This window comes from Gorilla gorilla, chromosome 23 (genome assembly GCF_029281585.2).
Source record: "Gorilla gorilla gorilla isolate KB3781 chromosome 23, NHGRI_mGorGor1-v2.1_pri, whole genome shotgun sequence".
Lineage (NCBI taxonomy): Eukaryota > Metazoa > Chordata > Mammalia > Primates > Hominidae > Gorilla > Gorilla gorilla.
In genome coordinates, this window is record NC_086018.1 from 36,467,797 (window position 1) to 36,587,796 (window position 120,000).

The 120,000-nt window shown below is 44.9% G+C and overlaps 3 protein-coding genes across 23 annotated transcripts; 1 reads left to right on the forward strand and 2 right to left on the reverse strand.

Annotated features, from left to right (window-relative positions):
* Positions 1–9,535: 9,535 nt before the first annotated feature.
* Positions 9,536–24,984, forward strand: KDELR3 (KDEL endoplasmic reticulum protein retention receptor 3). 3 transcript variants are annotated; one of them, XM_004063471.5, is made up of 5 exons: positions 9,536–9,868; positions 16,049–16,149; positions 21,101–21,259; positions 22,739–22,991; positions 24,028–24,984. In XM_004063471.5, the coding sequence occupies exons 1-5, from the start codon at positions 9,778–9,780 to the stop codon at positions 24,066–24,068; spliced, it is 645 nt and encodes a 214-aa protein (XP_004063519.1). In that variant the 5' UTR covers positions 9,536–9,777; the 3' UTR covers positions 24,069–24,984. The 3 variants fall into 3 exon arrangements, with proteins under 3 accessions (XP_004063519.1, XP_018873942.1, XP_063561053.1); XM_063704983.1 differs by lacking the exon at positions 9,536–9,868 and adding an exon at positions 10,203–10,376; XM_019018397.3 differs by lacking the exon at positions 24,028–24,984 and having other exon boundaries at positions 9,570–9,868; positions 22,739–23,065.
* DDX17 (DEAD-box helicase 17) lies at positions 24,975–48,252 on the reverse strand. 2 transcript variants are annotated; one of them, XM_019018396.4, is made up of 13 exons: positions 47,378–48,252; positions 42,562–42,712; positions 40,823–40,922; positions 39,836–39,969; positions 39,481–39,546; positions 37,218–37,359; positions 36,306–36,466; positions 36,050–36,222; positions 35,440–35,550; positions 35,129–35,190; positions 33,471–33,530; positions 29,306–29,542; positions 24,975–27,985 (listed from the first exon to the last, which is right to left on the reverse strand). In XM_019018396.4, exons 1-13 carry the CDS (start codon positions 47,425–47,427, stop codon positions 27,480–27,482), a joined length of 1,953 nt encoding a protein of 650 aa, XP_018873941.1. In that variant the 5' UTR covers positions 47,428–48,252; the 3' UTR covers positions 24,975–27,479. The 2 variants fall into 2 exon arrangements, with proteins under 2 accessions (XP_018873941.1, XP_004063520.1); XM_004063472.5 differs by having other exon boundaries at positions 29,300–29,542; positions 47,378–47,957.
* Positions 48,253–50,585: 2,333 nt separating this feature from the next.
* Positions 50,586–117,918, reverse strand: DMC1 (DNA meiotic recombinase 1). 18 transcript variants are annotated; one of them, XM_055374640.2, is made up of 14 exons: positions 117,754–117,849; positions 115,866–115,949; positions 115,239–115,283; positions 114,248–114,394; positions 109,476–109,558; positions 102,544–102,596; positions 99,872–99,913; positions 97,144–97,216; positions 86,545–86,636; positions 85,761–85,834; positions 85,517–85,631; positions 84,810–84,870; positions 68,753–68,869; positions 50,587–50,857 (listed from the first exon to the last, which is right to left on the reverse strand). In XM_055374640.2, the coding sequence occupies exons 2-14, from the start codon at positions 115,914–115,916 to the stop codon at positions 50,722–50,724; spliced, it is 1,089 nt and encodes a 362-aa protein (XP_055230615.1). In that variant the 5' UTR covers positions 115,917–115,949; positions 117,754–117,849; the 3' UTR covers positions 50,587–50,721. The 18 variants fall into 18 exon arrangements, with proteins under 18 accessions (XP_063561058.1, XP_055230622.1, XP_055230615.1 ...); XM_063704984.1 differs by lacking the exon at positions 97,144–97,216 and adding an exon at positions 89,586–89,637 and having other exon boundaries at positions 117,754–117,844; XM_055374641.2 differs by having other exon boundaries at positions 50,588–50,857; positions 117,693–117,856.
* Between the last annotated feature and the right edge of the window lie 2,082 nt (positions 117,919–120,000).

The window sequence follows — 120,000 nt, forward strand, 5'->3', positions numbered from 1 at the left end:
TCTTGGCCTCCCAAAGTGCTAGGATTACAGGTGTGAACCACCGCACGTGGTCGAGCAGCTGTTTTGAGGATAATCAAAGACTAAAGGAAGACTTCACATTGTTCACCTTCTGTGTGAGTAGCTTCTAGCCCTGTGTGAGGTTGGGAGCAGAGATGGAAATGGGCATGCAGAGGCCTGGGGGCAGTGTGAGGGAGTTGAGAAAAGGCTTGGGTGTCAGAACCTGTGTGACTCTGGGAAAGATGCGTGTCCTCTCTGGACCTCAGAGGCCTTGTCTGTAGTGGGACAGTGTGGACTAGGTCTCCCAAGGGTAAGTGGGCTTTGTCATGATCCACCACAGATGCGCCCCTCCCCAGACGGAATGAGGACAACCCGCTTCCCCTGCGCTCGTACCCCTAGCTCAGCACTATCCAGACCTTCGCAGGGATTGTCTCCTTTGATTCTTGCAAGAATTCTCCAGGCACCTGTTACCAATGGGGAAACTGAGGCACGGGCAGTAATGCCATGAGTGGCAGGGCCGGTGTGGCCAGGAACAATGGTCTAGAGGAAGGAGGTTCGCTCTGAAGTTTGGAGGAGAATGCTCGTAAAACCTCTGTCCACCATACACTTTGGTAAAACGTCCTGGCCATCTCCATTCTCCATTCGCTCCTTTGATCCTCACAAGATCTCCGTGGGGTACGGGCTATGCCTGTCTTTACCTCACAGGTGAGGACTCTGAACTGACACACACAGAGGGGAAGTGGCTTGTCTGGGGTCAGGCAGTAAGCAACTGTCTGGGCCAGGATTTGAACCAGGCTCAACTTCCACTTTCTGGGGAAAGGTCATTCCAGGCTAGCAGAGCACTCACTAACCGATTTACTCTGGGGTCCTGCTCACACCTCCTGGGTCCTACAGGGGCCCTGAGAGCCTGTGTAGAGGGCTGAGAGGAGTGGAAGGGAGGGTAACTTGGGCCAGGCAGGTGGACAGCTGGGGAGGAGAGGGAAAAGGCCACTTCAAAATGCTAGAGTCACAGAGGCCAGAGGTTTTTGTCCTAGAGAGTGTCTTGAAGTTCAGCCAGGGCCGGGCGCGGTGGCTCACGCCTGTAATCCCAGCACTTTAGGAGGTCGAGGCGGGCAGATCACTTGAGGTCAGATGTTCGAGGCCAGCCTGGCTAACATGGTGAAACCCCGACTCTACTAAAAATACAAAAATTAGCCAGGCATTGTGGTGCACACCTGTAATCCAAGCTACTCGGGAGGCTGAGGCAGGATAATCAGTTGAACCCGGGAGGCAGAGATTGCAGATCGCGCCACTGCACTCCAGCCTGGGCTACAGAGCAAGACTCCATCTCAAAAAAAAAAAAAAAAAAAAAAAAAAAAAAAGGTCCAGCCAGCCCATTCTGCAGATGAGGCAAACTGAGGTAGCCCAGATACTTAGATTAGAAATCAGATCAGGACACAGCTGGCCTGCCTCAGAGCTCTAAAGTCCCAGGAGCTCCCAGGGGGTGAGGTCCAGAGGTGATTAAAGGGACACTGGGGGGCCAGAGGCCCAGAACCCATCCCAGCAGGCTGTGCCCTGGGGACAGAGGACTGTAGGGGTCTCTCCTGCCCTCCACCTCCACCCTCGCCCACCCCCCGGCACTCAGTAGTCACCAGGGTGGAATATTTTAGCACCTATAGAAAAACCGCCACAGACGGCCGTGGCAGCTGTTGCTAAGGAGACGCTCCCAAAATAGCCCCCCTCCGCCAACCTTTCCCGCTGCTGCTCCTGCTGTGGGGAGGGGAGGAGACCAGGCAGGGAGGGGGTGGCACATGAGTGTTCGCCCTAGGCTCACCCACCCACCCTAGCCCCTGGTGCCCACCCTGGCCCAAGACCTGGGCAGCCACAGGTCTGTGGAAGGGCAGGAGCTGTCCCATGCATGCCTGTGATCTCAGTCACAGTCCTCCGCTAGGGAAGAAGGTCACTCAGGTGATAGGAGAGGGGGGAGCAGAACCCCCGCACCCAAGACCCCCCAGCACACTCCCACACATACACAATTACAGGTTATCACAGTTCTCCACATCCACTGTACACACCACAAATACAGTCCCACGCATGCCCACCAAGGGGTACACACACATCAGCAAAGCTGCATCAGATGCACGGGTAAATGTATGCCACAACTACACAACATCCACCTGCACACACACACCATGGAGCCACAGAGACATGCTTTTATATCCACATATTCACACACCCATCCCAAATACACACGTACACCAATATATGCATGCCAGGCACACAGACACACACACACCCCAATGTACATATACCCTCACAGCACATGGACACACATATTCACAGATACACACAACTGTCCAAACACATGCCCAGCCTGTGGCATCTAAAGGGCAATCAGTTGTGTTACCCAGTAGGCTCTGTCTGGGGTGCTGTGTCTTAGGGTTTCCAGAAATCCTCACTTAGTGGGGAACTTCTACAACCACAGGGCAGAGGGTAAGGAGGAGGTGGCAGGCAGATGGATGAAGGGTTGTGTCTCTCTGAACCCCTTTAAGTCTGGGGACCAGATGATGACTGGTGCTCAGGAGAGCTGCCCTGGACCCACTTCTCGAAGGGGAAAGTGGAGTAGACTCTCACCCGCAGACTTGAAACTTCTGGGCACAGAGATTTCTGAGCCCCAGGGGCTGGGGCGATAAAGAGGACAAGATGGCAATTGGGTGGCAACTGTGATGGTCTGTGGCATGCGCAAGGCACTTTCCAGCTGGTGAGCCGCTTTCACACTCCATTATTTCACACGCTTGGTAACAGCTACTCTGAGATACTGGTGGAGGTGTCCCCATGTCTGAGTCTCAGAGAGGAGAGAGAACTCCACGACCACACAGTAAGTTACCAGCAGAGCTGGACCCAGAACCCAAGGGGGTGCCAGCCCCAGTGCCTGGCACTTGGCTGCACTGCACGAACTTGGAAGGAGGCCACCGGGTGCAGGGCCTAGCTCTGCCCCTGATGAGCCCCGAGTTACTGGGGGGCAGCCAGGCCCTCCATCTTCCCACCTGGAAAGCTGAGAATGAATCCCCAGGGGTGTTTTCAAGCAGCGGCTTGTGGCCACCGTCAGGGCTGGGGAGTGTTGTTTGCCGGAAGTCCTCGGAATGCCAGCGCAAGGACGAAGAGTGGCTGGCCTCTCCCCTCCTCGTTTGGCCAGCCGCGGTCTCTCTCCAGCCTCGCTCTGTGACTGCTGAATCCGGGCTCCGGGTCTTCGTTCGCGCCTCGACACTCTGGAGACGCCGCGAGCGGCTTGCGGTTGCCGTAGGAACCTCGCCAGGGCCTCCGCGAGGCGCACGACTCCGCGCGCTGAGAGCCGCGTTTTGGTCACCGAGAGACACCTGTCGCCAGCGGCGAGGGGTGGGGGCGTCGCGGCCCGGGTTATTATGCTTTTCTTTTTAATTGAGGTGTAACTTACAAATAGTACAGCGAACATCTTAAAAGTACAGCTCTGCGGGGCGCGGTGGCGCACGCCTGTAATCCAGCACTTTGGGAGGCCGAGGTGGGAGGCTCACTTGAGCCCAGGAGTTCGAGACCAGCCTGGGCAACATAGCGAGACCCTGTCTTTTAGAAAAAAAAAAAAAAAACAGTGTAATGGCATGCACCTGTAGTCCCAGCTACTCGGGAGGCCGAGCCGGGAGAATGGCTTGAGCCCAGGAGTTCGAGGCTGCAGTGAGCTATCATTCCGGTCACTGCACTCCTCCTCCAGCCTGAGCAACAAGGCGAGACCCTGTCTCTTAAAAAGAAAAAAAAAAGGTACAGCTCGATTAATTTTTCAGACATACTCATAAAACTCGTGTTACCACCACCGTGATCAAGACACAGAAGACTTCCAGGCCCTAAAAGTCTCACCTCTTCAGGAATAAACCAGTGAGGGAGAGGTCACCATCTGAAACCCTGGAGTTGTCTGTTTTTGCCCCTCTCTGCTCTGGCAGACCCTCTTTGGGCCTCAGTTGCCTGTGAAGGGAAGCAAGGAGCTGAGGTGACGTGCATTACGTGGTTTATATCTTGCAAATTGCTTTAGATATTTAGCTAACTTTAACCCGGATAACTATTGTATGAGGTCGGTACTTGGTTTATACCCAGGTTAACGATGTGAACACTATAACTTGGAGAGATTAGCTAGTCTAAATTCAGATAGCTCTTAGGCGGTGGAGTTTGAGGGCCTAACTCATCTGTCTAACCTTGATGCTCATCTTTTCCTTCTTCCCTTCCTTGGCCTCTACAGGCCGGGCGCGGTGGCTCACGCCTGTAATCCCAGCACTTTGGGAGGCCGAGGCAGGTTGATCACCTGATGTAAGGAGTTAAGAGACCCGCCTGACCAACATGGTGAAACCCTGTCTCTACTAAAAATCCAAAAATTAGCCGGGCGTGGTGGCAGGCGCCTGTAATCCCAGCTACTCCGGAGGCTGAGGCAGGAGAATCGCTTGAACCCGGGAGGTGGAGGTTGCAGTAAACTGAGATCGCACCACTGCACTCCAGCCTGGGTGACAGAGTGAGACTCCGTCTGAAAATAATAATAATAATAATAATAATAATAAATAATAAAGAATGGTACAAGTAAAAGGCACTGAGGGGCGGGGGGCAGGCCACGTCTTATCTCCTCGCCTTTGTGCAATTAGTACCTTCTACTGGGGACTCTCTTCTCTTCCCCAAGGTTTTGTCTCCGAGGCAAGCTCCTACTCACCCTCCAAAGCCCACTAGAGCATCATTTGCCCTAAAGCCTCCCTTAAGAGCAATCCTCCCAGGGACTCCCTCCAACGGACAGTGATTGCCATTTTTCCTCTGTGCGGTCCAGTCCGTGCACAGGCACCCACCTCCCACAGCACCAGAAAGGCCCCTGGAGGCTGCACCTAAGTTCAACCCTCAAGGCGCCTGATGCCCAGCTGGTCTTCAGTAAATGTGTTTGTAACTAAAACGGGAAGAGAGATTTTGAACCTTGTTGTTTATAACCTTGGTGTGTCAGTAAAATGCGGCCCGCTGCCCCTGCCTCCTGTCACTCAAAAGATACTGAGCTGGGGAAAGAGCTTCCGGAACACCTGGGGTGGAACCGCAGGGAGAGGAAGGCTGGGCCCACCCCGCGCTCGGTTAGGAAATGGACTCGTCCGCGCCTCCGGGCGGGCGGGACCTCAGGGGCTCCCTGGGAAGAGGTCATTACTTCCACGGGGGAGCGTCCACTCGCCTAGGCCAGAGGAAGACTTGGCGGCCTAGAGGAAGCTCTAGGGAGCCCCGGAAGCCCGGGACATAGCTTTCCTTCCAGGCCCCTGCCCGGTGAGAGACAGCCAATTAAGTGGAGTGATTTTCACTTTACACCCCTATTTCCTTCCACACAGAATTGGAGGCAGTTTGCACGATATTCCAAACAGTGGTGAAATATAAGAAAGGGCTAGGACCAGAAAAAGAGAGCGAGCGAGAGAGGTTATATATACCTATTTTTAAAAAATAATTGAGCAAGTCCCCCATTCTCTCTTCCATAAATCTGACTTTGAACGTAGAATTTGCTTTGTTAGTGAGAAGAAAACAGTCCTTGCCCTTTGAGCTAAAGGAAATTTCCCTCTTTGCTTTCCCCTGCAGCAGGCACATTTTTGAGTGTTGGGAAATTGAGGCTCAGAGACGTGAGGGACTTGCTGGGATCCACCCAGCAGCAGGGACAGATCGTGAATGACGTGCAGGTGGCCAGAGTGCTGGCAGGGGCTGGAGTCAAATGTTTTCCATGAGTAAAGGGTTTCCCCTTTTCTCCATGGGGAGCTTTGAAAGTCTCCACCTGGGAGCCTAGTGGGCACAAAAGAGGTGGGGCTAATTACTGAGGACAGAGCCTTAGGACTTTGGGGAGAGGAGAGCCGTGTGACCTTGGGGAGCAAGAGACAAATTTGAGCCCCGATTTCCTCATCTGTAAAATAAGGACATAGTATCCATTTCACAGGGACATCAGGAAAACTGGATGCAAAGAGCAATGGCTAAGCACCTGCAGTACTTCATTTCTTTTTGAGACAGGGTCTCACTGTCACCCACGCCCAGGTTTGAGTAGAGTAGCGCAATCTCAGTTCACTGCAACCTTGACCTCCCAGGCTCAGGTGATCCTCCCAACTCAGCCTCTCAAGAAGCTGTAACTATAGGCACGTGCTACCACGCCTGGCTAATTTGTGTGTGTGGTTTTTTTTTTTTTTTTTTTTGAGACAGAGTCTCACTCTGTCACCCAGGCTGGAGTGCAGTGGCCTGGTGTTGGCTCACTGCAACCTCTGCCTCCTGGGTTCAAGCGATTCTCCTGCCTCAGCCTCCCAAGTAGCTTGGATTACAGGCGCACGCCACTAAATCCGGCTAATCTTTGTATTTTTAGTAGAGACGGGGTTTCACCATGTTGGTCAGGCTGGTCTCGAACTCCTGACCTCAGGTGATCCGCCCACCTCAGCCTCCCAAAGTGCTGAGATTACAGGCGTGAGCCACTGTGCCTGGCCATAATTTTTGTCTTTTTTTTTTTTTTTTTTGTAGCAATAGAGTTTCACCAGGTCGCCCAAGTTTGTCTCAAACTCCTGGGCTCAAGAGATTTGCCCACCTGGCCTCCCAAAGTGCTGAGGTTACAGGCATGAGCCACTGCGCCTGGCCTCTTTTTATTTTTTTCTTTTTGAGACAAGGTCTCACTCTGTCACTTAGTTTGGAATACAGTGATGTAATCATAGCTCAGTGCCGCGTTCAACTCCTGGGCTCAAGCGATCCTCCTGCTTCAGCGTCTCAAGTAGCTGGAGCCACAGGTTTGTCACCATGCCTGGCTAATCTTTTTTTTAATTTCTGTTTTCTTAATTTTTTGTAGAGACAAGTCTTGCTGTGTTGCCTTGACTGGTCTTGTACTCCTGGCCTCAAGTGATCCCCCTGCCTCTGCCTCCCAAAGTGCTGGGATTACAGGTGTGAACCACCGTGACTGGCCTACATCTGTCTTTATTTTTCCCATTTAGCAGATGAGAAAGCTGAGGCCCAGAGAGGGGACGTGGCAGGCTCAAGGCCACAGTGGCAGGCCTGGGACAAGGTCTAGCCCCTGGAGCCATTCAGCTTGGGTTCCTTCCCCTCCAGCACCACGGTCCCTCCTCAGACTGTCCCTGGCCTTGGCCAGTTTCCCTGTGGTCTTGAGGAAATAAAGGGAAGGGGAGGATCCAGCCTCATTCCAGCCCCACGTCCCCCCCAACACACACAGTGGGGGCTGCTTCCCAAGAGGACAGATGTTTTCACCAAATGGCACTTGCACGTTCTTTTCTCTGGCTTGGGGAGGAGGTGGGCGCTGAGAAGGAAATGCCAGCTGGTTGGGCAGAGACAACCGCAGCTACACCTGAGGGATTTAAATAGCCTCCGCCTTCTCTGGGCACCGGCTGAGGAGGAGGCATCTGGGCAGGGTTGGAGGGGAGCGGGGAACAGAAGGGCCATTCGGAACCTGCCGCAGCTCAGGGATGAGCGCCTGGCTCTTCCTCCCAGAGGGACCTGGTCTAGGCACCTCACCTCCCTGGACCTCGAGGTTCATCCCCTGCAAAGCGAGGCTCTGAAGGCCGCTGAACCGCGTGCCTGTTGATGGAAAGAACCTGAGTAACAGGCCTGACCCATGCCTGGCACCCAGATGCTCAGTACTTGACGGCTATTGGGATCACCACCTCCCTGCCAGGGCAGGAGGGCCTGCTGCTGAGTCTCTGACAAATGAGCGTCCACCAGCTGCTCACCCACCTCTCGCGACAGGGTGCTCATCACCTGCCATGGCAACCCACAGTGTAAGGGAATGATTTCATGGCAGACCGTGTGTTGGAATCTGGGCTACAGGACTGCTTGGTGTCTGTGTGACCTCAAGCAAGTTATTTAGCCTCCCTGCCTCGCTTTCCCCGTGTGTGAAATGAGAATGAGGCCCGTGCTTCCTCACAGTGTTGTTTAGATGAGTGCCTTTGGAACTTTACAGTTAAACACGATCCCCAGGGGATTCGTGTGCACATCAGAGTCTGATTCACCCGGGAATGCCTGGGGAGGGGCTGAGATTCTGCATTCCCAACAAGCGGTAGCAATGCTGCTGGTCTTTGGACTGCGTTTGGGGTCTCAAAGGACTGCCTTGGCTGGGCGCGGTGGTTCACGCCTGTAATCCCCGCACTTTGGGAGGCTGAGGCAGGCGAATCATCTGAGGTCAGGAGTTCGAGACCAGCCTGGCCAACATGGTGAAACCCCATCTCTACTAAGAATACAAAAATTAGCCTGGCGTGGTGGCGGGCGCCTGTAATCCCAGCTACTTGGGAGGCTGAGGCATGAGAATCGCCTGAATCAGGGAGGCAGAGATTGCAGTGAGCAGAGATTGTGCCACTGCACCCCAGCCTGGGCCACAGAGCGAGACTCTGTCTCAAAAAAAAAGGACTGCCTTTCCCTGGGAGGAAAAGTAGGGAAAGTAGGGGGCATAGGGAGCCATAGAAGGGTCTTGACCACTGAAGTGACAGATTTTTATCACAGAAAAGACGCTGGCCATAGTGGCTTATGCCTGTAATCCCAGCATTTGGAAGGCTGAGGCAGGCAGATGGCTTGAGCACAAGAGTTCGAGACTAGCCTGGGCAACATAGTGAGACCCCATCTCTGTTTAAATACATTTGTCATGGAAAAGCCTCTCTGGTTATCTGTGGCAGGAGGTGGGAGTGGGAGAAGGTCGGTTATTTAGAGAGAGATGAGGGCGCTGAGTGGGAGGAGGGCTTATTCAGGTCAAGGAGGGGAGGCTAAGGGCCCTCAGCTCACCTGGTCCACTCTTTCAGACGCAGAGACTTATATCCAGAGGGGGTGGTGGACCTGCTCAGACCACACAGCCTGGGGAGGACTCCCTCCTACCAGGGACCCTTCACTCCCCACCCTTCCTGGTGCTCAGCCCTCCTGGGTCTCTCCTGTCCTGTGTGTCCCTGTTTAACATCCTAGTAACACCAAGAAGAGGGAGGCACGAACGAGGGCCCTGGATCTCCCTGACCAGCTTGACCTCCTGCCTACTCACAACAACCCGATTTTACAGGTGAGAAAATTGAGACCAAGAGAGAGGAAGGCCCACCGACCCAGGCTGCAGCTGAGGTCAGTCTGATTCTGCTGCTGAGTGGTGTGCCATTAGCATTGTCCACCTGCAGCAAGATCGGTCCCGACCGTGTGGACAACCAAATTAACAGACGGAGGTGGGGACTCCGCTTCCGGCTCGCCCCGCCCCACCCCACTCTCCCGGGGAGGGAGCTCCAGCTCCGGGAAGATGAGGACAATAGCAGGAATCGCCCCACAGGGTACTTCCACGTGCTGGCTCCTGCCAAGCGCTGGCACCAGTGTTATGGGGCCTGTGTACAGATGAGGAAACTGAGGCAGAGAATGGGGCTTGGTGGCAGGCCTCCAGTTTCTGCGGAGGGAAGGCAGAGGGCACTTGGGGCATGGGCGACATGGGTCGTGGCGGGCACCCGGCGCACACGGCAGCCGGGCGCAGGCCAGAAGCCCCCCGCGTCGCCGGGCCGCCCAGTCCCGGAGCCGGGCGCTGGGATGGGCGGGAGGCGGGATCTCCGGGCCGCGCCGCTTCCTGGCTCCCCACCCTGCGCCGGCGGCCGCCCTGGCCACGTCACCGCCCGGCCAAGAGTGCGTGGGCGGCGGCGCGCGGGTGCGATCGCGGAGCTGTGAGGCGCAGGCAGGGCTCTGGGGCACCTAGAGACCGGGGCCGGAGACGTGGCAGCCGCCCTGCCCGCCAGAAAGTTTCCTAGAAGTTTGCTGGGCGCGGGCGCACGACTGACTGGCTGGACCATGAACGTGTTCCGAATCCTCGGCGACCTGAGCCACCTCCTGGCCATGATCTTGCTGCTGGGGAAGATCTGGAGGTCCAAGTGCTGCACGGGTGAGGGGCGCCGGGCAGGGAGGTGCGGGACCCCCTCTCTGGCCAACCTCATGCCCCTGCGTGCAGGGCAGGGCGCTCCAGGTGTCTGCTCAGGGTGGGGACTCCGGCGTGGGGGTCCTTGAAACTTTGCAGAGCTCCACTTCCAAAAACAATGTAAAGTTGTATAAAAGCAGAGGAGGAGGACCCCTCGAGATGATGGGAGGAGGGTGGGTTTGTTCCTGCACAGACTCCCCCTCAGGTTGGCAGTGTCACTGCTGGTTGGAAGAGGGGGTTATAAGGGAGGTGACAACCCCTCCCTCCCACCAGTTACACCCATTGTTCCTTCCACCATCGACTGGGGGGAGAAGCAGATATGCACTCAGGAACGGCCCACGATTCTCAAGGTCTTCTCTTCCCTGCCCCTTCCCAGACCCCACCCCACCCCCCAAAGTGAGCCCTTGTCCCTCCCTTGCCTGCATGTGTGACACCAGTGGCTGTGATGTGGCAGGAGGGCACCAGCCGGGCTCAGGTGGGTATGGAGCTGCCTCTAAACGGAAGCTGGGGAAGGCTGGAGGGGTCCCCTGTTTGCATTCTGGCTGCCCTGCTGGGGGTTTGGAGAAGCTTTGAGGCTGGACTCGCGGTCGCCAAACAGATCCAGAGCCACGAAAGGCTGCCAGAGCCTCCTCCAGCCATCTTGGTCCACCGGCATCCTCGTGGTGCCCTCCCTGTGCCTGGCACTGGGTGTGCAGAGGCAGGAGTGAGCTCAGGCTCCTCGTGGGGCTGAGGAGGCTGAGAGTGGGCCCCGAAGGCCCTGTGGAAGGAGCAGCTCCGTGCTGGTCCCGGAGGACGAGCAGGTGTCAATCCAGGAAGTGTGTGCTGTGGAGGGCTCCGGGGATGAAGAGGCATGGAGGTCACCAAGCACCGGGCATCCCCCGGGAAGGGTGGGCAGCCAGATTTGGGGTGGTCTGGAGGGAGATGAGTCCAGGAGGGAGGCTGGTGCAGAGGTGAAAGGGCCTTTTCTGTCAGGCCAGGGAGTTGGGTCTGGGGAGCCCTTCATGGTTTGGGAGCCGGGAAGGGGCCTGGAAGGGGGCCTGAACAGGTTGCTTTGCAAGCTTTGAGAGAGAAGGCACAGAGAGTGGGGGGAGGCCTGGCAGGGTGGGGGTTGGTGCAGACATGAGCAACAGTACGGTGTGGAGGGAGTGGTTCTAGGCCTGGAGGCCATTTGGGTTTGGGGTCTCTGGAGAGACAGGTACAGAGACAGTTCAGGTTCTTCCTCAGGGGAGGTGGCCAGGAATGCTGAGTGCGGGACCTGGAGTGGCAGGCCCTGGTGAGGGGAGAATCAGCTCCGACCTCTCCCTGCACTTTTCCAGAAGGCCCTGCACGGAGTGAGCAACCATGACCAAGAGGGGACACTGGTACCTGGCCGCTGTCTGCCGGATACTGCTGGGCACCTAGAATACAGCCCGGACAGCAGAGGCCCAGCCCTGGTGGAGCTGACTTTTATTTATTTTTTATTTTTATTTTTTAACAGAGTTTCGCTTTGTCCCTGAAGCTGAAGTACTGTGACATGATCTCGGCTCACTGCAACCTCCACCTCCCAGGTTCAAGCGATTCTCCTGCCTCAGCCTCCTGAGTAGCTGGGATTACAGGCATGCACCACCACGCCCGGCTAATTTTTGTATTTTTAGTAGAGACGGGGTTTCGCCATGTTGGCCAGGCTGGTCTTGAACTCCTGACCTCAGGTGATTCACCCACCTCGGCCTCCGAAAGTGCTGGGATTGTAGGCGTGGGCCACTGTGCCCACCTTTTTTTTTTTTTGAGACAGAATTTTGTTCTATTCCCTAGGCTGGAGTGCAGTGGCGCAATCTCGGCTCACTGCAACCTCTGCCTCCCAGGTTCAAGCTATTCTCCTGCTTCAGCCTCCCGAGTAGCTGGGATTACAGACGCCCGCCATCACACTCAGCTCATTTTTGTATTTTTAGTAGAGACGGGGTTTCGCCATATTGGCCAAGCTGGTCTCGAACTCCTGGGCTCGAGTTACAGGTGTGAGCCACCATGCGTGGCCAAGTGGTGGACCTGACTTTCTAGTGGTTGGAAGCCATCAATAAACAATAGTCCTAGGAAACTGAGCAAATGACACGGTTTGTTAGAGGCCATAGTGAGTACTATGGGAACAGAAAAAGGGCAGCTGGGTGGCAGGGATGGGCCTGTGTGTGCACAGAGAGAAGTCAGAGGTGATGGAGGCAGGGCCTGGTATGACCTCAACAGACCCAGCCCCAAAGGCCAGAGACTTGGGCTTCACTCTCACTCCTCCCCTTGACTCGCTGTGTGACCCTGGGCCTTCGTTTTCCCATTTGTCACATGGGAGTGAGGGCTGCCCCTGGCAGTGGGGTCCACCTATGCTTAGTGGACCCCGGAGGGACTCTGGCCAGTCCAGGCTCACATTGTCCTCTGTGTCCCAGGTCTCCATGTGCAGCTTCCTGGTGGAAATGATTGTTTTCAAAAGTGTGAAAACTATTGTGCTCAAGATCACCGGGGGGCTGGGCACGGTGGCTCACACCTGTAATCCCAGCACTTTGGGATGCCAAGGCGGGTAGATCACATGAGGTCAGGAGTTCAAGACCAGCCTGGCACGTGGTGAAACCCCGTCTCCACTAAAAATACAAAAAATTATCTGAGTATGGTGGCAGGTGCCTGTAATCCCAGCTACTCGTGAGGCTGAGGCAGGAGAATCGCTTGAACCTGGGAGGCGGAGGTTGCAGTGAGCTGAGATTGCACCATTGCACTCCAGCCTGGGCAACAAGAGCAGAACTCTGTCTCAAACAAACAAACAAGCAAAACAAAACTGAAGATCACCAGGGTTCCCAAAGCGCTAAGGAAAATGTGAGTAAAACCCAGGGGACTGGCAGGCTGAGGATGAAGAGAAAAGAGGGGTAGGGGAAGGCCCAAGCGGGTGACCAAGCGTCCCCCACCAGGGCTGCCTCCCAGGCAGTCCTACGTGGGGCTGAGGGCTTCTCTGTCAAAGTCTGTGTGAGGGCTCGGTGAGATGAACATCAGGCCCTCCCAGAGCTGGCCTCAGGTCAGTATGGCCTCCCCCAGTGGGGTTCATTACCCACTGCCAGCCCCACTGTTGCCCTCACCCCGGCTAGTGCACGTGCGCGCGTGCTAGACCCCCCCAGAGGGACTCAGGTTCTCACTGAGCACTGTGTATTCCTCAGCTCAGTCCTCCCACTCTGCATGAGGGGCCGTTTGGCAGGTGAGGAATGTGAGACCGAGGCTCGCCCTAAAGCCAGCACATTCAGAATGTTAGGGACTTCAGGGGTGTTCCTTCTTGCCCATTAAAAATGTTCCCCCAGGCTGGGTGCAGTGGCTTACCCATGTAATCCCAGCACTTTGGGAAGCTGAGGCAGGAGGATCACCTGAGCCCAGGAATTTGAGACCAGCTTGGGCAACATGGCAAAATCTTGTCTCTAGAAAAAATATAAAAATTAGCTGGGCATGGTAGCATGTGCCTGTAGTCCCAGCTACTCAGGAGGCTAAGGTAGGAGGGTCATCCGAGCCTGGGGAGGTTGAGGCTGCAGTGATCTGTGATTGTGTCACTGCACTCCAGCCTGGGTGACAGAGTGAGACCCTGCCTCACAAAAAAAGAAAAAAAAATGTTCTCCCACCCCAAATGTCTGGAACCAGAGGAATGGTTAGAGAAGGCACAGTTCAGGGGTACAGGGGAACCAGACCCTGAATCAGACAGCACAGTAGTTCCCCCTTATCCATGGAGGATATGTTCCAAGACTGCCAGTGGATGCCTGAAACCACGGGTTAAACCAAACCCTATATGTATACTGTTTCTTCCATCTGATAACCAAGACTGCTGGCCGGGCACAGTGGCTCACACCTGTAATCCCAGCACTTTGGGAGGCCGAAGTGGGCAGATCACTTGAGGTCAGGAGTTCGAGACCAGCCTGGCCAAGACGGTGAAAACCCATCTCTACTAAAAACACAAAAATTAGCCTGGCATGGTGGTGGGCGCCTGTAATCCCAGCTACCCGGGAGGCTGAGGCAGGAGAATGACTTGAACCCGGGAGGCAGACGTTGCAGTGAGTCGAGATTGCACCACTGCACTCCAGCCTGGGTGACAGAGTGAGACTCTGTCTCAAAAAATAAATAAATAAATAAAAAGTGGCCAAAGGACGCTAAGGAGCGTGACAACAAAATGCAGCATGGATTCTGGGATGGAATCCAGGAATGGAAAAAGGGCAGCAGTGGGAAAACTGGTGAAATCAGAATAAAGCCTGGAGTTCAGTCAACAGTGCTCTACTGATGTTGATTTCTTTGTTTTGATTAAGTACTGTCACTAAATACGATTTTTTTTTTTTTTTTTTTTTTAGACAGAGTTTTGCTCTTGTTGCCCAGGCTGGAGTGCAATGGCGCGATCTTGGTTCACTGCAACCTCCACCTCCTGGGTTCAAGCGATTCTCCTGCCTCAGCCTCCCAAGTAGCTGGGGTTACAGGCATGAGCCACCACACCTGGCTAATTTTGTATTTTTTAGTGGAGATGGGGTTTCTCCAAGTTGGTCAGGCTTGGTCTCAAACTCCCAACCTCAGGTGATCTGCCCGCCTCGGCCTCCCAAAGTGTTGGATTACAGGCATGAGCCACCGCCCCCAGCCCAAATACGATGTTAACACTAGATGTAGCTGGATATGTGGGATTCTCTGTACTGTCTTTACAACTCTGTTGTAAATCTAACATTCTTTCAAAATAAAAAGTTAAAAAAAGAAAGAGACCAAAGTGGGTCAAGAAACAGCATTTAGACTGGGCGCGGTGGCTCACGCCTATAATCCCAACACTGAGAGAATGAGGTAGGAGGATCACTTGGGCCCAGGAGTTTGAGACCAGGCTGGGCGACATAGTGAAACTCTGTCTCTACAATAATAATAATAATAATAATAATAATAATAATAATAATAATAAAAAAAAAATTAGCCAGTCTGATGGTTTGTGTCTGTAGTTACCAGCTACTCGGGAGGCTGAGATAGGAGAATTGTTTGAGTCCAGGAGATCGAGGCTGCAGTGAGCTATGATTGCACCACTGCACCCCAGCCTGGGAGACAGAGTAAGACCCTTTCTCTAAAAAGAAAAAAATAAAAAAGAAAGAAACAGCATGGAGAGTATGAACCCTTTTTTGTCAACTCAGTGCATCCATGTGCATCATATGTGTACACATAGGTGTCATGTGTGTACATGTTCACAAAGATCTGGAAGGATGAATACTAGGGGTTTGGAATATTTTTATCTTTGCATCTTTGTATATTGTTTGATTTTTGTTTTGCAAAGAGTAAATATAGGCATAACTTTTGTAACTAGAAAAAAGGCTTTTTGGCTGGGCGTGGTGGGTCATGCCTGTAATCCCAGCACTTTGGGAGGCCAAGGCGGGCAGATCACTTGAAGTCAGAAGTTTGAGACCAGCCATGACCAACCTGGCGAAACTCCATCTCTACTAAAAATTCAAAAATTAGCCAGGCGTGGTGGCAGGCACCTGTAATCCCAGCTACTTGGGAGGCTGAGGCAGGAGAATCACTTGAACCCGGGAGGCAGAGGTTGTGGTGAGCCGAGATCACGCCACTGCACTCCAGCCTGGGCGACAGAGTGAGACTCCATCTCCAAAAAAGAAAAAAGAAAAAAGGCTTTTTAAATCTTACAGTTTGAAAAATAAAATAGAATGCTCCCCTGGCCCTGAACCTTCCTCTGCCTGCTCTGGTCTCCCTGGTGAATCAACACCTTGTAAAGTCAGTGAGTTGTTCCTCCTAAGACTGAGCTTTGGGGACTGTCAGTGGAACTCTGGGGGTGGAGTGAAGAGAAGCCTCAACAACCCCCACCAAGCCCGACTCACACCACCCCCGACATCCTCCCCAGAGCAAGAGCCCAGGCAGACACACGCAGGGGGACTGGGAACTCGGTGTTCGTGTCTTTATTTGGAGGCTGGGAGACAGATTACAGTTTAATGAGAGGAACAACGACTCAAGTGATCCGATGGGAAGGGTGAGTTTCCTGGCCCTTAGGGAGTGACAGTGCCCTGGACAGGAGGTCTTTGAGTGGGAGTGGACACTCTAGAGGCCTCCCCAGCTCCAGGCTGTGCACCTCTTGAGGGTGGGCAGGCTTGGGAGTCTGTGTCCTCATTGTCTCCTGTCTACCCTTGGCCACAGGCATCTCTGGGAAGAGCCAGATCCTGTTTGCTCTCGTCTTCACCACCAGGTACCTGGACCTGTTCACCAACTTCATCTCCATCTACAACACAGTAATGAAGGTGAGGGGCTGGGTGATGATGGTTGGGGGAAGCCACCAAGCCCCCACAAACTGTGAGGTAGCCTGCTTGGAAACTCATTCTGTGGAGCCAGGCCGACCTGGGTTTGAATCCTGACTTTGCTGCTTAGTGGCTGCATGACCTCATCTTGGGCCTCTTTGTATGTCAGTGTCCTCGTGCAAAAATGAGGACAGGGCTGGGCACCGTGGCTCATGCCTGTAATCCCAGCAATTTGGGAGGCCGAGTCGGGCGGATGGAGACCATCCTGGCTAACAAGGTGAAACCCTGTCTCTACTAAAAATACAAAAAATTAGCCGGGCGTGGTGGCTCATGCCTGCAGTCCCAGCTACTCAGGAGGCTGAGGCAGGAGAGTTGCTTGAACTTGGGAGGCGGAGGTTGCAGTGAGCTGAGATCGCGCCACTGCACTCCACCCTGGGTGACAGAGTGAGACTCTGTCTCAAAAAAAAAAAAAAAAAAAAAAAGACAATACCATTACTTAGCTCAGAGGGTTTGGTTGGGAACATTAAACGAGATAATAAATGTAAATGTAAAAAACCCTGCCATATATTAAACATTCAATAAAGGGTCACACCTGTAATCCCAGCACTTTGGGAGGCCGAGGCGAGAGGACCGCTTGAGCTCAGGAGTCTGAGACCAGCCTGGGCAATGCAGTGAGACTCCGCCTCTACATAAAATTTAAGAAATTTAGCTGGGCGTAGTGGTGCTCATCTGTGGTCCCAGCTACTCAGGAGGCTGAGGTGGGACAATCACCTGATCTTGGTAGATCAAGGCTGCAGTGAGCCACGATCATGCCACTGTACTCCAGTCTGGGCAACAGAGTGAGATCCTGTCTCAAGAAAAAAAAAAATTATTTAGGTGATAGAGAAGGATTAGAGAGCTACTTCAGGGAGTGTGGTCAGGGCATCTTCAAAGAGATGACATGTAAGCTGACAGCTTAGTGACAACAAGGAACCAGCCATGTAAAGATCAAAGGACACATCTTTTTTCTGTTTTTTTAAGACGGAGTCTCACTGTTTTCTGTTGCCCAGGCTGGAGTGCAGCGGCGCAATCTCAGCTCACTGCAGCCTCCACCTCCTGGTTTCAAGCCGGGAGCTTGCCTTGTGCCTCAGCCTCCCAAGTAGCTGGGACTACAGGCATGTGCCACCACGTCCAGCTAATTTTTGTATTTTTAGGAGAGACAGGGTTTCTCCATGTTGGCCAGGCTGGTCTCACGCTCCTGACCTCAAGTGGTCTACCCACCTCGACCTCCCAAAGTGCTGGGATTACGGGTGTGAGCCACCATGCCCAGCCAAGATGTAGATTTTAGTTGGACACATTATCTAATAGGAATCTTATTTCTTGTGCAGTGGTGCGATCATGGCTCACTGCCTCAACTTCCCGGGCTGAAGGGGTCCTCCCACCTCAGACTCCTGAGTAGCTGGGACTACAGGCACGCACCACGCCTGGCTAATTTTTTTGTATTTTTAATAGAGACAAGATTTCACCATGTTGCCCAGGCTGGTCTCAAACCCCTGGGCTCCAAGTGATCTGCCTGTGTCAGTCTCCCAAAGTTCTGGAATTACCATCATCAGCTAGGAGTCTTTTTTTTTTTTTGAGACGGAGTCTCGCTCTGTCGCCCAGGCTGGAGTGCAGTGGCGCAATCTCGGCTCACTGCAAGCTCCGCCTCCCGGGTTCACGCCATTCTCCTGCCTCAGCCTCCCGAGTAGCTGGGACTACAGGCGCCTGCCGCTGCGCCCAGCTAAGTTTTGTATTTTTAGTAGAGACAGGGTTTCCCCTTATTAGCCAGGATGGTCTCGATCTCCTGACCTTGTTATCTGCCTGCCTCGGCCTCCCGAAGTGCTGGGATTACAGGCGTGAGCCATTGCGCCCGGCCAGGAGTCTTCTTTTTTGTTGTTGTTGAAATGGAGTCTTGCACTGTGGCTCAGGCTGGGGTGCAGTGGTGCAATCTCGGCTCACTGCAGCCTCTGCCTCCTGGATTCAAGCAATTCTCCTACCTCAGCCTCCAGAGTAGCTGGGATTACAGGCGCCCACCACCACGCCCGGCTACTTTTTGTATTTTTTGATAGAGACGGGGTTTCACTATGTTGGCCAGGCTGGTCTCAAACTCCTGACCTCGTGATCTGCCCACCTTGGCCTCCCAAAGTGTTGGAATTACAGGCGTTAGCCACCGCACCTGGCTCCCCCCTTTTTTTTTTTTTGAGACAGAGTGGAGTGCAGTGGCACGATCTTGGCTCACGGCAGCCTCTGCCTCCCGGGTTCAAGTTATTTATTTATTTATTGTTTAGACAGAATCTAGCTCTGTCGCCCAGGCTGGAGTGCAGTGGCGCGATCTTGGCTCATTGCAACCTCCACCTCCCAAGTTTAAGCGATTCTCCTGCCTCAGCCTCCCGAGTAGCTGGGATTACAGATGTGTGCCACCATGCCTGGCTTTTTTTTTTTTGTATTTTTAATAAAGACGGGGTTTCACCATGTTAGCCAGGATGGTCTCCTGACCTCGTGATCTGCCCACCTTGGCCTCCCAAAGTGTTGGGATTACAGGCATTAGCCACCATGCCCAGTCTTTTTTATTTTGAGACAGTCTCCCTCTGTTGCCCAGGCTGGAGTGCAGTGGCATGATCTCGGCTCATTGCAACCTCCGCCTCCCAGGTTCAAGCGATTCTCCTGCCTCAGCCTCCTGAGTAGCTGGGATTACAGGTGCGCACCACCATGCCTGGCTAATTTTTGTATTTTTAGTAGAGATGGGGTTTCACTATGTTGGCCAGGCTGGTCTCAAACTCCTGACCTCGTGATCCACCCTCCTCGGCCTCCCAAAGTGCTGGGATTACAGGCGAGAGCCACCGTGCCTGGCCTAGGAATCTTATTTCTAAGGAAGAAGGGTTCCATGGGGGAATTCTATCTTGCAGGGCTATTGAGAAGATCACATGAGATAACATACAGCACCTAGAAAATATTTAACTAAAGTGAGTTGTCCTTTTCTTCCATATCAGAGACATCCCTTTGGGATTTCAGGCATGTTGTTACTAGTTGGTAGAGTGGAGGTTGCTGTTACTTGTGAGGTGTTGAACTCATTCAGATTTAGTGAATGTGAATCTGAGGACTGGAAATCACCGTCTACTTAAGTTCACACATGTATCAAACATCACCTGCCAGTTCACTTCTCAGTTCAAGTCAGCCTTGGGCATTCCTGGCAGAGACAGCAGACTCAGCCCTTGGCATAGCTGAATGAGGTCTAGGAAGCTCAAAGAGGCTAGTTTCTACATTCATGAAATGAAAAAGTGACCACCTCATTCACTCATTCCAGCATTTGTTTTGTGCCAGGGACTGAGTTAGGAGCTGGGGATTAGGAGGTGGACCTTGCCATGGAGTCCTCTGAGGGGAGATGGACTTGTACCCAGACATTTACAGAGCATGTGATCACGGGCTAAAATGAATATGTTCACATGGAGCTATGGTGACAGAATGTGTGCCTCATTGTAGTGAAAAAAAGACTGCTTCGAGGAAATAACTCCAAATAGGAGTACACATAGCAGTGCTCTAGGCCAGTGTGGTCCTGCTCCAGCAGTATCAGCGTCACTTGGGAAACTTGTTAGAAATACAAACTTTAAGGCCGGGCGCGGTGGCTCATGCCTATAATCCCAGCACTTTGGGAGGCCGAGGTGGGCGGATCACCTGAGGTGAGGAGTTCGAGACAAGCCTGACCAACATGGTGAAACTAAAAATACAAAAATTAGCCGGGCATGGTGGTGCACGCCTGTAATCCCAGCTACTCAGGAGGCTGAGGCAGGAGAATCACTTGAATCCAGGAGGCGGAGGTTGCAGTGACCCAAGATTGCACCACTGCACTCCAGCCTGGGCGACAGAGCGAGACTCCATCTCAAAAAAAAAAAAAAAAAAAAAAAAAAGAAGAAGAACAAACTCTCAGGCCCATCCAGACCTATGAAATCAAAAGCTCTTGGGGCAAGGGAAGAGACAGCATCTGTGATTTTTTTTTTTTTTTTGAGACAAAGTCTCACTCTTATCCCCCAGGCTGGAGTACAATGGCGTGATCTCGGCTCACTGCAACCTCTGCCTCCCGGGTTCAAGCGATTCTCCTGCCTCAGCCTCCCAGGTAGCTGGGATTACAGGTGCCCGCCATCATGCCTGGCTAGTTTTTTTATTTTTAGTAGAAACGGGGTTTCACCATGTTGGCCAGGCTGGTCTCAAACTCTTGACCTCAGGTGATCTGCCCACCTTGGCCTCCCAAGGTGCTGGGATTACAGGCGTGAGCCTCCACGCCCAGGCAGCATCTGTGTTTTGATGCACACTCATTTGAGAAGTGCTGGCCTGGAAGGTTGGAGGCCATATCAAAATGAAATTATATGCCAGAGGACAGCTACTGTGATTAGGAGAGCTTTTCTGAAGGAGCAATGGTCAGTTAGTTCAAGGGATGTTAGCAAGCCATAAGTAGTCCCAGCTTCTAGGGAGGCTGAAGCAGGAGGATCACTCGACCCCAGGGTTTGAGGCCAGACTGGGCAACATTTAAAAAAAAAAAAGGCTAGTCCTTGTGGAAGAATGCTCAGAAGTCACTGATGCATATCCAGGAAATTGTTTTAAAATTGTTTCAAGAGCCCTGGAATGCCTCTGGTAAATCCCCTGAAATAGACCAATCCTGTTTCACCTAATGCTCCACAAGTGAAGGGGACGACAAGGGCACCTTTGACTGTTCATAGCAGCACTGTCAGTCCCAGTATAGAAGCATGGAGTTATTTAATGAAAGGGTCATTGATTTCAAATTCTAGGCAACTGGACCTAAGATAAATTGCAAACACATTTAACCTCTTCATGTTACATTATGGCAGAACACTGACCCTTAGGTTTGGTAGGCTAGGAGCGTAGTAAATAGGCTGGGAAATGACTTCATAGATTCGATTCCCATGTCTCTCTCCCTTTTTAGGTGGTTTTTCTCCTCTGTGCCTATGTTACAGTGTACATGATATATGGGAAATTCCGTAAAACTTTTGACAGTGAGAATGACACATTCCGCCTGGAGTTTCTTCTGGTCCCAGTCATTGGCCTTTCCTTCCTTGAAAACTACAGTTTCACTCTGCTGGAGGTAAGGGAATGGACTGAGTACCAGTTCTCAAAGGGAAATATGCTCCCCGCATCCTTCCCTCCAGACCCTGGGCTTGCCTTCTGCTTACAACTGTGACCATTACTCATGTATCTTTCAGTTATAAGTTGAGAAGAAATTGACAAGCTATTTACAATGCGTTAGTTGGAAATGAGCACATCTCAATAGTCATGATGCCCATAAACCAAGCAGGCATCACAGCCCTACTTCTGGCTGTTGAGACCTTCTGTTCAACAGATGATTAGCAGATCCCTGTATCCCTGTAGCACAGTCCAGGCCCAGAAATTTCAACTGAGTAAGTTTGGACTGTGGCCCATGAATCTGCAGGCAACAAGCATCATGGGAGATTCTGACGCTGGTGTTTATGAACATGACTAATTTTTTTATTATTTTTTATTTTTTTTGAGACGGAGTCTCTCTCACTCTCTTGCCCAGGCTGGAGTGCAGTGGCAGGATCTCAGCTCACTGCAACCTCTGCCTCCTGGGTTCAGGTGATTCTCCTGTCTCAGCTTCCCAAGTAACTGGGATTATAGGCACGAGCCACCACACTCAACTAATTTTTGTATTTTTAGTTGAGACGGGGTTTCACAGTGTTGGCCAGGCTGGTCTCCAACTCCTGACCTCAAGTGATCCACCCACCTCGGCCTCCCAAAGTTCTCGGATTATAGGTGTGAGCCTGGCAACATGACTAGATTTTAAGAAACTGTGGCTTCAATTATGATTTTATACTATGAAACTATCATTTATTTTTGGCCGGGCATGGTGGCTCACGAGGTCAGGAGATCGAGACCATCCTGGCTAACACAGTGAAACCCTGTCGCTACTGAAAAATAGAAAAAAAAAAAAATTAGCCGAGCATGGTGGCAGGCGCCTGTAGTCTCAGCTACTCGGGAGGCTGAGACAGGAGAATGGAGTGAACCCAGGAGGTGGAGCTTGCAGTGAGCTGAGATCGCACCACTGCACTCCAGCCTGGGAGACAGAGCGAGACTCCATCTCAAAAAAATAATAAAAAAAAAGTTATTTTTGGCTGGGTGTAGTGGCACATGCCTGTATGTAGTCCCAGCTACTAAGGAAGGTGAGATGGAAACATCACTTGAGCCCAGGAGTTTGAGGCTGCAGCAAGCTATGATCATGCCACTGCACTCCAGCCTGGGTGACAACAGCAAGACCCTATCTATCTTAAAAAAAAAAAATTAAAAGTAGTTTTCTATATAAATGCTCATGCTACACTGTGAAAAAAGCAGTGTACTGTATAATCTTCCAAAAATTAGGAAAAAAACCCCTTATATTTACCTAGAGATGGTAGGTTAAACTGATTAAAATATTATAATTTTTGTTGAGAACTTTTTTTCCTCCTTACTGTACCTTCTCCAGCAAGCTATTGTTTTAGTAATTATGTTCTTTTAAGATGGGCCTCTTCTTGGTCTTGCTCAGTCTCTGGTTGCTTTCTCTTTGGCTCAGATCCTCTGGACTTTCTCTATCTACCTGGAATCAGTGGCTATTCTGCCCCAGCTCTTCATGATCAGCAAGACTGGAGAGGCTGAGACCATAACTACTCACTACCTGTTCTTTCTGGGTCTGTACCGGGCACTCTACCTGGCTAACTGGATCAGGCGGTACCAGACTGAGAATTTCTATGACCAAATTGCAGTGGTGTCTGGAGTAGTACAAACCATCTTCTACTGTGACTTCTTCTACTTGTATGTGACCAAAGGTAGGTCCTGGGATGACAGCAATGCTGACACTGGCCTAAGGAGTTACTCATCCATTTAATAAGTATTCCAGCAGATACAGATGTGAACAGTCAAGTCTCTGCCATCCACAGTGCTTGTGTTCTAATGCAAGAAGACAAATATTTTCAATAACGAAACAAATGCCATAAAAACATGCAGGCCAATAGGTTATGTGTACTATGCAAGACAGCTGTGAGATGACATTTGACAGAATACTTGGTTAGTAGTGAAAAACATTCCAGAACTTATTACAAGCCCCAAGGCAACAACCAGCTCGGTGTGATGGACAAAAAGCCTAGTTGGGTCAAAATCTATAAACCTGGAGATAACAGTCAACCAAGACCAGTTCACATAGGGCAGGGGTGTCCAACCTTTTGGCTGCCCTGGCCCACACTGGAAGAATTGTCGTGGGCCACACATAAAATACACTGATAGCTTATGAGCAAAAACAAACAAAAAGACACTTCATATGTTTTAAGAAAGTTTACAAATTCGTGTTGGGCCACAAAGCCATCCTGAGCCGCGGGTTGGACAAGCTTGACCTAGCACCTCGTAGGCCAGGGTAAGGGGCTTGCACTACATTCTGATTGCCAAGGGCAGGTATTGGGTCATTAAAAAACCCAATCCACTAGCTGCTATGTAGGGTAGAAAGTAGTCCAAGTACAGTGACTAGCTATGGGGCAGTTGCAGTTGATCAGGAAAAAGGCTCTAGGTAGAAAGAGATGTGGACACAAGTTCTAGGACTTGAGAAGGGCTGCTGATTTGATTGTATGAGATGTACAATAGACAATTTGAGGCCAATCGCTAAGTTTACAGCTGGGGGGAAGGGTGCCAGTAACCAAGTCGGGGATCAGTAGGTCCATAGTCAACCGGAGATAAAGACTCCCCCTTTGCTTTAACAATCGAACATATACTGTGAGCCGGCCATTAAGAGATGATACCAAGATTATGCACCAAGTTATAAAGCAGTCCTTTTATCAGATGGTAAATTCTTATTTCATCTCCATTTTCTTCCAGTCCTTAAGGGAAAGAAGTTAAGTCTTCCAATGCCAATCTGAGGACCTTCAGAGACAGTCTACGCCTTAACAAGCACATGAAGGAAACTATTTTGAATGTTCTCTTTGGCAACTTATCCATAATTTGGGATCAAATGTTAAAACCAGAAAAGTGCTTAGTGTGGATTTCAGCAAAACCTGATCATCCCACCCAGAAGACCTTCTCATCAATAGATTGCCCTTAAAGACCCATTGTAAGGTCATAAAAAACCTCGGCCAACTGCACAAAGATGGTGCCTCACTGCAACAAGAAACCTTAAGGTGCCTTTCCGACAGAATAAAAAAAATAAATGATTGTTCTCTAAGGCCCGAGGGCAAGACTCATGATGAGCAAGTCAACCCCAATCTGGAACAATGTCCCTCCTCTTAAGAATGTCCCAACTAAAGACCAGTTAAAATATTAGGGTACGTTCTTGTGAATTTCCACTTTCCAGGTAGATGACCAAATTTAGGTGGTCAAGATATAAAGGTGACTGACAGCTAGTTTTAAGTGTGAAACTTATTTCACTTTCACACTGCCTTCAGGCCAGAAGCAAACCAAATTTACCAGGTTTGGCTGGAGGAGTTTTGTGACTCATCTTTTACTGGTTTGAATTTTTTCAAACCAGTGGCTGATACCTGCCTTGTACTTAGTACCTTAATACCAATAACCTAATGGTACTTAGGCGAGTACCATTTGCACAATCACTGTTTTACTTATGAGCAGATACAGATATATCCAAACCCTTACCTACTAGGTATCCTGCTAGGGTTTTCAATTCCAATTCTTGTATTAAGTTTTTTCCTTTCAGTTTTAGGTGTGAAAGTAATCAGTCAATCCAATATCCCCCATCTTTGTCTTGAAACAAAAACTGTTTTAAGACGTCTACGTTGAATTATTCAGAGAATTAAGCAATAAAAGCTCACACCTTATTGTCAACAGTGTTTTTATTTATACCTACAAAAAGAAAACAAGATGGTATCAAAAGGACAATTTACAAACTAAGAATAGTAACATAGCTTTCAGCATCCTGTGCCTGAACATCACACATCTACAAGTCTTTCAAGTCTTAATGCAACAGGAATGTGTCTGGAGACCAGCAAGAACATGAACAGAGAGCACTGATCCCAAGCAAAAGCCACTAACCTTTTAGATGAGAAGTCCACACAACGAATTGTTAGGGAGGATTGGGGAGAAGCAGCCCATTGCTTAATACATTGAAACCCTTTCCCTAAGTTGAGTTTCAACCATGAATGCAATAACTAGCATAAAATGATTCTTCTGCTCATGTTCTGAAGCCAACAGCAGAACCTGAATTATAAGTGACAGACATGGAGGCAGAAGAGTTAAACTCTGCTAGATTTCAGCTGTGCTCAGGCCATAATAGTTTTTGAGGTTTGGAATTTACTGTTATTTTATGATTACAATGTCCCAGGTGGAAAAAGGGAAGCAAGCAATCCAAATAACCACTTGCTTGCCCAGAGACCTTTCCCTCAAACAGATGCTTTCAAGAGCTGCAAGAGAGTAGGGCATCCCTTGTGGTGGAACCTCTATGTTTAAAGAAAGAAGAAAAAAACCCAGAATTTGGTTGTAGTAAACAATGCCCACAACAGACTGGCCAGTGCTTAGACAAATTTGGGGTTGGGGGGAACACTTTGGTTTGAAAGCACAGAGCAGTTTGCCATGTTTCTTCTGTGCCTACCATCCTCCCTTGGACTCAACTTCTGTAAGATGGGGGGGACAAAAAGAGAAGTAAAGTTAAGAAGAAAGTGGAAAATTAAAAAAAAAAGATGTCAAAGTTTTTACATGCATATATTTCAGCTTATGCTGAAGACCTACCTGTATGTTGCACATTGAATCATACTTTCAGAACCCCTCAGAAACCATCCCTCTCTCCCTAAAGAATTTTAAAAGGAAAACAAAACCTCGAGTATAGATCTTACAGATCAGCAAGCATTCAGGCCTTAGCCAAAGAATGCAGTGGAGCCTTCCCCCTTCAACTGCATTGTGAATGAATACCAATTAACAGCATAAAAATTAATATAGTCCCATATCAGATCTGGAAGGGGTTTCTGGGGCTGTCTGATGTCCCTATCCTGTTGTAGTGAACACAATAGCAGAAAATTCTTTCTGGGTCCATCTGCTATAAAGTCTTGGTAAAACAGCATTACTATGAAGAGGATGAACTCACCTACCTTCAGATGGAGGAAAAGTGAAAAGGACTTAGGCTTTAGTCCTCCATGACTTTTCTTAAGCACTACCTACCTGTAATAAGCTGAGTGCAAAAGGATGCCGAAGAAAATCTGCACCCAGAAGCTGTTAGAAAGCACTGCAGAGAACAGGGTATGAAGAAAATAAAGAGTTCTTAATAAACCCTTAAGATTCTTTGTTCAAGGTAACTTTGCCAAAAGGGCAGAGTAGGTGGCAAAGAGTTGCTTTTATTCTAGCTCTACACTGCATTTGAAAAGAAAATTTGCCCATTTTGAATATATTGTTTATAATTAAATGTGCTTTTTACACTGCAGGTCAATATAAAAACTGGTTAGTAAATTTCCAGTGAGCATTTATGTTCATTTGCTCACAGCAGCTGTCTGGATGGAAAATTAATTTCACAGATGGTCCCCAGTTAAACTGGGAAGAAATATAGGCAGCTTCCACCCAGATGCTGAGATGCTACAGTTTAACCACTACAATAAACACTTGTGGTTTTTAATTTAAAGGATACACATAACTCAGCAATTCAATTTCTAGCCTGACACTAAAATGGTTATTTTTCAGTAATGGGGGGAGAAGTGGGGAGGCAGAGTGTAAAGGGAAATAAAACCAATTAGTAATTTTTAACTGTCAAATGCACTCCAGCAATCAGTCAAAACAGGCCCGAGGAAACCTGTTCCAACTTAAGAAACATTTAAAAGCACACAAGAAAATGTGCAGGGCAATCCCTTTGTTTTCTAACCCAGTAATGAGAAATTTAAAGCACAGATGCCATCTTCCTCTGCAAAACAATTCAGCCCTCCCCCTCCCTCCCTCCCCACCAACTCAGAAAAACAAAAGATGGGGCTCCCACAAAAAGGCCTAATACCTTACTCTTTTAGATGAAAAATAGCTCAAATATCTTCAACATGCAAGAAGTTGGGGGAAGAAATTAATCTCTTCCAGTCGGCTATATATATATATATATATATATTTTTTTTTTTTTACAAAATGTTATTACAGACTGGATCATTTTGGTGGGCAGAAGAAACCTGGCAGTGAATTCTAACTAATCTGCATGAAAAGACAAATCACAATGGTTGGGGGGAAAAATTAAAAAAAAAAAAAAAAAAAGAAAAAAGGAAAAAAAAAGAAAAGGGGAAGAGGAAAAAAAAAAAACGAAAGACAGTGTTCCTTAAAATGTAATTAAGTATGCTGGAGTCACTACCACTTGAGTGGTTTCATTTACGTGAAGGAGGAGGAGGGGGAGGAGGAGGAGGGTATTGGTAGGCAGTCTGCCCCATGTAACCTATCATATTGGTAGCTCCTGGAGGCTGTGCAAACTGTTGTGACATCAGTGGCTGTGGCTGCTGCCCAGACCGGCCTATCCCACTAAACTGCTGGCTAGAGCTCTGTGAACTTCTCCCAGTTGAGGTGGTGCTACTAGCTCCGTAAGTGCCAGCACCATATTCTTGAGCTGTATAGCTACTGGTGCCATAAGCAGCTGCCCCATAGGTGCCTTGACCATAGGTGTATTGGCCTGCTTGTGCTCCAAAGGCAGAATTTGGACTTCCATAGCCACTGCCATTAGCATAACCAGCTCTATCGGTTTCACTACGATCCCGATAGCTTGCAGAGTCTCTCCGGCCACCATCCTTGACTCCTCGAAGCCTTCGGTCACACTCATCCTGATACATCAGATTGGGATTGTTGGCTGAAGAAGTGGTCCGGTAACGAGAACGACCACCTAATGGGAAGATACAAGAAGATTTTTAATGGCAGATATATGACCTAAACATAACAATGTAAAAATTCTACTGGGTACAAAAGTATTAAACATGTCTCCTTGATATTTAGTTATGCTGGCCAGCCTCCCAATTAGTACTGTAAAAATATACTCATAATTTGATTCTTTAATGGGGCACATTCAAAAGCACAGTAAACATTAAAGGACACTAGACCTTTTCACCCTTTTAGGCCCCTTACTTGAGGATGATCAAGAAACACGGTATTACAATATGAAACCTTGAGTCAGGAAGCCCAGATCCTAGGATATTCTGCAACTGTAGATGCAACTGCTATGTCTCAGTTTCTACCCACCACTAAACAGTGTAAAATGACTGACCTCTCCGTATGGAAAACTGGAAACCTAATATACTACTAAGCATTTTTGAAAGTATTAAAAAAGCAACCATGACCGGGGGCACACTGGCTCACTCTCGTAATCCCAGCACTTTGGGAGATCAAGGCAGGAGGGTCACTTGAGGTCAGCAGTTCAAGACCAGCCAACATGGTGAAACCCTGTCTCTACAAAAAATACAAAAATGAGCTGGACATGGTGGCACATACCTGTAGTACCAGCTACGTGGGAGGCTGAAGCAGGAGAATCACTTGAACCCAGGAGGCAGAGGTTGAAGTGAGCCGAGATCGTGCCACTGCACTCCAGTCTGGGCAACAGAGTGAGACTCTGTCTCTGCCCCCGCCCCACCAAAGCAACCACATTAAAACTCAGACCAGCCTCAGCTAGGTTTGGTGGCTCACTCCTGTAATCTCAGCACTTTGGGAGGCCAAGACAGGTGGATCACCAGAGGTCAGGATTCGAGACCAGCCAGGCCAACATGGTGAAACTCCACCTCTACTAAAAATACAAAAATTAGCAGGGTGTGCTGGCGGGTGCCTGTAATCCCAGCTACTTGGGAGGCTGAGGCAGGAGAATCACTTGAACCTGGGAGGCAGAGGTTGCAATGAGCTGAGATCGCGCCATTGCACTTCAGCCTGGGCAACAGAGTGAGACTCCATCTCAAAACAAACAAACAAACAAAACCAAACCTCAGACCAGTCTCTAAGAAAAAAAATTCACAATTTAGCTTAACTAATAGGACTATCACAACAAACTTCACGTTTTCTTAGTTGAAAAAGGTTATAAAAAGCATTAGGCAGTGTCCTTCGCTATTAAGCAACATACTTACAGCCTTCACATGGTTAAAAACAGCAACTAAAAGCAAGTCACAGAAGGCGTAAAGAGATACCTTGGCAGTACCTGGAAAACTCCAGGACTTACCCTTACCCCCGCCTCCGCCGCCTCCTCTGTGGTCCACAAGCTGCATCAGTTTTGGATTGATAGCCTGATTGGCCTCTTCCAGCACTTTGATAAGCTCTCTGGCCTGTTTTAGGTTCCCTGGGGTGAAGAAGGTATAGGCGGTACCCTTGTTGGTGCTACGGGCTGTTCGGCCAATACGGTGCACATAATCCTCTGAGCTGTTTGGATAGTCATAGTTGATCACAAACTTGACATCTTCCACATCTTCCACGTCAATGATGAGTCAGTGTGTAGGTTGATGTGGCAGGGAAAGAGAAGGTAAAGGACATGCCAACAACAGGTGGGAAGCACGAATGCAGATGACAGCAAGAGGAAAGAAGGTGAAGTTAGTAACCACTCTGAACAGAAACAAAAAAAGACTCATCCCAACAGAGTAAAAGAGGATTACTGATTCCTGGGACATGCATAGGAAGTAGGATCTTTATTGGCTGTAGAATCCTAAGGGAATCCCATCCAAACATCCAAACTCCTGCCTCTGCTACATTTTACCAATATACTGACAGGAGTTACACCAATATTGGTCTTCAGACGCAAATTCCAGTACTATCCTTTACAAAACCGGAACATAGAACAAAGTGGTAAACCACTGTGAAGTTATGAGGCCAAATCACTTCTACTCTGTTGGGAGAAGCCTGGCAAAATCTACCAACAACATAACAAACTTACCTTTAAACCAGTCACAGAGCAAAGTAAAAAAAGGAGCTTCATATATTTTATTACTACAATTTAAAGGAAACTTAATCAAAACATTTAATTTTTGCTCTTATCAAGAAACTGAGTAGAGCCAAAGCTGTTAAGTACACACCTATTTTCCTTTGCAGAAACATCCAGATTATCTATCCCCTTTCAATTACAAGAGCACATTACACTAAAATTTTACTGTACTACCAAGCCCAGCTTCTGCCAAAATGAGGATATTTTTGCTCAACTCAAGGTTATTTCAACTCAGGACTTGTTTCAATTATCAATGATTGTCTACGTGACCTGGGAAATTAAATTAATAGCCAAAGAACGTGGGAAAACCATGAAACCTTGAGACACAAGTTTAGTATTCTCTCTACTGCTGGGAATTGGGCTGAATAACCTCCTAAGGCTTAAAATGTAAATGTTAGTGTAATGCTTTCAGCTGAATGTATATTTTTACCTACTTAAACAAACAATTTTAAGAATATAACAAAGAATCCTACTGTTTTGTGGAAAAAAATCTGCATTTTACAAAGAATATTCAGAAAATATCCTAGATAAAACACAGATTTTTGTGATATAAATAATTAAAAAACATTCTCTGTTTGTTACCAGACCGATGCACACTCCCTCCTCCTTTGGGAAACCGCTGCAGCCGATCCCGTCTCTTTGCCTTTTATTTTTGGCGGCCTCCTTTCGAAAACTCCGCCTTCTGACACGGGACCACTGGAGCGCGGGGAGCATGCATCAAGGGTCCGTGGCAGTGAGAAGTCCCCACACACGCTCGCTCTGTGAACTGGCTTAGATGCTTCTCTGTAGCCCCATTTGGTTGCCAAGCGCCGGAGAACCTGGGTTTGGGTAAAAATTTCAGGTCCTCCAACGCCTCCCCCAAGGATAATTGGGGTGATTGTAGAAAAAAATAATTAATAAAAAAAAATGTAAGTTACATCCAAAGGGTCAGACTGCATCTATTGCCCAGACTGGATTAATTTCAAGGGAGAAAGGGGAGATTAAAAAAAAAAAATTAGCTGTTGTTACAGGGCTTGTGAAGAAGGGGCATTATGTCTGTTTCTTATTACAATAAAGGCTCCTCGGTCTTTACTGACCCCTAAAGTCCTGAATCACACCAGAAAGACGAGAAGGCACTTATCACAGGGGGCAGCTTGAGTCTCCGGCTAGGGTCGTTGACGCAACAAAGGAAAAAAGAATTTACAGGGCCAGGGTGGATGTAAGACAGGGGGTGGGGAATTCTACTCCATGGTATCTTCAGAGCTAGGATAATGCTCCTTATGCAATCCCACTGCATATGACCATGGCAGTAGAACAAGTTCAATTACTACACTGGATGCGTAAGTGTGCTTTCCTAGCAGAAAGCACCAGGGTGGAGTCAACAGTTCACATGCTAATACTTGGAAGTATTTCTAGAAGGGGGTGTTCAATAGAGGGCAGACATGATGCAAGTTCTTCATACTAGAAAGGTGTCCTGTGTGTGCACGCACAGCTGGATGGGAGCACACAGGAGCAAGCGCAGAATTTGGTTTTCTCCAGTCAAGTCTACCCTGATGTTATCTGTGCACTGCCACAATATTATCTTGCTGCCTTTCTAGAAGATGCTGTAGCAGGATAAGAAATTGAAAGTTAATGTTTTGGCCAGCTGACTGGGATAAGAACCTTTTGTCTGAAAGGCCCTATGACATGGCCTGAATCGCCAATCACTAATTAGGAGGGACTAAGTCTAGCCAAGAGGCTCATCTAGAGCTGCTTCCGGCCAATGTAGATTTGTCTCGGCCATGTATTGAGTGATCTGCAGCTGATATCAAAGCTTCTGTTAAAAAACAAAACAAAATAAATTCAATACTTTTAGTTTAACAGTGTGTAGTTTAAACAAAAAAAAGGAAAAATAAAAAATATCCCAGTGGAAAGGGAAGTGGTAGCCTAAGGATGACTATTATAAAATTATGGGAATCAAAGAACTTACCTGAAGGGAACATTTAAGAGACCATCGCTTGACAGGAAGTGAAAAAAGGCCCTGGTGACTCAGCTGAAAATTGCACCCCTGTCTATGAGGTAGAAGCCTTCACTTTCCAGGATCTTGTAGGACATTGGTCAGAATTCTGCCATTTTGGTGGGTTTTCTCCCTCTTTTTTTACAAGGCAGCAAACAAAGGGGCCCAAAACAAGCACTGATGTTGAGTAACAAGAAACAGACTCGGGTACCTTCCCTCTCCCCTCACTTGGATGAGTGGGGGTGGGATGAAGAGTCTAAGTTATTCTAATGGTAGCCAATTAATTTGGTTTAGAAATGCAAGGGGACATGGAGCAAATATTTTTAATTGTCTAGGCAAGATGCACAAAGAAGCTACCAGCACATAGCAAGCCTGTTTAAAAACCAACCATTACTGAAAGCTTTATGTAAACTGCTTTCAGGCCTCCGCCTCCTCTCCTAGCAGGCCCAAGTTCTAATGGCACAGATCCAGACATGACCTCAGAGGGCAGAGGGGCAGAGAGAACTTTCCATCATGGCTGCAGGTCACCACCTCTGAAGGAGGGAATGATGAGTGCAATGCATAAAAAGGCTTCATTACTTTTGTATTCCAGTTTGAATACCTGTTCTCTTTATATTATATAGTATAAGGGAATAATATGGTACTTCTCACCTTACTGGGCAAATTAAATAACCTGTCAATAATTTAAGGATTTCCTTGTAATACAAATAATCTTTTTTTTTTAAAATATAGAAGTTCTGAGTTAGACCTGTTTAGCTCAGAATAGTGGGCTAAACTACCATAAAATTCTCTGTATATCTTAAATGGTAATGGGTCAAAAACTCCAGAAAATCATCAGTTGATAACACACCTACAGGTAAGTGCATGGGTAGGAGGAGGGGATAGCCAAGTGCCCATGATAATTTGACCTCAGTAAATTAAACTGGGCAATACACGTATTTGCTATTCTGATACTGCATTAGACTTATAAAATTCCATCTAATAAGCATTCATAAAACTGGACCTCTCTGTATATATCTAGCTTAGACAGGGATAGGGAAAAGAATAACTGAAGAAACTAGCTTACAATAGCTAGGTTTCCTCAGGCTTATTCTGTCCAGCCAGAAACCACCACCAGAGAGAAGCTGAGCCATTCAACTGTCTGTCTCCTCTCCCTCTGTTTGAATAGTCATGCCTAGGCCTTGCTGCAGACCAAAGCCTGTTTGTTAGGAGCAGGAAGAGACTTTGAAAATAAAAGGGGGGTGGGGGAAACCAAAGTTAAAAAAAAATTGTGGGGGGGGGGGCAGGGAACGGGGAGAATCACGCTTTGTATTTTTTTCTTTCAAATATTTATCTAACCACATGTATATACAACTTTCTAAACTTGAAGTTTGAATTTGAAATGACGAATCTTTAAACCAAAAGATACATATACCATTGACAGAGACACCTATCTATACAAACCTAGCCCACGGGAGGCTACATCTGTAGCAATAAGGATGGGTGCCTTTCCAGAACGGAACTCTGTAAAAACAAACAATAATCATCATCAAATAAGCATTCCTCGCTATCTGATCTGTTTACATAACCATGTTAAAATTTCAAATAATGGTGTCAGAAAATCCCAAGCTCTTGTAATGACTGACAGTGATTCTTTTGAAAATCTTTATTACACTCATATTCAGCAGCAGAATAAAGAGTTACCTCTACTAATAATGAAATACCGTTAAGATAGTGTGGCAATTTGTTACATAATTAATATGAGCTAGAATTTTTTCCCCTTAAAGTTATTTCCCAAATGAGACACAACCAAAAGTTGGGGGTCGGTAGGAAACAAGTTCAAAAGATGTGGAATGAAAAGAACTGAATTTCCCCCCAAAAGGTATGCATATTATTTATTTTTCTTTCTTTTTTGAGATGGAGTTTCGCTCTTATTGCCGAGGCTGGAGTGCAATGGCGCAATCTCAGCTCACCACAACCTCCACCTCCTGGGTTCAAGCAATTCTCCTGCCTCAGTCTCCCAAATAGCTGGGATTACAGGCATATGCCACCATGCCCGGCTAATTTTGTATTTTTAGTAGAGACGGGGTTTCTCCATGTTGGTCACGCCGGACTCGAACTCCCAACCTCAGGTGATCCGCCCACCTCAGCCTCCCAAAGTGCTGGGATTACAGGCGTGAGCCACTGTGCCCGGCCACATTTTATTTCTTAAACAAAATATGGCCTCTTCCATTTCTCAATGGCTTCCCTTAAAAGTAGTCCTGAAAAAAAGGACTGAAAGGAAATATGCTAAAATATGACTCATTAAGAAACATTTTTCTTTAAATATTTCAGTAACAGTTTAATTCTCCCTAAACGGTAGTTATATTTTTATAATCAGAAGGAAAAAATTGAAGACTTTATTAATAAAGGGAGGGTGGTGAAAGTTGTGAAAAAGTTTAAAGAGCCAGCATCGTGGCCCTTAAAGAACCATGAGCGCACGCTAAAAGTACCCTCAGTAATTCAATCAACTATACAACAGGGGTAAGACAAACTGGCCTTTGGGCCAAATCTGGCACAACGCCTATTTTTGCAAATAAATATTGTCTGAACATAGCCACGTTTATCTCTTTGAGACAGGGTCCCACCCTGTCACCCAGGCTGGAGTGGCATGATCTTGGCTCACTCCAACCTCTGTCTCCTAGACTCAAGCAATCCTCCCACCTCAATCTCCGGAGTCGCTGGGGTTACAGGCGTGCACCACCAAGCTTGGCTAAGTTTTGTTTTGTTTTGTTTTTCTTTTAGAGACAGGATTTCACTATGTTGCCCAGACTGGTCTTTAACTCCTGGGCTCAGGTGATCCACGCGCCTCAGCCTCCCAAAGTGTTAGGATTATAGGCATGAGCCACCAACGGTGCCCAGTCCAGGCCACTTCTTTACATATTATCTGTAGCCTACAGCTTTTGTCCTAAAACAGCAGTGCTGAGTGGCTATAACAGAGACCACCATTTGGTTTACAAAGCCAAGCATACTTACTATGTGGCCCTTTACAGAAAGTTTGCCTATCCCTGAAATAGAGCATGAACATTCACTTATGGGCAGGGGGTGGGGAATCAACAGAAAATGCTTAGTTTTAAACTTACCATTAAGTACCCAATCTCTTTCTGGTTGACTCTTGTCTCCATGGATACACATAGCTGGCCAACTATCAGAAGAAAAGTGACCAATATTTTAAAAATCTTTTAAAGTGGAGAAAATCAAACTTTAAAGCCAAATGCTATCATGGAATTTTTGTAAGGTTTGTCAGGCTTCATGAATAGATGACTGTGCTCATTAAAAGAGCAAACTGCATGGACAGGCATTATTGAAATATTACACAACATTTGGAATACCAATTTAGAAATTTCCAGTTAACTATAAAACCAGAGATTAATTGCCTTGGTGCTATACTCACCCATCTCTGCGCATCCTTCGAGTCAGATCATCACAGCGTCTCTTTGTCTCCACAAATATTATTGTTTTGTTTTCCTTTTCAGCCATTATTTCTTCCATTAGTTGGATCAACCTGAAAACAAGACCAACAATGCAGTCATCACACAGAAAGTTATTATGTGGACGATTATGTCTGCAATATCAACTCCCAAGGCTACAGTACTTTCTTTGCACATTATGCTTTTAAAATTTTTAATAAACTATCAGAGTACTGAGTCAGGTTCTGCTATGTGCTCAAGAAATACTAACTCATACCATCCTCACAGCAAGTCTCATGTAAGTGGTATTACTCCCATTTCACAGATGAAGAAACTGCAGCACCAAGACACAAAATTGTGCAAAATTATACAGCTGGTAATCAGCAGAGCTGAGTTTCAAACTCAAGAATTCAGAATCCTTGCATTTAACCATAATGCTCTGACAAATGATATGATGATGGATTATCAGAAACCTAGCAATGCTTTTAATGTTCTCAGGCCTCAAAATATACTGGTTTCTGCAGTACTAATTTTGGAGGGTTATTAGAAAAGGTTTATCAGCATTATCAAATCAGAGTAAAATATCTTTCATACTTGTGGTCTTTTTCACTTTCCATGCAGACATCCACTATCTGGAGGATGTTGTGGTTGGCACTCAACTCCAGATTGCCTACGTTGATCTGGGTGTAATCACGAAGGAAATCCTCTGCAAGCTGTCTTACTTCTTTTGGCCAGGTTGCACTCCACATCAGTGTCTGCCTATCAGGCTATCAAAAAAGGAAAGGCTTTCTTTCAGGCTAAGGAACTTGGACAAATGGCGTAAAGACTGCTTATTATTAGCTTTACACACCCTGATTTGATCAACAATTTTACGGATCTGGGGCTCAAACCCCATATCAAGCATTCTGTCAGCTTCGTCCAATACAAGGTAAGTACATCGGCGAAGATTTGTCTTTCCTGACTCCAGGAAATCTATCAGACGTCCAGGAGTGGCTATGCAGATCTCAACACCTGTAAAACAAAACCAATGATCGAGCCAATCGACTAGGTGTAGCGGCTCACAGCTGTGTTCTAGCACTTTGGGAAGAGGAGACGGGAAGATCGCTTGAGGCCAGGAGTTCACAACCAGCCTGGTCAACATAGCAAGACCCCGACTCTACAAAAATGCAGCAGCAGCAGCCCTGGTGGCTGTACTCAATGCTGCAGAGAAGCTATTTTTTTTTTTTTTTCTGAGACGGAGTCTTGCTCTGTCACCCAGACTGGAATGCAGTGGCACGATCTCGGCTCACTGCAAGCTCCGACTCCCGGGTTCACGCCATTCTCCTGCCTCAGCCTCCCCAGTAGCTGGGACTGCAGGCACCCGCCACCACGCCTGGCTAATTTTTCGTATTTTTAGTAGAGACGGGGTTTCACCATGTTAGCCAGGATGGTCCCAATCTCTGGACCTTGTGATCCGCCCACCTCGGCCTCCCAAAGTGCTGGGATTACAGGCGTGAGCCACCACACTGGCCCAGAGAAGCTAAATTTTAACAAAGTAACCGCAAAACCATGTCAGGACTTATGTACAATCACCAAATCCTCACAAAGTTTCCAGCCATGCTGAACTTTCTCTCTCAAAATAGCTGTTTTAGTCACATCTGAGAATTTCTAAGCTGCTGAAATTCTGAGTTTTTCACAAGACCCACTTTTTTTCTCCAATTTCCTCCACAGGAATTGGTAAAGTAAGATAAACTAACAATTCTTTTACACTATATATTATTACCTCTTTCCAAGTCTCGAATCTGGGGACCTTTAGGAGCACCTCCATAAATACAAGTACTCTTCAATCTAGAACATTTGCCATAGTCATCGGCCACCTGCTGTACTTGCTGGGCAAGCTCTCTGGTAGGAGCCAGAACTAGACACTGAAACCAACAAAAAGACACTTGAGACCTCATCCAAGGTTTAAAAAAAAAAAAGAAGAAACAAAATACAAAAAGCTAATCTAATTCCTTATTGTCTAATCTAGCACATTAGAAGTGATGGGGTGAAGATCAGAAGGGGGGACTATTAGCACAATGGAATGTAGAAAAAAATTATTAGAACTTCATGTTTAGCATTTGGAATGATACTGGTATCCTCGTCACTTTTACTATGACACATTATCAATCATTATAGTTTATATATACTGTTTAAGTGGAGATATAGATTGTATTACCTGGTTTTAAGTATACAACTCTCATTTACAGGTTGAGCATCCTAAACCCCCAAAACCAAAATGCTCCAGCAAGCATTTACTTTGAGGATCATATTGGTCCTCAAAATTTGGATTTGTTTTGTTTTCTGAGACAAAGTCTCACTCTATCGCCCAGGCTGGAGTGCAGTGGTGCAATGAAGGCTCACTGTAACCTCTGCTTCCTGGGTTCAAATGATTCTCCTGCGCCTCAGCCTCCTGAGTAGCTGGGACTAGAGGCAGGCACCACCATGCCCAGCTAATTATTGTATTTTTGTAGAGATGGGGGTTTCCCCATGTTGGCCAGGCTAGTCTCGAACTCCTGACTTCATGTGATCTGCCCACTTTGGCCTCCCAAAGTGCTGGGATTACAGGTGTGAGCCACCGTGCCTGGCCTAAAATTTGGAATTTTGGATGGTCAACCTGACTTAAACTGGCAGAATGACACATTCCTGACCTCTAATTTAAGCACTTCACCAGGTAGATAAGGCAAAAACAATGAAAATTTACATGTAATCTGACAAGACTGTGTACAATCTGGCCACATAATACAAAAATCAAGGTATCATATACCATTCAAATTAAATTATGAAACTTGCTTTATATACTGATCCATTAGATATCAACTAATAATAATGCTGTCAGACATATACTATGTATTATAAGTACTGCATTATTTCTTTTTGTGAATATCTTGAGACTTATTGTACATGTTCATAAATATATAGGACAAATGCAAGCTTATTTCTTAAAAAAGTTAAGTACGCCGGGCGTGATGGCTCACACCTGTAATCCCATTATTTTGGGAGGCCGAGGCAGATCACCTGAGGTCAGGAGTTCGAGACCAGTCTGGCCAACATGGTGAAACCCTGTCTCTGCTAAAAATACAAAAATTAGCTGGGTGTGGCAGCACATGCCTGTAATCCAGCTACTTGGGAAGCTGAGACAGGAGAATCGCTTGAAGCCAGGAGGCGGAGGTTGCAATGAGCCGAGATTGTGCCAATGTACTCCAGCGTGGGCAACCAAGAGCGAAACTCCATCTCAAAAAAAAAAAAAAAAGTGCGCATTCAGTGCCAGGCGTGGTGGCTCACACCTGTAATCCCAGCACCTTGGGGAGGCCGAGGCAGGCAGATCACCTGAGGTCAGGAGTTCCAGACCAGCCTGGCCAACATGGTGCAAACCTGTCTCTACTAAAAATACAAACATTAGCCGGGAGTGGTGGTGCACGCCTTTAATCCCAGCTACTCGGGAGGCTGAGGCAGGAGAATGGCTTGAACCTGGCAGGCGGAGGTTGCAGTGAGCTGAGATCTCACTACTGCACTCCAGCCTGGGCAACAAGAGTGAGAATATATCTCCAAAAAAAAAAGAAAGAAGGCTGGACGCAGTAGCTCATGCCTGTAATCCCAGCAATTTGGGAGGGCAAGGTGGGCTGATCACCTCAGGTCAGGAGTTTGAGACCAGCCTGACCAACACGGAGCGAACCTCCATCTCAAAAAAACACAAAAAATCAAAACAAAAAAACAAAAAAACCCACACCAAAACCAGAAAACACTTGATTTACTGTACAGTAAATGCCCATACAGCATGCATGGTTTCTTTAAGAGTAAGACTTTGGTTCAAATGTAAGCTCAGCTATTCAATTGCTGAGTGATCTTGGGTAAGTCATTTAATTCCAAGTAAGATGAGAATGAAACCATTTCCACCTATGGAGGGTGTGGTTAAGAGTACAAATGGATAATGTAAAGCACCAAGCCTAAATAGTCGCTAAATTGTAGTTTTTCTTAGAATTACAAAGAAACTGAAACACACTTACGATTGGGCCATCTCCCCTTTCCAAGTATGGCTGGTGGTTAATATGAACAATTGCAGGCAGGAGATACTGTGGAGGGGGGAAAGAATGACAACCTTACGCTTAGAAGTACAATCTTACTTAGATACTTAGTAATTACTGAATTAATGCATAAATAGGAAAGTGAAAAACAGAACTTACCACTGCTATATACAGGAAGCAATACAAATTTGAACATAAAATGCTTCCATATATTTAATACCTAAAATAGTATCTAACTATCTGAATGGCACTTCTACGAAGAACTGAGAACGTACGACAATTAGAATAGCAAAATAAGTTACCACAATATCAAGGATCTTCTCTTGCTCATACATACCGCCAACGTCTTCCCAGAGCCAGTCTGAGCAATGCCCACCATATCCCGGCCACTAAGAGCCAACGGAAATCCCTGGCACTGAATTGGAGTTGGTTCTGTAAAGTGCTGATCCATCAACACATCCATTACATATTCTGTAAGAGAATTTTATTTTGCATATTTTATTGTGTTTAAAGACACAAACCAAGAGTTTTTAAAAAAAACTTTTAAGCTCACTGAAGATAAGATTTACCCAGCTTCATCTCTCCAAAGTGCTTTTTCTTTATCTACTAGATCTCCGACCAGCTCACTTTTAGCTTCTAAGGGCCAGGCTAGGTGGCTCACGCCTGTAATCCCATCACTTTGGGAGGCTGAGGCCAGTGGAGGCCAGGAGTTCCAGACCAGCCTGGTCAACATGGTGAACCCTGTCTCTACTAAAAATACAAAAATTAGCCAGAGTGGTGGCGGGCCCTTGTAATTCCAGCTACTCGGGAGGGTGAAGCAGAATCGCATGAACCCAGGAGGCGGAGGAGGTAGTGAGCTGAGATCGCGCCACTGCACTTCAGCCTGGGTGACAACGTTGAGACTCCGTTTCCAAAAACAAACAAACAAAAGCTGCTACAATAGTCTACCTCTCCCAGAAATTTGAAAAACCATTACCCTAAAGCATCTAACAGGACATGGGAACATGGCAGTCATTTATTGTTTAGCAAATTCACATTATATCCAGCTAGAAAGCAATTTCATTCTGCTGTTTTCTAAAAGGCAGAGGGCAAAACCCTAGAAAAAGACAAAAACCTCCAAAAAACAAAACAAAAACAAAAACAAAACAAAAACAAAAACAAAACCTCAGTCTGAATACTAGAACAGAAGAACTGATGACCATAAAAACAATCTCTTGTCCTTTCAACAAAACCCCAAGCCTGGCTCAAAGAGTTTAACCTACTACCCTTGTCTCCCATTCAACCCAATTTAACAAATTAAGGTTCTAGATTGAAGAACACTTACGTGGGAAGTTAGCATGATGGAAGGCAAACACGGGTTTAGGACAAACATCTCCCCCCCTCACTGTAATCTCCTTCTTTCGGCGTAGCTCATCAACCTCATACTATGGAAAAAAATGAAATAAGTTAGTAAACTAGTTATTCTAAACATTCAGAATTTATGTTCCAAGCCAGCTGAGCAATTATCCAGTCCACAGCTACGATGGCAAATATTTAATAGTTTACATGGCACTTTCATGTGTATCACTTTAACTCTGCAAGGCTCCTACTTACTTTGTAAGTTAATTGATGATGTAGGTGATTAAGAGTTCCATTTTCTATAGGAGAAAAAAGATAAGTAACTTGCCCAAGGTCAGAATGAGAAGGAGAAAAAAGTGGAACTTGGACCCAAGTACTCTTTCCATTACACTTTCTTCTGAAAGAGTAACCATTTCATGTGTAGAGTCCAAAAAACAATGGTAATGAGGTACAAGAATAGACAATGTTGGCTGGGCACGGTGGCTCCCACCTGTAATCCCAGCACTTTGGGAGGCTGAGGTGGGTGGATCACTTGAGGTCAGGAGTTTGAGACCAGCCTGGCCAACATGGTGAAACTCCGTCTCTACTGAAAAAAATAATAATAATAATAATAATAAATTAACCAGGCCTGGTGGCACATGTCTGTAATCCCAGCTACTCGGGAGGCTGAGGTGGGAGAATTGCTTGAACCTGGGAGGCAGAGGTTGCAGTGAGCCAAGATCATGTCACAGCACTCTAGCCTAGGGGACAGAGTGAGACTTCACTTCAAAAAAAAAAAAAAAAAAAAAAGAGCCAATCTATCTTTTTCACTAACAGATGAAAAAACATGACCTAATATACAATAGTTTCAATCATGTATAATAAACAGATTAGTAAGCATTATCAACAAGAGAACAAATTAAATGCATATTTAAACTGGTCCCCTTTTATGAGTATTAGGGGTCTTAGATAAGAATGTAAGAAAGGCTGGGCATGGTGGCTCACACCCATAATCCCAGCACTTTGGGAGGCTGAGGCAGGCAGATCACAAGGTCAGGAGATGGAGACCAGTCTGATCAACATGGTGAAACCCTGCCTCTTACACTCCAACCTGGGTGACAGAGCAAGATTCCATCTCAAAAAAAAAAAAAAGAGGCTGGGCGTGGTGGCTCACGCCTGTAATCCCAGCACTTTGAGAGGCTGAGGCAGGTCGATCACCTGAGGTCTGAGGTCCGGAGTTCGAGACCAGCCTGCCCAACATAGTGAAACTCCATCTCTGCTAAAAATACAAAAAATTAGCCAGGCATGGTGGCGGGTGCCTGTGATCCCAGCTACTTGGGAGGCTGAGGCAGTAGAATCGCTTGAACCCAGGAGGCGGAGGTTGCAGTGAGCCAAGATCACACCATTGCACTCTAGCCTGGGCAACAAGAGCAAAACTCCGTCTCAAAAAAAAAAAAAAAAAATCAGCTGGGTGCAGTGGCTCACGCCTGTAATCCTAGCACTTTGAAAAGCTGAGGCAGGTAGTTTGCTTGAGCTAGGGAGTTCAAGACCAGCCTGGGGAACATGGCAAAACCCAGTCTCTACAAAAAGGAAAAAAAAAAAAAAATTAACCAAAAAATTTTTTAAGAAAAATATCACCACACTAGAATAAAATGTAAAACGGCAACAGTAGCGTATGAATAAACTCTAACCAATATATCTACTTGGTTCAATAATCTGTACATTAAAACACACATGTAAACTTACTGGTGTCAGCCTTGCTACTTCCGGATGTTCCACATAAAAATTTTTCTCAAACTTGGGGAGCTCACTCAAATCCCACTTTTTTTTACGTAAACGCTCCCCAGGATTACCAAATTTCTTCGGGGGAAGGCCACCACCACCTCTTGCTCCAAATCTAGGAACAGAATTTTTAGTTAGTTCATCAGTATTTTTAAAGCAACGTATCGTACATCCCATAAGAATATTCAAAAAGGATGGAGTTCTAGGGATACTACCAGCCTACCTCCAAAAAGACCATTTTATTTACTCTGATTTAAAGGTATGGAGAAATGTGTAAAACCTCCCTTACTACCCAACAATAAATACTGTTTATGAATATAGCTACAATAGGCGAAAAATTAAAAATCCCTTTATTGAGAGAAATACATCCTAGGGATTACAATCACAGATTCTGGATCCAGACATGGTTTGAGTTTTGATTCTGCCACTTACTGTATAATTTGAAGAGAATTATTTAACTTCCACACACCTTAGTTTCCTATGCAAAGTAGAAATAATACCACTTATTTCAGAGGCTGCTGAGAAAATGACCTAATAATGTGTAATGTACTATAAAAGTATCTGGCATAGCCAGCACTCAGTACAAGTTAGCATCATTTCATTCAACAAATAGTTATTAGGTACCAAGTTACTAGGTACCAAGTATGTATCGGCTACTGTTTGAAGTGGTGCTGTGCTGGAGTTACTAAATAAAACAGACACAAGTCTCTACTTTTGTGTAACAGACATGCAGGCAAAGGATGACATTAATTTAAGTTTCAACTAAAGGCAAGATTGTGGACAAGAAGGAAGATACACTCCAAGCAAGTCCCTCAAATCTTAGAATAGCTTCTTGGGCCTGCTCCCCCATTAAACTGTGATAAGCACTCCACCTGTCTGCTTATCTGCAAAGCAAAACTGGGTCTTGGAAAGGACTGGTAGACTGGTCTTCATTTTTAGCTTACGCTAATAAAAGAGCTGAGCCTGCCGGGGGCAGTGGCTCAGGCCTGTAATCCCAGCACTTTGGGAGGCGGAGGCCAGTGGATCACTTGAGGTCAGGAGTTTGAGACCAGCCTGGCCAATATGGTGAAACCCCGTCTCTTACTAAAAACACAAAAGAGTAGCCAGGCGTGGTGGTGCACGCCTGTAATCCCTAGCTACTTGGGAGGCTGAGGCGGGAGAACCGCTGGAACTTGGAAGGCGGAGGTTGCAGTGAGCTGAGATGGCACCATAGCACTCCAGCCTGGTAGACAGAGGGAGGGTCCGTCAAAAAAAAAAAAAGCTGAACATAGATTTATGACCTTTCCTTCTTTGATCTCTACTTTTACCTTCTATCTCCTTCTTGTTCCCAAATGGTATTATTAATTTACAGAGAAAAAAACACTAACAAGACTTAAGGCTTTAACACTCAACTAATTACTTAAGATCAACTTCTTGCTTTTTATATACCTTTCACAACAGACAAGCTCAAGAGGAATACAAATATGACCACTAGCCAAAGCTAATATTTAAGAAATCAGAAGCTACTTTTCCTAGAAGAATCTCAACACTAAGATGGCCTTAATTTTCCCTATTTCGATCTTGTGAAGTACAGGTCTTTGTTTGGCATACAAACTGTATAGCATTTTCTCACTCAGTTTCTTTACTCCTTGTAAAATATTGTACTGAATTTAGTTCCCTTTTCCCACTCTAACCCACTTGTAACTTCATCTTATATAAAGTTCCACTTTATCACTGATAGGCAAGTAGGTGTATTATTCTACAGGGCCTCAATTTCCTGCAATTCAAAGCCATTAGAACTGTGGCTTAACCAGCTAGACATTCCTCTAAATACATACGTAACAAAAATTGATGGCAGGAGATTTTATTGGGATCACTGGATACCTACACTCAACAGGCAGAACTTGGCTAATTCCATTTATACCACTACTGAGACAGTGAAGACAAATTAAGAATCAGAACAGGAAGAGCACATAGCATAGGTATACCCGTGTCAGCGACATCTTTAATATGCCCCTCAGCTTAAGACTCAATACTGAACAGACCAAAACGCCACCTCAATTGCCGCTCCCGCCACACTTGCAAATGAAGCAGCTAAATAAGGTACTTTTCAAGAGGTAGAAAGTCTTTGGATTATCACTCTTGCAAATTATAAAAGACTTCACTGTTATTGCTACATTGCAATGCTACCCAAACCTTAGTGACTCAGGAAAAAATAAAACTTGAAAGTAAGATTCCTGTTAAGGCTTTAAACTGATGATTATCATTTATGTATTTTTTTTTCCTCTCTCCTTACTTCCCTGGCTATTTATTCAAGACATACTATTCTACACTAAACATTTAATTTGAAACATGGGGTTCTTGGAAAATATGCCGTCTTCCATGTTTATAATTAATGCTGACATAATTAATGACCTCAAAATTCAAGAAAGCCTTTTACTTTTGAGCATATCCATGCCATCTTTAAATACGCACACTGTACTCTCTGGTATACTATGCTGCTCAAATGTTTTTATCCGGTCAGTAATTAGTTTAATTTGGCTTTGCAAAAAAATTCACCTTTGAAGAGTCATATATTAACATTAAAAACCATACTACTTCAAATGTACAATGCATATCATTTCTGCATCACACATGTGAAATACATGAACTGACCTCACCTATTCCTTTTTCAAAATAACCACCACTTCAACTGTGTAACACTCAGTTAAAACAACAGCAGTTCAAATAATCAAGAACATTTCTTGGGAAAGGGAGAGTTGGGGCACAGATCTTATGAAATAAGGCCAGTTCGTTTGAAATTTTTAAAAAATGTCATCTGATACTCAAAGTATGGATCAGTAATTCACTTTTTTCCTTTCAAATAACTTATTAAAGCATATATATGGGGAAAGGAAATATTAAACCAAACACCAATGGTAAAGAAATAGAACACTATTAGTACCTTGTAGCCCCTCTACGTGCCTATTTCAAGTTTACAACTTTCACCCTAATAACCACTACCTTGAATTTTGTTAACCATTCCCTTTCCTATCATATTTGCACATATCCTTAATTAAATGTGTCACCCTACCACAACGTGCTTTTTAACTCAACACGTCTGTGACTTATCCACATTAATCCAAGTTCTTTTCTCTTTTTCACGGCTGATTCAATTGTACGAATACCCACAATTTATGGAGACATTTGCGTTGTTTCCAATATCCTGTTAGCACGAATGCTGGTATATAAACTTTTCTGTACAAGGATCCTGGGGTACCTGTGCAAGGATTTCTCTAGGCATTACAGTCTAGGGTATAAAGCTTAGGGAGGAATTGCTGGGTCGTTTTCAACTTTCCTAGATAATCTCAAGTTATTTTTCTAAGTCAATGAACTGAAATTCACTTCTAAACTTAGCAATACTGCCAAACGCGAAGCAAACATTCCACCTCTCGTCCTCTAAACAATGAGATAAAATATTTTCCTTCCTAATAAGGTATAAATCAAAATAATTTTGTAAAAAGTGGCAACCGAAGTGCCTGAGACTAGTAAATCCAGCAGTTGCGGATCTGAACCACAAAAGACAAAAACGTTTGGAGAAAATATCGTTAACAGAGCGCCTACTACAGTGAGACTATTACATCCATTATCTCTTAATTCCTGACAACACAGCAAAGTAAAGGCAATTATCACGTTCCTCAGAGGAAACAGGGTCACAAAAGTTAGGATCTTGACCAAGGTCACACACACACATATAAAGTGGCGTCACGTAACTCTTTGGGGAAGCGTGGGGGTGGGGGGGGACGGAGTTTCGCTCTTGCCCGGGCTGGAGTGCAATGGCGCGATCTCGGCTCACTGCAACCTCCTCCCCCCGGGTTCAAGCGATTCTCCTGCCTCGGCCTCCCGAGTAGCTGGGATTACAGGCATGCGCCACCAAGCCAGGCTAATTTTGTTATTTTTAGTAGAGACGGGGTTTCTCCATGTTGGTCAGGCTGGTCTCGAACTCCTGACATCCGGTGATCCGCCCGCCTCGGCCTCCCAAATTGCTGGAATTACAGGCCTGAGGCACCACGCCCGGCCCACAATACCAAGAACTTTCTAGCGAGGCAGAATAGTTGACGCTGCAGTCCAATTAGAGAAAAAAGGCTGAAATATTAAGATTTAAACTAAAGTAACGACCCAAAAAACCATCCTTCCCCCAAACACGGTCATTTAGATGGCAAGCAACTCCACTGCTTTACATCCCAATGCATTTCCTCCGACTTAAAATATAACTGAAGAGGATTAAAATCTATTTCTAAAAATGAGAAGTTGGTCTTTTCGTCTCCAGTGCCTTAAACAGTGAACTCTGGGGAGAGAACGTCAAGGGTGCCATTTCGTGTAAGGCTTTCCTGGGCTGAAGTCTTCTCTCAGGAAGATCCGCGTTTTCCAGATGAACCCCGAGGCCTGGAGACATCGAACAGCCCGCCCGAAGCGGCCGGGCTCGAGAGCCGGGAAGCCAGGCGAGGCGCCAAAGCCCGGGCCTGGGCTGATGCGGCCAGGCCGCCCCTCCCGATCCCCCGCGGGGCTGGGATGAGGCCGGGCCGCGCCACGACGGCCGTCCGCACGGAGAGTCCCAGCGTCGCCAAGCGGCCGCCCTCCTCCGGTCCCGAGTGACCCCGGGGCCGAGGTCCGCGCACGAAACCGCTGTCTCGCCTCGAGTCGCCTCCCCTCGCCTCCCGGGACGAGAGCAAGGCTCCCAGGCTCGCAGTCCGCCGGGCCTCCCCAAGAAGCAACTCCCCCACCCCCACGCCAGGCCTCTCCTCTCCTCCCCCACCCTTACCCTCCACGGTCACGATCCCGGTCCCGGTCCCCAAAGCCTCCTCCGCGCATGGTCCCAAAAGGATAGAGATCTGGGAGCGGGGCACGGATGACCGGGCTCGGGAGGGCCTGCGGCTCCGGTCTGGTGACGACCGATGGCGGCGGCGCCTCCGCTGTTGGGGCGGCGGCAGGCGCAGCGCTCTCTCGCTCCGACGCGCTGTCTCCCGTCGCAGACGCCACCGTCGCCGCCTCTCTCGTCGGAGACGGGAGCAAAACACAGAGAATCGGGGCTACAAAGCCGGTGGGCAGGTTTGGCTACGCTCAAACCGGGCAGTGCCGCGGTTTAGGCGTCTCCTTCCTTCCCAGCGACCGCACAAAATGGCGGCCGCCGCTGAGTCGGCTCCAACTTAACGCTGCGTACGGCGGAGACGATACGTAAACAGCGTCTCGGAATAGCCCGAGGGCTCCGCGGGGAACTACGGGTATTCTTGGAAGCACTTTACGTCAGTTGCAACGATGGGCGTATTTTGCGGTCTGTACAAGAAAAACAAAGTACGGAGCGAGCGTAGAGTTCTCGCGCCACCCGAACTAGAACGTGGGATGAGGTGGGAGGAAGCGCCTCTGGTGCGACGTAACATTCTTTGCGTCGTTAGCCGGCCTGCTGTGGCTAAGATGCGCAGTATGCGTAACGCATTCTGTTTAGAGAATAGAGGATTTTGCCTGATTGCGATCTCGGAACAGACCCCGCGGCCGGCTTGAAGAAGTTGCTTTGCAGAGACAATAACCGTCCTCCATATTATTATCAAGTTTCAGAGTCCTCTGGCGCCAGAGGCCGGGAGGGTCTTAAATTCCCTGGCTGGCCTTCCTATATGGCGCCGCCAGCCCTCTCGCCCCGCCGCCCTGGGCCCGCTGAGAATGGCGGCAGGCCCCGGCGCCATTTCCTTTCCGTTGCCTTTCGCTGCTCTGTCTCCGGCAGCCATGATGGATGAGCCGTGTCCCTTTCTTTCGGGAGTTTGTGAGGTGGCGATGTCCCCTCTAGGTTAAAGTGCCCTCAGCTACATTTGGTTCACACTGAGGTGCATTTTCTGAACCGTATATTTTCACCGTCCCTGGCCGAGCACAGCTGTTGCTAATACAGAAACAAAATGTGCTTGGAGGCCAGGCACGGTGGCTCACGCTTGTAATAGTAACACTTTGGGAGGCCGAGGCGGGAGGATCACCTGAGTTCCGGAGTTCGAGACCAGCCTGGCCAAAGTGGCAAAACCCCGTCTCTACGAAAAATACAAAAATTAGCAGGGCATGGTGGCAGGTGCCTGTAGTCCCAGCTACTTGGGAGGCTGAGGCAGGAGAATCGCTTGAACCCGGGAGTCGGAGGTCGCAGTGAGCCGAGATCGTGCCACTGCACTCCATCCTGGACGACGGGGCAAGAATCCGTCTCAAAAAAAAAAAAAAATTGCTTGGAGCCCCAGTGGACTCCGTGGGCCCTTTGCTGCCGTTGAACTGCGCTCCTCAGAAGGCCCGAAGAAGACCCCAGCACTCTCGAGAGAACAAGGTTTCAGAGCGATGGTCTTTAAACACAGAAAGGGCGAAGGCTAAGGACAAGTGTTTAACCAGGCTAGCCCACGTTCTCCGCTCAATTCCTTCCAGACTGGCTTCCCTCTCCTTACCTGCTTCCTGTCGTCTCAAACTGCATTTTGAAGCCCCGCAAGCTTGGCCAAATGGCGTCACACAACTGTTGAGCTGTTAGGGCCCTCGAGACGGGCCCATCTAACGTCTCAATTCAACAGATGGGTAGAAGCGGGGAGATTTGGCCCCTCAGTGTGGGTACTGAGTGTTTGTTTCCCAAATTTTTGGGAACATAGCATAAGAAAAGGAGCTTCAAAAAGAAAAAAAACATGAACCACTGATTTTTCTGTGGTTATGTGTTCTTTTTCCCCAAGTACGTTCTTAACATTGGCAAATGAACCTCTTAAAGTGATTGAGACTCGCCTGGGTCATATTCTTTTTTTTTGGCTGGAGTGCAGTGGCACAATCTCGGCTCACTGCAACCTCTGCCGCCCGGGTTCAGGCAATTCTCCTGCCTCAGCCTCCCGTGTAGCTGGGATCACAGGTGCTTGCCCTTGCACTTGGCTAATATTTGTAGTTTAGCTGGGGTTTCACCATCTTGGCCAGGCTGGTCTTGAACTCCTGACCTCGTGATCCACCCGCGTCGACCTGCCAAAGTGCTGGGATTACAGGCGTGAGCCACCGCACCGGCCTGGGTCATGTTCTTTTATTTACACTGTTAACCTGCCCCAATCCTCATCATCTCTTGCCTGGATGACTGCGCTCGCCTCTTTTTAATCTGCCTGCTCCTGTCCTTGCTCACTCTGAATTTATTTTTCACACTGCAGTCATAGGGGTCCTTTTATTATGTCACTTTACTTAAAATTTTCCAGAGGTTTCCACTTGAAAGAAAAAGACAAAGGCCTTACAGTGGCCTACAAGCCCTTGAGGATGCAGCCCTCTTCTGTCTTTCCTCCTTGTTCTACTCTAGCCACACTCGGCCTCAGGGCCTTTGCACTTGCTCTTTACTCTATGTCAGCAAGGCTAGATACCTCAGTTTAGGTCTGTGCTCACATGTCACTCAATCAGGGAGGCCTCCCCAGAACCCAATGCAACACTGCATAACCTGCATACTCTCCTCCTTCACAAGTACACATGCATTCTCTCTTTTCCATTTTTCTTTGCTTTCATTTGAATTAGTAACTGCTTGACATAAACACTTTTTGTCTCCCTCCTAGAGTGCAAAATCTGCGAGTGCAGGAACTTATTTGTTCACCACCGTGACCCAGTGCCTACCTGGCACAGTGCCTGACCTTTTAGCCATTCGACCACGCCATACCCTTGTCCAGTGAGTCTGTGACTGTCCCTTTGTGTTTCCGGGCCAACTGACATCTCAACGGCTTTTGTTTTTTGAGACAGAGTCTCGCTCTGTCGCCCAGACTGGAGTGCAGTTGGCTCACTGCAACCTCCGCCTCCTGGTTTCAAGCGATTCTCCTGCCTCAGCTTCCTGAGTAGTTGGGATTACAGGCATACGCCACCACGCCTGGCTAATTTTTGCATTTTTAGTAGAGACAGGGTTTCACCATGTTGGCCAGGCTGGTCTGGAACTCCTGACTTCAGGTGATCTGCCTGCTTCGGCCTCCCAAAGTGCTGGGATTACAGGCGTGACCCACCTTGCCTGGCCTTTGTCATCAACTTTTATTTTAAGTTCTGGGGTACATGTTCAGGATATACAAGTTTGTTACACAAGAAAACGTGTGTCATGGTGGTTTGTTGCACAGATCAACCCCTTGCCTAGGTATTAGGCCCAGCATCCATTAGCTATTCTTCCCGATGCTCTCCCTCCGCTGACCCCCAACAGGCCCCAGTATGTGTTGTTCCCCTGCTCCATGTGTCCGTGTCCTCTTCTGGGTCTTTGATAGTCTTCACTGATGCTTTCTGCTCACGCTCAGTTAATCTGCATTTTCACATAAGATAAAATAATCATAGAGCAGAGGCAGCAGTCAGCTATGTGTTTGTTTCAGGCGAGCAGAGAGATGACTTTTTAGTTTTGTCCTTTGTCCTGTGCTTGTGATGGTAAACCATCAATGTACATTGTCAGGGTGAAATTCAACAGAACTGTTTTAGTGTAAAGATCTTGGAGGCCCACAAGGAATTTCTTTGTGGGCAAATTGTGAGAGGCCTATGTAGCTTTTTTTTTTGTTTTTTTTAGAGACAGAGTCTCACTCTGTCGCCCAGGCTGGAGTGCAATGGCGCCATCTCGGTTCACTGCAACTTCTGCCTCCTGGGTTCAAGCAATTCTCCTGCCTCAGCCTTCTGAGCGGCTGGGCTTACACGCATGCGACATGACGCTAATTTTTATATTTTTTAGTAGAGACTGGCTTTTGCCATTATTGGCCAGGCTGGTTTCGAACTCCTGACCTCAAGTGATCCACCCACCTTGGCCTCCCAAAGTGCTAGGATTACATGGCCACCGCATCTGGCCTTCATTGTATATTACGGTGTAATAATAATATACATAGGCCGGGCCTAATAGAAATAGTCTGGCTAACATGATGAAACCCCGTCTCTACTAAAAATACAAGAAAAGTAGCCAGGCATGGTGACATGTGCCTGTAATCCCAGCTACTCAGGAGGCTGAGGTAGGAGAGTCGCTTGAACCCAGGAGACGGAGGTTGCAGTGAGCTGAGACCGCACCATTGCACTCCAGCGTGGGCGACAAGAGCGAAACTCCATCTCAAAAATAAATAAATAAATAAAATAGAATGACTCACAGATCTAGAGATTAAGTGTTAACGCATTTATTTGTTTGTTTATTTATTTATTTAAGATGGAGTCTAACTCTGTCACCCAGGTTGGAGTGCAGCGGTGTGATCTTGGTTCACTGCAACCTCCACTTCCCGGGTTCTAGCCATTCTTCTGCCTCAGCCTCCCAAGTAGCTGGGACTACAGGCACGCACCACTGCACACAGCTAATTTTTATATTTTTTTTAGAGACAGGGTTTCACCATGTTGGCCAGGCTGGTCTCAAACTCCTGACCTTGTGATCCACCTGTCTCTGCCCCGCAAAGTGCTGGGATTACAGGCGTGAGCCACCGCACCTGGCCCCTTGTTAATGCATCTTAAAGATCTAAATCAGAAGGGGGGCTTATAATTGACAATATGTGACAAATACTACACCCCACACACAAATGCTTCACATTTATCTTTTGGAATGCACAGGATGATACATCCACCCTGCCCTTTGCTTCAGCAAATGGACCTTTCTAATTAGAAAAAGAATTTTTTTTTTTTTGAGATGGAGTCTGGCTCTGTCACCCAGGCTAAAGTGCAGTGGCATGATCTCAGTTCACTGCATCCTCTGCCTCCCGGGTTCAAGCAGTTCTCTGCCTCTGCTTCCCGAGTAGCTGGGATTACAGGCGCCTGCCACCACGCCCGGCTAATTTTTTTGTATTTTTAGTAGAGACGGGGTTTCACCATCTTGGCCAGGCTGGTCTTGAACTCCTGACCTTGTGATCCACCCTCCTCGGCCTCCCAAAGTGCTGGGATGACAGGCATGAGCCATCGTGCCTGGCTGAAGAAAACCTTTTTTTAGTAACAGAAAAAATTGTTATGTACTCTAGCAGCCTTCTAACTCATGGGGATCCTAGTAGGTGAAGGTTCTTTGGCCTGTTAGATATAAATGAATTTAAAGACTGTATCACAGGCTTGGACTCACCGAAGACTAATGGACCAAGGCCACTTCAGTGGCAGCTTTTCAGTTCTGGAGAAGCCGTAAAACTGACCCAAAAGAACTACTGGGTCACTTTGGCCAGAGACCATCCGCTCTGTCACCTGCATGGCCCCGTCTCAGCATTGACTCATTCTTGTTGGGGCTCAAGCGTTAAAGATCAGACCTGACAGGACCGTGTGGCTATGCCTGCTGGTGCTTGGGAGGCCCTGACTGTCTCCTGAATTGCTGCAGGCCCTTGTCTTTGACGTGGACACAAACAGTTCTTTCATCTTTCCAGAAGAACAGATAATTGGGATTCTTGTTTGGCTTTTGACAAACACAAATAGGAAATTCAGCCCTCTTAGGCTGGAGGGGAGGGAATAGGTATATGTCAAACTGCAGACCAAATTTCATAGTAGCTGAACAGGAGTTTTATTTTTATTTTTAGAGACAAAGTCTCACTCTGTCACCCAGGCTGGGTGCAGTGACGCAATCTCGGAGGTTGCGCTACAACCTCCACCTCCCCAATTCAAGCGATTCTCCTGCCTCAGCCTCCTGAGTAGCTACAGGCATGCGCCATCACGCCCAGCTAATTTTTTTGTATTTTTAGAAGAGACGGGGTTTCACTATCTTGGCCAGGCCGGTCTTGAACTCCTGACCTCAGGTGATCCGCCTGCCTCGGCCTCCGAAATTGCTGGGATTACAGGCATAAGCCACCTGGGCCAGCCAAAAAAAATTTTTTTTTGAGCCGGAGTCTCACTCTGTTGCCCAGGCTGGAGTGCAGTGGCATGATCTCAGCTCACTGCAACCTCCCCCTCCCAGGTTCAAGCGATTCTCCTGCCTCAGCCTCCTGAGTAGCTGGGACTACAGGCACACACTGCTATGCCCGGCTAATTTTTTTGTAGTTGTAGTAGAGATCAGGTTTCACCGTGTTGCCCAGTCTGGTGTTGAACGCCTGAGCTCAGGTGATGCCCCTGTCTCAGCCTCCTAAAGTGCTGGGATTACAGGCATGAGCCACCGTGCCCGGCCCACTTTTTTTTTTTTCTTTTTTTAGAGATAGGGTCTCTTTATGTTGGCCAGATTGGCCTTGAACTTTTAGTCTCAAGCAAGCCTCCTGTCTCAGCCTCCCGAAGTGCAAAGATTACAGCCATGAGCTACTGTGCCTGGCCTCTGAACAGGAGTTAAGAGTAGTTTCATCTTTTTAAAAATAGATTCCTTTGTGTTCCCCAGATAGATACAGGGTTGTTGATCAGACGTGGAGCTGAGAGAGAGTCAAAGAGGAAATCTGGCAGCATCCTGCTGAGAAATAAAATAGTAAGGTGAACTGACCACAACGTATGTAATTATGTTACAGTCTATTGTACTTTAGAAGTACATAGACTTGCCGGGCGTGGTGGCTCAGGCCTCTAATCCCAGCACTTTGGGAGGCCAAGGTGCGCAGATCACGAGGTCAAGAGATAGAGACCATCCTGGCCAACATGGTGAAACACTATCTCTACTAAAAATACAAAAATTAGCTGGGTGTGGTGGCGTGCGGCCTGTAGTCCCAGCTACTTGGGAGGCTGAGGCAGGAGAATTGCTTGAATCCAGGCGGCAGAGGTTGCAGTGAGCCAAGATCGTGCCACTGCACTCCAGTCTGGCGACAGAGCAAGACTCCATCTCAAAAATAAATAAATAAATAAGTACATAGACTCATAGACTTAATAATGTGAAGAAAAACAGGCTGGCATCAAAAATCAGAAATAAGGACAAAGTGAAAACAGCAATAGGTCAGTTAAACACCAACTGGTGTCTCTAAGATACAATGAAAAATGTGCAGGTATTTACATAGTTTTGATAATAGAGGCAAAATATAGTGTGCACATATTTGGAGGAAAAGTAACTAGCATTAGAGTCATCTCCAGGAAGGACTGTGCCAAATAAATACACCACCAAGCCTACACACGCACGCACGCACGCACACGCGCACACACCCACACACACACACACACACACCCTACCTGATCTGAGGGTGGTTCAGATTGGTACTGGGTGGAGTCAAAAGGAAGGACTTTTGCTTTTGTATAAATATGTAATTACAAGCATGTATGTTTGAGAAGTTATGGGGGTTCTGCAGGCTGTTGCCCCCTCCCCAACTGGCTACTGCTCAGAGTAAATAAGTCAGTGTGAGCAGATCCATGTGGTTTTGCCTTTGCTTTCTTTACCTGTTGGAATCACTGCAAAGACCATTTCTAAGATTGGAAAATGAGGAAGTTGACTCCCTTGGCAGTACTTGTGAATTGAGTTGGGATGGTAGTGTTCAGGACAGGCTTTTTGCTCTCTGCCAAAGAGGGGTGAAATCCCTTGGAGGAAGGGAATTGTTGAAGTACGGTGGAGGGGAGGTTGGCAGTGCAACCATCCGAGATACCCAGGGTAGAGGGTGCCTTGTCAAGACAATGTGAATGTCCCTGGTGCCTGGCAGGCCTTTGTACCATCCCTAAACCTGGGTCAGGCTAACCCCCAGACTAGGCAGCTCTCTCAGCCGGGGATCTCAGAACTGCCAATGCTTTTGCTTTGTAGACTTAACCCAATTGTAATTGGTTATTCAGGTGATTATTCCTGCAACTCCATGTCCCAGGGACTGTCTTTTTTTTGTTTTTTCGAGACGGAGTCTCACTCTGTCATCCAGGCTGGAGTGCAGTGGCGCGATCTCGGCTCATTGCAACCTCTGCCTTCCGGGTTCATGCCATTCTCCTGCCTCAGCCTCCCAAGTAGCTGGGATTACAGGCACCCACCACCGCACCCGGCTAATTTTTTTTTGTATTTTTAGTAGAGACGGGGTTTCACCGTGTTAGCCAGGATGGCCTCCATCTCCTGACCTCGTGATCCGCCCGCCTCGGACTCAAGTGTCTCAAGTGGCAGCGAGACAGGATGGTGGATCCCACTCGATGACTACTCCAGACCCAGGGCTTACATATCACCGGGAAAAGGTATACATGATTCAGAAGGGATGTGAAGGACAACTAAAGTACAGTTGTATGGCTAATTTTTAAATTTTTGTAGAGACAAGATTTCACTGTGTTGCCTAGGCTGGTCTTGAACTCCAGGCCTCAAGTGATCTTCCTGCCACGGTTTCCCGAAGTGTTGGTATTATAGGCATGAGCTGTGGTCCCTTCTTTTTAAAAATACCTTTTTATCTTAAATTATTCATAATACATTTAAAATATACATAGGAATGAGTGAATGATAGTTAATGTAGCGGGTCATCAGAGCCTCTTAGTAATTCAAGGTTTATAGCCAAGCAGCCTTATTCTTTTCTTTTCTTTTTCTTTTTTTTTTTTTTTTTTTTTTGAGACAGGGTCTTGCTCTCTTGCCCAGGCTGGAGTGCAGTGGCACAATCACCGCTCACTGCAGCCTGGAACTCCTGGGCTCAATTGATCTTCCCACTTCAGCCTCCTAAGTAGCAGGGACTACAGGTGCAAGCCACTATACTTTTTTTATTTTTGTAGATTTGGGGACTCACTATGTTGCCCAGGCTGGTATCTACCTCCTGGGCTCAAGTGATCCTCCTGCCTCAGCCTCCCAAAGTGCTGGGATTACAGGCATGAGCCACTGTGCTCAGCCCAAGCAGCCTTATTATGATTCCACGTTCATTAAGGAACTTTCTTCACAAGCAACTTTATCCTCAAATGAACTGCTCCTTGAGGCAATAGGTTGTTCATTGTGGAGGCTAAAGAAACTCCATCTTGGATGCTAATCAGCCATGTTGACTGCTGATTAACTTCTGTTCTGGGACGGCCTCTAAGATTTCCAGTTTATCTATTGTTCTTTGTATGAGAGCAGGTACTTACCATAAATCTGGTTCAAAACAATTTCGATGTTACTGTACTTTAGTTGTCCTTCACATCCCTTCTGAATCATGTATACCTTTTCTCTTTGATATGTAAGCCCTGGGTCTGGGATAGTCATTGAGTGGGATCCACCATCCTGTCTCGCCGCCACTTGAGACACAGACATGGCTTCTGTTTGTAAGTCCCTGTTAAATGTTTCTTTCTGAGAAACTGGATTTGTCAGTCTCTTCAGCCTCTCGGCTTCCTTGGACTTTTTCATAGACGTGCCCACTGCAGAACATCATTCAAGTCCATTTTCACATCTGGTCTGCATGATATTACATTCTATTCTTCATCGTCACTCACCTTCTGGTATATTTTCCTTGGCAGCTTGTTCGAGCTTAGTCAGACTGAGGCATCTCTCTAGAAATTAATCAATACTGAGGCACTAAACATATTGAAGACTCAGGCAAGAAGGCATGATCCTGAGGCATGCAACATTCACCACCATATGAGGCCTCTTGGGAAAAACCCAACTAGCCTGCCCAGGTTGCTACCCCTCTCCCTCTGCTTGCCTTCAGACTGACATAGTCTTTTTTTTTTCTTTTGAGACAGAGTCTTGCTCTGTCACCCAGGCTGGAGTGCAATGGCGCGATCTTGGCTCACTACAACCTCTGCCTCTGGGTTCAAGCACTTCTCCTGCCTCAGCCTCCCAAGTAGCTGGGGTTACAGGCACGTGCCACAATGCCCGGCTAATTTTTATTTTTTTTAGTAGAGACGGGGTTTCGCCATGTTGGCCAGACTGGTCTCGAACTCCTGACCTCAGGCGATCCACCCGCCCTCGGCCTCCCAAAGTGCTGGGATTACAGGCGTGATCCACAGCACCCAGCCTACATAGTCTTAAAAATGGTATTTACAGGCTGGGCACAGTGGCTGATGCCTGTAATCTCAGCACTTTGCGGGCTGAGGTGGGCAGATCACTTGAGGTCAGGAACTCGAGATCAGCCTGGCCAACATGGTGAAACCCCGTCTCTACTAAAAATACAAAAAATTAGCCAGGTGTGATGGTGGGTGCCTGTAATCACAGCTACTCGAGAGGCTGAGGCAGGAGAATGGCTTGAACCCAGGAGGCGGAGGTTGCAGTGACCCAAGATGGCACCATTGCACTCCAACCTGAGCGACAGAGCAAGACTCTGTGTCTAAAAAGACAGAAAAAAGAGAAGTTTCCTCTAGAGCGCTGAATGACAAGAGACAATGTGGAGAGAGAAGTCTCATACTTACAACCATCCCTGCCAAGACCCCAGATATACAAGTGAGGCCATCCCAGACCCTTCAGCCAGCCTACTAGCTGAATGTAGCTGCGTGAGTGAGCTATTTCCTTCCTCCCCGCAAAATCCCTTATCTTTTTCTTCATGTTTTCATCTTAGGATATGAAAATGAAACTGCTGTAGTTGTTTTTTAACCATGAAGGGAACTTTTGGAGAACAGAACCAGCACACCGAAGGTGGGGAAAGTGGAGAGAAGGAAAGAACCTGGGCCCTTGATGACATTATAGAGTCACTGTATTAGCCAACTGTGGAGCTGGTTGACTTCTGGACTTCTTATTTGAAATGACATGCTTCCTCATTGTTTAATCTACTTTTTTGAGCTTTGTGTTACTTGTAGCTGAAAGCATTCTAACTGATACACTCCTCAACCAGCTCTTCTAATACAAGTACAAAATCTGAAACAAGTCAGGCATGGTGGCATGTGCCTATAGTCCCAGCTACTTGGGAGGCTGAGGCGAGAGGGTCGCTTGAGCCCAGGCATTTGAGGTTGCATTGAGCTATGATTGTGCCACTGCACTCCAGCCTGGGTGACAGACTGAGACCCCATCTGTAAAACAAACAAACAGAAAATCTGAAACACCTTGCATAGTATACAATAGGCATTCAATAAGTTTATCATTAATGAGGAAGTAAAAGATTTTGTTGTAAAGAATGCTAATTGCTTATCCAACAACCATTCTCCCTTTCTCCCTTTTCAATTAAGAGTCAGGAGGCTGGCGCTGTGGCTCACACCTGTAATCCCAGCACTTTGGGAGGCCGAGGTGGGAGGATCCCTTGAGCCCAGGAGTTCAAGATCAGCCTAGGTAACATAGTGAAATCTCAGCTCTACAAATAATAAAAAAATTAGCTGGGTGTGGTGGTGTGTGTATGTGGTTCCAGATACTTTCCATATACGTGGAAGGCTGAGGTGGGAGCGTCACTTGAGCCCAGGTGGTTGAGGCTGCAGTGAGCTATGCTTGCCCCACTGCACTCCAGCCTGGGTGACAGAGAGAGACCCTGTAACCTCTGGAAAAAAAAATTGAGCGAGAGAGAGAAGACAGGGTCTTGTTCTGTCACCTAGGCTGGAGTGCAGTGACACGATCACAGCTCACTGCCATCTTGAACTCCTGGGCTCAAGCGATCCTCCCGCCTCAGCTGCTGAGTACCTAGGTCTACAGGTGCTCATCACCATGCCTGGCTCCTTTTCCTCCTTAATAACAGAACTCCAAATTTTAGCTGGGCATATCGATGTCTGGAACAAAAGTCTGTATTTTCCTACCTCTTTTGTGCATGGGTATGGCCAATGAGATATAAGCACAAGTGTTGTATGGTAGGGCTGCTTTACAGGAGCTGACTCAGCTAGACAGAGCTTTTCCTTCTTTTTTTTTCTTTTTGCCCTTCTGCCTTTTATCTTTCTTTCTTTCTTTGAGACAGGGTCTAACTCTGTCACCCAGGCTGGAGTGCAGTGGCACAATCTTGGCTCACTGCAACCTCTGCCTCCCGGGTTCAAGCGATTCACCCGCCTCAACCTCCTGAGTAACTGGGAGTACAGGCGCACGCCACCACACCCGGATAATTTTTGTATTTTTAGTAGAGATGAGATTTCACCAGGTTGGCCAGGCTGGTCTCGAACTCCTGTCCTAAAGTGATCCACCTGCCTCAGCCTCCCTAAGTGCTGGGATTACAGGTGTGAGCCACTGCACCCAGACTGCCTTTTATCTTTCTTCTCTCAACTTGGTTTCTCTGACTAGAGCTCCAGCTGCCAACTTAGGCAATGAGTTGATCTTGAAGACGGAAGTCAAAAATTAAGATGGTCAAGCAGAAAGGTAGAGGCCTGCGGGCCTGATGACAAAGTAGACCCACCGTAGTAGCATCTCTGGACTGCCTAGCTTTAGATTTCTTTTCTATGAGAGAAAAATAAACCTGTATTTTGTTTGGGACACTTATTTTGGGGGTTTTCCCTTATATTCAGTCAAGTAAAATCTAAGTTATCCCTTTAACAACTTCCCTCTCAAAATATTGAAGCCTGGCGTAGGAAAGCACGTGAAGAGCATGAATAATGAGAGCTGTCCCACCCCAGTGTTAAGCAAGCCCCTCCTGGCTTCCCTTTCTCCAGTCCCTGAAGGCGGCACTTGAGAGGCACTCTGTTGTTATCTTGGTTGGAGTTCTAGATGGCAAGTGATAGAATCTAACTGGCTAAGGCAAAGGGAAACTTATTAGAAGGACATTAGGGGCTGAGCGTGGTGACTCATGCCTGTAATCCCAGTGCTTTGGGAGGCCAAGGCGGGTGGATCACCTGAGGTCAGGAGTTCAAGACCAGCCTAGCCAACATGGCAAAACCCCATCTCTATTAAAAATACAAAAATTAGCTGGGTGGGGTTGTGCACACCTGTAATCCCAGCTACTCGGGAGGCTGAGACAGGAGAATCACTTGAACCCAGGAGGTGGAGGTTGCAGTGAGCCAAGATCACACCACTGCACTCCAGGCTGGGTGACAGAGCTAGAGTCTGTCTCAAAAAAAAAAAAAAAAAAAAAAAAAAAAGAGGACATTAGGGTTCATTGAATTAGCAGAAGACTGCAGAAACAGCCTGGGCATGGATGGGAGTCTAAGCCACTCAGCAGTCTAGGAGCCGGAAACCCCAGTCTAGCAGCAGGAACAGCCTGGTCAGGCCCCTGCCACTGCTGCTAGGCCCTGCTGCCCCTGCTCCCCCTGCTGTCACTGCAGGTGTGAGCAGCCTCTAACCCCTGCTGTCATCCTTGTGACTGTCACTTCATATTCAATGTCTCAGGATGCACTACCTGAATTGGGGAGAGGTGACTCTTTGAAAGAAAACAAGTGTTATTATGATGGAGAAATGCAAACTGTGCAACCAAAAAATGTGAAACATTTGCCCTAACAAGCCAGGGTCAGTTGAAGGAGTCCTGACTGGCCACAGCTTGGTGTCTAAGGCCCAATCCTTCTCCTCACCATGATGAAAGATATCCCTTGTATCTAATCTCTTTCTCTTTCTCTCTCTCTTTCTTTTTTCTTTTCTTTTTTCTGAGATGGAGTTTCACTCTTGTTGCCCAGGCTGGAGTGCAGTGGCACCATCTCGGCTCACTGCAACCTCCGACCATCCGGTTCAAGCGATTTTCTTGCCTCAGCCTCCTGAGTAGCTGGGATTACAGGTGCGCACCACCAAACCCGACTAATTTTTTTGTTGGGGTTTCGCCATGTTGGCCAGGCTGGCCTTGAACTCCTGACCTCAGGTGATCCACCCTCCTCGGCCTCTCAAAGTGCTGGGATTATAGGCGCGGGCCACTGCGCCTGGCCCAGAATGAATAATCTATGAGGAAAAAGGCATGTTCCTAGTGAGTTTTCTAACTTGATGCATCCCACCAAAGTTAGAAGCAGTAACTTGGCTACTGTGTGGGGAAGGCCTGTTTGAAAACAATAGCAGCACAGAAATCAGCACAGCAGGAGATGGAGGCAGCAAGATCGAGTCCTGAGGCTGCTGTTCGACACCTTGACTTCACCTGTGGCTGAAGTCAGCTCTTCCTCTGGATTTTTCAGTTTCGTGAGCCACTGAATTCCTTGTCTTGCATTTGCTAGCATTGTTAGAGGTGTTCAAACCAGAGGGATTCCATCTTGAATAGTGGCTGGGTAAAATAAGGCTGAGACCTACTGGCCTGCATTCCCAGGAGGTTAGGTATTCTTTTTTTTTTTTTTTTTGTGAGATGGAGTTGCAGGCTGGAGTGCAGTGGCGTGATCTCTGCTCACTGCAACCTCCGCCTCCCGGGTTCAAGCGATTCTTCTGCCTCAGCCTCTGGAGTAGCTGGGACTACAGGCATGCAACATGACGCCCAGCTAATTTTTGTATTTTTAGTAGAGACGGGTTTCACCATGTTGGCCAGGATCATCTAGATCTCCTGACCTCGTGATCTGCCCACCTCAGCCTCCCAAAATGCTGGGATTACAGGTGTGAGCCACCAGGCATTCTTAATCACAGGATGAGACAGGAGGTCACAAAGATACAGGTCACAAAGACCTTGCTGATAAAACAGGATAGGTAAATAAGCTGCCCTAAACCCACCAAAACCAAGGTGGCAATGAAAGTGACCTCTGGTTGTCCTCATTGCTCATTATACACTAATTATAGTGCATTAGCATGCTAGACACTCCCACCAGCGCCATGACAGTTTACAAATGCCATGACGTCAGGAAGTTATCCTGTATGGTCTAAAAGGAGAGGAACCATCAGTTCCGGGAATTGCCCACTCCTTTCCTGGAAAATTCACGAATAATCTGCCCCTTGTTTAGCACATACTCAAGAAGTAACCGTAAGTATACTCAGTCAAGCAGCCCATGCTGCTGCTCTGCCTATGGAATAGCCATTTTTTATTCTTTTTTTTTTTGAGACAGATTCTGTTGCCTCAGCCTCCCGAGTAGCTGGGACTACAGGTGCCAGCCACCATGCCCGGCTAATTATTGTATTTTTAGTAGAGATGGGGTTTCACCTTGTTGGTCAGGCTGGTCTCGAACTCCTGACCTCGTGATCTGCCCACCTCAGCCTCCCAAAGTGTTGGGATTACAGGCGTGAGCCACTGTGCCTAGCCTGAAGGCAAGTTTATTAAGAAAGTAGCCGGGGCCAGGTGCAGTGGCTCATGCCTGTAATCGCAGCACTTTGGGAGGCCGAGGCAGGTGGATCACCTGAGGTCAGGAGTTCAAGACCAGCCTGACCAACATGGTGAAACCTCCATCTCTACTAAAAATACAAAAAATTAGCCGGGCGAGGTTAGGCATGCCTGTAACCCCAGCTACTTGGGAGGCTGAAGCAGAATTACTTGAACTCAGGAGGCGGAGGTTGCAATGAGCAGAGATTGCACCATTGCACTCCAGCCTGGGCAACAAGAATGAAATCCCTCTCAAAAAAAAAAAAAAAAAAACAGAAAAAAGGGAAAAAGAAAGTAGCAGGGCACGGTGGCTCATGCCTGTAATCCCAGCACTTTGGGAGGCTGAGGTGGGTGGATCACCTGAGGTTAGGATTTCGAGACCATCCTGGCCAATATGGTGAAACCTCGTCTCTACTAAAAATACAAAAATTAGCCGGGTGTAGTGGCGGGTGCCTGTAATCTCAGCTACTTGGGAGGCTGAGGTAGGAGAATCGTTTGAACCTGGGAGTGGAGGTTGCAGTGAGCCAAGATTGCGCCACTGCACCCCAGCCTGGGTAGCAGAGGAAGACTCCATCTCAAAAATAAATCAATAAATAAACAAACAAACTTGTTTTTGCTTTACTCTATGGACTCGCCCCAAATTCTTTCTTGGGTGAGGTCCAAGAACTCTCTCGGGTCTGGATTAGGACCCTTTTCTGGTAACAGTATGTTTCTGTGGCTTGCAACCAAAAGAGTCCTAACCAATAAACCCTCTTTTTTGAGTGCTCCTCTCCCCTATATAAGCCAGAAATAGACCAGACCTATGTCTACACTCAAATGGAGAGTGGAGGACTGGAAAGCCATGGTCCTTTGCTCACAGGAAACAAATTGAACCCCGGCCTAGAAAAGCTCAGTGGGCACTGGTGATTTTCCTGCTGGCCCAGATACCTGCATAATCTGCAGTTCTGTCCCAAAGTTGGGCCCCAAGTTACAGCTTTTTAGTTCACATTCTAACACTCAGCCACTGTTCTCCAAAGCAGGACATGTAAGAGTGGCTGGACCCAGAGAGATTTCCAGCCTTAGCCAGATGCCATATCGAAACCAGCTTCTCCACTGAACTCTAGGCCTTTGTTTTGGGCCCTGTTTTCCAACCCAAATGCCCACTTCTTGGTAAATTGTCCTTTGTCAAGGGTACTCTGCTTAACCCAGAAAAATTCTCTGAATTTCAAGTCTTGAGAGTTTTATTTCTGTCCCTACTAAAAGACTCTGGGCTGCTATGCAAATTGGTCCACCCCCTCTCCAGGGCTCCTCATACCAGGGAATCTCTAGGAGATGCTCAGTTTTTATCAAGGATGTTGTCAAAGCTATTTAAATTGTACATTTATAGGATAGTCAGATGTGGCCACAGGAGGAAAGATAGGAGAGGCTTGTAGAAGAAAGTTTATTATACTCAGGTCCTAAAGAGGGGGTCACCACATGCCATGCAGAGATCACTGGGGAATGTGGGGGTAGTCAGGAGGCAGAACACTGGGATGGGGGAGAGCTTGGGCCATGGCCTTTATTGACGTTTCTGAGGCAGGGCAGGTTAAACAGTTGAGGAGTGGCCAGTTGAATAATCTTTTTCTTTTTCTTTATTTTTCTTTTTTGAGACAGGGTCTCACTGTCACCCAGGCTGGAGTACAGTGGTGCCATCACGGCTCATTGCAGCCTCAACTTCCTGGGCTTAAGTGATTCTCCCATCTCAGCCTCTGAGTAGCTGGGACTACAGACATGCCACCACACCTGGCTAACTTTTGTTTGTTTTTTGAGACCAGGTTTCACCATGTTGCCCAGGCTGAAATTTCAATAGGCTCTAAATTAGATGGGTGGCCCCTAGTTGCCTGGTAGCAGGGCCTGGGATGATTAAGGGAAAGGAATAGTCTCTTCTGGAGTGTAAGGGCCAGATAGAGCTAGGATGGCTGTAGATTAGTTAGTTTGCCCATCAAAGGCTTGCTCTTCACTAGTGCCTTTGCTATCTCTAAGAATTGGCTATCCCTGATAGGGGCAGTCTCTCCCCAGCTAGAATGATTTTTCAAGATGTTAAAACAGGCCAGGCGTGGTGGTTCACGCTTGTAATCCTAGCATTTTGGGAGGCTGAGGCAGGTGGATCACCTGAGGTCAGGAGTTCGAGACCAGCCTGGCTAACATGGTGAAACCCCATCTCTACTGAAAATACAAAAAATTAGCGAGCATTGTGGTGGGCGCCTGTAATTCTAGCTACTCGGGAGGCTGAGGCAGGAGAATAGCTTGAACCCAGGAGGAGGAGGTTTCAGTGAGCTGAGATTGCGCCATTGCACTCCAGCCTGGGCAACAAGAGTGAAACTCTGTCTCAAAACAAAAAACAAAACAAAACAAAACAAAAAAGTTAAAACAGCATAATACACAGAAAATTTAAAATATACACAATGAATCAAGTAACAAAGCCTTCCTTTCCCTAGGACAAAAGGGTGCCTTTATATTTGCATACGAAAATAAGCCATTTAAGTGATTTTGCAGAATGCAGAAAATCTGCTCCTAGATGACTTTATTTCTGCTTATTCAGGGAAGCAGCTTCTGTGGTTTTCAAAAGGTAAAAGGAAGAAAAAAGCTCCTATTTCCCAGTATCCTGCATTGTGAACAATTTCTACTTGCCGAGTTAGTCTCTGTTTTCTTTCCATATCCCAGCTCCTATACCTTTGCAGTCTCTCAGCTTAACCTTTCCCCTCCCATTTTCGGAATTTTACTTGTTTTTGAGACGGAGTCTCGCTCTGTCGCCCAGGCTGGAGTGCAGTGGCATGATCTCAGCTCACCGCAACCTCCGCCTCCTGGGTTCATGAGATTTTCCTGCCTCAGCCTCCTGAGTAGCTGGGATTACAGATGTGCGTCATCGCGCCCAGCTAATTTCATATTTTTAGTAGAGATGGGGTTTCACTGTGTTGGCCAGGCTGGTCTCGAATTCCTGACCTCAAGTGATCCACCCACCTTGGCCTCTCAAAGTGCTGGGATTACTGGTGTGAGCTACCGCACCCAGCAGAATTTTACTTTTTCTTTAAGGGTCAATCCAAGATTACACTGCTTATGAATTAATTATATAATCATTTGCTGTCTTGTTTTCCTAAATATTAGTCTTTTCTCTTAACTAGTGTACACATGCTTTATGTGTAGGAACCACATTTTCCTTGTTTATTCTTTAGCGCTTAGCATTAATAATAATTAGTGAGTGAATAATTTCATGAATAATCAAATACCTTTTGTAACAAATGGTACTTCGAATACTTGAATTTTCTTCTCTTTCCTTCTTTTTTTTTTTTTTTTTTTTGAGACAGGGTCTCACTCTGTGACCCAGGCTGGAGTGCAGTAGCTCTATCTTGGCTCAATGCAACCTCCACCTCCTGGGCTCCAGCAATCCTCCCACTTCAGCTTCCTGAGTAGCTGGGACCTCAGGCACACACCAGCACGCCTGGCTAATTTTTTTGTATTTTTGTAGAGATGGGGTTTTGCCATATTGCCCAGGCTGGTCTTCAAACTCCTGGGCTCAAGCAATTCACTCGCCTTGGCCTCCCAAAGAGCTGGGATTATAGGTGTGAGCCACCACGCCCAGCCCTGGAATTTTCATGTAAGTTGATGTAACATTAAAGTCTATAAAGATTGAAGTCTATAAAGCTCTTCATTGTATTTTGTCATTAGTATATTAATTTTTACATATTTTCACCATACGTGCATTTTGAAAACAGGATTTTATTTGTTTAACAATCAAAATAATATCTTTTACACATTTCTAAGATTAGTATTCAGAAATTTTACATTTAAATTAATTTTAACATTTTAAAAAAGTTTTTTTTTTTTTTTTGAGACGGAGTCTCACTCTGTCACCTAGGCTGGAGTGCAGTGGTGCCATCTTGGCTCACCGCAATCTCTGCCTCCTGGGTTCAAGCAATTCTCCTGCCTCAGCCTCCAGAGTAGCTGGGATTACAGGCACATGCCACTGCGCTTGGCTAATGTTTGTATTTTTAGTAGAGATGGGGTTTCTCCATGTTGGCCAGGCTAGTCTTGAACTCCTGACCTCAAGTGATCCACCTGCCTCGGCCTCCCAAAGTGCTGGGATTACAGGTGTGAGCTACCACGCCCAGCCATAAATACATTTTTTAAAAGTAATTTCTGCTTGTCAAAGTCAAATGATTTAAAATTTGGCTTAATTTAATGTCTGTTTTCTGTTGCTATAAAGGTGAATATGCAGTTTGATATTATAAATAGAAAGAGTTTTGTGTGTGTGTCCTATAAACATTCCTCCCTTAAATCCTCTTGTGGAAAAACATCTAGCTCTGTAAGTCAGTGGCACTGTACCCTAGAAAAATGGTGAAGGGAAAGTCCTTAGGAGAATGGGACATTTCTGAACTCTTAGACTTTCTGTTTAGTGGCACACTTTGAAAAGTGAAAGGGAGGGAATCACATACTCCTTTCCCAACAACTAGTTTTCCATAGGTATATATACATACACAGAGTGAGAGAATTTCAAGGTATATATGTCTACTATGTATGTCAGGTATACACACACACACACACACACACACACACACAAACATACATATACATATCCCTGAATTTACATACAATGTATAGTTATCGTGAATCAGGGACTTTTAAGATAAATATAAGATTTAAATCTCTTTTGCTGACTTTTCTTTAGTAACATGTGGGAAAAAACCTCTATTTCAAGATGTGAAATTGGAGACTGCTTTTTCATTTCTTCAGCTCCTAATAAGCACTAAGAAGCAATTTGCATCAATTCACCACCTACTCCTTGGCATCCCCAATTCCTCCAGCAGTTATTGCGAAGGTGGCTTCATTTTCAGGCATCTCAGGACTAACAGAATACAAGGGAACAGAAGTTTATAAAAAGCTCTATTTCTATAAATACTATATTCATGTCACAGGCATTATGTGCCCATCAGTCTGAATCTCCAGAGACATCTCAGAGTTGGTACAACCAAATGTGGCCTACAGAACTTACCCACAAGTATTATTAACCCTCACAAACATTTATTGAGCAACTTCTATATATAAAGTTCTGAATGTCAAGAAAAATTACTCCAAACTTGGAAACAGGTGAAAGGATAACTGGATGTTCTTTCATTTATTTATTTTAATTTTTTTTTTTTGGCGAAGTCTCGCTCTTGTCCCCCAGGCAATGGTGAGATCTCGTCTCACTGCAACCTCTGCCTCCTGGGTTCAAGCCATTCTCCTGCCTCAGCCTCCTGAGTAGCTGGGATTACAGGTGCCTGCCACCACGCCCGGCTAATTTTTGTATTTTTAGTAGAGACGGGGTTTCACCATGTTGGCCAGGCTGGTCTTGAACTCCTGACCTCAGGTGATCCGCCTGCCTCGGCCTCCCAAAGTGCTGGGATTACAGGCGTGAGCCACTGCGCCTGGCCAACTGGATGTTCTTTTAGTATAGTGTCAGGCATTGTATAGCAGCCCCTTAGAGGTTTATCTGATTCTATAGGGGTATGCACCTTTCTCATGACTAGACTAATGTAGAAGCAAACTGTAAAATACTTTGAAATAAATTAAAAGATTACTGAGTACGTTCCATGGAAACATAGGTTGTCTAGCACATCCTCCCAGGTTATCCAATTCTTTTTTGTTTTTTGTTTTTGTTTTTTTTTTTTTGAGACGGAGTCTCGCTCTGTCGCCCGGGCTGGAGTGCAGTGGCGCGATCTCGGCTAGTCTCAAACTCCTGGCCTCAGGTGATCCGCCCACCTCGGCCTCCCAAAAGTGCTAGGATTACAGGTGTGAGCCACTGTGCCCGGCCAAAATCTGTAATTCTTAATTAAACATGTAAAGTGCTGAGAAAGAATATAGGGTATAATATACTGAGTAGCCTAGACTGTAAGGGTTAGGGAAAGGTTCCCTGAGAAAGTGATGTTTAAACTGAAACCTGAAAAACAAATAGAGTTAACCTGGCAAAAAGAAAGGAGGATATGTTCCCATACTTGATACTTACCTTGTATTTAACACAATTTAATTGGAATTGATGATTTCATTATCTAGGTGTATGTTTTGAAAGGTCAGGGACCAAGTCTATGTGTCAATAGAATCCCTCAATCCCTAGTACCTAGTAACAGTAGGGACTTCCCAATAAATTGAATAATTTTTTAGAAAGAAATTCAAACACACAGCATCTGGCAGTAATAATTACAGCCTTGTGGTGGCTCACACCTATAGTCCCAGCACTTTGGGAGCCCAAGGTGGGAGGATCGCTTGAGCCTAGGAGTTTGAGACCAGCTCGGGCAACATGGCAAAACCCCGTCTCTACACACACACACACACACACACACACACACACACACACACACACAATAAAAAAAATTTACCTGTCATAAATCTTGGCAATTCTGAGCTCTCCTCTTCCCTTTCGCAAGCTTATTCTTGTTGTTGAAGCATGAGCCAGAATGTGTCCCCCAATGGGTTTTTTGGGATCTGCCTGAAAGCTGAATTAATAAAATACTCTTTCAGGTTTCATCATATGGACTATATATGACAATATCTGCAATTACAAGGCAATCTTTCTGTGGTGGATGTCAGGAGTTGGAATAAGTGTATATTCTAAACAAGCAGAGGCTTGTTCATAAACTAAGGAGTGGGGTGAGTTTTGGAGCTGCTATATACCCCATCTAGTCTAGGCTTTTGAGATTCCTATGATAAATAGTTTATATTTTGTTTGACTTTTTTTTTTTTGAGATGGAGTCTAGCTGCGTCGCCCAGGCTGGAGTGCAGTGGTGTGATCTCACTCACTGCAACCTCTGCCTCCTGGGTTCAAGCGATTCTCCTGTCTCAGCCTCCCAGGTAGCTGTGACTACAGGTGCCCACCACCACGCCCAGCTAATTTTTTGTATTTTTAGTAGAGATGAGGTTTCACTGTGTTGGCCAGGCTGGTCTCGAACTCCTGACCTCATGATCTGCCCGCCTCGGCCTCCCAAAGTGCTGGGGTTACAAGCACGAGCCACCGCGCCCAGCCTGACTTTAAAAAATGAGATTACTGGCTGGGCTCGGTGGCTCGTGCCTGTAATTCCAGCACTTTGGGAGGTCGAGGTGGGTGGATCACTGAGGTCAGAAGTTCGAGACTAGCCTGGCCAACATGGCAAAAACCCATCTCTACTAAAAATACAAAAATTAGCCAGGTGTGGTGGCGTGCGCCTGATGCTTGTAATCCCAGCTACTCTGGAGGCTGAGGCAGGAGAATTGTTTGAACCCAAGAGGTGGAGGCTGCAGTTAGCTGAGATCAGCCACTGCATTCCAGCCTGGGCAACAGAATAAGACTCCTTCTCAAAAAACAAACAAAAACAGAAAGAAAAAAAGAAAATGTGGGCTTAGAAATCATCAATAAGGGAACAGCACAAACTAAAGGTTATACTTGATCAAAATAAACTATGATATAGCATAATAGCTTCAGTTCTGAAAGAATATAGTTACAAGTCAATTCAAGTTGTGCTTGCTCCATTAAAGTGTTCATGATTCTGGTTTTACTCTAAGCTTCAGGCTTGGTATAGCAAGGATGTAGCTGATTGGCATGAGGTTAAATATTTAGACTGTAGGTTGGTTGGGATAAGAAGCTCTTTGGTAAAGGAGTTTGCTGAGATAAACTGCTACTTGATTAAATGGCTCAGAGGTTAGGACCAGAAGACCCCTGATTGGTGCTGAATAGGATTAAGATTCAGTAGAAACTGGACACTATGGCACATATCTGTAGTCCCAGCTACTTGAGAGGCTGAAGCAGGAGGACCACTTGAGCCCAGGAATTCAGAGGCTAGCCTGGGCACCATAGTGAGGCCCTCTTAAAAACATTTAAAAAAAATGTTTTAAATGCAAATGCAGCAGGTCCAACATAGGAACAAGGACAAAGAGTTAGTTCTGGAGTGAACCACTATCAAGAAAGTAGTAGCCAGACAGTTGAGACTAACGGCAGTTAAGAAGTCAGAAAGCTGGGTTGCTTTGCCAGGCACCTGACATGGTAGTAAAGCAATAAAGCCTTCTCAGTTGGATAAAATAGCTAGATAAGTGAGTTGTCTCTATAATGCTTACAGATCGATGCCACTTAACTTTTCAGGTCACCCTACCTTACAGGTGGTTCTTCATGGTTTTAAAATAATCTTATGTTCTATATAGATGGGCTGCTTGAGACCCTGAGGATATTCTCAACTGAGCTATGAACTCCGAGCCTGCAAACACTGTATTTATGCTTCTGTAATGTACTTTTCATGTTCTGCCTTTAGTACTATTATTTATTTACTCATTGTATTCCTTCTCAATTCCTCTCTTATTCTCTATCACTAAGCTCCTTAAGGGCAGACTATATTGTGTTTAGTTCTGCACAACCAGGCACACAGTGGGTGTTCAAAATTGTTTTTTCAGCTACGTGGGAGGCTGAGGCAGGAGAATTGCTTGAACTCGGAAGGCAGAGGCTGCAGTGAGCTGAGATTGCGCCACTGTACTCTAGCCTGGGTGACAGAGTGAGACTCTGTCTCAGAAAAAAAAAATAGTTTTTTCAGCTTAAGATATTTATGCTACAACAATTCCAAGGGGAATATTGGACTGCAAAAAGATTGGTGTTTTCACAGAAGTTAAGAAAAAATAAAATTGAGACCAGTTGGAAATTTCTATCAAAAGGAGCTAAGAATGGATAGTCAAGGTTAGCTAAATGGGCAGAGAGAAGTCTGAACACACTGCTACTGCTTCTCCCAGCTAGTCTCTCAATGCTGCTCATTCTCCTGTGTGAGCATGGTTGGCTTTACTGCCTCACCTTCAGTAGTCTCCTTAAGCCCCCTTTTCCATTCTTATCCCCTCACCTTGGACGACATTGCCTGCTACTTTATAAAGAAAATAAGGGCTTGGCCGGGCACAGTGGCTCATGCCTGTAATCCCAGCACTTTGGGAGGCTGAGGCAGGCAGATCGCAAGGTCAGGAGTTTGAGACCAGCCTGGCCAATATGGTGAAACCTTGTCTCTACTAAAAATACAAAATTTAGCTGGGTGTGGTGGCGTGCACCTGCAGTCCCAGCTACTCAGGAAGCTGAGGCAGAAGAATCACTTGAACCCAGGAGGCAGAAGTTGCAGTGAGCCGACTGCGCCACCGGTGGCCCTCCAGCCCAGGCGACAGAGCGAGATTCTGTCTCAAAAAAATAAAATAAAACAAAATAAAATAAAACTAATAAATAAAAAAGAAAATAAGGGCTCTCAGGAGGACACTTCCTCAACTTCTTCTTTCTGTCCACCACCTATATACTTAACTACAGTTGTACTCATGTTTTCTCCTTCCCTCTAAAACTTCCTTTTTTCTGATTTCAGAAAGTCTTCTTATCCTTGATGACTTTGCACACATTACTCCCTCTGAAATGAAAGCTCCTTTCCCCACCGTGTCTGCTCATTCAGCTCCTACACAGCCTTCAAGTGTCCTCCCTTCTAGGAACCCTTGCCTGGTTCCCTGAAACAGCAGAAACTGGCCCCCTCTGTGCTTTCCAACAGTCTGTATTCTTTTATTAAAGCACACTACAGGTGGGCGCAGTAGCACTTTGGGAGGCCGAGGCGGGCGGATCACCTGAGGTCAGGAGTTCAAGATCAGCCTGACCAACATGGAGAAACCCCGTCTCTACTAAAAATACAAAATTAGCCGGGTGTGGTGGCACATGCCCGTAATCCCAGCTACTCAGGAGGTGGAGGCAGGAGAATCACTTGAACCTGGGAGGCGGAGGTTGTGGTGAGCTGAGATCACACCATTGCACTCCAGCCTGGGCAACAAGAGCCAGACTACGTCTCTAAATAAATAAATAAATAAATAAATAAATAAATAAATAAATTAAGCACACTACATGGTAATTTTAAATGTATGGGTCTTATTCCCCAACTATACTCTAAATATCTGTTCATCTTTGAAACTCCAGCACCTGGAAAAGTGCCTGTAATATACAGGGTACTTCATAAATATTGCAGAATGAATACAGAGATGACAATTTGGGACTCCCTGGTCTAGGTCCTTCTTGGACACAGATTTGTGTCATATCTTCAAAACTGTAATTCAGGGAACTTTTGAAGAGTGTTCTGACAGAGGCAAATATAAAAGAAGATAGATTCCCCCAGTTGAAGCACCATGCCTCCCATGCCATTATAGATAACCTAAACAAGACTGGGAAGCTAGAGCTTCTAGATGTATAGCCATGATTTTTTTTTCTTAGCAAACTATTGTTTGCTGTTACTAGTGTGGTACCCAATGTGCAAAAAAGAATAGAGACAATTGCTTGTCATTACTGTAGGTGAAGAGCCTGAATGTTAAGAACATTATTTCCAAAAGGAGATGATTTTGAATCACCCAAATGGGGAAATAAATTATAGCATTTGCAAAAGGGCAAAGAAAACATATAGGAATGAGGCTGGGCACAGTGGCTCACACCTGTAATCCCAGCCCTTTGGGAGGCTGCAGCAGGTAGATCCCTTGAGCCCAGGAGTTCAAGACCAGTCTGGACAACATGGTAAAACCCCATCTCTACAAAAATACAACAATTATCTGGGCATGGTGGTGCATGCCTGGAGTCCTGGCTACTCAGGAGGCTGACGCAGGAAGATCTCTCAAGTCCAGGAAGTTAAGGCTGCGGTGAGTGGTCATTGTGCCACTACACTCCAGTCACTCCAGCCTGGGTGACAGAGCAAGACCTTGTCTCAAAAATAAAATAAAATACATAAAATAAAAGAAAAAAAAGAAAAAGATATTATGGGGATAAAAAAGTCTAACAAATGATTAATAAACTAAGAAGTTATATCAAAATAGGCTGTGACATAGCAGTCTTAGCTCCAGGAGACTATCAAGCCAATTCAAATTTTGTTTGTTTGATATAATCCATAGGTTTAAAAGAAAGGAAAACAAACAAATTTTGTTTGTTCCACTAAGGTGTTCAGGATTTTGTGTCAAATTTATGGATTTTTTTTTTTTGAGACGGAGTCTTGCTCTGTTGCCCAGGCTGGACTGCAATGCCGTGATCGCGGCTCACTGCAATCTCCACCTCCCGGGTTCAAGCGATTCTCCTAGCTTAGCTTCCTGAGTAGCTAGTAGTAGATTACAGGTACATGCCACCACGCCCGGCTAATTTTTGTATTTTTAGTAGAGACGGGGTTTCACCATGTTAATCAGGCTGGTCTCGAACTCCTGACCTCATGATTTGCCCATCTCAGCCTCCCAAAGTGCTGGGATTACAGGCGTGAGCCACCACGCCTGGCCAAATTTATGGCTCTTAACCTTTCTTGTAGGTCACTAACACTTTGATAATTTAAGAAAAACATCCCCCCCCACCAAAAAAAGGGCACATATACACACATACAAAAATTTTTGTGTAAGTCTGGGAAATTCATAACCCCTTCTCTGGTGTACATGGGTATTAATAATAATAATAATAACTAAGATTTACTGAGTCCTTGCTATGTGGAAGACATTCTTCTAAGTCATCAAATTTTTTCCCTTTGCTTGGATTCCATATCTAGTAAATAATTTCAGATTAAAATTTGGATTCCTATTGAGGTCTACTTACAGGGAGAGAATGTGCTGGTCACATGAATCTCAAATGTAGCTACATTTTCGTTATCAATAAACTGGCCGTCTGGTTCTTCATTCAGTCTCATGAGCTTGATTAATGTGTGTCTGCCCCCAAGAAACAGATTGGTTCTTAGTAAGCTGACCAAATCAAATCTCTGCCTGCAAGGCTGAGGGCTCTGGACTATGGTCAATTCACTGGAGAAATGGATACATCCCTGTAAAACCTCTCAGGTGACAGCATACCAGCCATTCCCCAGGCAGAAGCAGTCCTGATATACTGTGTGTTGTATGAGCTATGGAGTTAGACCTGAGTTCAAATTCTGTCTGGCTTTTTAGCCATATGACTTGAAGAAAATTGTTTAACCATTCTAAATCTCTCCTTCTTCTTTTATTATTTTTTTTAGACGGCATCTTTCTCTGCCACCCAGGCTAGAGTTCAGTGCCAGGATCTCAGTTCACTGCAGCCTCCGCCTCCCCAGTTCAAGCGATTCTCCTGCCTCAGCCTCTGGAGTAGCTGGGACTACAGGCGCCCGCCACCAAGCCCGGCTAATTTTTATATTTTCAGTAGAGACAGAGATTCACCATGTTGGCCAGGCTGGTCTTGAACTCCTGACCTCAAGTGATCCGCCCACCTCAGCCTCCCAAAGTGTTGGGATTACAGGTGTGAGCCACTGCACTGGACCTCCTTTTTCTCCTTTTTTTTTTTTTTTTTTGAGACGGAGTCTTGCTCTGTCACCCAGGATGGAGTGCAATGGCACAATCTTGGCTCACTACAACCTCTGCTTCCCGGGTTCAAGCAATTCTCCCTGCCTCAGCCTCCCAAGTAGCTTGGATTATAGGCACCCATCACCATACCGGATAATTTTTGTATATTTAGTAGAGACGGGGTTTTGCCATGTTAGTCAGGCTGGTCTCGAACTCCTGACCTCAGATGATCCACCTGCCTCAGCCTCCCAAAGTGCTGGGATTACAGGTGTGAGCCACCATGCCCGGCCTTACTTCTTCATTTTTAATGGGGGATAATAACTGTACTTAATAGTTGTAAAATAAAATGCAATAATTCAGGTAAGGCATAACTCCAGTGACTGCAATTATTTACCTGCTTTCCTAATCCTGACTTAAACATTTATTACCTATATTACCTTGGGGTACCTTTATGAACCTCAGTTTCTTTCACTATAAAATGGGAATAAAAAGACTACCTCTTAGGGCATTGTGAGGATTCAAGATATATTGATTTTTTTTTTTTTTTTTGAGACAGAATCTCACTGTCACCCAGGCTAGAGTGCGGTGGCATGATCTCGGCTCATTGCAACCTCCACCACCCAGGCTCAAGCAATTCTCCTGCCTCAGCCTCCCAAGTAGCTGGGATTACAGTTGTGCGCCATCACACTCAGCTAATTTTTTTGTACTTTTAGGAGATACAGAGTTTCATCATGTTAGCCAGGATGGTCTCAAACTCCTGACCTTAAATAATCTGCCCGCCTTGGTCTCCCAAAGTGTTGGGATTACAGGTGTGAGCCACTGAGCCTGACCTGAATCTTGAATATTATACATACAAGGCTCCTATGTGCCAGGAACTGTACCTGTTCACTTACATACATTTATTCTATCCTTACGGCAATCTTGGCACATAAGAGATCCTCGATAAAGGATAATTATTGGCTGGGCACAGTGGCTCACGCTTGTAATCCCAGCACATTGGGAGGCCAAGGTGGGCAGATTGCTTGTTTGATCCCTTGGAGGCCCACAAGTTTGAGACTAGGCTGGCAACAGGGTGAAACCCTATCTGTACAAAAAATGCAAAAAATTAACCCGGTGTGGTGGCATGTGCCTGGTTCTGTGCTGCCCTGGAGGCTGAGGTGGGAGGATCACTTGAGCCTGGGAGGCCAAGGCTGCAGTGAGCTAAGATCATGCCACTGCACTCCAGCCTGGGCAACAGAGACCCTGTCTCAAAAACTAAACTAAACTAAAGTAATACATAGGATAACTATTATTTAACTAAACAATTCAGCTAAAACAGTCACTCTGTCAGTGAAAAGTAGACCAGGAAACTTTTCTTAATAACTATTATTTAACTAAACAATTCAGCTAAAACAGTCACTCTGTCAGTGAAAAGTAGACCAGGAAACTTTTCTTAAAGTTTCTTCGAACTTCCTGACTATTACAGCAGTTATAACCAAGTCTTGAGGTGAAGTACAAGAAGGTGTAATAGCATTCCACATTCTTTTAGAGGGCTTTAATTTTCTTCTATTTCTTTCTTTCTTTTTTTTTTTTGATGGAGTTTCGCTCTTATCACCCAGGCTGGAGTGCAGTGGCACCATTTCGGCTCACCACAACCTCCGCCTCCCAGGTTCAAGCGATTCTCGTGCCTCAGCCTCCCAAGTAGCTGGGACTACAGGCGTGTGCCACCATGCCCTGCTAATTTTTTGTATTTTTAGTAGAGACGGGGTTTCACCATCTTGGCCAGGCTTGTCTTGAACTCCTGACCTCATGATCCACCTGCCTCGGCCTCCCAAAGTACTGGGATTACAGGCATGAGCCACCACACCCGGCCAATTTTCTTCTATTTCTGACCAAGTAAAAACAGCTTCAGAAAACCACCCACAAACCTCCTTGAGCCTATCATCTTATTTCTTCTTCTTTTATATTTTCTTCTCTTCTTCTTTTTTCCTTTTGTCAGGGAACTGGGGAGTATGGCAAGGAGGAAGAGATGGGGGTGGATATTAGTAGTAAAGAGGGGATGAGAATATTTCACTTCTCCCCCTCTGGTTGAACAGGATATGGCATATTATATTGTTGAGGGTAAGACCCAAAACAGCCTGACCTGGCAATGTCAAATTAGGATGCTGGGGTCATGAAACATATATAGAGTTACGGTATAGAATGGGGAAGATGGTACAGTGAGGTTCAAGTAGCATTAACTTTGATGTCAAAGATACCTGGGTTCAAATCCTGGCTCCCACATTTTTAAATTCTGGAATTGGGCAAACGCTAAGTATTCTGAGCCTCTGTTTCCACCTTTATAAATTAGGAATAATCATCATGCCTACCTTAAATACTGCTTAGAGTGTGGATCTTGAGGGGCATGGGCAAGGGCAAGCTTGAGGGACAATAAGTACTCCTGATGCTTTTTACTTGCTAAGGAGTGAGATTACAGATGGCATTTTCGAGAAGTGGTCCATTAAGGAGAGAAAGATTGAACTTGCCCAAGAATGAGGAGGCTTTTTTGGAGATGGAGTCTTGCTCTGTCACCCAGGCTGGAGTGCAGTCGCATGATCTCAGCTCACTGCAACCTCAGCCTCCTGGGTTCAAGCAATTCTCCCTGCCTCAGCCTCCCAAGTAGCTGGGATTACAGGAACCCCCCACCACACCTGGCTAATTTTTGTATTTTTAATAAAGATGCAGTTTTGCCATGTTGGCCAGGCTGGTCTCGAACTCCTGACCTCAGGTGATCCACCTGCCTCAGCCTCCCAAAGTGCTGGGATTACAGTTGTGAGCCATGCCTGGCAGGGGAGGCTTTGAGATTTTGGGAAGATGGGGGAAAGGGGAGTACCGCCAAAGAAGAATTTTGAGGAAAGAGAAGAGGTGGTTAAAAAAAAAAGGGTATGTTTAAGAAGTTTTGTTAAGTAATTCTCCCCTCTGTCTTCTCCCAAAATATGCAGAAAAATATACACTTTTTTCAACATTTTAAAGATGGAATTCTGGGTTCTTTTTTGGGGGGGGAGGTGAGATGGGGAGGGATTCAACAACATACTGAGATTGGCTTCAGAAAAACAACAGGGAGGTCCAAGGAGGCTGTGAGTTACATTGGGGTCACATGAGAATTAGATAAGATGATGCATAAAAGCACCTGGCACATGGTAAGTAATCAATAAACATAAATTAATTTTGAGAGGGAGGAAAATGCAGTTCAAATAGTTTAAATCACTTGTACAAGGTCACTATGCTAGTGACCCTGGTTTAATGTTTTTTCTCTAATCATATTGCCTCTTAATTTATGCTAATGATGTTGGATCAGAAGGTGACATCCTTAGGACGGGTGTGGTGGCTCACACCTGTAATCCCAGCACTTTGGGAGGCTGAGGTGGGCAGATCGCCCGAGGTCAGGAGTTCAAGACCAGCCTGGCCAACATGGTGAAACCCTGTCTCTACTAAAAATACAAAAATTAGCCAGGTGTGGTGGCATGCTCCTGTAATCCCAGTTACTCAGGAGGCTGAGGCAGGAGAATCTCTTGAACCTGGGAGGCGGAGGTTGCAGTGAGCCAAGATCATGCCATTGCACTCCAGCCTGGGTGACAACAAACAAACAAAAAGAAGGTGACATCCTTAGAGAATAAACTGACTGTATATTTACAAGACTGCAAATGTTCTACGGTGACTTTTTGTTTTCCCAAAACAAATACACAAATGAAGTAGGTGGCAACATCATGGTCTTATTTGTTGTTCATCTTGTTATTTGCCCCAGTGTGGGACTTTATGGACTGATACTTTGACTTTTTATCTCCAAGTCTTCATCAACTGGATCATTCCAGTTCTAAAGTCTGTATCTGTAAGCCTCATCTAGGAGCTACTCCTCTTGCTATATCGTATGGCAGCTCCTCGCTTCTATAATTTCGTTCCTTTTTAATAAGATGTACAATCAAGTATAATGCATGGGATATAAGCCCCAATTATTGTCAGTGTACTTGCGGACTCATACCAATTATAGTGATATTTCCCTGACAGGCCCCAGGGGAACTGCAGCTTGGAGTTTCTCAACACTGAGAAACAAAGATATTTTCTTTATGGGAGGTTTCCTCATAGTATTTAAAATCCTTTAGTTTAAAATTGTCCTTTTTTTTCCCATTTAGCTGTGGCAACTTTTGTGCTTTATATAAAGACAAGCATTTAATTTGTATTGTTATAATTTAATATACTTTATTAACATACCAATTATAGTGAACCTTGTTTCCTAACAATTCAGCTAGGTGGAGGAGATGATGTTTCAGAGTTGACTTGCCCAGTAAAAATACTAGCCTTTGTTACTTTGTCTAGCACTTTACTTAGCTTCTTCATTTTCAGTCTCCTCCCCATTCCAACTCCCTCTTCAATTATCTGTCACCTCTCTATTTCTTTCATTGTCTTATCGGAATTAATTCAAAATTGTTTTACTCTTTTTGAAACTTTCTACAAATATAAGAAAAAGAACCTCTATCTGACCTAATTTCCGCTGATTTCCTTTGCCTTCTAACTCTAGAGTGACAGTTTTGGCCTCTTCAATGTTCCCTCCCGACACCTGAAGAAAGAACATTGCTCTTTAACTTGTACTGTTTTATTTGAATGCAACCCACTTCCTCCCTCTGAGCCAATGAGTCATTTTCTCTTTTTAAAACGAGCCTTAAAAATCTTCCATTTCTCTTCAGTTTAAAATTATTCTCTTTGTGAAGCACTTCATGTCCTGTGTATGAAAGTCATCCCATAAAACAGAGATGATTGCCTTAACCACTCAGCGACTATACTATAGACAATGTGTGACTTACCAAGACTAAAATTTTGAGTTGAATGGACATCATTTATTGTCTTTCTTTTTTTTTTTTCTTTTTTTCTTTTTTGAGACAGAGTCTCACTCTGTCACCCAGTCCGGAGTGCAGGGGTGTGATCTCGGCTCACTGCAACCTCCCCTCCCGGGTTCAAACGATTCTTCTGCCTCAGCCTCCCAAGTAGCTGGGATTACAGGCATGCGCATTTATGCCCGGCTAATTTTTATATTTTTAGTAGAGACAGGGTTTCGCCATGTTGGCCAGCCTGGTCTCAATCTCCTGACCTCGTGATCCACCGACCTTGGTCTCCCAAAGTGCTGGATTACAGGAGTGAGCCACCACACCCGTTCACAAGACTTTTTTTTTTTTTGAGACAGGTTCTCACTCTCTTGCCCAGGCTGGAGTGCAGTGGCGCAAACATGGCTCACTGCAGCCTTGACCTCCCAGGCTCAAGCAATCCTCCTGCCTCAGCCTCCCAAGTAGTTAGGACTACAGGCATGTGCCACCATGCTTGGCTAATTTTTAATTTTTTTTAGAGACGAGGTCTCTCTATGTGACTTAGGCTCCTGGGCTCAAGCGATCCTCCTGCCTCGGCCTCCCAAAGTGCTGGGATTACAGGCATGAGCCACCGTGCTTGGCCGAGGCCAGGATTTTTGTCTTTTTTGTTCACTAGTGAATTCTCAGAATATTGTTACATAGTAGATTTTCAATAAATATTCATTGAGTGAATAAATGATTTCCCCTGCTCAATCTTTTTAACTTGCTTAATAACATTTGAGTAGTTAATATTTTTCACAGGAATCTCTTGTAACTAAGTAGAAAATACTTATAAAAGGGTCTTGAGGCTGGACGCGGTGGCTCATGCCTGTAATCCCAGCACTTTGGGAGTCTGAGGCAGACGTATCACGAGGTCAGGAGATCAAGACCATCCTGGCTAACACGGTGAAACCCCGTCTCTACTAAAACACAAAAACAAAATTAGCCGGGTGTGGTGGCGGGCGCCTACAGTCCCAAGCTACTAGGGAGGCTGAGGTGAGAGAATGGCATCAACCTGGGAGGCGGAGCTTGCAGTGAGCCGAGATCGCGCCATTGCACTTCAGCCTGAGTGACAGAGCAAGACTCCATCACAAAAAAAAAAAAGAAAAAAAAGAGTCTTGAAAAGTGAGAGATAGATATCAAACTGCGAAAGATGAAGCAAAATTGTTAAGGGTAAGTTTGGAAAATGCTTAAAGAGAGACACATTCATTTCAATGTAATTTACAGAATTTACTCCAGCATATCAAATATCTTTTAATATATCTGTCAATGATACATTTAATCTGCTACCATATGATGCATTGCTTCTGTTTTAAAGTAATAGCACTTTGTATTGCAACCATCAGAGTAATAATTAATTTACTCTAATTAATTTAGGCAAGAATCTTCAATGGATGCTAATATAAATGCATGAAAGCTTATTGCAGAGCAAGATATTTACACAGTCTCAAATTATCACACCACAAATTACTAATTAAATATAAAAGAGAATTTTTGTAATTTTCTTTTACAATGGAGACATCATGTGAATATCATCTTAATCATATGATCAGAATTAACATCACTAATAATGGGACAAACTGCCATCATGTGCCTCCTGATATGATATACTGAGAAGGCCATAATATTGCTTATGTAGTTTTCCTGTCAAAATGCTTAACATTTTAAATAATGAAGAAAAAATTCAACTTCAAATTGAGGGACATTGCAAAACAGTTGGCCTGTGTTCTACAAAAATGTCGGTGTCATAAAAGTCTAACAAAGGTTGAAGAGCTGTTCTGATTAAAGGAGACTAAAGAGACATGACAATTACACGCAGTGCATGTTCTTCAATTGATCCTGAATTGAATGCAAAACAAAAAAACCCCCAACAACTATAAAGGACATTATTGGGGCAACTGGAGACACTTGAATACAACTGCATATTAGATAACATTATTATGCCAATGTTAGAATTTCTGAATGTGATAATTATATTGTGGCTATGTAGAAGAACATCATTATTTTTAGAAGAGATATGCTGAAGTATTAAGAGGTGAAGTGTCATGATGTCTGCGAATAATTTTCAGTGGTTCAGAAGAAACTTCTCAAATGGTTCACCAAAAAATACATACACAGGCTAGGCGTGGTGGCTCACACCTGTAATCCCAGCACTTTGGGAGGCTGAGGTGAGCGAATCACCTGAGGTCAGGAGTTCGAGACCAGCCTGGCCAACATGAAGAAACCCCATCTCTACTAAAAATACAAAAATTAGCTGGCCATGGTGGCAGGCGCCTGTAATCCCAGCTACTCGGGAGGCTGAGGCAGGAGAATTGCTTGAACCCAGGAGGCAGAGGTTGCAGTGAGCTGAGATGGTGCTGCTGCACTCCAGCCTGAGTGACAGAGCAAGACTCTGTCTCAAAAAACAAACAAACACGACTGAGTGCGGTGGGTCATGCCTGTAATCCCAGGACTTTGGGAGGCCAAGGTGGGTGGAACACCTGAGGTCGGGAGTTCGAGACCAGCCTGGCCAACATGGTGAAACCCTGTCTCCACTAAAAATACAAAAAAAATTAGCCGGGGGTGGTTGGCAGGTGCCTGTAATCCTAGCTACTCGGGAGGCTGAGGCAGGAGAATCGCTTGAACCCAGAAGGTGGAGGTTGCAGTGAGCTGAGATCGCACCATTGCACTCCAGCCTGGGAAACAAGAGTGAAACTCCATCCAAAAAAAAAAGAGGCTGGGCACAGTGGCTTATGCCTGTAATCCCAGCACTTTGGGAGGCTGGGGCAGGTGGATCGTGAGGTCAAGAGATAGAAACCATCCTGGCTAACATGGTGAAACCCCGTCTCTACTAAAAATACAAAAAATTAGCCAGGTGTGGTGGCACGCGCCTATAGTCCCTGCTACTCGGGAGGCTGAGGCAGGAGAATCGCCTGAACCTGGGAGGCGGAGATTGCAGTGAGCTGGGATCGTGCCACTGCACTCTAGCCTGGGTGACAGAGCGAGACTCCGTCTCAAAAAAAAAAAGAAAAAGAAAAACAAACAAAAAACCGTATACACATACCACATACATATACATATGAGAATGTGTGTATGTGTGGAGAAACAAAGGTGTATGTACACCTACACACACACACACACACACACACACACACACACACACACACAGGAGAGAGAAAAAAATGTGGCAAATTTAACAACTGATGAACCTAGATAAATGAGTATGTCTTGCTCTGTCTCCCAGGCTGAAATGCAGTGGCATGAATTCATTGCACTAGTTTTTTAACTTCTCTCTGGTAAAAATATTTTCTAAATAAAAACTTTTTAAAAAAAATCTTTTTTTTTTTGTTTTTGAGACGGAGTCTTGTTCTGTCACCCAGGCTGGAGTGCAGTGGCACGATCTTGGCTCACTGCAACCTCCGCCTCCCAGGTTCAAGTGATCCTCCTGTCTTAGCCTCCCAAGAAGCTAGGACTACAGGTGCACGCCACCATGCCTGGCTAGTTTTTTTATTTTTAGTAAAGACAGGGTTTTGCCATGTTGTCCAGGCTGGTCTTGAACTCCTGACCTCAGGTGATCCGCCCACCTCGGCCTCCCAAAGTGCTGAGATTACAGTGAGCCACTGCCCACTGCACCCAGCCTTTAAAAGATTTTTTTAAAAGCTTTTTGTCTAGGCAAGGGGGCTCACACATGTAATCCTAGCACTTTGGGATGCCGAGGTGGGAGGATCGCTTGAGGCCAGGAGTTCGAGACCAGCCTGGCCAACATGGCAAAACCCTGTCTCTTCTAAAAATAAAAAAATTAGCCGGGCGTGGTGATGTGTGCTTCCCAGCTGCTCGGGAGGCTGAGGCTGGAGCATCACCTGAGCCTGAGAGGCAGAGGTTGCAGTGAGCAGAGATGGTGCCACTGCATTGCAGCTTGGGTGACAGAGTGAAACCTTGTCTCTTAAAAAAAAAAAAACACACACACACTTTAAAAAAGCATTATCATGAATTTAGATTTGTTTTGCTTTGTTTGAGACAGTCTTGCTCTGTCTCCCAGGCTGGAGTGCAGTGGTGTGTATTTAGGATTATTTTGATTGCTTATTCAGACACATAATGCTCAAAATTTGTTACGGTGGCAACAAACCTTTGATTTGTCTATTTTTATTATCCTACTTTAGCTCTCTGTGTGTTTCTATTCACTGCCGTCTTTCAGAGTCATCAATAGTTATGTGCACAAACACTTCAACAAATTCTGAATATGCCTAGTGTGAACTGAAATTCTTTTTCTTCAAACAGGAGACTTCTCCCATAGTGCCTCTGATAAATATATCTCATGTATATCCTGTAGAAAGATGACTTTTTTGTTTTTATGAATGGTATTTATTATACTGATAAGCTGCAATATAAGTTTTTATTTCCCTGAGATCTATTTCTTATTGTCCTCCCATACCCCTTTAGCCCTAGACCAAAGAGAAGCCCAAAGTACTGCTGAAAATGGTTAAAGTATTGCTTTATTCTATAAAGAACTAGAGAAAAATAGATTCTGGATACCAAGTGATATTTACAATTATGAAGTCATATACACTGTGCAATAAAGTGATTTTTTTTTTGAGATGCAGTTTTGCTCTTGTTGCACAAGCTGGAGTGCAATGGCATGATCTTGGCTCATTGCAACCTCCGCCTCCCAGGTTCAAGTGATTCTCCCACCTCAGCCTCCCGAATAGCTGGGATTACAGGTGCACGCCACCACGCCCAGCTAATTTTTTGTATTTTTAGTAGAGACGAGGCTTCATCATGTTGGCCAGGCTGGTCTTGAACTCCCGACCTCAGGTGATCCAACCATCTCGGCCTCCCAAAGTGTTGGGATTACAGGCATGAGCCACTGCGCCCAGTAATAAAGTGATTTGTGATATATTTGTGCCCACATAAAGACTAATGATTTTTAAATTCTTTTCTTTTTTCTTTTTTTTTTTTTGAGATAGAATCTTGCTCTGTTTCCCAGACAGGAGTACAATGGCGCGATCTCGGCTTACTACAACCTCCACCTCCCAGGTTCAAGTGATTCTTCTGCCTCAGCCTCCTGAGTAGCTGAGATTACAGGTGTGCGCCACCATACCTGGCTAATCTCTGTATTTTTAGTAGAGACAGGGTTTCACTATGTTAGTCAGGCTGGTCTCCATCTCCTGACCTCGTGATCCGCCTGCCTCAGCCTGCTAAAGTGCTGGAATTATAGGCGTGAGCCACCGTGCCCGGCCTTGAAATTATTTTCTATTCTACGCTCTAACCCTCTTTATATTAACCTCTGTGAAATAAAAAGTAGAATATTGGGGCTTACGTCATAGTTGCTCCTGGATCAGCAGTCATTTGATTGGTCACAAAAACAGCCACGTTATATTCTGCATCAAGAGATAAAATTTTAAAACTATGAGAAAGGCAATATAGATATTTAAAAGTTCATTGTTTAGATTTCAGAGTTTAGACATATTGCATCATGAATTTATTTTATAAATAACATCATATTCCTATTTTTCATTGACAACAGAAATTATTTGTTATTATTATTATTAAGGTTAGAATAAATATTTTTGGTTTAAAAAGAGTTGTAAAGCCGGGCTCAGCGGCTCATGCCTGTAATCCCAGCACTCTGGGAGGCTGAGGCGGGCAGATTACGAGGTCAGGAGCTCGAGACCAGCCTGGCCAACATGGTGAAACCCCGTCTCTACTAAAAATACAAAAAATTGGCCGGGTGTGATGGCAGGTGCCTATAATTCCAGCTACTCAGGAGGCTAAGGAGGAAGAATTGCTTGAACCTGGGAGGCGGAGGTTGCAGTGAGCCGAGATCGCACCACTGCACTCCAGCCTGGGCAACAGAGCGAGACATCATCTCAAAAAACAAAAAAAAAAAACAAAGAATTGTATTCTCATAAAGGTAATTTTATTTTTTAAAAAAAATCGCTGCCTCCTGACATTATATTCCAAGCTTCTCTGCAAAGAATACTTGACAAACATAGTCACAGATGCCATTTTATTTTAAAGATATACCTTCTGAGATTTTTTGGAGTCGTGACAACATCTGGGCCAATTTTTGCTGCCGTTCGGCCAACTCCCCACGGCCACTGAAATCCACTCGAAAAAGTGCCATTATTGAATCGATAATCTACACAGGATTAATGTAAAAATAAACATGCATTTGGAAATTGAAGGAAGACGTTATTTGAATAGAGATCAATAGAAGAAAAATATTATGCTAAATAGCTCTGTGAAAGCAATATTTAAAAGCTTGTACCAATAGCTTGAAGATGCCAGCTTCTTCATGGAACTTTGCTGCTACATAATCAAGTAGCTCCATCTGATGTTCACCTGATGGGAAACGCAGTGAGAAAATGTTATAAAAGTTGAAAGAAGCAGAGGCTAAGATCATTCATATTCTTGGGAGCCAGGCAAAATAAATTCCTTGAAGGATTCTCTTAATTATTTATGACTTTATTAAATATTATTGCAGCAGGGCATGGTGGCTCATGCCTATAATCCCAACACTTTGGGAGGCCGAGGCAGGTGGATCACTTGGGGTCAGGAGTTCAAGACCAGCCTTGCCAACATGGTGAAACCCTGACTCTACTAAAAAATACAAAAATTAGCTGGGTGTGGTGGCGCGTGCCTGTAATCCCAGCGACTTGGGAGGCTGAGGTAGGAGAATCACTTGAAGCCAGGAGTTGGAGGTTGCAGTGAGCCGAGATCATACCACTGCACTCCAGCCTGAGTGACAGAGCGAGACTCCATCTCAAAAAAAAAAAAAAAAATTATTGCATATTCTGCCTTAGCATATATACCAAATGCTACATTATCCAAAAAGAATGTTACTCTTAATTTCAAAGACAAAGAATAATAAATAATTTGAGGGCACTTTATTATCTAAGGACTTACCAGATGATAAAATTTATAGACTGAGTAAATTAATTTAGAGAAAAATAAAATAGAAAAAAAGTATCAAAATGTTGTATCACTCAAGTAGTAAATCAGTGCTGCCAACCTTATATTGACCCAAGCATCCAACTGCATGGGGCTCTTACTAGTATATGCACGTGCATAAAGTACGTTGTCCAGTACTGCATCATGGTCTACATTAAAGCGATCAGCAATGTCCCTAAGGCGATCTGGACGGCTGGAGTATGCCAAGATTAAGGATCCAATAAGTCAATTCTAAAAAAGTTTAGACAACCACTACAAAACATAATATCTTACGTAAATTAACAGAGAAGCCAAACAATGTACCTGTGAAGGTATTCTAGAGGATGCTAGCAACCATTTAAAGTCTATACAAGATTTGTTTATTCATAAGTGCCTCAACTTACCATAGGTAGTGATAATGGTCATAGAAATGTGAGGCAGTAATGACTTTAACTATTAAATTATCAAAACTTTACAATAACCTTGGAAGCTAGTTTTTATGGCCTGTTTTACATTTTACAATGTAAGACACTGGCAAACAGAGATTAGGCAAATGACTTGAGCTTATGCAGCAAATCAGTTAGAAGAGAAAAACTAGGAACTAAGCTTTGTGAGTCCTTTTGTTCTCAGATCTATAAAAATAGACCTGTAATAGATAATATCACTGAATTATAATTCAATAACTGCAAAGTGAATTAATTCACTCTCTTCATACCCCTCATTGCTCAATATGAAATAGTTTATTATATTATTAATCACATGTTGTTAAATGATAAATTTGACTACATGAACCAAAGGGTCAAAAAGGTAACTTCAAGGGCCCAGAAGAGAAATATTGACCAAAGGTTTTTTGTTGGCATAGGTTTTCTTTTTCTTTTCAAATCTTACCTGGAAAGTATATAGAGTTTAAAATCTACTTTCTTCTAAAGGAGTTGTCAGCTTTTTTTTTGTTTTCTCCTCCTTCAGTCTCCTGAGTAGCTGTGATTACAGGCACGAGCCATCATACCTAGCTAATTTTTGTATTTTTAGTGGAGACGGGGTTTCACCATGTTGGCCAGGCTGGTTTCAAACTCCTGACCTCAAGTGATATGCCTGCCTCGGCCTCCCAAAGTGCTAGGATTACAGGCATGAGCCACCATGCCTAGCCAGGAGTTGTTAGCTTTCTGAAATTAGCAAATTCATAGGGAAGCAAACTAAGTGCACCTGCAAAGGTCTTCTGAAAGAAGCTAATAATCACTTATACCTATAAACTATAAAGGAGTAATAAACATTTTTTTTAGGTCTTTGGTGATCCCAACAATATGTCTGAAGTAAAATGAGGTAAAATTAAATGCATGTTTGTGACCTTATTTCACTTTGTTTATAGTGTTTACATAACACTGATCCCAGTATAAGTAACTGTAAATCAAGGACCATTTATAATCTTATTTGTGATGTTTGCAATTAATTTAAATTCCCAGCCATTTATATCCTAATGCACTAGATATGTTCTTGTTGTTAGAGCTTTGGTGACAGCCACAAAAATCTTCCATTGTTATTGAGTATACCTAGTAGATGTTTTTGGTGGACAAGTTAGACAGGGAATTGGAAGAGGCAATAAAAACATTTTCATCATGTCGGTTTCTACAAATCCCAGATACTATGTTGTGGCAGGCCAGGTCTTACTATTGCAGGCCTCCATAACAACTGTTTCAGCACTGACTGAGTGGTTAAGTTAAATATTAAAAGCTGAAAGTGCCCTTATACAAAGGCTGGAATGTAACAAAAGGCCACCAAGAGTTTTGCCCAGGCCTTTCCTGGGCCTTGAAGCATGACAAGATAATGAAGAAATTCTTAACAGTACCTGTTTAGGATTAAACGAGTTTTATTGGGGGCCTGAAGAAACTCTCCAGGTCTCCACAAACAAGTTATTGGGGGTCTGAAGGAACTCCCCAAACCTCCATGATTTAGCAAGAGATAAGATAAGGGTAATCACCCCAGCACCTGGACCCATTTAGATTAAGTAAATTTACTGAGGCTCCAGAGGAAGGTCTTTAGGACTCAGATCTTAGTTATAGATCAAAAGAAGTTAATCACATATATTTTTAAAAATTTTTATTTTATTTTTTTGAGATGGAGTCTCACTCTGTTGCTCAGGCTGGAGTCCAGTGGCGCAATCTCGGCTCACTGCAACCTCTGCCTCCCTGGTTCAAGTGGTTCTCTTGCCTGAGCATCCTGAGTAGCTGGGACTACAGGCATGTGCCACCATGCCCAGCTAATTTTTGTATTTTTAGTAGAGACAAGGTTTCGCCATGTTGGCCAGGATGGTCTTGAACTCCTGACTTCAAGTGATCCACCCACCTCGGCCTCTCAAAGTGACTTATGTCTTTAGATGAATGCACACTTACAATAAACATAGCTGAGAAGGTATATAAGTTCTGGAAGACTTTGTAATTTTGAGTTGATCTGGTGTTATTTTCCAGGTCTTCTCCCTGTAACCGGTTACAGAAACAAAAACTCCCTCCTTTCCCAGTTCATTTGCATCTCATTATTGGGCCACAAGAATAAGCAGCCTGATCCTCAGTTTGGTCTGGGAACAATGTGACCATGGGTGTAAAACTTGGGCTTAAATCCTCAACAAAATACTAGCAAACCAAATTCAACAATACATTAAACAGATCATTCATCATGACCAAGTAGGATTCGTCTCAGGGATGCAAGGATGGTTCAACATATACAAATCAATGTGATATATCAACAGAATGGACAAAAAACATATGATCATTTCAATTGATGCTGAAAAAAGCATTTGATAAAATTCAACATTCATTTATGATAAAAAAAAACCCCTAAAAAAATTGGGTATAGAAGGGACATAACCCAACATAAAAGCCATATACAACAGACCCACAGCTAGTATCATACTGGATGGGGAAAAACTGAAAGTCTTTCCTCTAAGATCTGGAACAAGTATGCCCACTTTCACCACTGTTATTCAACATAATACTCAAAGTCCTAGCTAGAGCAATCAGACAAGAGAAATAAATAAAGGTCATCCAGATTGAAAAGGAGGAAGTCAAATTATCCTTGTTTGCTGATAATAAGATCTTATGTTTGGAAAAACCCAGACTCCACCAAAAAGCTATTAGAACTGATAAACAAATTCAGAAAAGTTGCAGGATACAAAATCAACGTACAAAAATCAGCAGCATTTCTAAATACCGACAGGGAACAATCTGAAAAAGAAATTCAAAAATTAATCCCATTTACAATAGCTACGAATAAAATTAAATACCTAGAAATTAACTTAACCAAAGAAGTGAAGGATCTCTACAATGAAAACTATAAAACATTGATGAAATACATTGAAGAGGACACACAAAAAACAGAAAGATATTGCATGTTCATGAGTTGGAAGAATCAATACTGTTAAAATGTCCATACTAAACACAGCAATCTACAGAGTCAATGCAATTCCTATCAAAATACCAATGACATTCTTCAGAGAAATAGAAAAACAACCCTAAAATTTATATGGAACCACAAAAGACCCAGAATAGCCAAAGCTATCTTGAGCAAAAAGAACGAAACTAAAGGAACCACATAACCTGACTTCAAATTATACTATAGAGCTATAGTATCCAAAACAGCATGGTATGGGCATAAAAACAGATGCATAGACCAATGGAACAGAATATAAAACTCAGAAACAAATCCACACACCTACAGTGAACTCATTTTCGACAAAGGTGCCAATAACATACATTGGAGAAAGGACGGTCTCTTCAGTAAACGGTGCTGGGAAAATGGGATATCCATATGCAGAAGAATGAAATTAGACCCCTATCTCTCACCATATACAAACATCAAATAAAAATGGATTAAAGACTTAAATCTAAGACCTCGAACTATGAAACTACTAAAAGGAAGCATTGGGGAAACTCTGTAGAACACTGGACTGGGTAAAGATTTCTTGAGTAATACCACACAAGCACAGTCAACTGTAGGATATAATAAATTCCTCTTCAAAGGTTTTAGCCTGTAAATTGTTTTTTTTTTTTTTGAGACGGAGTCTTGCTCTGTCACCCAGGCTGGAGTGCAATGGCATGATCTTGGCTCACTGCAAGCTCCACCTCCCAGGTTCACGCCATTCTCCTGCCTCAGCCACCTGAGTAGCTGCAACTACAGGTGCCCGCCACCACGCCCGGCTAATTTTTTGTATTTTTAGTAGAGACAGGGTTTCACCATGTTAGCCAGGATGGTCTCGATCTCCTGACCTTGTGATCCACCCACCTCGGCCTCCCAAAGTGCTGGGATTACAGGCGTGAGCCATAGTGCCCAGCTGCCTGTAAATTGTTAAGTACAATGAGTTTTGAGATCCTCTCCAAGGAACCAATGTATCAGTATGTTCAGCTCCCCTGTTCTTTGTTCTCCATTTTAAAGGTTAACTTCCTCCTTCTTCTTGCTTTCTTGCCCCTAGTTTCAGTAAACAACCTTTTCCATCAGTTCTAATCAGTAGTTTACATCTGTTCCCCTGGTCATCTGCTCCATGCTGAGTCTCCCCTGGTCAACTGCTCTGTCCTAAGTCACCCCTGGTCACCTGCTCTGACCTGAGTCACCTTTAGTCACCTGTTCCTAACCATCCTTCCTGCCAAACTACTCACTCCACCACTCCGACTCATAACCCTGCTCTCTTTAAAATAGCCAATCGGAATTAGCTTAGACTGTGCAGTCCAACCCTAGCCAACAGGGGAATGACACAGCAGTAGGGGCTACTTGAGTCAGGAATAAAACCCCCTTCCCCTCCCTTGTTCAGATGTGCTCTCGCCATTGCTCCATCAGTGAGTCACACCCTTTTATAGAAGTAAAATTGCCTTGCTGAGAAAATATTTGCAAACTATCCATCTGACAAGGGATTGATAACCAGAATATATAAAAAGTTCAAACAACTCTATAGGAAAAAAATCTAATAATCTTATTTAAAAATGGGCAAAATATCTGAAAAGACATTTCTCAAAAGAAGTGTGAAAGGAAAATATCTTGGGCCTCCAGAATCACTAAGGAAAACTCAAACTGGAAATTGCTTATGGCAAACCTGCCTTTCATTCTATTCAAAGTCACTCCTCTGCTCACTGAGATAGATGTATATCTGACTGCCTCCTTTGGAAAGGATAATCAGAAACTCAAAAGAATGCAACCATTTGTGTCTCACCTATCTGTGACCTGGAAGCCCACTCCTTGCTTTGCTTAGAGTCTTCCAGTCTTTGCTTCAGGTTGTCCCGCCTTTCCAGACTGGACCAATGTTTTTACATATACTGATAGATGTCTCATGTCTCCCAAAATGTGTAGAACCTAGCTGTGCCCCAACCACCTTGGGCACACGTCGTCAGGACTTCCTGAGGCTGTGTCACGGGCGTATCCCCAACCTTGGCAAAATAAACTTTCTTTTTTTTTTTTTGAGACAGAGTCTTGCTCTGTCCCCAGGCTGGAGTGCAGTGGCGCGATCTTAGCTCACTGCAACCTCCACCTCCTGGAATCAAGCGATTCCCCTGCCTCAGCCTCCTGAGTAGCTGGGACTACAGGCACGTGCCACCATGCCCGTCTAATTTTTTTTTTTTTTGTATTTTAGTAGAGACGGGGTTTCACCATGTTGGCCAGGATGGTCTCAATCTCCTGACCTCGTGATCTGCCCACCTTGGCCTCCCAAAGTGCTGGGATTACAGGCATGAGCCACCGCGCCCGGCCGCAAAATAAACTCTCTAAACTAACTCAGACCTGTCTCAGATTCTCTGGGTTCACAGAAGACATACAAATGGCAAATAGCTTTATGAAAAGGTGCTCAATGTCACTGATCATCAGAGAAATGCAAATCAAAACTACAATGAAATATCATCTCACCCCAGTTAATATGGCTTTTATACAAAAGACAGGGAATAACAAAACCAGGCATGGTGGCTTATGCCTGTAATCCCAGCACTTTGGGAGGCCCAGGTGGGAGGATCACTAGAGCTCAGGAGTTGGAGACCAGCCTGGGCAACATGGTGAGACCCTATCTCTACCAAAAAAATACAAAAATTAGCTGGGCATGGTGGCACACACCTGTAGTCCCAGTTACTTGAGAAGCTGAGGTGGGAGGATCACTTGAGTCCTGGATGTTGAGGCAGCAGTGATCCATGATCACGTCATTGCACTCCAGCCTAGGCAACAGAGTGAGACCCTGTCTCAAAAACAAAACAAAACAATTTTTTTTTTTTGAGATGGAGTCTTGCTCTGTCGCCCAGGCCGGACTGCAGTGGCGCTATCTCGGCTCACTGCAAGGTCCGCCTCCCGGGTTCACACCATCTCCTGCCTCAGCCTCCCGAGTAGCTGGGACTACAGGTGCCCACCACTGCGCCTGGCTAATTTTTTGTATTTTTAGTAGAGACGGGGTTTCACCGTGTTAGCCAGGATGGTCTCAATTTCCTGACCTCGTGATCCGCCCGTGTCGGCCTCCCAAAGTGCTAGGATTACAGGCGTGAGCCACAGCGGCCAGCCAAAACAATTTAAAATGAAAAAACTTGGGCTTATGCTGAAGGGAAGTTCAGATAAATTATAAATATTTATTAACCAATTACCATATGGAATTAATTACCATATTAATCAATTACCAAGGCAAAGCATTATGGAGGATATAAGGAGTCCTAAGACAACCTATGCCCTAGGTAAATTTAAAACATAATTAAAGAGGCAAAATATAAACATATAAAAAGAAAACTATCAAGAGACAGCAGTATAAGTATGAGACACCGAAAGAATGAGAACACTCCAATGTGGCCCTTGCCACAGTGCCCTGCACCCCCACCCAGCTGTTCTTCTCCACTCTCTCTTGCATATGACTTAGCTCCTAAGTATTCCTATTGTTCTTAATAAAATCCAAATTGCAGGCCGGGCGTCGTGGCTCACGCCTGTAATCCCAGCACTTTGGGAGGCCAAGGTGGGTGGATCACCTGAGGTCGGGAGTTCGAGACCAGCCTGACCAACATGGAGAAACCCTGTCTCTACTAAAAATACAAAATTAGCTGGGTGTGGTGGCATGCACCTGTAATCGCAGCTACTCGGGAGGCTGAGGCAGGAGAATCGCTTGAACCCGGGAGGCGGAAGTTGTGGTGAGCCGAGATCGCGCCATTGCACTCCAGCCTGGGCAACAAGAGTGAAACTCCATCTCGAAAAAAAAAAACTCCAAATTGCCCAAACAGTGGCTGCTACTCTGCAAGAACAATTCTTCCCTCTCTGAGATAAGAATCATCCTTAATCAATTGTTTCTGAAACCAGCTGAACTCCAGCTGAGCACCCTTGTTAAAGCCCTGTACAACATTTCACCCTCCTTCCCCAAGTTAAAAGGCTCTTTCAGAGTCTTCTCATGCCTGGCATTTCTGAAAAGGGACTTCTGCAAACAGTTCTCTGTTTTGTTTTCTAAGTGAGTATTTTAGATAGTAAATTCTATAATAGGTCAAGAAGGACAAGAGTTTCTAAATTGAGTAATTAGGGAAGATTAGAAAAAGCAGGCCTTGAAATGAGAGCCTTAAATGATTTGTATGATTCAGAAAGACTGTGAGATGGGGATGGAAGGAGCAAATACCCAAGAAGATAGAAATATACCATGCAAAGTTCTCTGTGACCAGACAAATTAACAGCCAAGAGTGAGAGCAAAATAAAGGCACTTTCAGACATACTAAGGTTCAAAGTTTACCACCTGGATTACATTTCTGAAAGAAATAAGTATTACAGCAAAACAAAAATACAGGAAAGAATAACATTTGGGATGCAAGAAACCATAATGAACAAAGAAAACAAAAATCTTTATAGTTAAATCTAAATAACTGCTGATGTACAATGTTTTTAGATTTTTTTTCTTTTGCTAGAGACAGAGTCTTGCTATGTTGCCCAGGCTAATCATGAACTCCTGGCCTCAAATAAGCCTCCTGCCTCAGCCTTCCAAGTAGCTGGGATTTATAGCCACCACACCTGGCTAATTTAAAATTTATTTTGTAGAGATACTATGTTGCCCAGGCTGGTCTTGAACTCCTGGCCTCAAGTGATCTTCCTGCCTTGGCCTCCCAAAGTGCTGGGATCACTGGAGTGAGACTAGACATATGTGCAAATTTTGATAACAAAGTATGTTTACAGGCAATGGGATGGACTAAAACAGATTCATCTCTTTGCCTCTAATAGTGGCAATGGTGAGTACTGAGCTTGGAGAGGCAGGCTGGGGCTTCACTGTGAACAGCCTTACAAATGTGCATAGGTCTTCTTTGTTATTAAAAAGAATTTCCTCTGAATACCTCCTCAAACTAGTATATTTTTTCTTCCTATTTGTTTTTGTTTTTTTTTTTTGAGACGGAGTTTCCCTCTTGTTGCCCAGGCTGGAGTGCAATGGCACGATCTCGGCTCACCGCAACCTCCGCCTCCCAGTTCAAGCGATTCTCCTGCCTAAGCCTCCTGAGTAGCTGGAATTACAGGCATGTGCCGCCACGCCCGGCTAATTTTGTATTTTTAGTAGAGACAGGGTTTCTCCATGTTGGTCAGGCTGGTCTCGAACTCCTGACCTCAGGTGATCCACCCGCCTCAGCCTCCCAAAGTGCTGGGATTACAGGTGTGAGCCACCGCGCCTAGCCTTCTTCCTTTCATTGGTCAATTTCATACTGCCTCCCTCCCTTGTTGTTTGTTTACATAAAGCTTCTATCACCTCACCCTATGGCAAATGTTCGCTTGAACTCCTAATTTTGAACTTATAATGATCTTTCTCAGGCTGTATCCTCAAAATCCGTGTGTGTGTAACATTGCTGACAACTCATCGTCTTGAAACTTTCCTTTTGCTTGACTTTTACAACCAGATTTCCTTCTACTTCCTCTGTCTCTGGGTTCCTCATTTTAGTCCTCTTCCTAAATATAAACATACCTCAAAGTTATGTTCTCAATTCTCCTCTCTTCTCTCTCTATAAGTTCTCTTTCCCACTTGGTTAATTCATCCACATTTCTGGGCCTACCCCTTTCTCAAGCTGAATTCAATATTTCCCAGTGCCATCTGGATATCCTCATGTACATCATATTCAATACATTAAAATGATGGCTGGGTGCAATGGCTCATGCCTGTAATCCCAGTCCTTTGGGAGGCCAAGGCAGGCAGATTGCTTGAGCCCAGGAGTTGGAGACCAGCCTGGGCAACGTGGTGAAACCTGGTCTCTACAAAAGATAAAAAAAATTAGCCAGGCGTGGTGGTATGTGCCTGTAGTTCCAGCTACTCAGAAGGCTGAAGTGGGAGGATCACTGACCCTGGGAGTTCGAGTCTGCAGTGAGTGTAATTGGGCCACTGCACTCCAGCCTGGGCAACAGAGCAAGACCCTGTCTCAAAAGAAGAAAAAAATTAGGCCAGGCGTGATGGCTCACGCCTGTAATTCCAACACTTTGGGAGGCTGAGGTGGGTGGATCACTTGAGGTCAGGAGTTCAAAACCAGCCTGGCCAACATGGCGAAACCCCAACTGTATTAAAAATACAAAAATTAGCCAGGTGTGGTGGTGCACATTTGTAAACTTAGCTACTTGGGAAGCTGAGGTTGCAGTGAGTTGAGACTGCACCACTGCATTCCAGCCTGGGTGATGGAGAAAGACACTGTCTCAAAAAAAAAAAAAAAAAAAAGAAGTAAAATTAGTACATTAAAATGAAACATCACCTTTTCTCTGAAGCATGATCTTTCCAGTTCTATTGTTAGCATCACATAACTATTCTCCTAGTATCTAGACAAAAAACCTGAGCGGTTTCTCAAACCTGTCTTTCCTTTGTCTACCAAATATAGCCATCAAGTCCTATCAATTTTCCTAATACTTCTTTTCCTTTTCTTTTTATTCTTACCAGTTCCAACCTAGATCAAGTTCTCATTACTTGCCTAGAATATTGCTAAAGTATCGATTTTACACCCACTATCTTGTTTCAAAGCCTTTCATGTCTAAGATCCCAATCATCTTTCTAGCCCATATCCTGGAATACCTTACACTTTAATTAAACTGCAATTCGTTGTGTTACCCAAACAGGTTCTGCCTGTTTTCCTTATTAACTTCCACCCTCTTCATACCGTTCCCTTCATTTGGGACCATGACTTTCAGTGAGTCAATAATCTTTCAGCCAGGCGCAGTGGCTCACCCCTGTAATCCCAGCACTGTGGGAGGCTGAGGCAGGTGGATCACCTGGGGTCAGGAGTTCCAGAACAGCCTGGTCAACATGGCAAAACCCTGTCTCTACTAAAAATACAAAAAAATTAGCCAGGTGTGGTGGCACACACCTGTAATCCCAGCTACTCGGTAGGCTGAGGCAGGAGAATTGATTGAACCCAAGAGATGGAGGTTGCAGTGAGCCGAGATTGCCCCACTGGACTCCACCCTGGGCAACAGGGAGATTCCGTCTCAAAAAAAAAAAAATATTTTTTCTAACTATTAAGCAACATCTTTAGAGAAGTAAGAGGATTAAAAATGATGATATAATTTCCTCTCATGTATTTGTTTTGTCTCATAAACCCATATGAAGAAGTGAAACCTCATTAAATAAAAAGTGATTTGAGAACTTAACCAGTAATTGTTTTCCCTTTGGTTTGTCTCATTACTGCTGGTTTATGGAATGACTACAAAGATTGTATATCTCAGACAAACTCTTTAGTGGTAACATTCCTATATCACACTATTATGTTAGCAACTTTAAATAAAAAGGTTACAAAGTATTTTCTGTATCAATGAAGATAATCTTTCCTCCTGGGTAGCCACCAGCTCCTGGAAGTTGAGCTGTCACTAGGAAGCAATTAAAAATTTATATTAATAGGAGTGAATAAACTTTGTACAAATGACTATATAAATACACATGGAATCTGCTGTTGCAACTCTTTAGTACATTTTGCAAAGAGTCATGATCCTTTCGTTTCTAAACAACATGTTATATTTTCATATTACTTAACCAGTGTGAAATTATAAGTATTCTGCCAGCATAGTTGTAATTCAACAAATAATTTCACTACCTTTCACAATGGAAGATATTCGTGAAAGTTAGTTCTCCCAAATAATGGAAATAAAATTTAAATATTACTAATTTTCTTTCTTTTTCTTTTCTTTTTTTTTTTTTTTTTTTTTTGTGAGACGAGTCTAGCTCTGTCATCAGGTTGGAGTGCAGTGGCGCAATCTCGGCTCACTGCAATCTCCACCTCCCGGGTTCAAGCAATTCTTCTGCCTCAGCCTCCCAAGTAGCTGGGACTACAGGCAGGCACTGCCACGCCCAGCTAATTTTTGTACTTTTAGTAGAGATGGGGTTTCACCATGTTGGCCAGGATGGTCTTGATCTCCTGACCTCGTGATCTGCCCACCTCGGCCTCCCAAAGTGCTGGGATTACAGGCTTGAGCCACCACGCCCAACCTACTAACTTTCTTTCTACAAGAAATAGTCACAAATATGGCCGGGCATGGTGGCTCATGCCTGTAATCCCAGCACTTTGGGAGGCCAAGGTGGGTGGATCATTTGAGGTCAAGGGTTCGAGACCAGCCTGACCAACATGGTAAAACCCTGTCTCTACTAAAAGTACAAAAATTAGCCAGGTGTGGTGGTGCATGCCTGTAATCCCAGCTACTCTGGAGGCTGAGGCAGGAGAATTGCTTGAACCTGGGAGGCGGAGGCTGCAGTGAGCTGAGATCGTGCCACTGCAGTCCAGCCTGGGTGACAGATCAAGACTTCATCTCAAAAAAAAAAAAGAAAGACAGAAAGAAAAAAGGAAAAAAAGAAAGAAATAGTCACAAATAGGCCGAGTGGGTGGATCATGAGGTCAGGAGTTTGAGACCAGCCTCATCAACATGGTGAAACCCCGTCTCTACTGAAAATACAAAAAACGAAAATTAGCCGGGCATGGTCGGGAGTGCCTGTAATCCCAGCTACTCAGGAGACTGAGGCAGGAGAATCGCTTGAACCTGGGAGGCGGAAGTTGCAGTGAGCTGAGATCGCACCACTGCACTCCAACCTGGGTGACACAGCGAGACTCCGTCTCAAAAAAAAAAAAGTCACAAATATAATTTATGCTATATAACTAATATAAGTTACCTTTAAATTAATGTATGTCAAATTTTAAAAATGCATTTACTTTTTTTTTTGAGACAGGTCTCACTTTGTCGCCCAGGCTGGAGTACAGTCGCACGATCTCGGCCCACGGCAATCTCTGCCTCCCGGGTTCAAGTGATTCTCCGACCTCAGCCTCCCCAGTAGCTGGGATTACAGGCATGTTCAACCAGGCCCAGCTAACTTTTGTATTTTTTAGTAGAGACAGGGTTTCACCATGTTTACCAGGCTGGTCTCAAACTCCTGACTTCAGGAGATCCTCCTGCCTTGGCCTCCCAAAGTGCTGGGATTACAGGTGTGAGCCACCACGCTCGACTGCAATTACTTTTTATGTAGTAGTAGTTAACACTAAGGAGCTACTTTATACCGGGTACATACATTATTTCATTTACTTTTCAAAACAATCCTAACATTTGGCACTGTCATTATTTCAATTTTATTGGTGGGGGAAATTAGAGAAGTAGAGCAACTTGCCCAAGGTCACACAGCTAATGATAGAACCAGGACTGAAGTCCGGCATTTTGATTCCAGAACTCCTTTCTTTTTTTTTTTTTTTTTTTTTTGAGACGAGTCTTGCTCTGTTGCCCAGGCTGGAGTGCAGTGGCGCGATATCGGCTCACTGCAAGCTCTGCCTCCCTGGTTCACGCCATTCTCCTGCCTCAGCCTCCCCAGCAGCTGGGACTACAGGCGCCCGCCACCATGCCCGGCTAATTTTTTTGTATTTTTAGTAGAGACAGGGTTTCACCGTGTTAGCCAGGATGGTCTGGATCTCCTGACCTTGTGATCCGCCCGCCTCGGCCTCCCAAAGTGCTGGGATTACAGGCGTGAGCCACCGGGCCCGGCCAGAACTCCTTTCTTAACCACTTTGCCAAGTTCCTTCTCCATAGCTCAAAGAAATGCACAGTAGTGTATTTGTGGAAAAGGAGATATCTTTCGTTATTTTGTTTAAAACAATTTTGTTTTTAAGTCTCTCTTAGGGCCAATTTTATGCCATGGAAAGTGAAAGATTCTAGGACTCAATAGATTTTGTGTCACTCTTCTAAAAAAGATATAGAAAAGATGGAATGGGAAAAATTGAGACAGTGGACTCCTCACCAACACATTCATATACCCATTCAACTTCTCTCTATTTCTACTCAGGTGTTCATAGTGCAGCACATACATCACCTCAAGGATCACACATTCAAAGACCAGCTGTATAACCACGGGCAGTTTACTTAATCTGCCTGTGTTTTAGTTTCCTTGCAAGTATGTTCAGATATGAGATTATTTAGAGTATCAGGCACATAGTAGATGTTTGATAAGTAATAGCTATGATTATTATTGTTATTCTTGTTATATATCCTTACCACAGAGGGTATGAGAAAGCTGGGTTTTTCCAGTACGAAATTCTGTGAAATACAGAAAAAAATGATTTTAAAAATGCATAATTTCCAGATATTTTCATAAAGAATAAAACATGGCTTCAGAATATTACTGTTTTCTTTTTCTTTTCCAACTGGCAAATCTTACTGATAAAGTATCTCGGGTGTTATTTTTTATTTTTTTTTTGAGACAGAGTCTTGCTCTCACTCAGGCTGGAGTGCAGTGGCACAATCTCGGCTCACTGCAACCTTCGCCTCCCGGGTTCAAGCGATTCTCCTGACTCAGCCTCCTGAGTTGCTGGGATTACAGGTGCCTGCCACCACGCCCGGCTAGTTTTTGTATTTTAAGTAGAGATGGGGTTTCACCATATTGGCCAGGCTGGTCTCGAACTCCTGAACTCAGGTGATCCGCCCACCTCAGCCTCCCAAAGTGCTGGGATTACAGGTGTGAGCCACCACGCCCGGCCTTATTTGTTTAATATAAATTAATTTAAACCAAGTTTTCCTTACTAACAGTCATATAAATGAAAGTTTAAGGCCAGGCGCGGTGGCTTATGCCTGTAATCCCAGCACTTTGGGAGGCTGAGGCGGGTGGATCACAAGGTCAGGAGATTGAGACCATCCTGGCTAACACTGTGTAACCCCATCTCCACTAAAAATACAAAAAATTAGCCGGGTGTGGTGGTGGGCGCCTGTAGTCCCAGCTACTCGGGAGGCTGAGGCAGGAGAATGGTGTGAACTCGGGAGGCGGAGCTTGCAGTGAGCCGAGATCGCGCCACTGCACTCCAGCCTGGGTGACAGAGCGAGACTCCGTCTCAAAAAAAAAAGAAAATTTAAGACCCTACCACCTGGGGTAAAGTGCGGTGACTCACACCTGTAATCCCAGCACTTTGGGAGGATGAGATGAATGGATCACTTGAGGTCAGGAGTTCGAGACCAGCCTGGCAAACATGGTGAAACCCCATCTCTACCAAAAATACAACAATTAGCTGGGCATGGTGGCTCATGCCTGTAATCCTAGCACTTTGGGAGGCCGAGGCGGGCAGGCTGCATGAGCTCAGGAGTTCGAGACCAGCCTGGGCAACATGGTGAAATGCCATCTCTACTAAAAAATAAAAAATTAGCTGGGTGTGGTGGCGTGCACCTATAGTCCCAGCTACTTGGGAGGCTGAGGCAGAATTGCTTGAACCTGGGAGGCAGAAGTTGCAGTGAGCCAAGATCAGGCCACTGCACTCCAGCCTGGGCAACAGAGTGAGACTCCATCTCCAAAAAAAAAAAAAAAATCAGCCAGGCGTGGTGGCAGTTGCCTGTAATCCCAGCTACACAGGAAGCTGAGGCAGAATTGCTTGAACCCAGGAGGCAGAGGTTGCAGTGAGCCGAGATGGCACCACTGCACTGCAGCCTGGGAGACAGAGCAAGACTCCATCTCTAAATAAATAAATAAATAAATGAAAATAAAATAAAGACCCTACCACAGGAAAGAAAGCCTGGGGTTCCCCTACTGAACTGAGGTCCTTAAAGGGGAGCTGAAGTAGTCTTAAACTGGTGCCATCCCCTAGCTACCAGCAAAAGCAAATTCGTCTGGAGGAAAACTTTCCTATTTACCAATCCAGGTCCATTGAACTTTCATAGATTAAAATCAAACAATAAGCTCAGAAACACCAGTAAATACAGAAGAAGGTAAGCCACTAAGACTGAGTCAACAGAAATAATGAAAACCAGATTTAGTGCCCAAGTCAACAGAAAAAAAAAAAAAACAAAAAACAGATTTAGTTCTCCAAGGACAGCAAATACTGGAATTCCCAGATGTGATACACAGTGTAGCTATGCATGAATTGCTTTTTAAAAATAGAGGATAGGACAGGTGCAGTGGCTCATGCCTGTAATCCCAATACTTTGGGAGGTCAAAGTGGGAGGATTGCTTGAGTCCAGGAGTTCGAGACCATCTTGGGCAACATAGCGAGACCCTGTATCTATTATTTAAAAAAAAAATAGAGGATATAATCAGGGAAGAGGGAATCTAGTCTCTATGTTCATGGAACATTAATTGCCTACAAATAAAATCAGCCTCATTATTCAATTACCTTTTGAACAAATAAGTGAAAAAAAATCTATTATCAGCTGGGCGCAGTGGCTCACGCCTGTAATCCCAGCACTTTGGAAGGCCGAGGTCAGGAGATCAAGACCATCCTGGCTAACATGGTGAAACCCCGTCTCCACTAAAAATACAAAAAAATTAGCTGGGCGTGGTGGCAGGTGCCTGTAGTCCCAGCTACTCGGGAGGCTGAGGCAGGAGAATGGTGTGAACCCGGGAGGCAGAGCTTGCAGGAAGCCGAGATTGCGCCACTGCACTCCAGCCTGGACCTGGGTGACACAGCGAGACTCCGTCTCAAAAAAAAAAAAAAAATCTATTATCTTCTATAGGAATCACAAATAAAAGATGAAAAGTGTTGATAAGACCCATCTGTTAATGTTCATGTATATTTTCGTTGCAGTACAGAATGATCTCATGTTATGATAATTGAGATTTTGTAAGTTCCAAAATACTTACAATTTATTATTGGTTGTTTATTTAATTATATGTGTATGTATACACATAGATGTGTATGTGTGTGTGTATAATATTTCATTTAACAAAATATTAAGGTTCTACCTACCTCCAAAAGCTTCTGTAATTGCCATACTTTCAATTCCACCTCCTAGCAACTTACTGGAAATAGAAAGAAAGCATTAGTAACAGGAACAGAAATAGAAATATTAAGAGAGGAGAAAGTATTCATATCATTAGTATCCTTCCTATCTATGTATCTATCTATCTATGTATCTGTGTATCTATCTATCTATTCTATCATCTACCTATCTATCTACAGAACATGAACAGCAATTCTTGGCTGAACAAATAGCATGCCACTTGCTAGATCACAGGTTCTATTGTGTATGGGCAAGTGGATCAGCAAAACAAATGATAAGCCCTATCGTTCTTACTTCAATAGTAAATGGAACCTGGGAATACTGCATGCTGTAGGCTTAAAAAATAATAATAATAAATTATTTTAAGAAAAAACTTAAAAAATAGTAAATGGGTTAGCAAGGCCTTATGTCTTACTAGTCTTTAGAATCGAATTGGAGTTACAGATCGTCTTAATTATTATTATTATTATTTTTTTTTTTTTCGAGATGGAGTCTTGCTCTGTCGCCCAGGATGGAATGCAGTGGTGTGATCTTGGCTCACTGCAGCCTCCGCCTACCAGGTTCAAGAGATTCTCCTGCCTCAGCCTCACGAGTAGCTGGGATTACAGGTGCCTGCCACCACGCCAGGCTAATTTTTGTATTTTTAGTAGAAATGGGGTTTCACCATATTGGCCAGGTTGGTCTCGAACTCCTGACCTCAGGTGATCCGCCTGCCTTGACTTCCCAAAGTGCTGGGATTACAGGCATAAGCCACCATGCCCAGCCCATCTTAGTTATTAATTGGGTATTTAATATTGTGCTGGAACTATATTTCTAAAGTCAATTGAATTTTCAATGTTTTTTCTTTTCTTTTTCTTTTTTGAGACAGGATCTTGTTCTGTCGCCTGACACAGGGCTAATTTTTTATTTTTTGTATGGCTGGGGTCTTGCTATGTTGCCCAGGCTGGTCTCAAACTCCTGAGGCTCAAGAGATCTGCCCACCTTGGCCTTCCAAAGTGCTGGGATTATAGACATAAGCCATCATGCCTGGCTTCAGTTTTTAATATACTGAAAAACATGAAAAACAGGTATTAGGAAAATCCAGTGATTGTCATTATGGTCAGGTTATCTCACATAAACCAAATTTTATGGAGGACATGTCAGACTAGTAAATGTCAAAGATGTTGTAGGTAATGCTAGCAGTTAGAAGAGTAACTGTCAGATTTTGACAGCATACATTTAATTGGTAACCCAATGTTGTAGTGCATTTAAAGTTCTGAATATGAAAAGGTCCTAAATTTAAGTCATGATCTCATTCATTCATTAAATGCAACACATATTAATTGTGTTAATTGTGCTAACACCTGGTAGGGGCACTTTAAAAACCTTGTATGTAGTCTATTAACACGATTTTTTGGGATGTGATCACAAGTCAGACAAAAATTTAAGATATATAGATAATCCAATAGATTTACATTTACATAGTTTAAGAGAGCAATTTAAATGTAAATTGAAACAATGTTGGAAGTTATCCACAAATTTAGTAAGGGCTGCAGACTTCAATAAGGAAAAGAAAAATCTAGATAGTGACCTGCACAACTTAAATCTAAAGGACATGGGCTAAGTGATCAACCCATTTGGAGGGAATACACTTGGAAATCTTATAGGCCCAGCAACTATTTTTTTCTTCATCTTTTATTTTAAATTCAGGGGTACATGTGCCAGATATGCAGGTTTGTTACATAGGTAAACGTGTGCCATGGTGGTTGGGCTAGCAACTATTAAAGAAAGCTTTATTTGTCCCTCTTCTTCCTGAGAAAAATTACCCTGGAAAGCTATATCTCTGGAAAATCCCAGACAAAATTCCTGGTTGATATGTAATCTCAATCAGCTGAAAAGGTAACCCCAAAATTTACCTGTGAGGGTACCCCAAATTATTTGGGATAGCACAATTGTTTCCTTTTTGAGACTCAGGAAAATTTAGAATTAAGTGTAGAAATAGTGTTTTTAAATATAGGGAGATTTAAAAATAGAGACACAAATCAAACCCATAGATTACTATTTTCATATTAAATTTGGCAATATGGGCATGGTGGCTCATGTCTGTAATCTTAGCACTTTGGGAGCCCAAGGGAGGTGGATCACTCGAGCCTGGGAGTTCAAGACCAGCCTGGATAACATGGCGAAACCCAGTCTCTACAGAAAATACCAAAATTAGCCAGGTATGCTGGCCTGTGCCTGCAGTCCCATCTACTCAGGCTGCAGTGAGCCGTGATGGAGCCACTGCATTTTAGCCTGGGTGACAGAGTGAGACTGTGTCTCAAAAAATAAAATAGAATATAAATAAATAAATAAATTTGGTAATAATCTGTGCATATTTGATATTTGAGATCTTTTAACGTTTAAGATAATTTGACCTTTTTGTAATGGATTGGCCTCTGACTGATTAAATGGTACATTCCTTCAATTTTCAAGTTGATAACTAATTTTATAAATAGTATTTGAACATTTAAGGGTGCCTACAACTCACTATACTTCTAAATTTATTTGAGTTACAAAAGATATTTAGGTAATTGGGAAGATTTTGCTGTTAATAATTAGATAATTAGACAAAGTTCTTTTTTTTTTTGAGACGGAGTCTCACTCTGTTGCCCAGGCTGGAGTGCAGTGGCGTGATCTTGGCTCACTGCAACCTCTGCCTCCTGGGTTCAAGCAATTCTCTGCATCAGCCTCCTGAGTAGCTGGGATTACAGGCACCCGCCACCATGCCCGGCTAATTTTTGTATTTTTAGTAGAGACAGGGTGATCCTGTCTTTAGTAGAGACCTTGTGATCCACCCGCCTCAGCCTCCCAAAGTGTTGGGATTACAGGTGTGAGCCACCGCACCTGGCCAACAAATAAAGTTCTTAAAGAAAATACACTAAATGTATAAACATAATTAAAATGTTTAAGAGAATTTAATCTTGTTATAAAAGCTCCCTTAAAATGTGCTAGATTTATAAAGGGACTTAAAGCTTAAGGAAAAATGTATAATATTTTAATTAATTAAATATTAATTTTTAAAAACCTAGCTCCTGGCTGGGCGCAGTGGCTCACATCTGTAATCCCAGTACTTTGGGAGGCCGAGGCAAGTGGATCATCTGAGGTCAGGAGTTCGAGGCCAGCCTGGCCAACATGGTGAAACTCTGTCTCTACTAAAAATACAAAAATTAGCCCGGTGTGGTGGCACACACCTGTAGTCCCAGCTACTCAGGAGGCTGAGGCAGGAGAATTGCTTGAACCCAGGAGGCGGAGGTTGCAGTGAGCCGAGATCATGCCACTGCACTCCAGCCTGGGTGACAGAGCAAGACTCTGTCTCAAAAGCAAACAAACAACCAAAAAAAACCTAGCTCCTGAATGATCTTTTCTGTTCTCAAGAGCAAACATCAAGGGCACCAGAAAACTCACAATAACAGTAATTATTTCTTTAGCCCAGTGGTTCTTAGACCACCATGTGGTAGAGTAACTAAAGAAAATCAGGTTGTCATTTGAATCAAGTGTTTTGTTGATCAACCTCATTTTGACCAATTTGCCTAGGGGTAGGATTTCTCCAAGCCTCTTCCTTAACTTTACTTGAAAAAAGGGTATGTGATTTTAAAAGTCTGGGACAATGCCAGGTTAAACGGGTGTTTTCTTTTTCTTTTTTTCTTTTGAGACTGAGTCTCACTCTATTGCCCAGGCTGGAGTGCCGTGGCACGATCTCGGCTCACTACAACCTCCATCTCCCAGGTTCAAGCGATTCTCCTGCCTCAGCCTCCCGAGTAGCTGTGACCACAGGCACATGCCACCATGCCCGGCTAATTTTTTGTATTTTTAGTAGAGACGGGGTTTCTCCATGTTGGTCAGGCTGGTCTCAAACTCCTGATCTCAAGTGATCCACCCGCCTCGGCCTCCCAAAATGCTGGGATTAAAGGTGTGAGCCACCGCGCCCGGCCATTTTTTTTGTATTTTTTAGTAGAGACAGGGTTTCACCATGTTGGCCAGGCTGGTCTAGAACTCCTGACCTAAGGTGATCCACCCATCTTGGCCTCCCGAAGTGCTGGGATTACAGGTGTGGGCCATCGTGCCCTGCCAAAACAGGTGTTTTGTGTCACTGCAGGATTTCACAGGCTGGTGTGCGCTGTGACTCTTCAAGAAGAATATATAGTATATGGTACTTCTCAAACTTATTCACTATTTGTTTATTCATTCATTTAGTCATTCAACAAATATTTATTGCACACCTAGTTTATGCCAGGGATTGTTTTGTGCACTTGGGATAAACTAGAGAACAAAAGAGACAGAATTTTTTTCTCTCACAAAGTTTACAATCTAGTGAGAGATTAGATAATAAACACAAATAGGCCAGGCGCCGGTAGCTCACACCTGTAATCCCAGCACTTTGGGAGGCTGAAGCGGTGGATCATGGGATCAGAAGTTCAAGACCAGCCTGGCCAAGATGCTGAAACCCTGTCTCTACTAAAAGTACAAAAAACAGCCGGGCGTGGTGGCGGGCACCTGTAATCCCAGCTACTCAGGAGGCTGAGGCAGGTGAATCGCTTGAACCTGGGCAGCAGAGGTTGCAGTGAGCTGAGATCACACCACTGCACTCCAGCCTGGGTGACAGAGCAAGACTCCATCTGAAAAAAATAAAAAATAAAAAAAATAAAAAATAAACACAAATAAGTAAAATATGTAGTACATCAGATGTTATTAAATGGTATGGATAAAAATAAGGCCAGGAAAGGGGACAAGGAAGACAGAGTATGAAAGCGAGGAGGTTATATTGTCAAATAAAGTGATCAGAGAAGTTCTCATTGAGACGTGGACATTTTTGCCAAGACCTGAAAGAGATGACAGCAAGCCATGTAGATCTAAGAGGAAAGAATATGATAGGCAGAGGCAGCACAAAGTGCAAAGGCCCTGATGCAGGAGTGTATCTGACATGTTCTGGGAATAGCAAAAAGGTCACTATGGCTGGTACATAGAAAACTAGAAAAGTGAAATATCAGAGATTGGAGAGGACTTTGGTTTCTTTTCTGAGTGAGAGGGGGAATCATCAGGGTGTTATGAGCCACTGCATTCCAGCCTAACCTATGTTTTAAAGTGACCATTCTGGCTCTTTTGTGAATTAAAAAAAAAAAAACAGTAGGGGCAAGGTCTCAAGGAGGGAGGTTAATTAGAGGTTATTATAATAATCCAGGGGAGATATTAATAGGTGGTAGTTTAGTCCAGTGAGGTAACAGTAGAAGTGGTAAGAAATAGTTGAATTATATTCTCACTCTCTATGTACACACACACATATACACATAAAAATAATATATATTATATATTAATCTTTTATTACAGAAAATATCAAGCATAAACAAATGTAGAAAAAAAATAATGAACCATCGTGTCTATCACTCAGCTTCAACAATCGTCAACTATGAACTCAGGGTAAATCTTTTTTCATATAGACCACTAACCATTTACCTCCCTTCCCATATTATTTTAAGCATATACTAAGCAACATATCATTTCATTATAAATATTTCAGTATGTATCCCTAAAAGATGAAGACTCTCATCTTTAACAACCATATTCCCACTATCACACTTAAATTTAGTAATTCCTTAATTTTTTTTTTTTTCAGACAAGGTTTCTCTCTGCGTCACCCAGACTAGAGTGCAGTGGCATGGTCGCGGCTCACTAGAGCCTCAACCTCAACCTCCTGGGCTCTAGCAATCCTTCTATCTCAGACTGCTGAGTAGCTAGAACTACAGGTGTGCATGATCACACCCAGCTAATTAATTTTTTTTTTTTTTTGTAGAGACAAGGTCTCAGTTTGTCGTTAGGATGATCTCAAGAGATCCCCTCCCCACCTCCGGCCTTGGCCTCCCAAGGTGCTGGGATTACAGGTGTCACCCACTGCACCCAGCCGGGTGATATGTCTTTTAAATCTCTTTAATCTATAGGTCTTCTCCCTGACTCCATCTCTTTTTTCCTCCTTGTAATTTATTTGTTGAGGAAACTGGGAGGTTTGTTCTGACTAAATATATTTTGAAAGTAGAACAGACAGGATTTATTAATGGGTTAGAGTTAGGGTGTGTGAGAGAAAAAAGATGTCAAGGATAACACCCAGGTTTTAGGTCAGAGGATCAGGAAAGAGATAGATCTAAGATGAGGGAGACTTTGGGAGAAGCAGATTTGGGGCAAAGGTCAGAAGTTTGATTTTTGGACCTGTGAAGTCTGAGCTATCAATTAGACGTTCAAGTGGAGGTATATTTGACTATGAAATCCTTTTTTTCTTAATGTATCTTGTGAGGCCAGCGTTTTGAGAAATACTTAGAGGAAATACTGCTTTTGTTCTAAATGCTCTTGGGCACTGCTGTAACACATGAAACACTAATTCTTTCTAGTAAGGTAGGGAGAAAAAACCCACATTTTAGTAAACTTGCATTGAGAAGATGATGATATGTCTTGGGGATCATAAAAGAGTAAATAAAAAGGGATGTTAAAACTTCTCCTGCAGAAGAGCAAAAATAACTGCAATATTTCTGAAATATTTAATCTAACAATTGCTTTTTGAGTAAACCCAAAATGTGCAGTGAAACAGCCTTCATATGGAGAAGGAAAGTAAATGAAAAGTTAAACTGATTTTTAAAAGTGGTTTGAGATTAATATTGGCTGATTCAGAAACTAGATTTTGGGTCTGAATTTCTTGTAAGACATTTAATCTTGCTCCTCCAAGCAGTCTAGAATTTGTTTCAGTTATCATTTAGAAAAACAAACAAACAAACCCAAACTTCAAATGAAGAAGCTGCTTCTACTACTTATAGTAGAAATAACCAGAAAGAGGAAAAGAAACATGGTATTCCAAAGATTATGCTTGGTGATTATAAAAAAGTAAGATACATACTCAAATTCCTGGCTCCCGGTGGTGATATGGAAAACCATTTTCCTCTTTTCACTATACTCAAATGCAGTCAAGAATCCTGGTTCCTACAGAAAGATAAAAGGAAATGTTCAAAAAGAGTTTAAAGATCATGGTTGTATTTTCAAATGTTGCCCAAAATGATATACTCAGTTATTAAGATCATCATTTGGTATAAGCTACAGTTCACTTGTCCTTGAAGGCAGTACAAGATTATGGTTAGGAACACAGGCTTTAGAGCTGCCCTTTCTAGGTTCAAACCATGTCTCTAATAGTTATTAGTTCTATGATATGGAGTAAACTACTTAATCTTGCTATACTTCAGCTTCCTCTTTTGGGTCAAACAGATAACAGTGTTTCTTCAAGGAGTAACTGTGAAAATTAAATTTTATATATATATATATACACACACACATATGTATACACACATATACATGTACACATATATACACACACATATATACATATATGTGTATACATACACATACATATACACATACATACATATATGTGTATACATACACATACATATACACATACATACATATATGTGTATACATACACATACATATACACATACATACATATATGTGTATACATACACATACATATACACATATATACATATATGTGTATACATACACATACATATACACATATATACATATATGTGTATACATACACATACATATACACATATATACATATATGTGTATACATACACATACATATACACATATATACATATATGTGTATACATACACATACATATACACATATATACATATATGTGTATACATACACATATACACATATATACACATATACATATACATATATACACACATATATACATATACACATATACATATATGTGTATATGTATATATGTGTGTATATATATGTGTACATGTATATGTATATATATACATATATTTTTTTGAGACCAAGTCTTTCTCTAGTGCCCAGGCTGGAGTGCGATGGTGCGATCTCGGCTCACTGCAACCTCCACCTCCTGGATTCAAGTGATTCTCCTGCCTCAGCCTCCCAAGTAGCTGGGATTACAGGCACTTGCCACCACGCCTGGCTAATTTTTTGTATTTTTAGTAGAGATGGGGTTTCACAATGTTGGCCAGGATGGTCTCAAACTCCTGACCTCAGGTGATCCACCTGCCTTGGCCTCCCAAAGTGTTGGGATTACAGGCGTGAGCCACCGTGCCCAGCCAAATGAGATATAATTATGGCATAAAGCAGAGGGTATTTTACTAACAATTCACTTTTTTTCATTCAACAGCATCATTTTTTTTCCAGCTGTAGAAGTTTCAAGGGGCACAGAAATTCCAGTTTTCATTATTCTTGAGACAACATTTTTCACATGGTAGATATACCACTTATTGACTGATTAAAAAGGTACAGCTGATGCAGTGGAGGACTAGTGAAAATGAGCCCCAGTGTAGTCTAATGGGTGTCCCTCTTTGTTGTTTTATACTATGACTGTGGTTCTTAAACTTTGGAGAACTTGGAGAATGGGGACAGCCAAGCCCAGGTCCTATCCTACTTGAGTGAGCCAAGACTGGGCTTCTGTTTTCTTTATTAGCCACATCAGGTGATTCTGATACACATCAGTGTTTAGAACCACCGTATTATGAAATTAACTTCCTTTCTTTCTCTCCTCTCTCTCTGTCTCTCTCTCTCAATCACTTTCTCTATCTCTAAGAATAAACAACTGGGTGCAGTAGCTCACACCTGTAATCCCAGCACTTTGAGAGGCTGAGGTGGGAGGACTGCTTGATGCCAGCAGTTCAAGACCAGCCTGGCCAATATAGTAAGACACCCACCCCCCCATCTCCACAAAATTTTTTTTTTTTTTTTTTTTTTTTGAGACGGAGTCTCGCTCCGTCGCCCAGGCTGGAGTGCACTGGCGCGATCTCGGCTCACTGCAAGCTCCACCTCCTGGGTTCACGCCATTCTCCTGACTCAGCCTCCCGAGTAGCTGGGACTACAGGCGCCTGCCACCACGCCCGGCTAATATTTTTGTATTTTTAGTAGAGACAGGGTTTCACTGTGTTAGCCAGGATGGTCTCGATCTCCTGACCTCATGATCCGCCTGCCTTGGCCTCCCAAAGTGCTGGGATTACAGGCGTGAGCCACCAGGCCCGGCCTCCACAAAAATTTTAAAAAATTAGCTGGACATGGTAGCATATGCCTGTAGTCCCAGCTACTGAGGAGGCTGAGGTGGGAGGATCGCTTGAGCCTGGGAGGTCAAGGCCACAGTGAACTGTGATTGAGCCACTGTACTCCAGCCAGGGTGATAGAGTGAGACCTTGTCTCAAAAATAAATGAATAAATAAAACTGGGCACAGTGGCATATTCCTGTAGTCCCATGTACTTCAGAAGCAGAGGCAGGAGGATCACTTGAACCCAGGAGCTCAAGCCCAGACTGGGCAACATAGTGAGATACCCCTCTCTCTCTCTCTCTCTCTTTTTTTTCTTTTTGAGACAGTCTCGCTGTGTCACCCAGGCTGGAGCGTAGTGGTGTGATCTTGCCTCACTGCAACCTCTGCCTCTCAGTTTCAAGTGATTCTCCTGTCTCAGCCTCCCAAGTAGCTGGGACTACAGGCACCTGCCACCATGCCTGGCTAATTTTTGTATTTTTAGTAGAGACAGGGTTTCACTATGTTGGCCACTATATTGGTCTTGAACTCCTGACCTCATGATCCGCCCGCCTCAGCCTCCCAAAGTGCTGGGATTACAGGCGTAAGCCACTGCACCTGGCCTGATACCCGTCTCTTAAAAAATACAAATAAAAAAGAATAAACAGTTTAAGCTAAGAAAGGAGAAGATTCTTGGTGCAGTAGTGGGTGCTTGAGAAAGAGAGAGGTTCTTTTCTTTGGTAATAAGATTTAATTTCCAAAGAAAACAACTCTAATGTCATACAGCAGTCTCCCAAACCCTGAGTACTGCTCCAGGGCTTTCTTCAACACCCTGGCAGTTGTGGAATTGATTTGTGGGTACACTGCCTGAGTGTACTCAGAAGCTAGAGCAACTGAGCTGGGTTCAGAGTAATTCAGTTCGGTTGAGTCCTCTCCAAGTTCAGGATCACACTGCCACTTGCATCACTCTCCTGCCTTGACTGCCTCTGAAGAAGGAAACCAAATGGCCGTTGGTGAAGAGAGCTTCTCAGACTCACTGGGAATGAGACCCTCACATACCAATAGAGAAATGGAGAGGCCTGCTATTAAATGAAGAGGAAGACTTAGTGACTACCTTTCTTTGCTTTCCTATTTCAAGAGCTGGTACCTCTAGTGATTCCCAAAAGCTCTACATAAAAGCTTGGGTCAAAGGTATATAGGCTTTTGTCTGGCAGCCTGGCAGTTGCAAAGGCCCCTCACAGTCAGTGGGCCCTGCTAGAAAGTAGTAAGGTAGGAGATGGGATTTGACTCCAGAGGTGGGGCTCAGACACCAGACCAAATTGAGAACTAGCTAAAACAGGGTCCAGGGCAGAAGCAACTTTCCATAAGACATGCCCACCAACGTGCCATGTCAGTTTACCATTGCTATGGCAACACCTGGAAGTTACTGCCCCTTTCCATGGCAATGACCCAATGACCCAGAAATTACCACTCTTTTTCTAGAAATTTATGCATAAACTGCCCCTTAATTTGCATGTAATTAAAAGTGGGTATAACTATAATGGCAAAACTGCCTCTGAGCTGCTACTTCTGGGCATACTGCCTATGGGGTAGCCCTGCTCTGCAAGGAGCAGTACCTCTGCTGCACTGTACTGGGCTGCTTCAACAAAAGTTGCTGTCCAACACCACTGGCTCACCTTTGGGCAAAGCCAAGAACCCTCCCAGGTTAAGCCTCAATTTGGGGGCTCACCTGCCCTGCATCAGTATGGGTTAGCTTAGCTCAGCTGCTTCAGTGAGCACATGCTTGGTCATATCTATCTCAACTGCACACATGTAGACCCAACCACTGTTGGTCTTTTTCTAACCCAGTGCTCTCTTATCAATTGGCTATATATCAATCTCCTATACCAGGAGAGAGCAACTTCTTTGGTACTTAGTGCTTCACAACAGCCATAGGTATGACATTTGAGGAGACAAGACAAAACTGAGGAGGAGAAAGGTAAAAAATAAAAATGAAGGCCGAGCATGGTGGCTCATGCCTGTAATCCCAGCACTTTGGGAGGCCAGGGCAGGCAGATCACGAGGTCAGGAAATCGAGACCATCTTGGCCAACATGGTGAAACCTTGTCTCTACTAAAAATACAAAATTAGCTGGGCGTGGTGATGTGTGCCTGTAGTCCCAGCTACTCAGGAGGCTGAGGCAGGAGACTCGCTTGAACCCCGGAGGTGGAGGTTGCAGTGAGCTGAGATCACGCCACTGCACTCTGGCCTGGCGACAAAGCAAGACTCTGTCTCAAAAAAAAAAAAAAAAAAAAAAAAGAAAAAAGGAAAGGAGAAGGAAAGGCAGAGACAGCCAGAAAAAGTAATATAAAGAGAGACAAAAAGTTTTGGCAAAAATAATTACCTTCATTAGTGTTCCAGGTCTCTTAATCCCTACCTTCATCTTTCAGAAATCAATTGCTGTTGCTTTGAAACTGAAGTGATAAAAAGTTAACATGGGGAGTATAATACACTGTGATCTACAGGAACTCAGTTCCCACAATAATTTCTAGTTTTCATGAGAAAGCCTATAAAGATTCACAAGGCCCTGCCAAGCTAAAACAGCAAAGAATGGATTTTGCTTACAATTAGTTTGTTCGCTGCCTCTTTAATCTTGTCTACTTTGGCTTCTGAGAGTCCTTTGACATTGCATAGAGCTCTTCTTGTTGTCATCTGTATACCTTTGATGGTACAGATTCCTACTGATTTCAGTTTCTTAATGTCAGCCACGTTCTGTAAATTAAAGAATGGGCACAGCAGACTGATAAGATGCCAGCCTGCAAGGCTCCCATACTATGTCATGTGTTTCTGTGTCCATCTCCTTCCACCATGATGCCAATTTTATACAAGCTGCCAGGTGGAACCCACCCACCATGTAGCCAAATGTTCTGGAAATATCTGAGTAGAACATACTCAGCAGGCTGCCAAATGTTCTGACTGTGCCCTGATTTCCCAAGAATGTTAGTGAGACCATGGCAATGTAACAAGGAATTCAAAAGAAAAGCCTGTTGGTGGAAAAGCTAACAAATTTATCACACATTCACCCCCTCAGTTCAGCTCCTTCCTTCTACAGAACTTCATTACCAACATGTTCTTTTAAATTTTTAAAGATTTTTTTTCCTCTGCCCCTGGAGAATGCAAATAACTACATCACCAAAGGACCAGGATTTTCTCTTGCTTCTATTTTCTAAAACCACTGAAAGAGATTAAATGTTAGGGCTACAACAGATAATGTCAGCACAGTTTTACTATCAACTGATTGCTGTTGAAATCCACCCAGGTCATTATTCAAAGGCTGGATTTCTGCCAACATCATTTATTCCAGTCGCCTGACATATAGAACTTAATTTTGTCCTCTGGATACACTTGACAATGTCTGGAGACATTTTGATTGTCACAGCTGCAGGGGTGCTACTGGCATGCAGTGAGTGAGTAGAGGCCAAGGATGTTGCAAACACCCTACAATGCACAGGACGTCCCCTTGCAACAAAGAATTATCCAGGCCCAAATGTCCATAAGGTTGATGATGAGAAATCCTGAATCAGACAATTTAACACAGCATTGAAAAACTACTTACAATTCCATGTTTCTGTAACAGGTCAATATCTTGAAACAAAGATTCCTAAAGGAGATGAAACAGAAAAAATGAAGTTTTGATTCTTCATATCCAGCTATTTCACATCTTTTAAAGAGGTAATTCAATACTATGAGTCACTCCAAAATGCCTCAAATTCCGCTTCTCTAGAGATTGAGGAAGGATCAATACCGTTTTTCAAACACATACTTAGAAGAAGCACCAACACTGAAAGGGCTGGGAAGCCAGTTACCTTGTCATGTCCTCCCTAAAATTTTAAAACCTTTACCCAAAGGACTGGAACAACATTTGACCTATTTTAAATACGTTTTCTCAACCCTCTTCCCCTCCAGATCCTAAACTCCTTCCTCTAGGACCAGGCTGCTATTCGGTACCAGTGTGTATAGGTACCAGTATGGCCATACCAGCTGTTGAGTCATTAAAATACTTTCATACCAGTTGCTAAGTAGCTAATCTTAGCATCCTTGCCAAACAAGTTGTTACATATTTGCAATATATAACTATGTGTTATTTCTACTTTCAGCTTCTAAAAATAGTAGCTAACAGGGAAGGAACTTGATTTTTGTGGAATGACCGAATGTCTATATATTTTCAACATTTTAGTCATACCTCTTCATCTTGGAATCCTGGTTCTTCCGCCACAACTTGATCCTCCTTCATATTGAAAAGTGAGCAACAGAAAAATAATCACTTCTGGGAAAATAAGAAATATTATGTAAGAAGTAGTCCTTTGTCCAGGGGCCTCTGATTTCATTTCAAAGTCAACAAGGACTAGAAGGACAGTAAGAGAAGCATTGAGCTTGGAAAGACGAGGCCAGCCTATCTTCTTTCTGCGAGACATGTGACATTATTTCTTGTGTGTGTGTGTGTGTGCATGTGTGTGTGTCCCCACATGCACACAGATGCCTGAGGGGCAAACTGGGGGGTGCTTAGTTTCTTCTCTTTCCCCAACAGTGATCACTTATCATCTGGTTTCCATTGCACAGCTAATCGTGACTTTATTACTGCCTTGAATGTTATTTAGAATTGCATATTGCTTTTAACCTTTCTTGTTTATGTTTAACAACAATACTCTAAGAACCTTGACATTATATCATTCTTCCTTGTGTCCTCCCTGACACCTCCAACTTTGTCCTCAATAAATGGATTCTATTTTTCTCATCTATGATGAATGCCTTCCTGCCTGCTGATTATGAATGGGTACTCCTGTAACATCCACCTTTTTGTTTCATAGAACATTAGCTATACTTTCTTTCACAGTATTTACTAGTTTCATTATTTTTTTAAGATTTAAAAATAGGGTGGGCCGGGTGCGGCGGCTCATGCCTGTAATCCCAGCACTTTGGGAGGCCGAGACAGGCAGATCACGAGGTCAGGAGTTCAAGAGCAGCCTGGCCAAACCCCGTCTCTACTAAAAATACAAAAAAATTAGCCGGGCGTGGTGGTGGGCGCCTGTAATCCCACCTACTCGGGAGGCTGAGGCAGGAGAATCGCTTGAACCTGGGAGGCGGAGGTTGCAGTGAGCCAAGATCGCGCCATTGCATTCCAGCCTGGGCGACAGTGCGAGACTCAGTCTCAAAAAAAAAAAAAAAAAAATTGGTGGATCATAATATTATATTAAGGCTGATAAGCAGTTAAAGTTTTTAACATTGTAGACTCAAAAAGAAATCTCAGGAATCCACAAGGCGTGATTGTGTTTATTACAACAAAATGCGGTCCAAATAATCATTTTTCTTGGTCGATTCCATTTCCTCATTTGATACCAAAGTCAGGGGTTGGACCCTAGAACAAAGGGAACGAACTATTAATACTAAGGCAGGAGCAGGGTCCTATCACCCAGCACCTCAAACGGCAAAGGATGGAAGGCAACCGAGACCGTTCGGATGGGATCTTCGAGGACACTGTCCTTCAGATGGCTAGCTATGAGTACCCCAATTCCACGTTTACTGTCCCCATCGAAGAGAAAAACATAGCATTCATTTCTTCTCCCCGTGATGAAATGAAAAGATTGTCCCCCATCTCTCAAGGAGCCGTTGATAGACTGAACCGTTGGATTGAAAGTAGGGCTCCCCAATCCCCCGGTTTAAGACGACCCAGCTGTCCCCTCTGGTGGGGGCAGCAGCGCGGTCGGGTCGCCCTCGACGCCTCCCTCAGCGGGAGGCCTGGGCAGACCCCCTGCGGCCGCCGGACATTTTCCTGACACCGGATTTCCTGGTCAGGAGGATGAGGCGGGCTCTCCTAGACTCAGGTCCGATTCGATTGAAAATGAGGTTGGAAATCCCTCAAGATCACTAAAATTCCTCCGCAAGGGTCGGAGCGGAACGCTCAAAGTCACTAGCCCAGGGACCCCAAAAAAGGAGCGAGAAACGGAAACGCGCCTTCTCAAAACGAGCGTCCCCTCAGAGTCTTCGCACGCTGTCCGTTTTTGCCACTTACCCCCCTCGTACCCACAGTCTCCCCGAGATTTTCAAGGTGAAGCCCCTCTGCCCTGCCCGACCTCCTCAGCTGACAGGATTCTAACTCGGGCCTAGAACACGGAGCCTGGAGACCCGCGCGCCGTTGACCTCAGGGTTTGGCGCCAAACGAGGAGGGCGGGGCGAGGACCAAGGGGCCGGGGCGGGGCGCAGGGTGAGGGTGGAAGGGCGGGGAGCGAGCAGGCCTACAGTGGGCGACGAGGGGCGGGGCGTAATGGGGGCGGGGCGAAGACCGAAGGGCGGGGAACGAGCGGGCTCACAGCTGGGGGGGACCAGAGGGCGTGGCCTGGAGGGGGCTCAGGGCGAGGGGGCGGGGCGAGGACTGAGGGGCTGAAAACGAAGAGGAGCCTCCAGCGGGTGGCGAGCTGGGATGACGGAGGGAGGGAGGGGCGCTGTGGAGGGAGCGCGCTGAGGAGCGGGGCCTTGAAGGGAGACCGTTGAGCTGGGGCGTCCCTCGAGTTGAGCACCTTGCTAAAGTCCGGGAGAAGACCCTGAGGCGAGGTTCTGAGGAGGAAGCCTTGAGTCGGGGGAGGGGCGATAGCAGAGGTGGCTGACTTTGGCGATAGGTCTTGGTCGCGAGGGTCGCAGATGGAGCCTTGGGTTAGAAGGTCGAATCCGGGCCCGTTTCCCCCCGCCCCCGCTGCCCATGGCTTCTCTTTTCACCTCCAGGTTTTCATGCTGGCTTCAGAGTTTGGCCGTGCTCCCTCAGCGTTCCTAATTTCCCACTTTCTGACTCTCACCATTTGCCACTCTTGTCTGTGATTGAGACACCCGAGGCCCATTCAGGATGGAGAGTAATTTTTTCTCTGTCTTAACTTGAAGTTTTAAATAGACCACAGACGCCAAGTATATTTTGGTTCAGCTTTTAAATAGAAGTCGCAGGCCAGCCTTCGTGCCAGCAGCGCCATCGCTGGCAGCATCCTCCTCCTCCCCTCACGCGGAGACTGACTTGGGGAGAGTCAGGAAACATTTGAGAGAGCAGCTGCCGAGGTGGAGGCTGTGATGTATCTTGGATGAATCTCTGTGCAAACAGTTCTTTGGGTTCAAGACCTAGTACAGGGCGATCCTTTTTGTTTTTTCTGTCTGAATCATTTTGGTGGAATAAATAGCAAAACATTCCCACAATAGCAGTTGGCATTTTGTGTAGGACGCACCCCCCCAACAGGTGGATTGTTTTAAGAGCCAACAAATAACTGCCATTGTGCTTCCAAATCTGTTATTTTCCCCCAAACACAGTCGTCCTTGTTATATTGAGATGAATGCCCATTTGGGGGAGGAACTGGATAGTGGTGAAAGGCTTTCGCTCTGAGGCCTCACCTAAATAATTATGGGAACTTTTGAGCAACTCGTTAGGTGAAGACATCAACAGTCTACAGAAGAGCTGCAAAGAGCACAGCAAGATGATTTAGGGAAATATAACATATGTAGTTTGGTGTAGTGACAGCTGGGAGAGAGAAATGTTCATAATATTTGAAGGTTGTGTGCAGTACACTTAAAAAAACTAAAATGAGCTGGGTAATGACAAATTCATGAAGGGAGGAGAAAAATCTTATTTGGGTATCATATCGATGGTTAGAGACAACTTTTAAAATATTTAAAACAACAACAAACTCTGGGACAGTTAAAAAGTGCACATGAAGACTTTCCACTAAAATCGGAACCAAAAAAATTGTCTTTCATATCATACAAAAACTCTGAATATCATGAAGGTGGCATTTCACATCAGTGGAGAAATGATGAATTCAGTGAATTGTGTTAGAACAACTAGGTAACCATCTGGAAGAAAAATAAAATTGGAACCACACTTTACACATTATACCAAAATAAATTCCGGACAGATCAAAAAATTAAATCTGAACAATAAAATAATAAAAGTACTAGAAGAAAATATGGGACATTTAAAATTACTTTGTAATAAGGAACATCTTTTTAAGTATGCTACAAAACTCAGAAGCCATGAAAGATTGTTAAGTAAGCTTATATTTAAAAAAATATATCCTGCATGGCAAAATGGTACTTTCCTATCCACAATATAGAACATGGCAAACCAGAGCTTTTGTGTCAATTATTAACTGGATAATATAGCTTGCCTAATTTTTCAAATCCTTCAGGAAGTCCACAATTTCTCTACACAATTTTAAAATTTTGTGTCTTTTTATGATATTTTTAGAAATAAAAAAATAGGCAGTGGGATTATAGTTAAGACCTGAATTTTAAACTATTACACTGTACTGCCCCTCCGTGGACAGTCACCTTATAACCAAATAGAG

What these genes read in the sequence shown, in the direction of transcription:
- KDELR3 (XM_019018397.3), top strand. Translation starts at nt 9,778, where the DNA reads ATGAACGTGTTCCGAATCCTCGGCGACCTGAGCCACCTCCTGGCCATG. An exon ending in GAGGTCCAAGTGCTGCACGG is followed by an intron (nt 9,869 to 16,048) that starts GTGAGGGGCGCC and finishes CCTTGGCCACAG; the next exon opens with GCATCTCTGGGAAGAGCCAG. An exon ending in ACAGTTTCACTCTGCTGGAG is followed by an intron (nt 21,260 to 22,738) that starts GTAAGGGAATGG and finishes TCTTTGGCTCAG; the next exon opens with ATCCTCTGGACTTTCTCTAT.
- DDX17 (XM_004063472.5), bottom strand. Translation starts at nt 47,427, where the DNA reads ATGCGCGGAGGAGGCTTTGGGGACCGGGACCGGGATCGTGACCGTGGA. An exon ending in AAGTAGCAAGGCTGACACCA is followed by an intron (nt 40,923 to 42,561) that starts GTAAGTTTACAT and finishes TTTTTTCCATAG; the next exon opens with TATGAGGTTGATGAGCTACG. An exon ending in GCTCTGGGAAGACGTTGGCG is followed by an intron (nt 39,547 to 39,835) that starts GTATGTATGAGC and finishes CCCCCTCCACAG; the next exon opens with TATCTCCTGCCTGCAATTGT.
- DMC1 (XM_055374640.2), bottom strand. Translation starts at nt 115,916, where the DNA reads ATGAAGGAGGATCAAGTTGTGGCGGAAGAACCAGGATTCCAAGATGAA. An exon ending in GCTTTCTCATACCCTCTGTG is followed by an intron (nt 97,217 to 99,871) that starts GTAAGGATATAT and finishes ATTGCTTCCTAG; the next exon opens with TGACAGCTCAACTTCCAGGA. An exon ending in ATTGATACAGAAAATACTTT is followed by an intron (nt 86,637 to 97,143) that starts GTAACCTTTTTA and finishes GGCATACTCCAG; the next exon opens with CCGTCCAGATCGCCTTAGGG.